We start from the raw sequence: 144179 nt of genomic DNA, 5'->3' as shown, positions 1-144179 counted from the left end.
GTCAAGGCATCTTTCAGGTGGCACATGTATTCCCACGTTGCTGGGTGTAGGTAAAATTTCTCAAATTCCCATGTAGATGCATTGGCCAATTCTTGGTATTAGAGCCGAAACCCCACATTCCCCAGCACTCCAGCCTAGGCAAACCATCAGGGAAGGCAAGTTAAGGGATTCAAGTAGAACACAAGCGCTCCTGACATTTGGAGGAACTTCCCCACACTCAGGATCCCGGAACCCAACCTTGTGGCGGGGAGATGTGGAGCCACAATCCAAGTAGATGAATGGGGTCACAAATGTTCCCCATTAGGGGGAAGTCCTCTAAATACTTCCACATTCCATAGGGAGGCAGTTGCTGCTACTTGGCCTCCAAGGCAAACTCCCAGCTTTCCCTCTCAGCCCGGCCTAGGAAAACACACAAGGAATACAAGCTAGTTATTCTCTTAGAACCCAGGCACTGCTGTCACTTGGAGGAGCCTCCCCACAATCAGGACACCTGAGCACGTCTCCGTGTGTGTACTGGAGGTCGGGAAACAGATTCCACGCATCTTTATGGGGGAACAGGTTTTCCAAGTTTGGGGAAGTAGTTTAAAACCCTCCACTGTCCACAGAGATGCACTCGCTAATACTTGGCTTTAGAGCCCTTCCCCCACCATCGCTCACTGCTAGGCCTAGGAAAACACTTAGGGAAGTCAAGCTAAGGGATTCTATTAGGACCCAGGTGCTGCTGTCAGTTGGAGGAACCTACCCAGACTCAGAACACCAGAAAACATCTTCGTTTGTGTGCTGGATGTAGGGAAACAGAGTCAAAGCATCTTTCAGGGGGCACAGTTATTCCATGGTTGTGGGTTGTAAGCTAACACCCACATCCCATGGATAGGCTCTCGCTAATACTTGGTTTAGAGCCCAATCCCAACTTTCCCCCACACACCGGCCTTGGCAAGCCATCATGGAAGACAAGTTAAGGTATTGTATTAAAACCGAGGCGCTGCTGTTACTTGGAAGAACCTCCCCACACTCAAGACATCTGAACCAGATGTCGTGTGTGTGCTGGAGGAGGGAAACAGTGTCCACGCCTCTTTATGGGGGCACAGGTGTTCCCAGGTTGGGGATATACTTTCACCACCTCCACTGCCAAAAGATAGGAACTCGCTAATACTTGGTTTCGGACCACAACCACCAACTTCGCTCACAACCCGGCCAAGGTATATACTCAGGGAAGTCAACCTAATGGATCCAATTAGATCCCAGGTGCTACTGTCTGTTGCAGGAGCCTCCCCACACTCAGGATACCAGAAAACTTCGTGTGTGTGTGGAGGTGGGGAAACAAAGCACACGCATTTTTCAGGGGGCACAGTTATTCCCAATTTGTGGGTTGTATGATCAACATCTCCACTTCCCATGGAGAGGCACATGCTGATACTAGGTTTTAGAGCCCAATCCCACTTTCAGCCAAACTCTGGCCTAGGAAACCATCAGGGAAGACAAGCAAAGGGGTTCAATTAAAACCAAGAAGCTGATGTCACTTGGAGGAACTACCACACCCTCAGGATTCTGGAATCCAACCTTGTGTGGTGGGGAGGTGTGGAGCCCCAATCCACGCAGATGAATATGTGCTCAGGTGTTTCCCTTTAGGGAGAATTGCTCTAAGAACTTCCTCATTCCATCGGAGGGTACTCGCTGCTAATTGGCCTCCAAGCCCAACCCCCAGCTTTCCCTCATGGCCCGGCCTAAGGAAACACTCATGGAACACAAGCTAAGGGAGTCTAATAGAACCTAGGTTCTGCGGTGATTTGGAGTAGCCTCCCCATGATCAGGATTCCAGAAAACTTCTTCGTGTGTGTGCTGTTGGTGGAGAAACAGAGTCCACGCGTATTTCAGGGGGCACAGGTATTCCATTGTTGTGGGTTGTTGGTTAAACACCTCCAATTTCCATGGAAAGGCACTCACTAACACTTGGATTTAGAGCTCAAATCCCACTTTGAACCGCACTCCAGCTTACGCAATCCATCAGGGAAGAGAGTTTAAAGATTCTCTAGAACCTTGGCACTGCTGTCAGTTGGAGGATCTTTCCCAATTCAGGATTCCAGAAGCCAGTCTTGTGGGAGGGGAATTACTGTATCCCCACTCCACGTAGATGGATGTGGGCACAGGTGTTCACCTTTAGGGAGAATTGATCTAAATACTTCCACAGTCCATCGGGGGCACGAGCTACTATATGGCCTCAAAGCCCAACCCCCAGCTTTCCCTCAGAGCCAGGCCTAGGGAAACACTCAGGGATTACAAGCTATCGGATATTATTAGAACCCAGGCGGTGCTGTCACTTGAAATTGCCGCCCCAAACTCAGGATACCTGAACACGTCTTCGTGTGTGTGTTGGAAGTGGGGAAACTGAGTTCATGCATTTTATGGGGGCACAGTTATTCCCAGGTAGATGATGTAGTTTAAACACCTTAACTTCTCATAGAGAGGCACTAGATATTACTTGGCTTTAGAGCCCATCCCCCACCATCGCTCACTGCTAGGCCTAGGAAATCACTTAGGGAAGTCAAGCTAAGGGATTCTATTAGAACCCAGGTGCTGCTGTCAGTTTGTGGAGCCTCCCTACTCTCAGAATACCAGAACACTTCTTCGTGTGTGAGCTGGATGTAGGGAAACAGAGTCAAAGCATCTTTCAGGGGGCACAGTTATTTCATGGTTGTGTTTTTTAGGTTAAACAGCCACATCCAATCGATAGGTGCTCGCTAATACTTGGTTTAGAGCCCAATCCCCACATTCCACCCCTCTCCAGCCTAGGAATGCCATCAGGGAAGACAAGCTAAGGGATTCTATAAGAACCCAGGCGCTGCTGGCATTTGGAGTAGACTCCCAACAATCAGGATACCTGAGCACGTCTCAGTGTGTGTGCTGGAGGTGGGGAAACAGAGTCCACGCATCTGTATGGGGGCACAGGTGTTCCAAGATTGGGGAAGTAGTTTCAAACCCTCCAATACCCACAGAGATGCACTCGCTAATACTTGGCTTTAGAGCCCATCCCCCACCATCGCTCACTGCTAGGCCTAGGAAAACACTTAGGGAAGTCAAGCTAAGGGATTCTATTACAACCCAGGTGCTACTGTCTGTTGGAGGAAGCTCCCCACAGTCAGAACACCAGAACACTTCTTCCTGTGTTTGCTGGAAGTGGGGAAACATAGCACACGCATTTTTCAGGGGGCACAGTTATTCCATGGTTGTGGGTTGTAGGTTAAACACCCACATCCCATGGATAGGCTCTCGCTACTACTTGGTTTAGAGCCCAATCCCAACTTTCCCCCGCACACCGGCCTTGGCAATCCACCATGGAATACAAGTTAAGGTATAGTATTAGAACCCAGTCACTGCTGTTATTTGGAAGAACTTCCCCACACTCAAGACATCTAAACCCAATGTCGTGTATGTGCTGGAGGAGGGAAACAAAGTCCACGCATCTTTATGGGGGCACAGGTGTTCCAAGTTGGGGATTTGGTTTAAAAACTCCACTGCCCATAGAGGGGCACTCGCTAACCCTTGTCTTTAGAGCCCATCCCCCACATTCGCTCACAGCCCGGCCTAGGTAAACACTCAAGGAGGTCAAGGTAACGGATTCTATTAGACCCCAGGTGCTGCTGTCATTTGGAGGGAACTCCCACCATTCAGGATAGAAGAACACTTCCTCGTTTGTGTGCTGGTGGTGGGGAAACAGGGTCAAGGCATCTTTCAGGTGGCACATGTATTCCCACGTTGCTGGGTGTAGGTAAAATTTCTCGAATTCCCATGTAGATGCATTGGCAAATTCTTGGTATTAGAGCCGAAACCCCACATTCCCCAGCACTCCAGCCTAGGCAAACCATCAGGGAAGGCAAGTTAAGGGATTCAAGTAGAACACAAGCGCTCCTGACATTTGCAGGAACTTCCCCACACTCAGGATCCCGGAACCCAACCTTGTGGCAGGGAGATGTGGAGCCACAATCCAAGTAGATGAATGGGGTCACAAATGTTCCCCATTAGGGGGAAGTCCTCTAAATACTTCCACATTCCATAGGGAGGCAGTTGCTGCTACTTGGCCTCCAAGGCAAACTCCCAGCTTTCCCTCTCAGCCCGGCCTAGGAAAACACACAAGGAATACAAGCTAGTTATTCTCTTAGAACCCAGGCACTGCTGTCACTTGGAGGAGCCTCCCCACAATCAGGACACCTGAGCACGTCTCCGTGTGTGTACTGGAGGTCGGGAAACAGATTCCACGCATCTTTATGGGGGAACAGGTTTTCCAAGTTTGGGGAAGTAGTTTAAAACCCTCCACTGCCCACAGAGTTGCACTCGCTAATACTTGGCTTTAGAGCCCTTCCCCCACCATCGCTCACTGCTAGGCCTAGGAAAACACTTAGGGAAGTCAAGCTAAGGGATTCTATTAGGACCCAGGTGCTGCTGTCAGTTGGAGGAAACTACCCAGAATCAGAACACCAGAAAACAACTTCGTTTGTGTGCTGGATGTAGGGAAACAGAGTCAAAGCATCTTTCAGGGGGCACAGTTATTCCATGGTTGTGGGTTGTAAGCTAACACCCACATCCCATGGATAGGCTCTCGCTAATACTTGGTTTAGAGCCCAATCCCAACTTTCCCCCACACACCGGCCTTGGCAAGCCTTCATGGAAGACAAGTTAAGGTATTGTATTAGAACCGAGGCGCTGCTGTTACTTGGAAGAACCTCCCCACACTCAAGACATCTGAACCGGATGTCGTGTGTGTGCTGGAGGAGGGAAACAGTGTCCACGCCTCTTTATGGGGGCACAGGTGTTCCCAGGTTGGGGATATACTTTCACCACCTCCACTGCCAAAAGATAGGAACTCGCTAATACTTGGTTTTAGACCACAACCACCAACTTCGCTCACAACCCGGCCAAGGTATATACTCAGGGAAGTCAACCTAATGGATCCAATTAGATCCCAGGTGCTACTGTCTGTTGCAGGAGCCTCCCCACACTCAGGATACCAGAAAACTTCGTGTGTGTGTGGAGGTGGGGAAACAAAGCACACGCATTTTTCAGGGGGCACAGTTATTCCCACGTTGTGGGTTGTATGATCAACATCTCCACTTCCCATGGAGAGGCACATGCTGATACTAGGTTTTAGAGCCCAATCCCACTTTCAGCCAAACTCTGGCCTAGGAAAACCTTCAGGGAAGACAAGCAAAGGGGTTCAATTAAAACCAAGACGCTGATGTCACTTGGAGGAACTACCACACCCTCAGGATTCTGGAATCCAACCTTGTGTGGTGGGGAGGTGTGGAGCCCCAATCCACGCAGATGAATATGTGCTCAGGTGTTTCCCTTTAGGGAGAATTCCTCTAAGAACTTCCTCAGTCCATCGGAGGGTACTCGCTGCTAATTGGCCTCCAAGCCCAACCCCCAGCTTTCCCTCATGGCCCGGCCTAAGGAAACACTCAGGGAACACAAGCTAAGGGAGTCTAATAGAACCTAGGTTCTGCTGTGATTTGGAGTAGCCTCCCCATGCTCACGAATCCAGAAAACTTCTTCGTGTGTGTGCTGTTGGTGGAGAAACAGAGTCCACGCGTATTTCAGGGGGCACAGGTATTCCATTGTTGTGGGTTGTTGGTTAAACACCTCCAATTTCCATGGAAAGGCACTCACTCACTAATACTTGGATTTAGAGCTCAAATCCCACTTTGAACCACACTCCAGCTAACGCAATCCATCAGGGAAGGGAGGTTAAGGATTCTCTAGAACACTGGAACTACTGTCAGTTGGAGGATCTTTCCCAATTCAGGATTCCAGAAGCCAGTCTTGTCGGAGGGGGATTTCTGTATCCCCACTCCACGTAGATGGATGTGGGCACAGGTGTTCACTTTTAGGGAGAATTGATCTAAATACTTCCACAGTCCATCGGGGGCACTCGCTACTATATGGCCTCAAAGCCCAAACCCCAGCTTTCCCTCAGAGCCAGGCCTAGGGAAACACTCAGGGATTACAAGCTATCGGATATTATTAGAACCCAGGCGGTGCTGTCGCTTGAAATTGCCGGCCCAAACTCAGGATAACTGAACACGTCTTCGTGTGTGTGTTGGAAGTGGGGAAACTGAGTTCATGCATCTTTATGGGGGCACAGTTATTCCCACGTAGATGATGTAGTTTAAACACCTTCACTTCTCATAGAGAGGCACTAGCTATTACTTGGCTTTAGAGCCCATCCCCCACCATCGCTCACTGCTAGGCCTAGGAATTCACTTAGGGAAGTCAAGCTAAGGGATTCTATTAGAACCCAGGTGCTGCTGTCAGTTTGTGGAGCCTCCCTACTCTCAGAATACCAGAACACTTCTTCGTGTGTGAGCTGGATGTAGGGAAACAGAGTCAAAGCATCTTTCAGGGGGCACAGTTATTCCATGGATGTGGGTTGTATGTTAAACAGCCACATCCCATCGATAGGCTCTCGCTAATACTTGGTTTAGAGCCCAATCCCCACATTCCACCCATCTCCAGCCTTGGAATGCCATCAGGGAAGACAAGCTGAGGGATTCTATAAGAACCCAGGCGCTGCTGGCATTTGGAGGAGACTCCCCACAATCAAGATACCTGAGCACGTCTCAGTGTGTGTGCTGGAGGTGGGGAAACAGAGTCCACGCATCTGTATGGGGGCACAGGTGTTCCAAGATTGGGGAAGTAGTTTCAAACCCTCCAATACCCACAGAGATGCACTCGTTAATACTTGGCTTTAGAGCCCATCCCCCACCATCACTCACTGCTAGGCCTAGGAAAACACTTAGGGAAGTCAAGCTAAGGGATTCTATTACAACCCAGGTGCTACTGTCTGTTGGAGGAAGCTCCCCACAGTCAGAACACCAGAACACTTCTTCCTGTGTTTGCTGGAAGTGGGGAAACATAGCACACGCATTTTTCAGGGGGCACAGTTATTCCATGGTTGTGGGTTGTAGGTTAAACACCCACATCCCATGGATAGGCTCTCGCTACTACTTGGTTTAGAGCCCAATCCCAACTTTCCCCCGCACACCGGCCTTGGCAATCCACCATGGAATACAAGTTAAGGTATAGTATTAGAACCCAGGCACTGCTGTTATTTGGAAGAACTTCCCCACACTCAAGACATCTGAACCCAATGTCGTGTATGTGCTGGAGGAGGGAAACAAAGTCCACGCATCTTTATGGGGGCACAGGTGTTCCAAGTTGGGGATTTGGTTTAAAAACTCCACTGCCCATAGAGGGGCACTCGCTAACCCTTGTCTTTAGAGCACATCCCCCACATTCGCTCACAGCCCGGCCTAGGTAAACACTCAAGGAGGTCAAGGTAACGGATTCTATTAGACCCCAGGTGCTGCTGTCATTTGGAGGGAACTCCCACCATTCAGGATAGAAGAACACTTCCTCGTTTGTGTGCTGGTGGTGGGGAAACAGGGTCAAGGCATCTTTCAGGTGGCACATGTATTCCCACGTTGCTGGGTGTAGGTAAAATTTCTCAAATTCCCATGTAGATGCATTGGCCAATTCTTGGTATTAGAGCCGAAACCCCACATTCCCCAGCACTCCAGCCTAGGCAAACCATCAGGGAAGGCAAGTTAAGGGATTCAAGTAGAACACAAGCGCTCCTGACATTTGGAGGAACTTCCCCACACTCAGGATCCCGGAACCCAACCTTGTGGCGGGGAGATGTGGAGCCACAATCCAAGTAGATGAATGGGGTCACAAATGTTCCCCATTAGGGGGAAGTCCTCTAAATACTTCCACATTCCATAGGGAGGCAGTTGCTGCTACTTGGCCTCCAAGGCAAACTCCCAGCTTTCCCTCTCAGCCCGGCCTAGGAAAACACACAAGGAATACAAGCTAGTTATTCTATTAGAACCCAGGCACTGCTGTCACTTGGAGGAGCCTCCCCACAATCAGGACACCTGAGCACGTCTCCGTGTGTGTACTGGTGGTCGGGAAACAGATTCCACGCATCTTTATGGGGGAACAGGTTTTCCAAGTTTGGGGAAGTTGTTTAAAACCCTCCACTGCCCACAGAGATGCACTCGCTAATACTTGGCTTTAGAGCCCTTCCCCCACCATCGCTCACTGCTAGGCCTAGGAAAACACTTAGGGAAGTCAAGCTAAGGGATTCTATTAGGACCCAGGTGCTGCTGTCAGTTGGAGGAACCTACCCAGACTCAGAACACCAGAAAACATCTTCGTTTGTGTGCTGGATGTAGGGAAACAGAGTCAAAGCATCTTTCAGGGGGCACAGTTATTCCATGGTTGTGGGTTGTAAGCTAACACCCACATCCCATGGATAGGCTCTCGCTAATACTTGGTTTAGAGCCCAATCCCAACTTTCCCCCACACACCGGCCTTGGCAAGCCATCATGGAAGACAAGTTAAGGTATTGTATTAGAACCGAGGCGCTGCTGTTACTTGGAAGAACCTCCCCACACTCAAGACATCTGAACCAGATGTCGTGTGTGTGCTGGAGGAGGGAAACAGTGTCCACGCCTCTTTATGGGGGCACAGGTGTTCCCAGGTTGGGGATATACTTTCACCACCTCCACTGCCAAAAGATAGGAACTCGCTAATACTTGGTTTTAGACCACAACCACCAACTTCGCTCACAACCCGGCCAAGGTATATACTCAGGGAAGTCAACCTAATGGATCCAATTAGATCCCAGGTGCTACTGTCTGTTGCAGGAGCCTCCCCACACTCAGGATACCAGAAAACTTCGTGTGTGTGTGGAGGTGGGGAAACAAAGCACACGCATTTTTCAGGGGGCACAGTTATTCCCAAGTTGTGGGTTGTATGATCAACATCTCCACTTCCCATGGAGAGGCACATGCTGATACTAGGTTTTAGAGCCCAATCCCACTTTCAGCCAAACTCTGGCCTAGGAAAACCATCAGGGAAGACAAGCAAAGGGGTTCAATTAAAACCAAGACGCTGATGTCACTTGGAGGAACTACCACACCCTCAGGATTCTGGAATCCAACCTTGTGTGGTGGGGAGGTGTGGAGCCCCAATCCACGCAGATGAATATGTGCTCAGGTGTTTCCCTTTAGGGAGAATTCCTCTAAGAACTTCCTCAGTCCATCGGAGGGTACTCGCTGCTAATTGGCCTCCAAGCCCAACCCCCAGCTTTCCCTCATGGCCCGGCCTAAGGAAACACTCAGGGAACACAAGCTAAGGGAGTCTAATAGAACCTAGGTTCTGCTGTGATTTGGAGTAGCCTCCCCATGCTCACGAATCCAGAAAACTTCTTCGTGTGTGTGCTGTTGGTGGAGAAACAGAGTCCACGCGTATTTCAGGGGGCACAGGTATTCCATTGTTGTGGGTTGTTGGTTAAACACCTCCAATTTCCATGGAAAGGCACTCACTCACTAATACTTGGATTTAGAGCTCAAATCCCACTTTGAACCACACTCCAGCTAACGCAATCCATCAGGGAAGGGAGGTTAAGGATTCTCTAGAACACTGGAACTACTGTCAGTTGGAGGATCTTTCCCAATTCAGGATTCCAGAAGCCAGTCTTGTGGGAGGGGGATTTCTGTATCCCCACTCCACGTAGATGGATGTGGGCACAGGTGTTCACTTTTAGGGAGAATTGATCTAAATACATCCACAGTCCATCGGGGGCACTCGCTACTATATGGCCTCAAAGCCCAAACCCCAGCTTTCCCTCAGAGCCAGGCCTAGGTAAACACTCAAGGATTACAAGCTATCGGATATTATTAGAACCCAGGCGGTGCTGTCGCTTGAAATTGCCGGCCCAAACTCAGGATACCTGAACACGTCTTCGTGTGTGTGTTGGAAGTGGGGAAACTGAGTTCATGCATCTTTATGGGGGCACAGTTATTCCCAGGTAGATGATGTAGTTTAAACACCTTCACTTCTCATAGAGAGGCACTAGCTATTACTTGGCTTTAGAGCCCATCCCCCACCATCGCTCACTGCTAGGCCTAGGAATTCACTTAGGGAAGTCAAGCTAATGGATTCTATTAGAACCCAGGTGCTGCTGTCAGTTTGTGGAGCCTCCCTACTCTCAGAATACCAGAACACTTCTTCGTGTGTGAGCTGGATGTAGGGAAACAGAGTCAAAGCACCTTTCAGGGGGCACAGTTATTCCATGGATGTGGGTTGTAGGTTAAACAGCGACATCCCATCGATAGGCTCTCGCTAATACTTGGTTTAGAGCCCAATCCCCACATTCTACCCATCTCCAGCCTTGGAATGCCATCAGGGAAGACAAGCTAAGGGATTCTATAAGAACCCAGGCGCTGCTGGCATTTGGAGGAGACTCCCCACAATCAAGATACCTGAGCACGCCTCAGTGTGTGTGCTGGAGGTGGGGAAACAGAGTCCACGCATCTGTATGGGGGCACAGGTGTTCCAAGATTGGGGAAGTAGTTTCAAACACTCCAATACCCACAGAGATGCACTCGCTAATACTTGGCTTTAGAGCCCATCCCCCACCATCACTCACTGCTAGGCCTAGGAAAACAATTAGGGAAGTCAAGCTAAGGGATTCTATTACAACCCAGGTGCTACTGTCTGTTGGAGGAAGCTCCCCACAGTCAGAACACCAGAACACTTCTTCCTGTGTTTGCTGGAAGTGGGGAAACATAGCACACGCATTTTTCAGGGGGCACAGTTATTCCATGGTTGTGGGTTGTAGGTTAAACACCCACATCCCATGGATAGGCTCTCGCTACTACTTGGTTTAGAGCCCAATCCCAACTTTCCCCCGCACACCGGCCTTGGCAATCCACCATGGAATACAAGTTAAGGTATAGTATTAGAACCCAGGCACTGCTGTTATTTGGAAGAACTTCCCCACACTCAAGACATCTGAACCCAATGTCGTGTATGTGCTGGAGGAGGGAAACAAAGTCCACGCATCTTTATGGGGGCACAGGTGTTCCAAGTTGGGGATTTGGTTTAAAAACTCCACTGCCCAGAGAGGGGCACTCGCTAACCCTTGTCTTTAGAGCCCATCCCCCACATTCGCTCACAGCCCGGCCTAGGTAAACACTCAAGGAGGTCAAGGTAACGGATTCTATTAGACCCCAGGTGCTGCTGTCATTTGGAGGGAACTCCCACCATTCAGGATAGAAGAACACTTCCTCGTTTGTGTGCTGGTGGTGGGGAAACAGGGTCAAGGCATCTTTCAGGTGGCACATGTATTCCCACGTTGCTGGGTGTAGGTAAAATTTCTCAAATTCCCATGTAGATGCATTGGCCAATTCTTGGTATTAGAGCCGAAACCCCACATTCCCCAGCACTCCAGCCTAGGCAAACCATCAGGGAAGGCAAGTTAAGGGATTCAAGTAGAACACAAGCGCTCCTGACATTTGGAGGAACTTCCCCACACTCAGGATCCCGGAACCCAACCTTGTGGCGGGGAGATGTGGAGCCACAATCCAAGTAGATGAATGGGGTCACAAATGTTCCCCATTAGGGGGAAGTCCTCTAAATACTTCCACATTCCATAGGGAGGCAGTTGCTGCTACTTGGCCTCCAAGGCAAACTCCCAGCTTTCCCTCTCAGCCCGGCCTAGGAAAACACACAAGGAATACAAGCTAGTTATTCTATTAGAACCCAGGCACTGCTGTCACTTGGAGGAGCCTCCCCACAATCAGGACACCTGAGCACGTCTCCGTGTGTGTACTGGAGGTCGGGAAACAGATTCCACGCATCTTTATGGGGGAACAGGTTTTCCAAGTTTGGGGAAGTAGTTTAAAACCCTCCACTGCCCACAGAGATGCACTCGCTAATACTTGGCTTTAGAGCCCTTCCCCCACCATCGCTCACTGCTAGGCCTAGGAAAACACTTAGGGAAGTCAAGCTAAGGGATTCTATTAGGACCCAGGTGCTGCTGTCAGTTGGAGGAACCTACCCAGACTCAGAACACCAGAAAACATCTTCGTTTGTGTGCTGGATGTAGGGAAACAGAGTCAAAGCATCTTTCAGGGGGCACAGTTATTCCATGGTTGTGGGTTGTAAGCTAACACCCACATCCCATGGATAGGCTCTCGCTAATACTTGGTTTAGAGCCCAATCCCAACTTTCCCCCACACACCGGCCTTGGCAAGCCATCATGGAAGACAAGTTAAGGTATTGTATTAGAACCGAGGCGCTGCTGTTACTTGGAAGAACCTCCCCACACTCAAGACATCTGAACCAGATGTCGTGTGTGTGCTGGAGGAGGGAAACAGTGTCCACGCCTCTTTATGGGGGCACAGGTGTTCCCAGGTTGGGGATATACTTTCACCACCTCCACTGCCAAAAGATAGGAACTCGCTAATACTTGGTTTTAGACCACAACCACCAACTTCGCTCACAACCCGGCCAAGGTATATACTCAGGGAAGTCAACCTAATGGATCCAATTAGATCCCAGGTGCTACTGTCTGTTGCAGGAGCCTCCCCACACTCAGGATACCAGAAAACTTCGTGTGTGTGTGGAGGTGGGGAAACAAAGCACACGCATTTTTCAGGGGGCACAGTTATTCCCAAGTTGTGGGTTGTATGATAAACATCTCCACATCCCATGGAGAGGTACATGCTGATACTAGGTTTTAGAGCCCAATCCCACTTTCAGCCAAACTCTGGCCTAGGAAAACCATCAGGGAAGACAAGCAAAGGGGTTCAATTAAAACCAAGACGCTGATGTCACTTGGAGGAACTACCACACCCTCAGGATTCTGGGATCCAACCTTGTGTGGTGGGGAGGTGTGGAGCCCCAATCCACGCAGATGAATATGTGCTCAGGTGTTTCCCTTTAGGGAGAATTCCTCTAAGAACTTCCTCAGTCCATCGGAGGGTACTCGCTGCTAATTGGCCTCCAAGCCCAACCCCCAGCTTTCCCTCATGGCCCGGCCTAAGGAAACACTCAGGGAACACAAGCTAAGGGAGTCTAATAGAACCTAGGTTCTGCTGTGATTTGGAGTATCCTCCCCATGCTCAGGATTCCAGAAAACTTCTTCGTGTGTGTGCTGTTGGTGGAGAAACAGAGTCCACGCGTATTTCAGGGGGCACAGGTATTCCATTGTTGTGGGTTGTTGGTTAAACACCTCCAATTTCCATGGAAAGGCACTCACTAATACTTGGATTTAGAGCTCAAATCCCACTTTGAACCGCACTCCAGCTTACACAATCCATCAGGAAAGAGAGGTTAAGGATTCTCTAGAACACTGGCACTGCTGTCAGTTGGAGGATCTTTCCCAATTCAGGTTTCCAGAAGCCAGTCTTGTGGGAGGGGGATTTCTGTATCCCCACTCCACGTAGATGGATGTGGGCATAGGTGTTCCCCTTTAGGGAGAATTGATCTAAATACTTCCACAGTCCATCGGGGGCACTCGCTACTATATGGCCTCAAAGCCCAAACTCCAGCTTTCCCTCAGAGCCAGGCCTAGGGAAACACTCAGTGATTAAAAGCTATCGGATATTATTAGAACCCAGGCGGTGCTGTCACTTGAAATTGCCGGCCCAAACTCAGGATACCTGAACAAGTCTTCGTGTGTGTGTTGGAAGTGGGGAAACTGAGTTCATGCATCTTTATGGGGGCACAGTTATTCCCAGGTAGATGATGTAGTTTAAACACCTTCACATCTCATAGAGAGGCACTAGCTATTACTTGGCTTTAGAGCCCATCCCCCACCATCGCTCACTGCTAGGCCTAGGAAATCACTTAGGGAAGTCAAGCTAAGGGATTCTATTAGAACCCAGGTGCTGCTGTCAGATTGTGGAGCCTCCCTACGCTCAGAATACCAGAACACTTCTTCGTGTGTGAGCTGGATGTAGGGAAACAGAGTCAAAGCATCTTTCAGGGGGCACAGTTATTCCATGGTTGTGGGTTGTAGTTTAAACAGCCACATCTCATCGATAGGCTCTCGCTAATACTTGGTTTAGAGCCCAACCCCCACATTCTACCCCTCTCCAGGCTAGGAATGCCATCAGGTAAGACAAGCTAAGGGATTCTATAAGAACCCGGGCGCTGCTGGCATTTGGAGGAGACTCCCCACAATCAGGATACCTGAGCACGTCTCAGTGTGTGTGCTGGAGGTGGGGAAAATGAGTCCACGCATCTGCATGGGGGCACAGGTGTTCCAAGATTGGGGAAGTAGTTTCAAACCCTACAATACCCACAGAGATGCACTCGCTAATACTTGGCTTTAGAGCCCATCCCCCACCATCGCTCACTGCTAGGCCTAGGAAAACACTTAGGGAAGTCAAGCTAAGGGATTCTATTACAACCCAGGTGCTACTGTCTGTTGGAGGAAGCTCCCCACAGTCAGAACACCAGAACACTTCTTCCTGTGTTTGCTGGAAGTGGGGAAACATAGCACACGCATTTTTCAGGGGGCACAGTTATTCCATGGTTGTGGGTTTTAGGTTAAACACCCACATCCCATGGATAGGCTATCGCTACTACTTGGTTTAGAGCCCAATCCCAACTTTCCCCCGCACACCGGCCTTGGCAATCCACCATGGAATACAAGTTAAGGTATAGTATTAGAACCCAGGCACTGCTGTTATTTGGAAGAACTTCCCCACACTCAAGACATCTGAACCCAATGTCGTGTATGTGCTGGAGGAGGGAAACAAAGTCCACGCATCTTTATGGGGGCACAGGTGTTCCAAGTTGGGGATTTGGTTTAAAAACTCCACTGCCCAGAGAGGGGCACTCGCTAACCCTTGTCTTTAGAGCCCATCCCCCACATTCGCTCACAGCCCGGCCTAGGTAAACACTCAAGGAGGTCAAGGTAACGGATTCTATTAGACCCCAGGTGCTGCTGTCATTTGGAGGGAACTCCCACCATTCAGGATAGAAGAACACTTCCTCGTTTGTGTGCTGGTGGTGGGGAAACAGGGTCAAGGCATCTTTCAGGTGGCACATGTATTCCCACGTTGCTGGCTGTAGGTAAAATTTCTCAAATTCCCATGTAGATGCATTGGCCAATTCTTGGTATTAGAGCCGAAACCCCACATTCCCCAGCACTCCAGCCTAGGCAAACCATCAGGGAAGGCAAGTTAAGGGATTCAAGTAGAACACAAGCGCTCCTGACATTTGGAGGAACTTCCCCACACTCAGGATCCCGGAACCCATCCTTGTGGCGGGGAGATGTGGAGCCACAATCCAAGTAGATGAATGGGGTCACAAATGTTCCCCATTAGGGGGAAGTCCTCTAAATACTTCCACATTCCATAGGGAGGCAGTTGCTGCTACTTGGCCTCCAAGGCAAACTCCCAGCTTTCCCTCTCAGCCCGGCCTAGGAAAACACACAAGGAATACAAGCTAGTTATTCTCTTAGAACCCAGGCACTGCTGTCACTTGGAGGAGCCTCCCCACAATCAGGACACCTGAGCACGTCTCCGTGTGTGTACTGGAGGTCGGGAAACAGATTCCACGCATCTTTATGGGGGAACAGGTTTTCCAAGTTTGGGGAAGTAGTTTAAAACCCTCCACTGTCCACAGAGATGCACTCGCTAATACTTGGCTTTAGAGCCCTTCCCCCACCATCGCTCACTGCTAGGCCTAGGAAAACACTTAGGGAAGTCAAGCTAAGGGATTCTATTAGGACCCAGGTGCTGCTGTCAGTTGGAGGAACCTACCCAGACTCAGAACACCAGAAAACATCTTCGTTTGTGTGCTGGATGTAGGGAAACAGAGTCAAAGCATCTTTCAGGGGGCACAGTTATTCCATGGTTGAGGCTTGTAAGCTAACACCCACATCCCATGGATAGGCTCTCGCTAATACTTGGTTTAGAGCCCAATCCCAACTTTCCCCCACACACCGGCCTTGGCAAGCCATCATGGAAGTCAAGTTAAGCTATTGTATTAGAACCGAGGCGCTGCTGTTACTTGGAAGAACCTCCCCACACTCAAGACATCTGAACCAGATGTCGTGTGTGTGCTGGAGGAGGGAAACAGTGTCCACGCCTCTTTATGGGGGCACAGGTGTTCCCAGGTTGGGGATATACTTTCACCACCTCCACTGCCAAAATATAGGAACTCGCTAATACTTGGTTTCAGACCACAACCACCAACTTCGCTCACAACCCGGCCAAGGTATATACTCAGGGAAGTCAACCTAATGGATCCAATTAGATCCCAGGTGCTACTGTCTGTTGCAGGAGCCTCCCCACACTCAGGATACCAGAAAACTTCGTGTGTGTGTGGAGGTGGGGAAACAAAGCACACGCATTTTTCAGGGGGCACAGTTATTCCCAATTTGTGGGTTGTATGATCAACATCTCCACTTCCCATGGAGAGGCACATGCTGATACTAGGTTTTAGAGCCCAATCCCACTTTCAGCCAAAATCTGGCCTAGGAAACCATCAGGGAAGACAAGCAAAGGGGTTCAATTAAAACCAAGAAGCTGATGTCACTTGGAGGAACTACCACACCCTCAGGATTCTGGAATCCAACCTTGTGTGGTGGGGAGGTGTGGAGCCACAATCCACGCAGATGAATATGTGCTCAGGTGTTTCCCTTTAGGGAGAATTGCTCTAAGAACTTCCTCATTCCATCGGAGGGTACTCGCTGCTAATTGGCCTCCAAGCCCAACCCCCAGCTTTCCCTCATGGCCCGGCCTAAGGAAACACTCATGGAACACAAGCTAAGGGAGTCTAATAGAACCTAGGTTCTGCGGTGATTTGGAGTAGCCTCCCCATGCTCAGGATTCCAGAAAACTTCTTCGTGTGTGTGCTGTTGGTGGAGAAACAGAGTCCACGCGTATTTCAGGGGGCACAGGTATTCCATTGTTGTGGGTTGTTGGTTAAACACCTCCAATTTCCATGGAAAGGCACTCACTAACACTTGGATTTAGAGCTCAAATCCCACTTTGAACCGCACTCCAGCTTACGCAATCCATCAGGGAATAGAGTTTAAAGATTCTCTAGAACCCTGGCACTGCTGTCAGTTGGAGGATCTTTCCCAATTCAGGATTCCAGAAGCCAGTCTTGTGGGAGGGGGATTTCTGTATCCCCACTCCACGTAGATGGATGTGGGCACAGGTGTTCACCTTTAGGGAGAATTGATCTAAATACTTCCAAAGTCCATCGGGGGCACGAGCTACTATATGGCCTCAAAGCCCAAACCCCAGCTTTCCCTCAGAGCCAGGCCTAGGGAAACACTCAGGGATTACAAGCTATCGGATATTATTAGAACCCAGGCGGTGCTGTCACTTGAAATTGCCGGCCCAAACTCAGGATACCTGAACACGTCTTCGTGTGTGTGTTGGAAGTGGGGAAACTGAGTTCATGCATTTTATGGGGGCACAGTTATTCCCAGGTAGATGATGTAGTTTAAACACCTTAACTTCTCATAGAGAGGCACTAGATATTACTTGGCTTTAGAGCCCATCCCCCACCATCGCTCACTGCTAGGCCTAGGAAATCACTTAGGGAAGTCAAGCTAAGGGATTCTATTAGAACCCAGGTGCTGCTGTCAGTTTGTGGAGCCTCCCTACTCTCAGAATACCAGAACACTTCTTCGTGTGTGAGCTGGATGTAGGGAAACAGAGTCAAAGCATCTTTCAGGGGGCACAGTTATTCCATGGTTGTGGGTTGTAGGTTAAACAGCCACATCCCATCGATAGGCGCTCGCTAATACTTGGTTTAGAGCCCAATCCCCACATTCCACCCCTCTCCAGCCTAGGAATGCCATCAGGGAAGACAAGCTAAGGGATTCTATAAGAACCCAGGCGCTGCTGGCATTTGGAGTAGACTCCCAACAATCAGGATACCTGAGCACGTCTCAGTGTGTGTGCTGGAGGTGGGGAAACAGAGTCCACGCATCTGTATGGGGGCACAGGTGTTCCAAGATTGGGGAAGTAGTTTCAAACCCTCCAATACCCACAGAGATGCACTCGCTAATACTTGGCTTTAGAGCCCATCCCCCACCATCGCTCACTGCTAGGCCTAGGAAAACACTTAGGGAAGTCAAGCTAAGGGATTCTATTACAACCCAGGTGCTACTGTCTGTTGGAGGAAGCTCCCCACAGTCAGAACACCAGAACACTTCTTCCTGTGTTTGCTGGAAGTGGGGAAACATAGCACACGCATTTTTCAGGGGGCACAGTTATTCCATGGTTGTGGGTTGTAGGTTAAACACCCACATCCCATGGATAGGCTCTCGCTACTACTTGGTTTAGAGCCCAATCCCAACTTTCCCCCGCACACCGGCCTTGGCAATCCACCATGGAATACAAGTTAAGGTACAGTATTAGAACCCAGGCACTGCTGTTATTTGGAAGAACTTCCCCACACTCAAGACATCTGAACCCAATGTCGTGTATGTGCTGGAGGAGGGAAACAAAGTCCACGCATCTTTATGGGGGCACAGGTGTTCCAAGTTGGGGATTTGGTTTAAAAACTCCACTGCCCATAGAGGGGAACTCGCTAACCCTTGTCTTTAGAGCCCATCCCCCACATTCGCTCACAGCCCGGCCTAGGTAAACACTCAAGGAGGTCAAGGTAACGGATTCTATTAGACCCCAGGTGCTGCTGTCATTTGGAGGGAACTCCCACCATTCAGGATAGAAGAACACTTCCTCGTTTGTGTGCTGGTGGTGGGGAAACAGGGTCAAGGCATCTTTCAGGTGGCACATGTATTCCCACGTTGCTGGGTGTAGGTAAAATTTCTCGAATTCCCATGTAGATGCATTGGCAAATTCTTGGTATTAGAGCCGAAACCCCACATTCCCCAGCACTCCAGCCTAGGCAAACCATCAGGGAAGGCAAGTTAAGGGATTCAAGTAGAACACAAGCGCTCCTGACATTTGGAGGAACTTCCCCACACTCAGGATCCCGGAACCCAACCTTGTGGCGGGGAGATGTGGAGCCACAATCCAAGTAGATGAATGGGGTCACAAATGTTCCCCATTAGGGGGAAGTCCTCTAAATACTTCCACATTCCATAGGGAGGCAGTTGCTGCTACTTGGCCTCCAAGGCAAACTCCCAGCTTTACCTCTCAGCCCGGCCTAGGAAAACACACAAGGAATACAAGCTAGTTATTCTCTTAGAACCCAGGCACTGCTGTCACTTGGAGGAGCCTCCCCACAATCAGGACACCTGAGCACGTCTCCGTGTGTGTACTGGAGGTCGGGAAACAGATTCCACGCATCTTTATGGGGGAACAGGTTTTCCAAGTTTGGGGAAGTAGTTTAAAACCCTCCACTGCCCACAGAGTTGCACTCGCTAATACTTGGCTTTAGAGCCCTTCCCCCACCATCGCTCACTGCTAGGCCTAGGAATTCACTTAGGGAAGTCAAGCTAAGGGATTCTATTAGAACCCAGGTGCTGCTGTCAGTTTGTGGAGCCTCCCTACTCTCAGAATACCAGAACACTTCTTCGTGTGTGAGCTGGATGTAGGGAAACAGAGTCAAAGCATCTTTCAGGGGGCACAGTTATTCCATGGATGTGGGTTGTAGGTTAAACAGCCACATCCCATCGATAGGCTCTCGCTAATACTTGGTTTAGAGCCCAATCCCCACATTCCACCCATCTCCAGCCTTGGAATGCCATCAGGGAAGACAAGCTAAGGGATTCTATAAGAACCCAGGCGCTGCTGGCATTTGGAGGAGACTCCCCACAATCAAGATACCTGAGCACGTCTCAGTGTGTGTGCTGGAGGTGGGGAAACAGAGTCCACGCATCTGTATGGGGGCACAGGTGTTCCATGATTGGGGAAGTAGTTTCAAACCCTCCAATACCCACAGAGATGCACTCGCTAATACTTGGCTTTACAGCCCATCCCCCACCATCACTCACTGCTAGGCCTAGGAAAACACTTAGGGAAGTCAAGCTAAGGGATTCTATTACAACCCAGGTGCTACTGTCTGTTGGAGGAAGCTCCCCACAGTCAGAACACCAGAACACTTCTTCCTGTGTTTGCTGGAAGTGGGGAAACATAGCACACGCATTTTTCAGGGGGCACAGTTATTCCATGGTTGTGGGTTGTAGGTTAAACACCCACATCCCATGGATAGGCTCTCGCTACTACTTGGTTTAGAGCCCAATCCCAACTTTCCCCCGCACACCGGCCTTGGCAATCCACCATGGAATACAAGTTAAGGTATAGTATTAGAACCCAGGCACTGCTGTTATTTGGAAGAACTTCCCCACACTCAAGACATCTGAACCCAATGTCGTGTATGTGCTGGAGGAGGGAAACAAAGTCCACGCATCTTTATGGGGGCACAGGTGTTCCAAGTTGGGGATTTGGTTTAAAAACTCCACTGCCCAGAGAGGGGCACTCGCTAACCCTTGTCTTTAGAGCACATCCCCCACATTCGCTCACAGCCAGGCCTAGGTAAACACTCAAGGAGGTCAAGGTAACGGATTCTATTAGACCCCAGGTGCTGCTGTCATTTGGAGGGAACTCCCACCATTCAGGATAGAAGAACACTTCCTCGTTTGTGTGCTGGTGGTGGGGAAACAGGGTCAAGGCATCTTTCAGGTGGCACATGTATTCCCACGTTGCTGGGTGTAGGTAAAATTTCTCAAATTCCCATGTAGATGCATTGGCCAATTCTTGGTATTAGAGCCGAAACCCCACATTCCCCAGCACTCCAGCCTAGGCAAACCATCAGGGAAGGCAAGTTAAGGGATTCAAGTAGAACACAAGCGCTCCTGACATTTGGAGGAACTTCCCCACACTCAGGATCCCGGAACCCAACCTTGTGGCGGGGAGATGTGGAGCCACAATCCAAGTAGATGAATGGGGTCACAAATGTTCCCCATTAGGGGGAAGTCCTCTAAATACTTCCACATTCCATAGGGAGGCAGTTGCTGCTACTTGGCCTCCAAGGCAAACTCCCAGCTTTCCCTCTCAGCCCGGCCTAGGAAAACACACAAGGAATACAAGCTAGTTATTCTATTAGAACCCAGGCACTGCTGTCACTTGGAGGAGCCTCCCCACAATCAGGACACCTGAGCACGTCTCCGTGTGTGTACTGGAGGTCGGGAAACAGATTCCACGCATCTTTATGGGGGAACAGGTTTTCCAAGTTTGGGGAAGTAGTTTAAAACCCTCCACTGCCCACAGAGATGCACTCGCTAATACTTGGCTTTAGAGCCCTTCCCCCACCATCGCTCACTGCTAGGCCTAGGAAAACACTTAGGGAAGTCAAGCTAAGGGATTCTATTAGGACCCAGGTGCTGCTGTCAGTTGGAGGAACCTACCCAGACTCAGAACACCAGAAAACATCTTCGTTTGTGTGCTGGATGTAGGGAAACAGAGTCAAAGCATCTTTCAGGGGGCACAGTTATTCCATGGTTGTGGGTTGTAAGCTAACACCCACATCCCATGGATAGGCTCTCGCTAATACTTGGTTTAGAGCCCAATCCCAACTTTCCCCCACACACCGGCCTTGGCAAGCCATCATGGAAGACAAGTTAAGGTATTGTATTAGAACCGAGGCGCTGCTGTTACTTGGAAGATCCTCCCCACACTCAAGACATCTGAACCAGATGTCGTGTGTGTGCTGGAGGAGGGAAACAGTGTCCACGCCTCTTTATGGGGGCACAGGTGTTCCCAGGTTGGGGATATACTTTCACCACCTCCACTGCCAAAAGATAGGAACTCGCTAATACTTGGTTTTTGACCACAACCACCAACTTCGCTCACAACCCGGCCAAGGTATATACTCAGGGAAGTCAACCTAATGGATCCAATTAGATCCCAGGTGCTACTGTCTGTTGCAGGAGCCTCCCCACACTCAGGATACCAGAAAACTTCGTGTGTGTGTGGAGGTGGGGAAACAAAGCACACGCATTTTTCAGGGGGCACAGTTATTCCCAAGTTGTGGGTTGTATGATCAACATCTCCACTTCCCATGGAGAGGCACATGCTGATACTAGGTTTTAGAGCCCAATCCCACTTTCAGCCAAACTCTGGCCTAGGAAAACCATCAGGGAAGACAAGCAAAGGGGTTCAATTAAAACCAAGACGCTGATGTCACTTGGAGGAACTACCACACCCTCAGGATTCTGGAATCCAACCTTGTGTGGTGGGGAGGTGTGGAGCCCCAATCCACGCAGATGAATATGTGCTCAGGTGTTTCCCTTTAGGGAGAATTCCTCTAAGAACTTCCTCAGTCCATCGGAGGGTACTCGCTGCTAATTGGCCTCCAAGCCCAACCCCCAGCTTTCCCTCATGGCCCGGCCTAAGGAAACACTCAGGGAACACAAGCTAAGGGATTCTAATAGAACCTAGGTTCTGCTGTGATTTGGAGTATCCTCCCCATGCTCAGGATTCCAGAAAACTTCTTCGTGTGTGTGCTGTTGGTGGAGAAACAGAGTCCACGCGTATTTCAGGGGGCACAGGTATTCCATTGTTGTGGGTTCTTGGTTAAACACCTCCAATTTCCATGGAAAGGCACTCACTAATACTTGGATTTAGAGCTCAAATCCCACTTTGAACCGCACTCCAGCTTACACAATCCATCAGGGAATAGAGGTTAAGGATTCTCTAGAACACTGGCACTGCTGTCAGTTGGAGGATCTTTCCCAATTCAGGTTTCCAGAAGCCAGTCTTGTGGGAGGGGGATTTCTGTATCCCCACTCCACGTAGATGGATGTGGGCACAGGTGTTCCCCTTTAGGGAGAATTGATCTAAATACTTCCACAGTCCATCGGGGGCACTCGCTACTATATGGCCTCAAAGCCCAAACTCCAGCTTTCCCTCAGAGCCAGGCCTAGGGAAACACTCAGTGATTAAAAGCTATCGGATATTATTAGAACCCAGGCGGTGCTGTCACTTGAAATTGCCGGCCCAAACTCAGGATACCTGAACAAGTCTTCGTGTGTGTGTTGGAAGTGGGGAAACTGAGTTCATGCATCTTTATGGGGGCACAGTTATTCCCAGGTAGATGATGTAGTTTAAACACCTTCACTTCTCATAGAGAGGCACTAGCTATTACTTGGCTTTAGAGCCCATCCCCCACCATCGCTCACTGCTAGGCCTAGGAAATCACTTAGGGAAGTCAAGCTAAGTGATTCTATTAGAACCCAGGTGCTGCTGTCAGTTTGTGGAGCCTCCCTACTCTCAGAATACCAGAACACTTCTTCGTGTGTGAGCTGGATGTAGGGAAACAGAGTCAAAGCATCTTTCAGGGGGCACAGTTATTCCATGGTTGTGGGTTGTAGGTTAAACAGCCACATCCCATCGATAGGCTCTCGCTAATACTTGGTTTAGAGCCCAATCCCCACATTACACCCCTCTCCAGTCTAGGAATTCCATCAGGGAAGACAAGCTAAGGGATTCTTTAAGAACCCAGGCGCTGCTGGCATTTGGAGGAGACTCCCCACAATCAGGATACCTGATCACGTCTCAGTGTGTGTGCTTGAGGTGGGGAAACAGAGTCCACACATCTGTATGGGGGCACAGGTGTTCCAAGATTGGGGAAGTAGTTTCAAACCCTCCAATACCCACAGAGATGCACTCGCTAATACTTGGCTTTAGAGCCCATCCCCCACCATCACTCACTGCTAGGCCTAGGAAAACACTAAGGGAAGTCAAGCTAAGGGATTCTATTACAACCCAGGTGCTACTGTCTGTTGGAGGAAGCTCCCCACAGTCAGAACACCAGAACACTTCTTCCTGTGTTTGCTGGAAGTGGGGAAACATAGCACACGCATTTTTCAGGGGGCACAGTTATTCCATGGTTGTGGGTTGTAGGTTAAACACCCACATCCCATGGATAGGCTCTCGCTACTACTTGGTTTAGAGCCCAATCCCAACTTTCCCCCGCACACCGGCCTTGGCAATCCACCATGGAATACAAGTTAAGGTATAGTATTAGAACCCAGGCACTGCTGTTATTTGGAAGAACTTCCCCACACTCAAGACATCTGAACCCAATGTCGTGTATGTGCTGGAGGAGGGAAACAAAGTCCACGCATCTTTATGGGGGCACAGGTGTTCCAAGTTGGGGATTTGGTTTAAAAACTCCACTGCCCATAGAGGGGCACTCGCTAACCCTTGTCTTTAGAGCCCATCCCCCACATTCGCTCACAGCCCGGCCTAGGTAAACACTCAAGGAGGTCAAGGTAACGGATTCTATTAGACCCCAGGTGCTGCTGTCATTTGGAGGGAACTCCCACCATTCAGGATAGAAAACACTTCCTCGTTTGTGTGCTGGTGGTGGGGAAACAGGGTCAAGGCATCTTTCAGGTGGCACATGTATTCCCACGTTGCTGGGTGTAGGTAAAATTTCTCAAATTCCCATGTAGATGCATTGGCCAATTCTTGGTATTAGAGCCGAAACCCCACATTCCCCAGCACTCCAGCCTAGGCAAACCATCAGGGAAGGCAAGTTAAGGGATTCAAGTAGAACACAAGCGCTCCTGACATTTGGAGGAACTTCCCCACACTCAGGATCCCGGAACCCAACCTTGTGGCGGGGAGATGTGGAGCCACAATCCAAGTAGATGAATGGGGTCACAAATGTTCCCCATTAGGGGGAAGTCCTCTAAATACTTCCACATTCCATAGGGAGGCAGTTGCTGCTACTTGGCCTCCAAGGCAAACTCCCAGCTTTCCCTCTCAGCCCGGCCTAGGAAAACACACAAGGAATACAAGCTAGTTATTCTATTAGAACCCAGGAACTGCTGTCACTTGGAGGAGCCTCCCCACAATCAGGACACCTGAGCACGTCTCCGTGTGTGTACTGGAGGTCGGGAAACAGATTCCACGCATCTTTATGGGGGAACAGGTTTTCCAAGTTTGGGGAAGTAGTTTAAAACCCTCCACTGCCCACAGAGATGCACTCGCTAATACTTGGCTTTAGAGCCCTTCCCCCACCATCGCTCACTGCTAGGCCTAGGAAAACACTTAGGGAAGTCAAGCTAAGGGATTCTATTAGGACCCAGGTGCTGCTGTCAGTTGGAGGAACCTACCCAGACTCAGAACACCAGAAAACATCTTCGTTTGTGTGCTGGATGTAGGGAAACAGAGTCAAAACATCTTTCAGGGGGCACAGATATTCCATGGTTGTGGGTTGTAAGCTAACACACACATCCCATGGATAGGCTCTCGCTAATACTTGGTTTAGAGCCCAATCCCAACTTTCCCCCACACACCGGCCTTGGCAAGCCATCATGGAAGACAAGTTAAGGTATTGTATTAGAACCGAGGCGCTGCTGTTACTTGGAAGAACCTCCCCACACTCAAGACATCTGAACCAGATGTCGTGTGTGTGCTGGAGGAGGGAAACAGTGTCCACGCCTCTTTATGGGGGCACAGGTGTTCCCAGGTTGGGGATATACTTTCACCACCTCCACTGCCAAAAGATAGGAACTCGCTAATACTTGGTTTTAGACCACAACCACCAACTTCGCTCACAACCCGGCCAAGGTATATACTCAGGGAAGTCAACCTAATGGATCCAATTAGATCCCAGGTGCTACTGTCTGTTGCAGGAGCCTCCCCACACTCAGGATACCAGAAAACTTCGTGTGTGTGTGGAGGTGGGGAAACAAAGCACACGCATTTTTCAGGGGGCACAGTTATTCCCAAGTTGTGGGTTGTATGATCAACATCTCCAATTCCCATGGAGAGGCACATGCTGATACTAGGTTTTAGAGCCCAATCCCACTTTCAGCCAAACTCTGGCCTAGGAAAACCATCAGGGAAGACAAGCAAAGGGGTTCAATTAAAACCAAGACGCTGATGTCACTTGGAGGAACTACCACACCCTCAGGATTCTGGAATCCACCCTTGTGTGGTGGGGAGGTGTGGAGCCCCAATCCACGCAGATGAATATGTGCTCAGGTGTTTCCCTTTAGGGAGAATTCCTCTAAGAACTTCCTCAGTCCATCGGAGGGTACTCGCTGCTAATTGGCCTCCAAGCCCAACCCCCAGCTTTCCCTCATGGCCCGGCCTAAGGAAACACTCAGGGAACACAAGCTAAGGGAGTCTAATAGAACCTAGGTTCTGCTGTGATTTGGAGTAGCCTCCCCATGCTCAGGATTCCAGAAAACTTCTTCGTGTGTGTGCTGTTGGTGGAGAAACAGAGTCCACGCGTATTTCAGGGGGCACAGGTATTCCATTGTTGTGGGTTGTTGGTTAAACACCTCCAATTTCCATGGAAAGGCACTCACTAATACTTGGATTTAGAGCTCAAATCCCACTTTGAACCGCACTCCAGCTTACACAATCCATCAGGTAAGAGAGGTTAAGGATTCTCTGGAACACTGGCACTGCTGTCAGTTGGAGGATTTTTCCCAATTCAGGATTCCAGAAGCCAGTCTTGTGGGAGGGGGATTTCTGTATACCCACTCCACGTAGATGGATGTGGGCACAGGTGTTCACCTTTAGGGAGAATTGATCTAAATACTTCCACAGTCCATCGGGGGCACTCGCTACTATATGGCCTCAAAGCCCAAACCCCAGCTTTCCCTCAGAGCCAGGCCTAGGGAAACACTCAGGGATTACAAGCTATCGGATATTATTAGAACCCAGGCGGTGCTGTCACTTGAAATTGCCGGCCCAAACTCAGGATACCTGAACACGTCTTCGTGTGTGTGTTGGAAGTGGGGAAACTGAGTTCATGCATCTTTATGGGGGCACAGTTATTCCCAGGTAGATGATGTAGTTTAAACACCTTCACTTCTCATAGAGCGACACTAGCTATTACTTGGCTTTAGAGCCCATCCCCCACCATCGCTCACTGCTAGGCCTAGGAAATCACTTAGGGAAGTCAAGCTAAGGGATTCTATTAGAACCCAGGTGCTGCTGTCAGTTTGTGGAGCCTCCCTACTCTCAGAATACCAGAACACTTCTTCGTGTGTGAGCTGGATGTAGGGAAACAGAGTCAAAGCATCTTTCAGGGGGCACAGTTATTCCATGGTTGTGGGTTGTAGGTTAAACAGCCACATCCCATCGATAGGCTCTCGCTAATACTTGGTTTAGAGCCCAACCCCCACATTCCACCCCTCTCCAGCCTAGGAATGCCATCAGGGAAGACAAGCTAAGGGATTTTATAAGAACCCAGGCGCTGCTGGCATTTGGAGGAGACTCCCCACAATCAGGATACCTGAGCACGTCTCAGTGTGTGTGCTGGAGGTGGGGAAACAGAGTCCACGCATCTGTATGGGGGCACAGGTGTTCCAAGATTGGGGAAGTAGTTTCAAACCCTCCAAAACCCACAGAGATGCACTCGCTAATACTTGGCTTTAGAGCCCATCCCCCACCATCGCTCACTGCTAGGCCTAGGAAAACACTTAGGGAAGTCAAGCTAAGGGATTCTATTACAACCCAGGTGCTACTGTCTGTTGGAGGAAGCTCCCCACAGTCAGAACACCAGAACACTTCTTCCTGTGTTTGCTGGAAGTGGGGAAACATAGCACACGCATTTTTCAGGGGGCACAGTTATTCCATGGTTGTGGGTTGTAGGTTAAACACCCACATCCCATGGATAGGCTCTCGCTACTACTTGGTTTAGAGCCCAATCCCAACTTTCCCCCGCACACCGTCCTTGGCAATCCACCATGGAATACAAGGTAAGGTATAGTATTAGAACCCAGGCACTGCTGTTATTTGGAAGAACTTCCCCACACTCAAGACATCTGAACCCAATGTCGTGTATGTGCTGGAGGAGGGAAACAAAGTCCACGCATCTTTATGGGGGCACAGGTGTTCCAAGTTGGGGATTTGGTTTTAAAACTCCACTGCCCAGAGAGGGGCACTCGCTAACCCTTGTCTTTAGAGCCCATCCCCCACATTCGCTCACAGCCCGGCCTAGGTAAACACTCAAGGAGGTCAAGGTAACGGATTCTATTAGACCCCAGGTGCTGCTGTCATTTGGAGGGAACTCCCACCATTCAGGATAGAAGAACACTTCCTCGTTTGTGTGCTGGTGGTGGGGAAACAGGGTCAAGGCATCTTTCAGGTGGCACATGTATTCCCACGTTGCTGGGTGTAGGTAAAATTTCTCAAATTCCCATGTAGATGCATTGGCAAATTCTTGGTATTAGAGCCGAAACCCCACATTCCCCAGCACTCCAGCCTAGGCAAACCATCAGGGAAGGCAAGTTAAGGGATTCAAGTAGAACACAAGCGCTCCTGACATTTGGAGGAACTTCCCCACACTCAGGATCCCGGAACCCAACCTTGTGGCGGGGAGATGTGGAGCCACAATCCAAGTAGATGAATGGGGTCACAAATGTTCCCCATTAGGGGGAAGTCCTCTAAATACTTCCACATTCCATAGGGAGGCAGTTGCTGCTACTTGGCCTCCAAGGCAAACTCCCAGCTTTCCCTCTCAGCCCGGCCTAGGAAAAGACACAAGGAATACAAGCTAGTTATTCTATTAGAACCCAGGCACTGCTGTCACTTGGAGGAGCCTCCCCACAATCAGGACACCTGAGCACGTCTCCGTGTGTGTACTGGAGGTCGGGAAACAGATTCCACGCATCTTTATGGGGGAACAGGTTTTCCAAGTTTGGGGAAGTAGTTTAAAACCCTCCACTGCCCACAGAGATGCACTCGCTTATACTTGGCTTTAGAGCCCTTCCCCCACCATCGCTCACTGCTAGGGCTAGGAAATCACTTAGGGAAGTCAAGCTAAGGGATTCTATTAGGAGTCAGGTGCTGCTGTCAGTTGGAGGAACCTACCCAGACTCAGAACACCAGAAAACATCTTCGTTTGTGTGCTGGATGTAGGGAAACAGAGTCAAAGCATCTTTCAGGGGGCACAGTTATTCCATGGTTGTGGGTTGTAAGCTAACACCCACATCCCATGGATAGGCTCTCGCTAATACTTGGTTTAGAGACCAATCCCAACTTTCCCCCACACACCGGCCTTGGCAAGCCATCATGGAAGACAAGTTAAGGTATTGTATTAGAACCGAGGCGCTGCTGTTACTTGGAAGAACCTCCCCACACTCAAGACATCTGAACCAGATGTCGTGTGTGTGCTGGAGGAGGGAAACAGTGTCCACGCCTCTTTATGGGGGCACAGGTGTTCCCAGGTTGGGGATATACTTTCACCACCTCCACTGCCAAAAGATAGGAACTCGCTAATACTTGGTTTTAGACCACAACCACCAACTTCGCTCACAACCCGGCCAAGGTATATACTCAGGGAAGTCAACCTAATGGATCCAATTAGATCCCAGGTGCTACTGTCTGTTGCAGGAGCCTCCCCACACTCAGGATACCAGAAAACTTCGTGTGTGTGTGGAGGTGGGGAAACAAAGCACACGCATTTTTCAGGGGGCACAGTTATTCCCACGTTGTGGGTTGTATGATCAACATCTCCACTTCCCATGGAGAGGCACATGCTGATACTAGGTTTTAGAGCCCAATCCCACTTTCAGCCAAACTCTGGCCTAGGAAAACCATCAGGGAAGACAAGCAAAGGGGTTCAATTAAAACCAAGACGCTGATGTCACTTGGAGGAACTACCACACCCTCAGGATTCTGGAATCCAACCTTGTGTGGTGGGGAGGTGTGGAGCCCCAATCCACGCAGATGAATATGTGCTCAGGTGTTTCCCTTTAGGGAGAATTCCTCTAAGAACTTCCGCAGTCCATCGGAGGGTACTCGCTGCTAATTGTCCTCCAAGCCCAACCCCCAGCTTTCCCTCATGGCCCGGCCTAAGGAAACACTCAGGGAACACAAGCTAAGGGAGTCTAATAGAACCTAGGTTCTGCTGTGATTTGGAGTAGCCTCCCCATGCTCAGGATTCCAGAAAACTTCTTCGTGTGTGTGCTGTTGGTGGAGAAACAGAGTCCACGCGTATTTCAGGGGGCACAGGTATTCCATTGTTGTGGGTTGTTGGTTAAACACCTCCAATTTCCATGGAAAGGCACTCACTCACTAATACTTGGATTTAGAGCTCAAATCCCACTTTGAACCGCACTCCAGCTTAAACAATCCATCAGGGAAGAGAGGTTCAGGATTCTCTAGAACACTGGCACTGCTGTCAGTTGGAGGATCTTTCCCAATTCAGGTTTCCAGAAGCCAGTCTTGTGGGAGGGGGATTTCTGTATACCCACTCCACGTAGATGGATGTGGGCACAGGTGTTCACCTTTAGGGAGAATTGATCTAAATACTTCCACAGTCCATCGGGGGCACTCGCTACTATATGGCCTCAAAGCCCAAACCCCAGCTTTCCCTCAGAGCCAGGCCTAGGGAAACACTCAGGGATTACAAGCTATCGGATATTATTAGAACCCAGGCGGTGCTGTCACTTGAAATTGCCGGCCCAAACTCAGGATACCTGAACACGTCTTCGTGTGTGTGTTGGAAGTGGGGAAACTGAGTTCATGCATCTTTATGGGGGCACAGTTATTCCCAGGTAGATGATGTAGTTTAAACACCTTCACTTCTCATAGAGAGGCACTAGCTATTACTTGGCTTTAGAGCCCATCCCCCACCATCGCTCACTGCTAGGCCTAGGAAATCACTTAGGGAAGTCAAGCTAAGGGATTCTATTAGAACCCAGGTGCTGCTGTCAGTTTGTGGAGCCTCCCTACTCTCAGAATACCAGAACACTTCTTCGTGTGTGAGCTGGATGTAGGGAAACAGAGTCAAAGCATCTTTCAGGGGGCACAGTTATTCCATGGTTGTGGGTTGTAGGTTAAACAGCCACATCCCATCGATAGGCTCTCGCTAATACTTGGTTTAGAGCCCAACCCCCACATTCCACCCCTCTCCAGCCTAGGAATGCCATCAGGGAAGACAAGCTAAGGGATTCTATAAGAACCCAGGCGCTGCTGGCATTTGGAGGAGACTCCCCACAATCAGGATACCTGAGCACGTCTCAGTGTGTGTGCTGGAGGTGGGGAAACAGAGTCCACGCATCTGTATGGGGGCACAGGTGTTCCAAGATTGGGGAAGTAGTTTCAAACCCTCCAATACCCACAGAGATGCACTCGCTAATACTTGGCTTTAGAGCCCATCCCCCACCATCGCTCACTGCTAGGCCTAGGAAAACACTTAGGGAAGTCAAGCTAAGGGATTCTATTACAACCCAGGTGCTACTGTCTGTTGGAGGAAGCTCCCCACAGTCAGAACACCAGAACACTTCTTCCTGTGTTTGCTGGAAGTGGGGAAACATAGCACACGCATTTTTCAGGGGGCACAGTTATTCCATGGTTGTGGGTTGTAGGTTAAACACCCACATCCCATGGATAGGCTCTCGCTACTACTTGGTTTAGAGCCCAGTCCCAACTTTCCCCCGCACACCGGCCTTGGCAATCCACCATGGAATACAAGTTAAGGTATAGTATTAGAACCCAGGCACTGCTGTTATTTGGAAGAACTTCCCCACACTCAAGACATCTGAACCCAATGTCGTGTATGTGCTGGAGGAGGGAAACAAAGTCCACGCATCTTTATGGGGGCACAGGTGTTCCAAGTTGGGGATTTGGTTTAAAAACTCCACTGCCCATAGAGGGGCACTCGCTAACCCTTGTCTTTAGAGCCCATCCCCCACATTCGCTCACAGCCCGGCCTAGGTAAACACTCAAGGAGGTCAAGGTAACGGATTCTATTAGACCCCAGGTGCTGCTGTCATTTGGAGGGAACTCCCACCATTCAGGATAGAAGAACACTTCCTCGTTTGTGTGCTGGTGGTGGGGAAACAGGGTCAAGGCATCTTTCAGGTGGCACATGTATTCCCACGTTGCTGGCTGTAGGTAAAATTTCTCAAATTCCCATGTAGATGCATTGGCCAATTCTTGGTATTAGAGCCGAAACCCCACATTCCCCAGCACTCCAGCCTAGGCAAACCATCAGGGAAGGCAAGTTAAGGGATTCAAGTAGAACACAAGCGCTCCTGACATTTGGAGGAACTTCCCCACACTCAGGATCCCGGAACCCAACCTTGTGGCGGGGAGATGTGGAGCCACAATCCAAGTAGATGAATGGGGTCACAAATGTTCCCCATTAGGGGGAAGTCCTCTAAATACTTCCACATTCCATAGGGAGGCAGTTGCTGCTACTTGGCCTCCAAGGCAAACTCCCAGCTTTCCCTCTCAGCCCGGCCTAGGAAAACACACAAGGAATACAAGCTAGTTATTCTCTTAGAACCCAGGCACTGCTGTCACTTGGAGGAGCCTCCCCACAATCAGGACACCTGAGCACGTCTCCGTGTGTGTACAGGAGGTCGGGAAACAGATTCCACGCATCTTTATGGGGGAACAGGTTTTCCAAGTTTGGGGAAGTAGTTTAAAACCCTCCACTGCCCACAGAGATGCACTCGCTAATACTTGGCTTTAGAGCCCTTCCCCCACCATCGCTCACTGCTAGGCCTAGGAAAACACTTAGGGAAGTCAAGCTAAGGGATTCTATTAGGACCCAGGTGCTGCTGTCAGTTGGAGGAACCTACCCAGACTCAGAACACCAGAAAACATCTTCGTTTGTGTGCTGGATGTAGGGAAACAGAGTCAAAGCATCTTTCAGGGGGCACAGTTATTCCATGGTTGTGGGTTGTAAGCTAACACCCACATCCCATGGATAGGCTCTCGCTAATACTTGGTTTAGAGCCCAATCCCAACTTTCCCCCACACACCGGCCTTGGCAAGCCATTATGGAAGCCAAGTTAAGGTATTGTATTAGAACCGAGGCGCTGCTGTTACTTGGAAAAACCTCCCCACACTCAAGACATCTGAACCAGATGTCGTGTGTGTGCTGGAGGAGGGAAACAGTGTCCACGCCTCTTTATGGGGGCACAGGTGTTCCCAGGTTGGGGATATACTTTCACCACCTCCACTGCCAAAAGATAGGAACTCGCTAATTCTTGGTTTTAGACCACAACCACCAACTTCGCTCACAACCCGGCCAAGGAATATACTCAGGGAAGTCAACCTAATGGATCCAATTAGATCCCAGGTGCTACTGTCTGTTGCAGGAGCCTCCCCACACTCAGGATACCAGAAAACTTCGTGTGTGTGTGGAGGTGGGGAAACAAAGCACACGCATTTTTCAGGGGGCACAGTTATTCCCAAGTTGTGGGTTGTATGATCAACATCTCCACTTCCCATGGAGAGGCACATGCTGATACTAGGTTTTAGAGCCCAATCCCACTTTCAGCCAAACTCTGGCCTAGGAAAACCATCAGGGAAGACAAGCAAAGGGGTTCAATTAAAACCAAGACGCTGATGTCACTTGGAGGAACTACCACACCCTCAGGATTCTGGGATCCAACCTTGTGTGGTGGGGAGGTGTGGAGCCCCAATCCACGCAGATGAATATGTGCTCAGGTGTTTCCCTTTAGGGAGAATTCCTCTAAGAACTTCCTCAGTCCATCGGAGGGTACTCGCTGCTAATTGGCCTCCAAGCCCAACCCCCAGCTTTCCCTCATGGCCAGGCCTAAGGAAACACTCAGGGAACACAAGCTAAGGGAGTCTAATAGAACCTAGGTTCTGCTGTGATTTGGAGTAGCCTCCCCATGCTCAGGATTCCAGAAAACTTCTTCGTGAGTGTGCTGTTGGTGGAGAAACAGAGTCCACGCCTATTTAAGGGGGCACAGGTTTTCCATTGTTGTGGGTTGTTGGTTAAACACCTCCAATTTCCATGGAAAGGCACTCACTAATACTTGGATTTAGAGCTCAAATCCCACTTTGAACCGCACTCCAGCTTACACAATCCATCAGGGAAGAGAGGTTAAGGATTCTCTAGAACACTGGCACTGCTGTCAGTTGGAGGATCTTTCCCAATTCAGGATTCCAGAAGCCAGTCTTGTGGGAGGGGGATTTCTGTATCCCCACTCCACGTAGATGGATGTGGGCACAGGTGTTCACCTTTAGGGAGAATTGATCTAAATACTTCCACAGTCCATCGGGGGCACTCGCTACTATATGGCCTCAAAGCCCAAACCCCAGCTTTCCCTCAGAGCCAGGCCTAGGGAAACACTCAGGGATTACAAGCTATCGGATATTATTAGAACCCAGGCGGTGCTGTCACTTGAAATTGCCGGCCCAAACTCAGGATACCTGAACACGTCTTCGTGTGTGTGTTGGAAGTGGGGAAACTGAGTTCATGCATCTTTATGGGGGCACAGTTATTCCCAGGTAGATGATGTAGTTTAAACACCTTCACTTCTCATAGAGAGGCACTAGCTATTACTTGGCTTTAGAGCCCATCCCCCACCATCGCTCACTGCTAGGCCTAGGAAATCACTTAGGGAAGTCAAGCTAAGGGATTCTATTAGAACCCAGGTGCTGCTGTCAGTTTGTGGAGCCTCCCTACTCTCAGAATACCAGAACACTTCTTCGTGTGTGAGCTGGATGTAGGGAAACAGAGTCAAAGCATCTTTCAGGGGGCACAGTTATTCCATGGTTGTGGGTTGTAGGTTAAACAGCCACATCCCATCGATAGGCTCTCGCTAATACTTGGTTTAGAGCCCAACCCCCACATTCCACCCCTCTCCAGCCTAGGAATGCCATCAGGGAAGACAAGCTAAGGGATTCTATAAGAACCCAGGCGCTGCTGGCATTTGGAGGAGACTCCCCACAATCAGGATACCTGAGCACGTCTCAGTGTGTGTGCTGGAGGTGGGGAAACAGAGTCCACGCATCTGTATGGGGGCACAGGTGTTCCAAGATTGGGGAAGTAGTTTCAAACCCTCCAATACCCACAGAGATGCACTCGCTAATACTTGGCTTTAGAGCCCATCCCCCACCATCGCTCACTGCTAGGCCTAGGAAAACACTTAGGGAAGTCAAGCTAAGGGATTCTATTACAACCCAGGTGCTACTGTCTGTTGGAGGAAGCTCCCCACAGTCAGAACACCAGAACACTTCTTCCTGTGTTTGCTGGAAGTGGGGAAACATAGCACACGCATTTTTCAGGGGGCACAGTTATTCCATGGTTGTGGGTTGTAGGTTAAACACCCACATCCCATGGATAGGCTCTCGCTACTACTTGGTTTAGAGCCCAGTCCCAACTTTCCCCCGCACACCGGCCTTGGCAATCCACCATGGAATACAAGTTAAGGTATAGTATTAGAACCCAGGCACTGCTGTTATTTGGAAGAACTTCCCCACACTCAAGACATCTGAACCCAATGTCGTGTATGTGCTGGAGGAGGGAAACAAAGTCCACGCATCTTTATGGGGGCACAGGTGTTCCAAGTTGGGGATTTGGTTTAAAAACTCCACTGCCCATAGAGGGGCACTCGCTAACCCTTGTCTTTAGAGCCCATCCCCCACATTCGCTCACAGCCCGGCCTAGGTAAACACTCAAGGAGGTCAAGGTAACGGATTCTATTAGACCCCAGGTGCTGCTGTCATTTGGAGGGAACTCCCACCATTCAGGATAGAAGAACACTTCCTCGTTTGTGTGCTGGTGGTGGGGAAACAGGGTCAAGGCATCTTTCAGGTGGCACATGTATTCCCACGTTGCTGGCTGTAGGTAAAATTTCTCAAATTCCCATGTAGATGCATTGGCCAATTCTTGGTATTAGAGCCGAAACCCCACATTCCCCAGCACTCCAGCCTAGGCAAACCATCAGGGAAGGCAAGTTAAGGGATTCAAGTAGAACACAAGCGCTCCTGACATTTGGAGGAACTTCCCCACACTCAGGATCCCGGAACCCAACCTTGTGGCGGGGATATGTGGAGCCACAATCCAAGTAGATGAATGGGGTCACAAATGTTCCCCATTAGGGGGAAGTCCTCTAAATACTTCCACATTCCATAGGGAGGCAGTTGCTGCTACTTGGCCTCCAAGGCAAACTCCCAGCTTTCCCTCTCAGCCCGGCCTAGGAAAACACACAAGGAATACAAGCTAGTTATTCTCTTAGAACCCAGGCACTGCTGTCACTTGGAGGAGCCTCCCCACAATCAGGACACCTGAGCACGTCTCCGTGTGTGTACAGGAGGTCGGGAAACAGATTCCACGCATCTTTATGGGGGAACAGGTTTTCCAAGTTTGGGGAAGTAGTTTAAAACCCTCCACTGCCCACAGAGATGCACTCGCTAATACTTGGCTTTAGAGCCCTTCCCCCACCATCGCTCACTGCTAGGCCTAGGAAAACACTTAGGGAAGTCAAGCTAAGGGATTCTATTAGGACCCAGGTGCTGCTGTCAGTTGGAGGAACCTACCCAGACTCAGAACACCAGAAAACATCTTCGTTTGTGTGCTGGATGTAGGGAAACAGAGTCAAAGCATCTTTCAGGGGGCACAGTTATTCCATGGTTGTGGGTTGTAAGCTAACACCCACATCCCATGGATAGGCTCTCGCTAATACTTGGTTTAGAGCCCAATCCCAACTTTCCCCCACACACCGGCCTTGGCAAGCCATTATGGAAGCCAAGTTAAGGTATTGTATTAGAACCGAGGCGCTGCTGTTACTTGGAAAAACCTCCCCACACTCAAGACATCTGAACCAGATGTCGTGTGTGTGCTGGAGGAGGGAAACAGTGTCCACGCCTCTTTATGGGGGCACAGGTGTTCCCAGGTTGGGGATATACTTTCACCACCTCCACTGCCAAAAGATAGGAACTCGCTAATTCTTGGTTTTAGACCACAACCACCAACTTCGCTCACAACCCGGCCAAGGTATATACTCAGGGAAGTCAACCTAATGGATCCAATTAGATCCCAGGTGCTACTGTCTGTTGCAGGAGCCTCCCCACACTCAGGATACCAGAAAACTTCGTGTGTGTGTGGAGGTGGGGAAACAAAGCACACGCATTTTTCAGGGGGCACAGTTATTCCCAAGTTGTGGGTTGTATGATCAACATCTCCACTTCCCATGGAGAGGCACATGCTGATACTAGGTTTTAGAGCCCAATCCCACTTTCAGCCAAACTCTGGCCTAGGAAAACCATCAGGGAAGACAAGCAAAGGGGTTCAATTAAAACCAAGACGCTGATGTCACTTGGAGGAACTACCACACCCTCAGGATTCTGGGATCCAACCTTGTGTGGTGGGGAGGTGTGGAGCCCCAATCCACGCAGATGAATATGTGCTCAGGTGTTTCCCTTTAGGGAGAATTCCTCTAAGAACTTCCTCAGTCCATCGGAGGGTACTCGCTGCTAATTGGCCTCCAAGCCCAACCCCCAGCTTTCCCTCATGGCCAGGCCTAAGGAAACACTCAGGGAACACAAGCTAAGGGAGTCTAATAGAACCTAGGTTCTGCTGTGATTTGGAGTAGCCTCCCCATGCTCAGGATTCCAGAAAACTTCTTCGTGAGTGTGCTGTTGGTGGAGAAACAGAGTCCACGCTTATTTAAGGGGGCACAGGTTTTCCATTGTTGTGGGTTGTTGGTTAAACACCTCCAATTTCCATGGAAAGGCACTCACTAATACTTGGATTTAGAGCTCAAATCCCACTTTGAACCGCACTCCAGCTTACACAATCCATCAGGGAAGAGAGGTTAAGGATTCTCTAGAACACTGGCACTGCTGTCAGTTGGAGGATCTTTCCCAATTCAGGATTCCAGAAGCCAGTCTTGTGGGAGGGGGATTTCTGTATCCCCACTCCACGTAGATGGATGTGGGCACAGGTGTTCACCTTTAGGGAGAATTGATCTAAATACGTCCACAGTCCATCGGGGGCACTCGCTACTATATGGCCTCAAAGCCCAACCCCCAGCTTTTCCTCAGAGCCAGGCCTAGGGAAACACTCAGGGATTACAAGCTATCGGATATTATTAGAACCCAGGCGGTGCTGTCACTTGAAATTGCCGGCCCAAACTCAGGATACCTGAACACGTCTTCGTGTGTGTGTTGGAAGTGGGGAAACTGAGTTCATGCATCTTTATGGGGGCACAGTTATTCCCAGGTAGATGATGTAGTTTAAACACCTTCACTTCTCATAGAGAGGCACTAGCTATTACTTGGCTTTAGAGCCCATCCCCCACCATCGCTCACTGCTAGGCCTAGGAAATCACTTAGGGAAGTCAAGCTAAGGGATTCTATTAGAACCCAGGTGCTGCTGTCAGTTTGTGGAGCCTCCCTACTCTCAGAATACCAGAACACTTCTTCGTGTGTGAGCTGGATGTAGGGAAACAGAGTCAAAGCATCTTTCAGGGGGCACAGTTATTCCATGGTTGTGGGTTGTAGGTTAAACAGCCACATCCCATCGATAGGCTCTCGCTAATACTTGGTTTAGAGCCCAACCCCCACATTCCACCCCTCTCCAGCCTAGGAATGCCATCAGGGAAGACAAGCTAAGGGATTCTATAAGAACCCAGGCGCTGCTGGCATTTGGAGGAGACTCCCCACAATCAGGATACCTGAGCACGTCTCAGTGTGTGTGCTGGAGGTGGGGAAACAGAGTCCACGCATCTGTATGGGGGCACAGGTGTTCCAAGATTGGGGAAGTAGTTTCAAACCCTCCAATACCCACAGAGATGCACTCGCTAATACTTGGCTTTAGAGCCCATCCCCCACCATCGCTCACTGCTAGGCCTAGGAAAACACTTAGGGAAGTCAAGCTAAGGGATTCTATTACAACCCAGGTGCTACTGTCTGTTGGAGGAAGCTCCCCACAGTCAGAACACCAGAACACTTCTTCCTGTGTTTGCTGGAAGTGGGGAAACATAGCACACGCATTTTTCAGGGGGCACAGTTATTCCATGGTTGTGGGTTGTAGGTTAAACACCCACATCCCATGGATAGGCTCTCGCTACTACTTGGTTTAGAGCCCAGTCCCAACTTTCCCCCGCACACCGGCCTTGGCAATCCACCATGGAATACAAGTTAAGGTATAGTATTAGAACCCAGGCACTGCTGTTATTTGGAAGAACTTCCCCACACTCAAGACATCTGAACCCAATGTCGTGTATGTGCTGGAGGAGGGAAACAAAGTCCACGCATCTTTATGGGGGCACAGGTGTTCCAAGTTGGGGATTTGGTTTAAAAACTCCACTGCCCATAGAGGGGCACTCGCTAACCCTTGTCTTTAGAGCCCATCCCCCACATTCGCTCACAGCCCGGCCTAGGTAAACACTCAAGGAGGTCAAGGTAACGGATTCTATTAGACCCCAGGTGCTGCTGTCATTTGGAGGGAACTCCCACCATTCAGGATAGAAGAACACTTCCTCGTTTGTGTGCTGGTGGTGGGGAAACAGGGTCAAGGCATCTTTCAGGTGGCACATGTATTCCCACGTTGCTGGCTGTAGGTAAAATTTCTCAAATTCCCATGTAGATGCATTGGCCAATTCTTGGTATTAGAGCCGAAACCCCACATTCCCCAGCACTCCAGCCTAGGCAAACCATCAGGGAAGGCAAGTTAAGGGATTCAAGTAGAACACAAGCGCTCCTGACATTTGGAGGAACTTCCCCACACTCAGGATCCCGGAACCCAACCTTGTGGCGGGGAGATGTGGAGCCACAATCCAAGTAGATGAATGGGGTCACAAATGTTCCCCATTAGGGGGAAGTCCTCTAAATACTTCCACATTCCATAGGGAGGCAGTTGCTGCTACTTGGCCTCCAAGGCAAACTCCCAGCTTTCCCTCTCAGCCCGGCCTAGGAAAACACACAAGGAATACAAGCTAGTTATTCTCTTAGAACCCAGGCACTGCTGTCACTTGGAGGAGCCTCCCCACAATCAGGACACCTGAGCACGTCTCCGTGTGTGTACAGGAGGTCGGGAAACAGATTCCACGCATCTTTATGGGGGAACAGGTTTTCCAAGTTTGGGGAAGTAGTTTAAAACCCTCCACTGCCCACAGAGATGCACTCGCTAATACTTGGCTTTAGAGCCCTTCCCCCACCATCGCTCACTGCTAGGCCTAGGAAAACACTTAGGGAAGTCAAGCTAAGGGATTCTATTAGGACCCAGGTGCTGCTGTCAGTTGGAGGAACCTACCCAGACTCAGAACACCAGAAAACATCTTCGTTTGTGTGCTGGATGTAGGGAAACAGAGTCAAAGCATCTTTCAGGGGGCACAGTTATTCCATGGTTGTGGGTTGTAAGCTAACACCCACATCCCATGGATAGGCTCTCGCTAATACTTGGTTTAGAGCCCAATCCCAACTTTCCCCCACACACCGGCCTTGGCAAGCCATTATGGAAGCCAAGTTAAGGTATTGTATTAGAACCGAGGCGCTGCTGTTACTTGGAAAAACCTCCCCACACTCAAGACATCTGAACCAGATGTCGTGTGTGTGCTGGAGGAGGGAAACAGTGTCCACGCCTCTTTATGGGGGCACAGGTGTTCCCAGGTTGGGGATATACTTTCACCACCTCCACTGCCAAAAGATAGGAACTCGCTAATTCTTGGTTTTAGACCACAACCACCAACTTCGCTCACAACCCGGCCAAGGTATATACTCAGGGAAGTCAACCTAATGGATCCAATTAGATCCCAGGTGCTACTGTCTGTTGCAGGAGCCTCCCCACACTCAGGATACCAGAAAACTTCGTGTGTGTGTGGAGGTGGGGAAACAAAGCACACGCATTTTTCAGGGGGCACAGTTATTCCCAAGTTGTGGGTTGTATGATCAACATCTCCACTTCCCATGGAGAGGCACATGCTGATACTAGGTTTTAGAGCCCAATCCCACTTTCAGCCAAACTCTGGCCTAGGAAAACCATCAGGGAAGACAAGCAAAGGGGTTCAATTAAAACCAAGACGCTGATGTCACTTGGAGGAACTACCACACCCTCAGGATTCTGGGATCCAACCTTGTGTGGTGGGGAGGTGTGGAGCCCCAATCCACGCAGATGAATATGTGCTCAGGTGTTTCCCTTTAGGGAGAATTCCTCTAAGAACTTCCTCAGTCCATCGGAGGGTACTCGCTGCTAATTGGCCTCCAAGCCCAACCCCCAGCTTTCCCTCATGGCCAGGCCTAAGGAAACACTCAGGGAACACAAGCTAAGGGAGTCTAATAGAACCTAGGTTCTGCTGTGATTTGGAGTAGCCTCCCCATGCTCAGGATTCCAGAAAACTTCTTCGTGAGTGTGCTGTTGGTGGAGAAACAGAGTCCACGCTTATTTAAGGGGGCACAGGTTTTCCATTGTTGTGGGTTGTTGGTTAAACACCTCCAATTTCCATGGAAAGGCACTCACTAATACTTGGATTTAGAGCTCAAATCCCACTTTGAACCGCACTCCAGCTTACACAATCCATCAGGGAAGAGAGGTTAAGGATTCTCTAGAACACTGGCACTGCTGTCAGTTGGAGGATCTTTCCCAATTCAGGATTCCAGAAGCCAGTCTTGTGGGAGGGGGATTTCTGTATCCCCACTCCACGTAGATGGATGTGGGCACAGGTGTTCACCTTTAGGGAGAATTGATCTAAATACGTCCACAGTCCATCGGGGGCACTCGCTACTATATGGCCTCAAAGCCCAACCCCCAGCTTTTCCTCAGAGCCAGGCCTAGGGAAACACTCAGGGATTACAAGCTATCGGATATTATTAGAACCCAGGCGGTGCTGTCACTTGAAATTGCCGGCCCAAACTCAGGATACCTGAACACGTCTTCGTGTGTGTGTTGGAAGTGGGGAAACTGAGTTCATGCATCTTTATGGGGGCACAGTTATTCCCAGGTAGATGATGTAGTTTAAACACCTTCACTTCTCATAGAGAGGCACTAGCTATTACTTGGCTTTAGAGCCCATCCCCCACCATCGCTCACTGCTAGGCCTAGGAAATCACTTAGGGAAGTCAAGCTAAGGGATTCTATTAGAACCCAGGTGCTGCTGTCAGTTTGTGGAGCCTCCCTACTCTCAGAATACCAGAACACTTCTTCGTGTGTGAGCTGGATGTAGGGAAACAGAGTCAAAGCATCTTACAGGGGGCACAGTTATTCCATGGTTGTGGGTTGTAGGTTAAACAGCCACATCCCATCGATAGGCTCTCGCTAATACTTGGTTTAGAGCCCAACCCCCACATTCCACCCCTCTCCAGCCTAGGAATGCCATCAGGGAAGACAAGCTAAGGGATTCTATAAGAACCCAGGCGCTGCTGGCATTTGGAGGAGACTCCCCACAATCAGGATACCTGAGCACGTCTCAGTGTGTGTGCTGGAGGTGGGGAAACAGAGTCCACGCATCTGTATGGGGGCACAGGTGTTCCAAGATTGGGGAAGTAGTTTCAAACCCTCCAATACCCACAGAGATGCACTCGCTAATACTTGGCTTTAGAGCCCATCCCCCACCATCGCTCACTGCTAGGCCTAGGAAAACACTTAGGGAAGTCAAGCTAAGGGATTCTATTACAACCCAGGTGCTACTGTCTGTTGGAGGAAGCTCCCCACAGTCAGAACACCAGAACACTTCTTCCTGTGTTTGCTGGAAGTGGGGAAACATAGCACACGCATTTTTCAGGGGGCACAGTTATTCCATGGTTGTGGGTTGTAGGTTAAACACCCACATCCCATGGATAGGCTCTCGCTACTACTTGGTTTAGAGCCCAATCCCAACTTTCCCCCGCACACCGGCCTTGGCAATCCACCATGGAATACAAGTTAAGGTATAGTATTAGAACCCAGGCACTGCTGTTATTTGGAAGAACTTCCCCACACTCAAGACATCTGAACCCAATGTCGTGTATGTGCTGGTGGAGGGAAACAAAGTCCACGCATCTTTATGGGGGCACAGGTGTTCCAAGTTGGGGATTTGGTTTAAAAACTCCCCTGCCCAGAGAGGGGCACTCGCTAACCCTTGTCTTTAGAGCCCATCCCCCACATTCGCTCACAGCCCGGCCTAGGTAAACACTCAAGGAGGTCAAGGTAACGGATTCTATTAGACCCCAGGTGCTGCTGTCATTTGGAGGGAACTCCCACCATTCAGGATAGAAGAACACTTCCTCGTTTGTGTGCTGGTGGTGGGGAAACAGGGTCAAGGCATCTTTCAGGTGGCACATGTATTCCCACGTTGCTGGCTGTAGGTAAAATTTCTCAAATTCCCATGTAGATGCATTGGCCAATTCTTGGTATTAGAGCCGAAACCCCACATTCCCCAGCACTCCAGCCTAGGCAAACCATCAGGGAAGGCAAGTTAAGGGATTCAAGTAGAACACAAGCGCTCCTGACATTTGGAGGAACTTCCCCACACTCAGGATCCCGGAACCCAACCTTGTGGCGGGGAGATGTGGAGCCACAATCCAAGTAGATGAATGGGGTCACAAATGTTCCCCATTAGGGGGAAGTCCTCTAAATACTTCCACATTCCATAGGGAGGCAGTTGCTGCTACTTGGCCTCCAAGGCAAACTCCCAGCTTTCCCTCTCAGCCCGGCCTAGGAAAACACACAAGGAATACAAGCTAGTTATTCTATTAGAACCCAGGCACTGCTGTCACTTGGAGGAGCCTCCCCACAATCAGGACACCTGAGCACGTCTCCGTGTGTGTACTGGAGGTCGGGAAACAGATTCCACGCATCTTTATGGGGGAAGAGGTTTTCCAAGTTTGGGGAAGTTGTTTAAAACCCTCCACTGCCCACAGAGTTGCACTCGCTAATACTTGGCTTTAGAGCCCTTCCCCCACCATCGCTCACTGCTAGGCCTAGGAAAACACTTAGGGAAGTCAAGCTAAGGGATTCTATTAGGACCCAGGTGCTGCTGTCAGTTGGAGGAACCTACCCAGACTCAGAACACCAGAAAACATCTTCGTTTGTGTGCTGGATGTAGGGAAACAGAGTCAAAGCATCTTTCAGGGGGCACAGTTATTCCATGGTTGTGGGTTGTAAGCTAACACCCACATCCCATGGATAGGCTCTCGCTAATACTTGGTTTAGAGCCCAATCCCAACTTTCCCCCACACACCGGCCTTGGTAAGCCATCATGGAAGACAAGTTAAGGTATTGTATTAGAACCGAGGCGATGCTGTTACTTGGAAGAACCTCCCCACACTCAAGACATCTGAACCAGATGTCGTGTGTGTGCAGGAGGAGGGAAACAGTGTCCACGCCTCTTTATGGGGGCACAGGTGTTCCCAGGTTGGGGATATACTTTCACCACCTCCACTGCCAAAAGATAGGAACTCGCTAATACTTGGTTTTAGACCACAACCACCAACTTCGCTCACAACCCGGCCAAGGTATATACTCAGGGAAGTCAACCTAATGGATCCAATTAGATCCCAGGTGCTACTGTCTGTTGCAGGAGCCTCCCCACACTCAGGATACCAGAAAACTTCGTGTGTGTGTGGAGGTGGGGAAACAAAGCACACGCATTTTTCAGGGGGCACAGTTATTCCCAAGTTGTGGGTTGTATGATCAACATCTCCACTTCCCATGGAGAGGCACATGCTGATACTAGGTTTTAGAGCCCAATCCCACTTTCAGCCAAACTCTGGCCTAGGAAAACCATCAGGGAAGACAAGCAAAGGGGTTCAATTAAAACCAAGATGCTGATGTCACTTGGAGGAACTACCACACCCTCAGGATTCTGGAATCCAACCTTGTGTGGTGGGGAGGTGTGGAGCCCCAATCCACGCAGATGAATATGTGCTCAGGTGTTTCCCTTTAGGGAGAATTCCTCTAAGAACTTCCTCAGTCCATCGGAGGGTACTCGCTGCTAATTGGCCTCCAAGCCCAACCCCCAGCTTTCCCTCATGGCCCGGCCTAAGGAAACACTCAGGGAACACAAGCTAAGGGATTCTAATAGAACCTAGGTTCTGCTGTTATTTGGAGTAGCCTCCCCATGCTCAGGATTCCAGAAAACTTCTTCGTGTGTGTGCTGTTGGTGGAGAAACAGAGTCCACGCATATTTCAGGGGGCACAGGTATTCCATTGTTGTGGGTTGTTGGTTAAACACCTCCAATTTCCATGGAAAGGCACTCACTCACTAATACTTGGATTTAGAGCTCAAATCCCACTTTGAACCGCACTCCAGCTTACGCAATCCATCAGGGAAGAGAGGTTAAGGATTCTCTAGAACACTGGCACTGCTGTCAGTTGGAGGATCTTTCCCAATTCAGGATTCCAGAAGCCAGTCTTGTGGGAGGGGGATTTCTGTATCCCCACTCCACGTAGATGGATGTGGGCACAGGTGTTCACCTTTAGGGAGAATTGATCTAAATACTTCCACAGTCCATCGGGGGCACTCGCTACTATATGGCCTCAAAGCCCAACCCCCAGCTTTCCCTCAGAGCCAGGCCTAGGGAAACACTCAGGGATTACAAGCTATCGGATTTTATTAGAACCCAGGCGGTGCTGTCACTTGAAATTGCCGGCCCAAACTCAGGATACCTGAACACGTCTTCGTGTGTGTGTTGGAAGTGGGGAAACTGAGTTCATGCATCTTAATGGGGGCACAGTTATTCCCAGGTAGATGATGTAGTTTAAACACCTTCAGTTCTCATAGAGAGGCACTAGCTATTACTTGGCTTTAGAGCCCATCCCCCACCATCGCTCACTGCTAGGCCTAGGAAATCACTTAGGGAAGTCAAGCTAAGGGATTCTATTAGAACCCAGGTGCTGCTGTCAGTTTGTGGAGCCTCCCTACTCTCAGAATACCAGAACACTTCTTCGTGTGTGAGCTGGATGTAGGGAAACAGAGTCAAAGCATCTTACAGGGGGCACAGTTATTCCATGGTTGTGGGTTGTAGGTTAAAAAGCCACATCCCATCGATAGGCTCTCGCTAATACTTGGATTAGAGCCCAACCCCCACATTCCACCCCTCTCCAGCCTAGGAATGCCATCAGGGAAGACAAGCTAAGGGATTCTATAAGAACCCAGGCGCTGCTGGCATTTGGAGGAGACTCCCCACAATCAGGATACCTGAGCACGTCTCAGTGTGTGTGCTGGAGGTGGGGAAACAGAGTCCACGCATCTGTATGGGGGCATAGGTGTTCCAAGATTGGGGAAGTAGTTTCAAACCCTCCAATACCCACAGAGATGCACTCGCTAATACTTGGCTTTAGAGCCCATCCCCCACAATCGCTCACTGCTAGGCCTAGGAATACACTTAGGGAAGTCAAGCTAAGGGATTCTATTACAACCCAGGTGCTACTGTCTGTTGGAGGAAGCTCCCCACAGTCAGAACACCAGAACACTTCTTCCTGTGTTTGCTGGAAGTGGGGAAACATAGCACACGCATTTTTCAGGGGGCACAGTTATTCCATGGTTGTGGGTTGTAGGTAAAACAGCCACATCCCATGGATAGGCTCTCGCTACTACTTGGTTTAGAGCCCAATCCCAACTTTCCCCCGCACACCGGCCTTGGCAATCCACCATGGAATACAATTTAAGGTATAGTATTAGAACCCAGGCACTGCTGTTATTTGGAAGAACTTCCCCACACTCAAGACATCTGAACCCAATGTCGTGTATGTGCTGGTGGAGGGAAACAAAGTCCACGCATCTTTATGGGGGCACAGGTGTTCCAAGTTGGGGATTTGGTTTAAAAACTCCACTGCCCATAGTGGGGCACTCGCTAACCCTTGTCTTTAGAGCCCATCCCCCACATTCGCTCACAGCCCGGCCTAGGTAAACACTCAAGGAGGTCAAGGTAACGGATTCTATTAGACCCCAGGTGCTGCTGTCATTTGGAGGGAACTCCCACCATTCAGGATAGAAGAACACTTCCTCGTTTGTGTGCTGGTGGTGGGGAAACAGGGTCAAGGCATCTTTCAGGTGGCACATGTATTCCCACGTTGCTGGCTGTAGGTAAAATTTCTCAAATTCCCATGTAGATGCATTGGCCAATTCTTGGTATTAGAGCCGAAACCCCACATTCCCCAGCACTCCAGCCTAGGCAAACCATCAGGGAAGGCAAGTTAAGGGATTCAAGTAGAACACAAGCGCTCCTGACATTTGGAGGAACTTCCCCACACTCAGGATCCCGGAACCCAACCTTGTGGCGGGGAGATGTGGAGCCACAATCCAAGTAGATGAATGGGGTCACAAATGTTCCCCATTAGGGGGAAGTCCTCTAAATACTTCCACATTCCATAGGGAGGCAGTTGCTGCTACTTGGCCTCCAAGGCAAACTCCCAGCTTTCCCTCTCAGCCCGGCCTAGGAAAACACACAAGGAATACAAGCTAGTTATTCTATTAGAACCCAGGCACTGCTGTCACTTGGAGGAGCCTCCCCACAATCAGGACACCTGAGCACGTCTCCGTGTGTGTACTGGAGGTCGGGAAACAGATTCCACGCATCTTTATGGGGGAACAGGTTTTCCAAGTTTGGGGAAGTTGTTTAAAACCCTCCACTGCCCACAGAGTTGCACTCGCTAATACTTGGCTTTAGAGCCCTTCCCCCACCATAGCTCACTGCTAGGCCTAGGAAAACACTTAGGGAAGTCAAGCTAAGGGATTCTATTAGGACCCAGGTGCTGCTGTCAGTTGGAGGAACCTACCCAGACTCAGAACACCAGAAAACATCTTCGTTTGTGTGCTGGATGTAGGGAAACAGAGTCAAAGCATCTTTCAGGGGGCACAGTTATTCCATGGTTGTGGGTTGTAAGCTAACACCCACATCCCATGGATAGGCTCTCGCTAATACTTGGTTTAGAGCCCAATCCCAACTTTCCCCCACACACCGGCCTTGGTAAGCCATCATGGAAGACAAGTTAAGGTATTGTATTAGAACCGAGGCGATGCTGTTACTTGGAAGAACCTCCCCACACTCAAGACATCTGAACCAGATGTCGTGTGTGTGCAGGAGGAGGGAAACAGTGTCCACGCCTCTTTATGGGGGCACAGGTGTTCCCAGGTTGGGGATATACTTTCACCACCTCCACTGCCAAAAGATAGGAACTAGCTAATACTTGGTTTTAGACCACAACCACCAACTTCGCTCACAACCCGGCCAAGGTATATACTCAGGGAAGTCAACCTAATGGATCCAATTAGATCCCAGGTGCTACTGTCTGTTGCAGGAGCCTCCCCACACTCAGGATACCAGAAAACTTCGTGTGTGTGTGGAGGTGGGGAAACAAAGCACACGCATTTTTCAGGGGGCACAGTTATTCCCAAGTTGTGGGTTGTATGATAAACATCTCCACTTCCCATGGAGAGGCACATGCTGATACTAGGTTTTAGAGCCCAATCCCACTTTCAGCCAAACTCTGGCCTAGGAAAACCATCAGGGAAGACAAGCAAAGGGGTTCAATTAAAACCAAGATGCTGATGTCACTTGGAGGAACTACCACACCCTCAGGATTCTGGAATCCAACCTTGTGTGGTGGGGAGGTGTGGAGCCCCAATCCACGCAGATGAACATGTGCTCAGGTGTTTCCCTTTAGGGAGAATTCCTCTAAGAACTTCCTCAGTCCATCGGAGGGTACTCGCTGCTAATTGGCCTCCAAGCCCAACCCCCAGCTTTCCCTCATGGCCCGGCCTAAGGAAACACTCAGGGAACACAAGCTAAGGGATTCTAATAGAACCTAGGGTCTGCTGTTATTTGGAGTAGCCTCCCCATGCTCAGGATTCCAGAAAACTTCTTCGTGTGTGTGCTGTTGGTGGAGAAACAGAGTCCACGCATATTTCAGGGGGCACAGGTATTCCATTGTTGTGGGTTGTTGGTTAAACACCTCCAATTTCCATGGAAAGGCACTCACTCACTAATACTTGGATTTAGAGCTCAAATCCCACTTTGAACCGCACTCCAGCTTACGCAATCCATCAGGGAAGAGAGGTTAAGGATTCTCTAGAACACTGGCACTGCTGTCAGTTGGAGGATCTTTCCCAATTCAGGATTCCAGAAGCCAGTCTTGTGGGAGGGGGATTTCTGTATCCCCACTCCACGTAGATGGATGTGGGCACAGGTGTTCACCTTTAGGGAGAATTGATCTAAATACTTCCACAGTCCATCGGGGGCACTCGCTACTATATGGCCTCAAAGCCCAAACCCCAGCTTTCCCTCAGAGCCAGGCCTAGGGAAACACTCAGGGATTACAAGCTATCGGATATTATTAGAACCCAGGCGGTGCTGTCACTTGAAATTGCCGGCCCAAACTCAGGATACCTGAACACGTCTTCGTGTGTGTGTTGGAAGTGGGGAAACTGAGTTCATGCATCTTTATGGGGGCACAGTTATTCCAAGGTAGATGATGTAGTTTAAACACCTTCACTTCTCATAGACAGGCACTAGCTAATACTTGGCCTTTGAGCCCATCCCCCACCATCGCTCACTGCTAGGCCTAGGAAATCACTTAGGGAAGTCAAGCTAAGGGATTCTATTAGAACCCAGGTGCTGCTGTCAGTTTGTGGAGCCTCCCTACTCTCAGAATACCAGAACACTTCTTCGTGTGTGAGCTGGATGCAGGGAAACAGAGCCAAAGCATTTTTCAGGGGTCACAGTTATTCCATGGTTGTGGGTTGTAGGTTAAACAGCCACATCCCATCGATAGGCTCTCTCTAATACTTGGTTTAGAGCCCAACCCCCACATTCCACCCCTCTCCAGTCTAGGAATGCCATCAGGGAAGACAAGCTAAGGGATTCTATAAGAACCCAGGCGCTGCTGGCATTTGGAGGAGACTCCCCAGAATCAGGATAACTGAGCACGTCTCAGTGTGTGTGCTGGAGGTGGGGAAAAAGAGTCCACGCATCTGTATGGGGGCACAGGTGTTCCAAGATTGGGGAAGTAGTTTCAAACCCTCCAATACCCACAGAGATGCACTCGCTAATACTTGGCTTTAGAGCCCATCCCCCACCATCGCTCACTGCTAGGCCTAGGAAAACACTTAGGGAAGTCAAGCTAAGGGATTCTATTACAACCCAGGTGCTACTGTCTGTTGGAGGAAGCTCCCCATATTCAGAACACCAGAACACATCTTCCTGTGTTTGCTGGAAGTGGGGAAACATAGCACACGCATATTTCAGGGGGCACAGGTATTCCATTGTTGTGGGTTGTTGGTTAAACACCTCCAATTTCCATGGAAAGTCACTCACTAATACTTGGATTTAGAGCTCAAATCCCAATTTGAACCGCACTCCAACTTACACAATCCATCAGGGAACAGAGGTTAAGGATTCTCTAGAACACTGGCACTGCTGTCAGTTGGAGGATCTTTCCCAATTCAGGATTCCAGAAGCCAGTCTTGTGGGAGGGGGATTTCTGTAACCCCACTCCACGTAGATGGATGTGGGCACAGGTGTTCACCTTTAGGGAGAATTGATCTAAATACTTCCACAGTCCATCGGGGGCACTCGTACTATATGGCCTCAAAGCCCAACCCCCAGCATTCCCTCAGAGCAAGGCCTAGGGAAAAACTCAGGGATTACAAGCTACCGGATAATATTAGAACCCAGGCGGTGCTGTCACTTGAAATTGCCGGCCCAAACTCAGGATACCTGAACACGTCTTAGTGTGTGTGTTGGAAGTGTGGAAACTGAGTTAATGCATCTTTATGGGGGCACAGTTATTCCCAGGTAGATGATGTAGTTTAAACACCTTCACTTCTCATAGAGAGGCACTAGCTATTACTTGGCTTTAGAGCGCATCCCCCACCATCGCTCACTGCTAGGCCTAGGAAATCACTTAGGGAAGTCAAGCTAAGGGATTCTATTAGAACCCAGGTGCTGCTGTCAGTTTGTGGAGCCTCCCTACTCTCAGAATACCAGAACACTTCTTCGTGTGTGAGCTGGATGTAGGGAAACAGAGTCAAAGCATATTTCAGGGGGCACAGTTATTCCATGGTTGTGGGTTGTAGGTTAAACAGCCACATCCGATCGATAGGCCCTCGCTACTACTTGGTTTAGAGCCCAATCCCAACTTTCCCCCGCACACCGGCCTTGGCAATCCACCATGGAATACAAGTTAAGGTATAGTATTAGAACCCAGGTACTGCTGTTATTTGGAAGAACTTCCCCACACTCAAGACATCTGAACCCAATGTCGTGTATGTGCTGGAGGAGGGAAACAGTGTCCACGCCTCTTTATGGGGGCACAGGTGTTCCCAGGTTGGGGATATACTTTCACCACCTCCACTGCCAAAAGATAGGAACTCGCTAATACTTGGTTTTAGACCACAACCACCAACTTCGCTCACAACCCGGCCAAGGTATATACTCAGGGAAGTCAACCTAATGGATCCAATTAGATCCCAGGTGCTACTGTCTGTTGCAGGAGCCTCCCCACACTCAGGATACCAGAAAACTTCGTGTGTGTGTGGAGGTGGGGAAACAAAGCACACGCATTTTTCAGGGGGCACAGTTATTCCCAAGTTGTGGGTTGTATGATAAACATCTCCACTTCCCATGGAGAGGCACATGCTGATACTAGGTTTTAGAGCCCAATCCCACTTTCAGCCAAACTCTGGCCTAGGAAAACCATCAGGGAAGACAAGCAAAGGGGTTCAATTAAAACCAAGACGCTGATGTCACTTGGAGGAACTACCACACCCTCAGGATTCTGGAATCCAACCTTGTGTGGTGGGGAGGTGTGGAGCCCCAATCCACGCAGATGAATATGTGCTCAGGTGTTTCCCTTTAGGGAGAATTCCTCTAAGAACTTCCTCAGTCCATCGGAGGGTACTCGCTGCTAATTGGCCTCCAAGCCCAACCCCCAGCTTTCCCTCATGGCCCGGCCTAAGGAAACACTCAGGGAACACAAGCTAAGGGATTCTAATAGAACCTAGGTTCTGCTGTGATTTGGAGTAGCCTCCCCATTCCCAGGATTCCAGAAAACTTCTTCGTGTGTGTGCTGTTGGTGGAGAAACAGAGTCCACGCGTATTTCAGGGGGCACAGGTATTCCATTGTTGTGGGTTGTTGGTTAAACACCTCCAATTTCCATGGAAAGGCACTCACTAATACTTGGATTTAGAGCTCAAATCCCACTTTGAACCGCACTCCAGCTTACACAATCCATCAGGGAAGAGAGGTTAAGGATTTTCTAGAACACTGGAACTGCTGTCAGTTGGAGGATCTTTCCCAATTCAGGATTCCAGAAGCCAGTCTTGTGGGAGGGGGATTTCTGTATCCCCACTCCACGTAGATGGATGTGGGCACAGGTGTTCACCTTTAGGGAGAATTGATCTAAATACTTCCACAGTCCATCGGGGGCACTCGCTACTATATGGCCTCAAAGCCCAAACCCCAGCTTTCCCTCAGAGCCAGGCCTAGGGAAACACTCAGTGATTACAAGCTATCGGATATTATTAGAACCCAGGCGGTGCTGTCGATTGAAATTGCCGGCCCAAACTCAGGATACCTGAACACGTCTTCGTGTGTGTTTTGGAAGTGGGGAAACTGAGTTCATGCATCTTTATGGGGGCACAGTTATTCCCAGGTAGGTGATGTAGTTTAAACACCTTCACTTCTCATAGAGAGGCACTAGCTATTACTTGGCTTTAGAGCCCATCCCCCACCATCGCTCCCTACTAGGCCTAGGAAATCACTTAGGGAAGTCAAGCTAAGGGATTCTATTAGAACCCAGGTGCTGCTGTCAGTTTGTGGAGCCTCCCTACTCTCAGAATACCAGAACACTTCTTCGTTTGTGAGCTGGATGTAGGGAAACAGAGTCAAAGCATCTTTCAGGGGGCACAGTTATTCCATGGTTGTGGGTTGTAGGTTAAACAGCCACATCCCATCGATAGGCTCTCGCTAATACTTGGTTTAGAGCCCAACCCCCACATTCCACCCCTCTCCAGCCTAGGAATGCCATCAGGGAAGACAAGCTAAGGGATACTATAAGAACCCAGGCGCTGCTGGCATTTGGAGGAGACTCCCCACATTCAGGATACCTGAGCACGTCTCAGTGTGTGTGCTGGAGGTGGGGAAACAGAGTCCACGCATCTGTATGGGGGCACAGGTGTTCCAAGATTGGCGAAGTAGTTTCAAACCCTCCAATACCCACAGAGATGCACTCGCTAATACTTGGCTTTAGAGCCCATCCCCAACCATCGCTCACTGCTAGGCCTAGGAAAACACTTAGGGAAGTCAAGCTAAGGGATTCAATTACAACCCAGGTGCTACTGTCTGTTGGAGGAATCTCCCCACAGTCAGAACACCAGAACACTTCTTCCTGTGTTTGCTGGAAGTGGGGAAACAGAGCACACGCATTTTTCAGGGGGCACAGTTATTCCATGGTTGTGGGTTGTAGGTTAAACACCCACATCCCATGGATAGGCTCTCGCTACTACTTGGTTTAGAGCCCAATCCCAACTTTCCCCCGCACACCGGCCTTGGCAATCCACCATGGAATACAAGTTAAGGTATAGTATTAGAACCCAGGCACTGCTGTTATTTGGAAGAACTTCCCCACACTCAAGACATCTGAACCCAATGTCGTGTATGTGCTGGAGGAGGGAAACAAAGTCCACGCATCTTTATGGGGGCACAGGTGTTCCAAGTTGGGGATTTGGTTTAAAAACTCCACTGCCCAGAGAGGGGCACTCGCTAACCCTTGTCTTTAGAGCCCATCCCCCACATTCGCTCACAGCCCGGCCAAGGTAAACACTCAAGGAGGTCAAGGTAACGGATTCTATTAGACCCCAGGTGCTGCTGTCATTTGGAGGGAACTCCCACCATTCAGGATAGAAGAACACTTCCTCGTTTGTGTGCTGGTGGTGGGGAAACAGGGTCAAGGCATCTTTCAGGTGGCACATGTATTCCCACGTTGCTGGGTGTAGGTAAAATTTCTCAAATTCCCATGTAGATGCATTGGCAAATTCTTGGTATTAGAGCCGAAACCCCACATTCCCCAGCACTCCAGCCTAGGCAAACCATCAGGGAAGGCAAGTTAAGGGATTCAAGTAGAACACAAGCGCTCCTGACATTTGGAGGAACTTCCCCACACTCAGGATCCCGGAACCCAACCTTGTGGCGGGGAGATGTGGAGCCACAATCCAAGTAGATGAATGGGGTCACAAATGTTCCCCATTAGGGGGAAGTCCTCTAAATACTTCCACATTCCATAGGGAGGCAGTTGCTGCTACTTGGCCTCCAAGGCAAACTCCCAGCTTTCCCTCTCAGCCCGGCCTAGGAAAACACACAAGGAATACAAGCTAGTTATTCTATTAGAACCCAGGCACTGCTGTCACTTGGAGGAGCCTCCCCACAATCAGGACACCTGAGCACGTCTCCGTGTGTGTACTGGTGGTCGGGAAACAGATTCCACGCATCTTTATGGGGGAACAGGTTTTCCAAGTTTGGGGAAGTAGTTTAAAACCCTCCACTGCCCACAGAGATGCACTCGCTAATACTTGGCTTTAGAGCACTTCACCCACCATCGCTCACTGCTAGGCCTAGGAAAACACTTAGGGAAGTCAAGCTAAGGGATTCTATTAGGACCCAGGTGCTGCTGTCAGTTGGAGGAACCTACCCAGACTCAGAACACCAGAAAACATCTTCGTTTGTGTGCTGGAAGTAGGGAAACAGAGTCAAAGCATCTTTCAGGGGGCACAGTTATTCCATGGTTGTGGGTTGTAAGCTAACACCCAAATCCCATGGATAGGCTCTCGCTAATACTTGGTGTAGAGCCCAATCCCAACTTTACCCCACACACCGGCCTTGGCAAGCCATCATGGAAGACAAGTTAAGGTATTGTATTAGAACCGAGGCGCTGCTGTTACTTGGAAGAACCTCCCCACACTAAAGACATCTGAACCAGATGTCGTGTGTGTGCTGGAGGAGGGAAACAGTGTCCACGCCTCTTTATGGGGGCACAGGTGTTCCCAGGTTGGGGATATACTTTCACCACCTCCACTGCCAAAAGATAGGAACTCGCTAATACTTGGTTTTAGACCACAACCACCAACTTCGCTCACAACCCGGCCAAGGTATATACTCAGGGAAGTCAACCTAATGGATCCAATTAGAACCCAGGTGCTACTGTCTGTTGCAGGATCCTCCCCACACCCAGGATACCAGAAAACTTCGTGTGTGTGTGGAGGTGGGGAAACAAAGCACACGCATTTTTCAGGGGGCACAGTTATTCCCAAGATGTGGGTTTTATGATAAACATCTCCACTTCCCATGGAGAGGCACATGCTGATACTAGGTTTTAGAGCCCAATCCCACTTTCAGCCAAACTCTGGCCTAGGAAAACCATCAGGGAAGACAAGCAAAGGGGTTCAATTAAAACCAAGACGCTGATGTCACTTGGAGGAACTACCACACCCTCAGGATTCTGGAATCCAACCTTGTGTGGTGGGGAGCTGTGGAGCCCCAATCCACGCAGATGAATATGTGCTCAGGTGTTTCCCTTTAGGGAGAATTCCTCTAAGAACTTCCTCAGTCCATCGGAGGGTACTCGCTGCTAATTGGCCTCCAAGCCCAACCCCCAGCTTTCCCTCATGGCCCGGCCTAAGGAAACACTCAGGGAACACAAGCTAAGGGATTCTAATAGAACCTAGGTTCTGCTGTGATTTGGAGTAGCCTCCCCATGCTCAGGATTCCAGAAAACTTCTTCGTGTGTGTGCTGTTGGTGGAGAAAAAGAGTCCACACGTATTTCAGGGGGCACAGGTATTCCATTGTTGTGGGTTGTTGTTTAAACACCTCCAATTTCCATGGAAAGGCACTCACTAATACTTGGATTTAGAGCTCAAATCCCACTTTGAACCGCACTCCAGCTTACGCAATCCATCAGGGAAGAGTGGTTAAGGATTCTCTAGAACAATTTCACTGATGTCAGTTGGAGGATCTTTCCCAATTCAGGATTCCAGAAGCCAGTCTTGTGGGAGGGGGATTTCTGTATCCCCACTCCACGTAGATGGATGTGGGCACAGGTGTTCACCTTTAGGGAGAATTGATCTAAATACTTCCACAGTCCATCGGGGGCACTCGCTACTATATGGCCTCAAAGCCCAACCCCCAGCTTTCCCTCAGAGCCAGGCCTAGGGAAACACTCAGGGATTACAAGCTATCGGATATTATTAGAACCCTGGCGGTGCTGTCACTTGAAATTGCCGGCTCAAACTCAGGATACCTGAACACGTCTTCGTGTGTGTGTTGGAAGTGGCGAAACTGAGTTCATGCATCTTTATGGGGGCACAGTTATTCCCAGGTAGATGATGTAGTTTAAACACCTTCACTTCTCATAGAGAGGCACTAGCTATTACTTGGCTTTAGAGCCCATCCCCCACCATCGCTCACTGCTAGGCCTAGGAAATCACTTAGGGAAGTCAAGCTAAGGGATTCTATTAGAACCCAGGTGCTGCTGTCAGTTTGTGGAGCCTCCCTACTCTCAGAATACCAGAACACTTTTTCGTGTGTGAGCTGGATGTAGGGAAACAGAGTCAAAGCATCTTTCAGGGGGCACAGTTATTCCATGGTTGTGGGTTGTAGGTTAAACAGCCACATCCCATCGATAGGCTCTCGCTAATACTTGGTTTAGAGCCCAACCCCCACATTCCACCCCTCTCCAGCCTAGGAATGCCATCAGGGAAGACAAGCTAAGGGATTCTATAAGAACCCAGGCGCTGCTGGCATTTGGAGGAGACTCCCCACAATCAGGATACCTGAGCACGTCTCAGTGTGTGTGCTGGAGGTGGGGAAACAGAGTCCACGCATCTGTATGGGGGCACAGGTGTTCCAAGATTGGGGAAGTAGTTTCAAACCCTCCAATACCCACAGAGATGCACTCGCTAATACTTGGCTTTAGAGCCCATCCCCCACCATCGCTCACTGCTAGGCCTAGGAATACACTTAGGGAAGTCAAGATAAGGGATTCTATTACAACCCAGGTGCTACTGTCTGTTGGAGGAAGCTCCCCACAGTCAGAACACCAGAACACTTCTTCCTGTGTTTGCTGGAAGTGGGGAAACATAGCACACGCATTTTTCAGCGGGCACAGTTATACCATTGTTGTGGGTTGTAGATTAAACACGCACATCCCATGGATAGGCTCTCGCTACTACTTGGTTTAGAGCCCAGTCCCAACTTTCCCCCGCACACCGGCCTTGGCAATCCACCATGGAATACAAGTTAAGGTATAGTATTAGAACCCAGGCACTGCTGTTATTTGGAAGAACTTCCCCACACTCAAGACATCTGAACCCAATGTCGTGTATGTGCTGGAGGAGGGAAACAAAGTCCACGCATCTTTATGGGGGCACAGGTGTTCCAAGTTGGGGATTTGGTTTAAAAACTCCACTGCCCATAGAGGGGCACTCGCTAACCCTTGTCTTTAGAGCCCATCCCCCACATTCGCTCACAGCCTGGCCTAGGTAAACACTCAAGGAGGTCAAGGTAACGGATTCTATTAGACCCCAGGTGCTGCTGTCATTTGGAGGGAACTCCCACCATTCAGGATAGAAGAATTCTTCCTCGTTTGTGTGCTGGTGGTGGGGAAACAGGGTCAAGGCATCTTTCAGGTGGCACATGTATTCCCACGTTGCTGGCTGTAGGTAAAATTTCTCAAATTCCCATGTAGATGCATTGGCAAATTCTTGGTATTAGAGCCGAAAACTCACATTCCCCAGCACTCCAGCCTAGGCAAACCATCAGGGAAGGCAAGTTAAGGGATTCAAGTAGAACACAAGCGCTCCTGACATTTGGAGGAACTTCCCCACACTCAGGATCTCGGAACCCAACCTTGTGGCGGGGACATGTTGAGCCACAATCCAAGAAGATGAATGGGGTCACAAATGTTCCCCATTAGGGGGAAGTCCTCTAAATACTTCCACATTCCATAGGGAGGCAGTTGCTGCTACTTGGCCTCCAAGGCAAACTCCCAGCTTTCCCTCTCAGCCCGGCCTAGGAAAACACACAAGGAATACAAGCTAGTTATTCTATTAGAACCCAGGCACTGCTGTCACTTGGAGGAGCCTCCCCACAATCAGGACACCTGAGCACGTCTCCGTGTGTGTACTGGTGGTCGGGAAACAGATTCCACGCATCTTTATGGGGGAACAGGTTTTCCAAGTTTGGGGAAGTAGTTTAAAACCCTCCACTGCCCACAGAGATGCACTCGCTAATACTTGGCTTTAGAGCACTTCACCCACCATCGCTCACTGCTAGGCCTAGGAAAACACTTAGGGAAGTCAAGCTAAGGGATTCTATTAGGACCCAGGTGCTGCTGTCAGTTGGAGGAACCTACCCAGACTCAGAACACCAGAAAACATCTTCGTTTGTGTGCTGGAAGTAGGGAAACAGAGTCAAAGCATCTTTCAGGGGGCACAGTTATTCCATGGTTGTGGGTTGTAAGCTAACACCCAAATCCCATGGATAGGCTCTCGCTAATACTTGGTGTAGAGCCCAATCCCAACTTTACCCCACACACCGGCCTTGGCAAGCCATCATGGAAGACAAGTTAAGGTATTGTATTAGAACCGAGGCGCTGCTGTTACTTGGAAGAACCTCCCCACACTAAAGACATCTGAACCAGATGTCGTGTGTGTGCTGGAGGAGGGAAACAGTGTCCACGCCTCTTTATGGGGGCACAGGTGTTCCCAGGTTGGGGATATACTTTCACCACCTCCACTGCCAAAAGATAGGAACTCGCTAATACTTGGTTTTAGACCACAACCACCAACTTCGCTCACAACCCGGCCAAGGTATATACTCAGGGAAGTCAACCTAATGGATCCAATTAGAACCCAGGTGCTACTGTCTGTTGCAGGATCCTCCCCACACCCAGGATACCAGAAAACTTCGTGTGTGTGTGGAGGTGGGGAAACAAAGCACACGCATTTTTCAGGGGGCACAGTTATTCCCAAGATGTGGGTTTTATGATAAACATCTCCAGTTCCCATGGAGAGGCACATGCTGATACTAGGTTTTAGAGCCCAATCCCACTTTCAGCCAAACTCTGGCCTAGGAAAACCATCAGGGAAGACAAGCAAAGGGGTTCAATTAAAACCAAGACGCTGATGTCACTTGGAGGAACTACCACACCCTCAGGATTCTGGAATCCAACCTTGTGTGGTGGGGAGCTGTGGAGCCCCAATCCACGCAGATGAATATGTGCTCAGGTGTTTCCCTTTAGGGAGAATTCCTCTAAGAACTTCCTCAGTCCATCGGAGGGTACTCGCTGCTAATTGGCCTCCAAGCCCAACCCCCAGCTTTCCCTCATGGCCCGGCCTAAGGAAACACTCAGGGAACACAAGCTAAGGGATTCTAATAGAACCTAGGTTCTGCTGTGATTTGGAGTAGCCTCCCCATGCTCAGGATTCCAGAAAACTTCTTCGTGTGTGTGCTGTTGGTGGAGAAAAAGAGTCCACACGTATTTCAGGGGGCACAGGTATTCCATTGTTGTGGGTTGTTGTTTAAACACCTCCAATTTCCATGGAAAGGCACTCACTAATACTTGGATTTAGAGCTCAAATCCCACTTTGAACCGCACTCCAGCTTACGCAATCCATCAGGGAAGAGTGGTTAAGGATTCTCTAGAACACTGGCACTGCTGTCTGTTGGAGGATCTTTCCCAATTCAGGATTCCAGAAGCCAGTCTTGTGGGAGGGGGATTTCTGTATCCCCACTCCACGTAGATGGATGTGGGCACAGGTGTTCACCTTTAGGGAGAATTGATCTAAATACTTCCACAGTCCATCGGGGGCACTCGCTACTATATGGCCTCAAACCCAAACCCCAGCTTTCCCTCAGAGCCAGGCCTAGGGAAACACTCAGGGATTACAAGCTATCGGACATTTTTAGAACCCAGGCGGTGCTGTCGCTTGAAATTGCCGGCCCAAACTCAGGATACCTGAACACGTCTTCGTGTGTGTGTTGGAAGTGGGGAAACTGAGTTCATGCATTTTTATGGGGGCACAGTTATTCCCAGGTAGATGATGTAGTTTAAACACCTTCACTTCTCATAGAGAGGCACTAGCTATTACTTGGCTTTAGAGCCCATCCCCCACCATCGCTCACTGCTAGGCCTAGGAAATCACTTAGGGAAGTCAAGCTAAGGGATTCTATTAGAACCCAGGTGCTGCTGTCAGTTTGTGGAGACTCCCTACTCTCAGAATACCAGAACACTTCTTCGTGTGTGAGCTGGATGTAGGGAAACAGAGTCAAAGCATCTTTCAGGGGGCACAGTTATTCCATGGTTGTGGGTTGTAGGTTAAACAGCCACATCCCATCGATAGGCTCTCGCTAATACTTGGTTTAGAGCCCAACCCCCACATTCCACCCCTCTCCAGCCTTGGAATGCCATCAGGGAAGACAAGCTAAGGGATTCTATAAGAACCCAGGCGCTGCTGGCATTTGGAGGAGACTCCCCACAATCAGGATACCTGAGCACGTCTCAGTGTGTGTGCTGGAGGTGGGGAAACAGAGTCCACGCATCTGTATGGGGGCACAGGTGTTCCAAGATTGGGGAAGTAGTTTCAAACCCTCCAATACCCACAGAGATGCACTCGCTAATACTTGGCTTTAGAGCCCATCCCCCACCATCGCTCACTGCTAGGCCTAGGAAAACACTTAGGGAAGTCAAGCTAAGGGATTCTATTACAACCCAGGTGCTACTGTCTGTTGGAGGAAGCTCCCCACAGTCAGAACACCAGAACACTTCTTCCTGTGTTTGCTGGAAGTGGGAAACATAGCACACGCATTTTTCAGGGGGCACAGTTATTCCATGGTTGTGGGTTGTAGGTTAAACACCCACATCCCATGGATAGGCTCTCGCTACTACTTGGTTTAGAGCCCAATCCCAACTTTCCCCCGCACACCGGCCTTGGCAATCCACCATGGAATACAAGTTAAGGTATAGTATTAGAACCCAGGCACTGCTGTTATTTGGAAGAACTTCCCCACACTCAAGACATCTGAACCCAATGTCGTGTATGTGCTGGAGGAGGGAAACAAAGTCCACGCATCTTTATGGGGGCACAGGTGTTCCAAGTTGGGGATTTGGTTTAAAAACTCCACTGCCCAGAGAGGGGCACTCGCTAACCCTTGTCTTTAGAGCCCATCCCCCACATTCGCTCACAGCCCGGCCTAGGTAAACACTCAAGGAGGTCAAGGTAACGGATTCTATTAGACCCCAGGTGCTGCTGTCATTTGGAGGGAACTCCCACCATTCAGGATAGAAGAACACTTCCTCGTTTGTGTGCTGGTGGTGGGGAAACAGGGTCAAGGCATCTTTCAGGTGGCACATGTATTCCCACGTTGCTGGGTGTAGGTAAAATTTCTCAAATTCCCATGTAGATGCATTGGCAAATTCTTGGTATTAGAGCCGAAATCCCACATTCCCCAGCACTCCAGCCTAGGCAAACCATCAGGGAAGGCAAGTTAAGGGATTCAAGTAGAAAACAAGCGCTCCTGACATTTGGAGGAACTTCCCCACACTCAGGATCCCGGAACCCAACCTTGTGGCGGGGAGATGTGGAGCCACAATCCAAGTAGATGAATGGGGTCACAAATGTTCCCCATTAGGGGGAAGTCCTCTAAATACTTCCACATTCCATAGGGAGGCAGTTGCTGCTACTTGGCCTCCAAGGCAAACTCCCAGCTTTCCCTCTCAGCCCGGCCTAGGAAAACACACAAGGAATACAAGCTAGTTATTCTATTAGAACCCAGGCACTGCTGTCACTTGGAGGAGCCTCCCCACAATCAGGACACCTGAGCACGTCTCCGTGTGTGTACTGGAGGTCGGGAAACAGATTCCACGCATCTGTATGGGGGCACAGGTGTTCCAAGATTGGGGAAGTAGTTTCATACCCTTCAATACCCACAGAGATGCACTCGCTAATACTTGGTTTAGAGCCCATCCCCCACCACCGCTCACTGCTAGGCCTAGGAAAACACTTAGGGAAGTCAAGCTAAGGGATTCTATTAGGACCCAGGTGCTGCTGTCAGTTGGAGGAACCTACCCAGACTCAGAACACCAGAAAACATCTTCGTTTGTGTGCTGGATGTAGGGAAACAGAGTCAAAGCATCTTTCAGGGGGCACAGTTATTCCATGGTTGTGGGTTGTAAGCTAACACCCACATCCCATGGATAGGCTCTCGCTAATACTTGGTTTAGAGCCCAATCCCAACTTTCCCCCACACACCGGCCTTGGCAAGCCATCATGGAAGACAAGTTAAGGTATTGTATTAGAACCGAGGCGATGCTGTTACTTGGAAGAACCTCCCCACACTCAAGACATCTGAACCAGATGTCGTGTGTGTGCTGGAGGAGGGAAACAGTGTCCACGCCTCTTTATGGGGGCACAGGTGTTCCCAGGTTGGGGATATACTTTCACCACCTCCACTGCCAAAAGATAGGAACTCGCTAATACTTGGTTTTAGACCACAACCACCAACTTCGCTCACAACCCGGCCAAGGTATATACTCAGGGAAGTCAACCTAATGGATCCAATTAGATCCCAGGTGCTACTGTCTGTTGCAGGAGCCTCCCCACACTCAGGATACCAGAAAACTTCGTGTGTGTGTGGAGGTGGGGAAACAAAGCACACGCATTTTTCAGGGGGCACAGTTATTCCCAAGTTGTGGGTTGTATGATCAACATCTCCACTTCCCATGGAGAGGCACATGCTGATACTAGGTTTTAGAGCCCAATCCCACTTTCAGCCAAACTCTGGCCTAGGAAAACCATCAGGGAAGACAAGCAAAGGGGTTCAATTAAAACCAAGATGCTAATGTCACTTGGAGGAACTACCACACCCTCAGGATTCTGGAATCCAACCTTGTGTGGTGGGGAGGTGTGGAGCACCAATCCACGCAGATGAATATGTGCTCAGGTGTTTCCCTTTAGGGAGAATTTCTCTAAGAACTTCCTCAGTCCATCGGAGGGTACTCGCTGCTAATTGGCCTCCAAGCCCAACCCCCAGCTTTCCCTCATGGCCCGGCCTAAGGAAACACTCAGGGAACACAAGCTAAGGGAGTCTAATAGAACCTAGGTTCTGCTGTGATTTGGAGTAGCCTCCCCATGCTCAGGATTCCAGAAAACTTCTTCGTGTGTGTGCTGTTGGTGGAGAAACAGAGTCCACGCGTATTTCAGGGGGCACAGGTATTCCATTGTTGTGGGTTGTTGGTTAAACACCTCCAATTTCCATGGAAAGGCACTCACTAATACTTGGATTTAGAGCTCAAATCCCACTTTGAACCGCACTCCAGCTTACGCAATCCATCAGGGAAGAGAGGTTAAGGATTCTCTAGAACACTGGCACTGCTGTCAGTTGGAGGATCTTTCCCAATTCAGGATTCCAGAAGCCAGTCTTGTGGGAGGGGAATTTCTGTATCCCCACTCCACGTAGATGGATGTGGGCACAGGTGTTCCCCTTTAGGGAGAATTGATCTAAATACTTCCACAGTCCATCGGGGGCACTCGCTACTATATGGCCTCAAAGCCCAACCCCCAGCTTTCCCTCAGAGCCAGGCCTAGGGAAACACTCAGGGATTACAAGCTATCGGATATTATTAGAACACAGGCGGTGTTGTCACTTGAAATTGCCGGCCCAAACTCAGGATACCTGAACACGTCTTCGTGTGTGTGTTGGAAGTGGGGAAACTGAGTTCATGCAACTTTATGGGGGCACAGTTATTCCCAGGTAGATGATGTAGTTTAAACACCTTCACTTCTCATAGAGAGGCACTAGCTATTACTTGGCTTTAGAGCCCATCCCCCACCATCGCTCACTGCTAGGCCTAGGAAATCACTTAGGGAATTCAAGCTAAGGGATTCTATAAGAACCCAGGTGCTGCTGTCAGTTTGTGGAGCCTCCCTACTCTCAGAATACCAGAACACTTCTTCGTGTGTGAGCTGGATGTAGGGGAACAGAGTCAAAGCATCTGTCAGGGGGCACAGTTATTCCATGGTTGTGGGTTGTATTTTAAACAGACACATCCCATCGATAGGCTCTCGCTAATACTTGGTTAAGAGCACAACCCCCACATTCCACCCATCTCCAGCCTAGGAATGCCATCAGGGAAGACAAGCTAAGGGATTCTATAAGAACCCAGGCGCTGCTGGCATTTGGAGGAGACTCCCCACAATCAGGATACCTGAGCACGTCTCAGTGTGTGTGCTGGAGGTGGGGAAACAGAGTCCACGCATCTGTATGGGGGCACAGGTGTTCCCAGGTTGGGGATATACTTTCACCACCTCCACTGCCAAAAGATAGGAACTCGCTAATACTTGGTTTAAGACCACAACCACCAACTTCGCTCACAACCCGGCCAAGGTATATACTCAGGGAAGTCAACCTAATGGATCCAATTAGATCCCAGGTGCTGCTGTCTGTTGCAGGAGCCTCCCCACACTCAGGATACCAGAAAACTTCGTGTGTGTGTGGAGGTGGGGAAACAAAGCACACGCATTTTTCAGTGGGCACAGTTATTCCCAAGTTGTGGGTTGTATGATGAACATCTCCACTTCCCATGGAGAGGCACACGCTGATACTAGGTTTTAGAGCCCAATCCCACTTTCAGCCAAACTCTGGCCTAGGTAAACAATCAGGGAAGACAAGCAAAGGGGTTCAATTAAAACCAAGACGCTGATGTCACTTGGAGGAACTACCACACCCTCAGGATTCTGGAATCCAACCTTGTGTGGTGGGGAGGTGTGGAGCCCCAATCCACGCAGATGAATATGTGCTCAGGTGTTTCCCTTTAGGGAGGATTCCTCTAAGAACTTCCTCCGTCCATCGGAGGGTACTCGCTGCTAATTGGCCTCCAAGCCCAACCCCCAGCTTTCCCTCATGGCCCGGCCTAAGGAAACACTCAGGGAACACAAGCTAAGGGAGTCTAATAGAACCTAGGTTCTGCTGTGATCTGGAGTAGCCTCCTCTTGCTCAGGATTCCAGAAAACTTCTTCGTGTGTGTGCTGTTGGTGGATAAACAGAGTCCACATGTATTTCAGGGGGCACAGGTATTCCATTGTTGTGGGTTGTTGGTTAAACACCTCCAATTTCCATGGAAAGTCACTCACTAATACTTGGATTTAGAGCTCAAATCCCACTTTGAACCGCACTCCAGCTTACGCAATCCATCAGGGAAGAGAGGTTAAGGATTCTATAGAACACTGGCACTGCTGTCAGTTGGAGGATCTTTCCCAATTCAGGATTCCAGAAGCCAGTCTTGTGGGAGGGGGATTTCTGTATCCCCACTCCACGTAGTTGGATGTGGGCACAGGTGTTCACCTTTAGGGAGAATTAATCTAAACACTTCCACAGTCCATCGGGGGCACTCGCTACTTTATGGCCTCAAAGCCCAACCCCCAGATTTCCCTCAGAGCCAGGCCTAGGGAAACACTCAGGGATTACAATCTATCGGATATTATTAGAACCCAGGCGGTGCTGTCACTTGAAATTGCCGGCCCAAACTCAGGATACCTGAACACGTCTTCGTGTGTGTGTTGGAAGTGGGGAAACTGAGTTCATGCATCTTTATGGGGGCACAGTTATTCCCAGGTAGATGATGTAGTTTAAACACCTTCACTTCTCATAGAGAGGCACTAGCTATTACTTGGCTTTAGAGCCCATCCCCCACCATCGCTCACTGCTAGGCCTAGGAAATCACTTAGGGAAGTCAAGCTAAGGGAATCTATTAGAACCCAGGTGCTGCTGTCAGTTTGTGGAGCCTCCCTACTCTCAGAATACCAGAACACTTCTTCGTGTGTGAGCTGGATGTAGGGAAACAGAGTCAAAGCATCTTTCAGGGGGCACAGTTATTCCATGGTTGTGGGTTGTAGGTTAAACAGCCACATCCCATCGATAGGCTCTCGCTAATACTTGGTTTAGAGCCCAACCCCCACATTCCACCCCTCTCCAGCCTAGAAATGCCATCAGGGAAGACAAGCTAATGGATTCTATAAGAACCCAGGCGCTGCTGGCATTTGGAGGAGACTCCCCACAATCAGGATACCTGAGCACGTCTCAGTGTGTGTGCTGGGGGTGGGGAAACAGAGTCCACGCATCTGTATGGGGGCACAGGTGTTCCAAGATTGGGGAAGTAGTTTCAAACCCTCCAATACCCACAGAGATGCACTCGCTAATACTTGGCTTTAGAGCCCATCCCCCACCATCGCTCACTGCTAGGCCTAGGAAACACTTAGGGAAGACAAGCAAAGGGATTCTATTACATCCCAGGTGCTACTGTCTGTTGGAGGAAGCTCCCCACAGTCAGAACACCAGAACACTTCTTCCTGTGTTTGCTGGAAGTGGGGAAACATAGCACACGCATTTTTCAGGGGGCACAGTTATTCCATGGTTGTGGGTTGTAGGTTAAACACCCACATCCCATGGATAGGCTCTCGCTACTACTTGGTTTAGAGCCCAATCCCAACTTTCCCCCGCACACCGGCCTTGGCAATCCACCATGGAATACAAGTTAAGGTATAGTATTAGAACCCAGGCACTGCTGTTATTTGGAAGAACTTCCCCACACTCAAGACATCTGAACCCAATGTCGTGTATGTGCTGGAGGAGGGAAACAAAGTTCACGCATCTTTATGGGGGCACAGGTGTTCCAAGTTGGGGATTTGGTTTAAAAACTCCACTGAACATAGAGGGGCACTCGCTAAACCTTGTCTTTAGAGCCCATCCCCCACATTCGCTCACAGCCCTGCCTAGGTAAACACTGAAGGAGGTCAATGTAACGGATTCTATTAGACCCCAGGTGCTGCTGTCATTTGGAGGGAACTCCCACCATTCAGGATAGAAGAACACTTCCTCATTTGTGTGCTGGTGGTGGGGAAACAGGGTCAAGGCATCTTTCAGGTGGCACATGTATTCCCACGTTGCTGGGTGTAGGTAAAATTTCTCAAATTCCCATGTAGATGCATTGGCCAATTCTTGGTATTAGAGCCGAAACCCCACATTCCCCAGCACTCCAGCGTAGGCAAACCATCTGGGAAGGCAAGTTAAGGGATTCAAGTAGAACACAAGCGCTCCTGACATTTGGAGGAACTTCCCCACACTCAGGATCCCGGAACCCAACCTTGTGGCGGGGAGATGTGGAGCCACAATCCAAGTAGATGAATGGGGTCACAAATGTTCCCCATTAGGGGGAAGTCCTCTAAATACTTCCACATTCCATAGGGAGGCAGTTGCTGCTACTTGGCCTCCAAGGCAAACTCCCAGCTTTCCCTCTCAGCCCGGCCTTGGAAAACACACAAGGAATACAAGCTAGTTATTCTCTTAGAACCCAGGCACTGCTGTCACTTGGAGGAGCCTCCCCACAATCAGGACACCTGAGCACGTCTCCGTGTGTGTACTGGAGGTCGGGAAACAGATTCCACGCATCTTTATGGGGGAACAGGTTTTCCAAGTTTGGGGAAGTAGTTTAAAACCCTCCACTGCCCACAGAGATGCACTCGCTAATACTTGGCTTTAGAGCCCATCCCCCACCATCGCTCACTGCTAGGCCTAGGAAAACACTTAGGGAAGTCAAGCTAAGGGATTCTATTAGGACCCAGGTGCTGCTGGCAGTTGGAGGAACCTACCCAGACTCAGAACACCAGAAAACATCTTCGTTTGTGTGCTGGATGTAGGGAAACAGAGTCAAAGCATCTTTCAGGGGGCACAGTTATTCCATGGTTGTGGGTTGTAAGCTAACACCCACATCCCATGGATAGGCTCTCGCTAATACTTGGTTTAGAGCCCAATCCCAACTTCCCCCACACACCGGCCTTGGCAAGCCATCATGGAAGACAAGTTTAGGTATTGTATTAGAACCGAGGCGCTGCTGTTACTTGGAAGAACCTCCCCACACTCAAGACATCTGAACCAGATGTCGTGTGTGTGCTGGAGGAGGGAAACAGTGTCCACGCCTCTTTATGGGGGCACAGGTGTTCCCAGGTTGGGGATATACTTTCACCACCTCCACTGCCAAAAGATAGGAACTCGCTAATACTTGGTTTTAGACCACAACCACCAACTTCGCTCACAACCCGGCCAAGGTATATACTCAGGGAAGTCAACCTAATGGATCCAATTAGATCCCAGGTGCTACTGTCTGTTGCAGGAGCCTCCCCACACTCAGGATACCAGAAAACTTCGTGTGTGTGTGGAGGTGGGGAAACAAAGCACACGCATTTTTCAGGGGGCACAGTTATTCCCAAGTTGTGGGTTGTATGATCAACATCTCCACTTCCCATGGAGAGGCACATGCTGATACTAGGTTTTAGAGCCCAATCCCACTTTCAGCCAAACTCTGGCCTAGGAAAACCATCAGGGAAGACAAGCAAAGGGGTTCAATTAAAACCAAGACGCTGATGTCACTTGGAGGAACTACAACACCCTCAGGATTCTGGAATCCACCCTTGTGTGGTGGGGAGGTGTGGAGCCCCAATCCACGCAGATGAATATGTGCTCAGGTGTTTCCCTTTAGGGAGAATTCCTCTAAGAACTTCCTCAGTCCATCGGAGGGTACTCGCTGCTAATTGGCCTCCAAGCCCAACCCCCAGCTTTCCCTCAAGGCCCGGCCTAAGGAAACACTCAGGGAACACAAGCTAAGGGAGTCTAATAGAACCTAGGTTCTGCTGTGATTTGGAGTAGCCTCCCCATGCTCAGGATTCCAGAAAACTTCTTCGTGTGTGTGCTGTTGGTGGAGAAACAGAGTCCACGCGTAATTCAGGGGGCACAGGTATTCCATTGTTGTGGGTTGTTGGTTAAACACCTCCAAATTTCATGGAAAGGCACTCACTAATACTTGGATTTAGAGCTCAAATCCCACTTTGAACCGCACTCCAGCTTACGCAATCCATCAGGGAAGAGAGGTTAAGGATTCTCTAGAACACTGGCACTGCTGTCAGTTGGAGGATATTTCCCAATTCAGGATTTCAGAAGCCAGTCTTGTGGGAGGGGGATTTCTGTATCCCCACTCCACGTAGATGAATGTGGGCACAGGTGTTCACCTTTAGGGAGAATTGATCTAAATACTTCCACAGTCATTCGGGGGCACTCGCTACTATATGGACCCAAAGCCCAACCCCCAGCTTTCCCTCAGAGCCAGGCCTAGGGAAACACTCAGGGATTACAAGCTATCGGATATTATTAGAACCCAGGCGGTGCTGTCACTTGAAATTGCCGGCCCAAACTCAGGATACCTGAACACGTCTTCGTGTGTGTGTTGGAAGTGGGGAAACTGAGTTCATGCATCTTTATGGGGGCACAGTTATTCCCAGGAAAATGATGTAGTTTAAACACCTTCACTTCTCATAGAGAGGCACTAGCTATTACTTGGCTTTAGAGCCCATCCCCCACCATCGCTCCCTACTAGGCCTAGGAAATCACTTAGGGAAGTCAAGCTAAGGGATTCTATTAGAACCCAGGTGCTGCTGTCAGTTTGTGGAGCCTCCCTACTCTCAGAATACCAGAAAACTTTTTCGTGTGTGAGCTGGATGTAGGGAAACAGAGTCAAAGCATCTTTCAGGGGGCACAGTTATTCCATGGTTGTGGGTTGTAGGTTAAACAGCCACATCCCATCGATAGGCTCACGCTAATACTTGGTTTAGAGCCCAACCCCCACATTCCACCCCTCTCCAGCCTAGGATGCCATCAGGGAAGACAAGCTAAGGGATTCTATAAGAACCCAGGCGCTGCTGGCATTTGGAGGAGACTCCCCACAATCAGGATACCTGAGCACGTCTCAGTGTGTGTGCTGGAGGTGGGGAAACAGAGTCCACGCATCTGTATGGGGGCACAGGTGTTCCAAGATTGGGGAAATAGTTTCAAACCCTCCAATACCCACAGAGATGCACTCGCTAATACTTGGCTTTAGAGCCCATCCCCCACCATCGCTCACTGCTAGGCCTAGGAAAACCCTTTGGGAAGTCAAGCTAAGGGATTCTATTACAACCCAGGTGCTACTGTCTGTTGAAGGAAGCTCCCCACAGTCAGAACACCAGAACACTTCTTCCTGTGTTTGCTGGAAGTTGGGAAACATAGCACACGCATTTTTCAGGGGGCACAGTTATTCCATGGTTGTGGGTTGTAGGTTAAACACCCACATCCCATGGATAGGCTCTCGCTACTACTTGGTTTAGAGCCCAATCCCAACTTTCCCCCGCACACCGGCCTTGGCAATCCACCATGGAATACAAGTTAAGGTATAGTATTAGAACCCAGGCACTGCTGTTATTTGGAAGAACTTCCCCACACTCAAGACATCTGAACCCAATGTCGTGTATGTGCTGGAGGAGGGAAACAAAGTTCACGCATCTTTATGGGGGCACAGGTGTTCCAAGTTGGGGATTTGGTTTAAAAACTCCACTGCCCAGAGAGGGGCACTCGCTAACCCTTGTATTTAGAGCCCATCCCCCACATTCGCTCACAGCCCGGCCTAGGTAAACACTCAAGGAGGTCAAGGTAACGGATTCTATTAGACCCCAGGTGCTGCTGTCATTTGGAGGGAACTCCCACCATTCAGGATAGAAGAACACTTCCTCGTTTGTGTGCTGGTGGTGGGGAAACAGGGTCAAGGCATCTTTCAGGTGGCACATGTATTCCCACGTTGCTGGGTGTAGGTAAAATTTCTCAAATTCCCATGTAGATGCATTGGCCAATTCTTGGTATTAGAGCCAAAACCCCACATTCCCCAGCACTCCAGCCTATGCAAACCATCAGGGAAGGCAAGTTAAGGGATTCAAGGAGAACACAAGCGCTCCTGACATTTGGAGGAACTTCCCCACACTCAGGATCCCGGAACCCAACCTTGTGGCGGGGAGATGTGGAGCCACAATCCAAGTAGATGAATGGGGTCACAAATGATCCCCATTAGGGGGAAGTCCTCTAAATACTTCCACATTCCATAGGGAGGCAGTTGCTGCTACTTGGCCTCCAAGGCAAACTCCCAGCTTTCCCTCTCAGCCCGGCCTAGGAAAACACACAAGGAATACAAGCTAGTTATTCTATTAGAACCCAGGCACTGCTGTCACTTGGAGGAGCCTCCCCACAATCAGGACACCTGAGCACGTCTCCGTGTGTGTACTGGAGGTCGGGAAACAGATTCCACGCATCTTTATGGGGGAACAGGTTTTCCAAGTTTGGGGAAGTAGTTTAAAACCCTCCACTGCCCACAGAGATGCACTCGCTAATACTTGGCTTTAGAGCCCTTCCCCCACCATCGCTCACTGCTAGGCCTAGGAAAACACTTAGGGAAGTCAAGCTAAGGGATTCTATTAGGACCCAGGTGCTGCTGGCAGTTGGAGGAACCTACCCAGACTCAGAACACCAGAAAACATCTTCGTTTGTGTGCTGGATGTAGGGAAACAGAGTCAAAGCATCTTTCAGGGGGCACAGTTATTCCATGGTTGTGGGTTGTAAGCTAACACCCACATCCCATGGATAGGCTCTCGCTAATACTTGGTTTAGAGCCCAATCCCAACTTTCCCCCACACACCGGCCTTGGCAAGCCATCATGGAAGACAAGTTAAGGTATTGTATTAGAACCGAGGCGCTGCTGTTACTTGGAAGATCCTCCCCACACTCTAGACATCTGAACCAGATGTCGTGTGTGTGCTGGAGGAGGGAAACAGTGTCCACGCCTCTTTATGGGGGCACAGGTGTTCCCAGGTTGGGGATATACTTTCACCACCTCCACTGCCAAAAGATAGGAACTCGCTAATACTTGGTTTTAGACCACAACCACCAACTTCGCTCACAACCCGGCCAAGGTATATACTCAGGGAAGTCAACCTAATGGATCCAAATAGATCCCAGGTGCTACTGTCTGTTGCAGGAGCCTCCCCACACTCAGGATACCAGAAAACTTCGTGTGTGTGTGGAGGTTGGGAAACAAAGCACACGCATTTTTCAGGGGGCACAGTTATTCCCAAGTTGTGGGTTGTATGATCAACATCTCCACTTCCCATGGAGAGGCACATGCTGATACTAGGTTTTAGAGCCCTATCCCACTTTCAGCCAAACTCTGGCCTAGGAAAACCATCAGGGAATACAAGCAAAGTGGTTCAATTAAAATCAAGATGCTGATGTCACTTGGAGGAACTACCACATCCTCAGGATTCTGGAATTCAACCTTGTGTGGTGGGGAGGTGTGGAGCCCCAATCCACGCAGATGAATATGTGCTCAGGTGCTTCCCTTTAGGGAGAATTCCTCTAAGAACTTCCTCAGTCCATCGGAGGGTACTCGCTGCTAATTGGCCTCCAAGCCCAACCCCCAGCTTTCCCTCATGGCCCGGCCTAAGGAAACACTCAGGGAACACAAGCTAAGGGATTCTAATAGTACCTAGGTTCTGCTGTGATTTGGAGTAGCCTCCCCATGCTCAGGATTCCAGAAAACTTCTTCGTGTGTGTGCTGTTGGTGGAGAAACAGAGTCCACGCGAATTTCAGGGGGCACAGGTTTTCCATTGTTGTGGGTTGTTGGTTAAACACCTCCAATTTCCATGGAAAGGCACTCACTAATACTTTGATTTAGAGCTCAAATCCCACTTTGAACCGCACTCCAGCTTACACAATCCATCAGGGAAGAGAGGTTAAGGATTCTCTAGAACACTGGCACTGCTGTCAGGGGAGGATCTTTCCCAATTCAGGATTCCAGAAGCCAGTCTTGTGGGAGGGGGATTTCTGTATCCCCACTCCACGTAGATGGATGTGGGCACAGGTGTTCACCTTTAGGGAGAATTGATCTAAATACTTCCACAGTCCATCGGGGGCACTCGCTACTATATGGCCTCAAAGCCCAACCCCCAGCTTTCCCTCAGAGCCAGGCCTAGGGAAACACTCAGGGATTACAAGCTATCGGATATTATTAGAACCCAGGCGGTGCTGTCACTTGAAATTGCCGGCCCAAACTCAGGATACCTGAACACGTCTTCGTGTGTGTGTTGGAAGTGGGGAAACTGAGTTCATGCATCTTTATGTGGGCACAGTTATTCCCAGGTAGATGATGTAGTTTAAACACCTTCACTTCTCATAGAGAGGCACTAGCTATTACTTGGCTTTAGAGCCCATCCCCCACCATCGCTCACTGCTAGGCCTAGGAAATCACTTAGGGAAGTCAAGCTAAGGGATTCTATTAGAACCCAGGTGCTGCTGTCAGTTTGTGGAGCCTCCCTACTCTCAGAATACCAGAACACTTCTTCGTGTGTGAGCTTGATGTAGGGAAACAGAGTCAAAGCATCTTTCAGGGGGCACAGTTATTCCATGGTTGTGGGTTGTAGGTTAAACAGCCACATCCCATCGATAGGCTCTCGCTAATACTTGGTTTAGAGCCCAACCCCCACATTCCACCCCTCTCCAGCCTAGGAATGCCATCAGGGAAGACAAGCCAAGGGATTCTATAAGAACCCAGGCGCTGCTGGCATTTGGAGGAGACTCCCCACAATCAGGATACCTGAGCACGTCTCAGTGTGTGTGCTGGAGGTGGGGAAACAGAGTCCACGCATCTGTATGGGGGCACAGGTGTTCCAAGATTGGGGAAGTAGTTTCAAACCCTCCAATACCCACAGAGATGCACTCGCTAATACTTGGCTTTAGAGCCCATCCCCCACCATCGCTCACTGCTAGGCCTAGGAAAACACTTAGGGAAGTCAAGCTAAGGGATTCTATTACAACCCAGGTGCTACTGTCTGTTGGAGGAAGCTCCCCACAGTCAGAACACCAGAACACTTCTTCCTGTGTTTGCTGGAAGTGGGGAAACATAGCACACGCATTTTTCAGGGGGCACAGTTATTCCATGGTTGTGGGTTGTAGGTTAAACACCCACATCCCATGGATAGGCTCTCGCTACTACTTGGTTTAGAGCCCAGTCCCAACTTTCCCCCGCACACCGGCCTTGGCAATCCACCATGGAATACAAGTTAAGGTATAGTATTAGAACCCAGGCACTGCTGTTATTTGGAAGAACTTCCCCACACTCAAGACATCTGAACCCAATGTCGTGTATGTGCTGGAGGAGGGAAACAAAGTCCACGCATCTTTATGGGGGCACAGGTGTTCCAAGTTGGGGATTTGGTTTAAAAACTCCACTGCCCAGAGAGGGGCACTCGCTAACCCTTGTCTTTAGAGCCCATCCCCCACATTCGCTCACAGCCCGGCCTAGGTAAACACTCAAGGAGGTCAAGGTAACGGATTCTATTAGACCCCAGGTGCTGCTGTCATTTGGAGGGAACTCCCACCATTCAGGATAGAAGAACACTTCCTCGTTTGTGTGCTGGTGGTGGGGAAACAGGGTCAAGGCATCTTTCAGGTGGCACATGTACTCCCACGTTGCTGGGTGTAGGTAAAATTTCTCAAATTCCCATGTAGATGCATTGGCCAATTCTTGGTATTAGAGCCGAAACCCCACATTCCCCAGCACTCCAGCCTAGGCAAACCATCAGGGAAGGCAAGTTAAGGGATTCAAGTAGAACACAAGCGCTCCTGACATTTGGAGGAACTTCCCCACACTCAGGATCCCGGAACCCAACCTTGTGGCGGGGAGATGTGGAGCCACAATCCAAGTAGATGAATGGGGTCACAAATGTTCCCCATTAGGGGGAAGTCCTCTAAATACTTCCACATTCCATAGGGAGGCAGTTGCTGCTACTTGGCCTCCAAGGCAAACTCCCAGCTTTCCCTCTCAGCCCGGCCTAGGAAAACACACAAGGAATACAAGCTAGTTATTCTATTAGAACCCAGGCACTGCTGTCACTTGGAGGAGCCTCCCCACAATCAGGACACCTGAGCACGTCTCCGCGTGTGTACTGGAGGTCGGGAAACAGATTCCACGCACCTTTATGGGGGAACAGGTTTTCCAAGTTTGGGGAAGTAGTTTAAAACCCTCCACTGCCCACAGAGTTGCTCTCGCTAATACTTGGCTTTAGAGCCCTTCCCCCACCATCGCTCACTGCTAGGCCTAGGAAAACACTTAGGGAAGTCAAGCTAAGGGATTCTATTAGGACCCAGGTGCTGCTGTCAGTTGGAGGAACCTACCCAGACTCAGAACACCAGAAAACATCTTCGTTTGTGTGCTGGATGTAGGGAAACAGAGTCAAAGCATCTTTCAGGGGGCACAGTTATTCCATGGTTGTGGGTTGTAAGCTAACACCCACATCCCATGGATAGGCTCTCGCTAATACTTGGTTTAGAGCCCAATCCCAACTTTCCCCCACACACCGGCCTTGGCAAGCCATCATGGAAGACAAGTTAAGGTATTGTATTAGAACCGAGGCGCTGCTGTTACTTGGAAGAACCTCCCCACACTCAAGACATCTGAACCAGATGTCGTGTGTGTGCTGGAGGAGGGAAACAGTGTCCACGCCTCTTTATGGGGGCACAGGTGTTCCCAGGTTGGGGATATACTTTCACCACCTCCACTGCCAAAAGATAGGAACTCGCTAATACTTGGTTTCAGACCACAACCACCAATTTCGCTCACAACCCGGCCAAGGTATATACTCAGGGAAGTCAACCTAATGGATCCAATTAGATCCCAGGTGCTACTGTCTGTTGCAGGAGCCTCCCCACACTCAGGATACCAGAAAACTTCGTGTGTGTGTGGAGGTGGGGAAACAAAGCACACGCATTTTTCAGGGGGCACAGTTATTCCCAAGTTGTGGGTTGTATGATCAACATCTCCACTTCCCATGGAGAGGCACATGCTGATACTAGGTTTTAGAGCCCAATCCCACTTTCAGCCAAACTCTGGCCTAGGAAAACCATCAGGGAAGACAAGCAAAGGGGTTCAATTAAAACCAAGACGCTGATGTCACTTGGAGGAACTACCACACCCTCAGGATTCTGGAATCCAACCTTGTGTGGTGGGGAGGTGTGGAGCCCCAATCCACGCAGATGAATATGTGCTCAGGTGTTTCCCTTTAGGGAGAATTCCTCTAAGAACTTCCTCAGTCCATCGGAGGGTACTCGCTGCTAATTGGCCTCCAAGCCCAACCCCCAGCTTTCCCTCATGGCCCGGCCTATGGTAACACTCAGGGAACACAAGCTAAGGGATTCTAATAGAACCTAGGTTCTGCTGTGATTTGGAGTAGCCTCCCCATGCTCAGGATTCCAGAAAACTTCTTCGTGTGTGTGCTGTTGGTGGAGAAACCGAGTCCACGCGTATTTCAGGGGGCACAGGTATTCAATTGTTTTGGGTTGTTGGTTAAACACCTCCAATTTCCATGGAAAGGCACTCACTAATACTTTGATTTAGAGCTCAAATCCCACTTTGAACCGCACTCCAGCTTACACAATCCATCAGGGAAGAGAGGTTAAGGATTTTCTAGAACACTGGCACTGCTGTCAGTTGGAGGATCTTTCCCAATTCAGGATTCCAGAAGCCAGTCTTGTGGGAGGGGGATTTCTGTATCCCCACTCCAAGTAGATGGATGTGGGCACAGGTGTTCACCTTTAGGGAGAATTGATCTAAATACTTCCACAGTCCATCGGGGGCACTCACTACTATATGGCCTCAAAGCCCAACCCCCAGCTTTCCCTCAGAGCCAGGCCTAGGGAAACACTCAGGGATTACAAGCTATCGGATATTATTAGAACCCAGGCGGTGCTGTCGCTTGAAATTGCCGGCCCAAACTCAGGATACCTGAACACGTCTTCGTGTGTGTGTTGGAAGTGGGGAAACTGAGTTCATGCATCTTTATGGGGGCACAGTTATTCCCATGTGGATGATGTAGTTTAAACACTTTCACTTCTCATAGAGAGGCACTAGCTATTACTTGGCTTTAGAGCCCATCCCCCACCATCGCTCACTGCTAGGCCTAGGAAATCACTTAGGGAAGTCAAGCTAAGGGATTCTATTAGAACCCAGGTGCTGCTGTCAGTTTGTGGAGCCTCCCTACTCTCAGAATACCAGAAAACTTCTTCATGTGTGAGCTGGATGAAGGGAAACAGAGTCAAAGCATCTTTCAGGGGGCACAGTTATTCCATGGTTGTGGGTTGTAGGTTAAACAGCCACATCCCATCGATAGGCTCTCGCTAATACCTGGTTTAGAGCCCAACCCCCACATTCCACCCCTCTCCAGCCTAGGAATGCCATCAGGGAAGACAAGCTAAGGGATTCTATAAGAACCCAGGCGCTGCTGGCATTTGGCGGAGACTTCCCACAATCAGGATACCTGAGCACGTCTCAGTGTGTGTGCTGGAGGTGGGGAAACAGAGTCCACGCATCTGTATGGGGGCACAGGTGTTCCAAGATTGGGGAAGTAGTTTCAAACCCTCCAATACCCACAGAGATGCACTCGCTAATACTTAGCTTTAGAGCCCATCCCCCACCATCGCTCACTGCTAGGCCTAGGAATACACTTAGGGAAGTCAAGCTAAGGGATTCTATTACAACCCAGGTGCTACTGTCTGTTGGAGGAAGCTCCCCACAGTCAGAACACCAGAACACTTCTTCCTGTGTTTGCTGGAAGTGGGGAAACATAGCACACGCATTTTTCAGGGGGCACAGTTATTCCATGGTTGTGGGTTGTAGGTTAAACACCCACATCCCATGGATAGGCTCTCGCTACTTCTTGGTTTAGAGCCCAGTCCCAACTTTCCCCCGCACACCGGCCTTGGCAATCCACCATGGAATACAAGTTAAGGTATAGTATTAGAACCCAGGCACTGCTGTTATTTGGAAGAACTTCCCCACACTCAAGACATCTGAACCCAATGTCGTGTATGTGCTGGAGGAGGGAAACAAAGTCCACGCATCTTTATGGGGGCACAGGTGTTCCAAGTTGGGGATTTGGTTTAAAAACTCCACTGCCCAGAGAGGGGCACTCGCTAACCCTTGTCTTTAGAGCCCATCCCCCACATTCGCTCACAGCCCGGCCTAGGTAAACACTCAAGGAGGTCAAGGTAACGGATTCTATTAGACCCCAGGTGCTGCTGTCATTTGGAGGGAACTCCCACCATTCAGGATAGAAGAACACTTCCTCGTTTGTGTGCTGGTGGTGGGGAAACAGGGTCAAGGCATCTTTCAGGTGGCACATGTATTCCCACGTTGCTGGGTGTAGGTAAAATTTCTCAAATTCCCATGTAGATGCATTGGCCAATTCTTGGTATTAGAGCCGAAACCCCACATTCCCCAGCACTCCAGCCTAGGCAAACCATCAGGGAAGGCAAGTTAAGGGATTCAAGTAGAACACAAGCGCTCCTGACATTTGGAGGAACTTCCCCACACTCAGGATCCCGGAACCCAACCTTGTGGCGGGGAGATGTGGAGCCACAATCCAAGTAGATGAATGGGGTCACAAATGTTCCCCATTAGGGGGAAGTCCTCTAAATACTTCCACATTCCATAGGGAGGCAGTTGCTGCTACTTGGCCTCCAAGGCAAACTCCCAGCTTTCCCTCTCAGCCCGGCCTAGGAAAACACACAAGGAATACAAGCTAGTTATTCTATTAGAACCCAGGCACTGCTGTCACTTGGAGGAGCCTCCCCACAATCAGGACACCTGAGCACGTCTCCGCGTGTGTACTGGAGGTCGGGAAACAGATTCCACGCACCTTTATGGGGGAACAGGTTTTCCAAGTTTGGGGAAGTAGTTTAAAACCCTCCACTGCCCACAGAGTTGCACTCGCTAATACTTGGCTTTAGAGCCCTTCCCCCACCATCGCTCACTGCTAGGCCTAGGAAAACACTTAGGGAAGTCAAGCTAAGGGATTCTATTAGGACCCAGGTGCTGCTGTCAGTTGGAGGAACCTACCCAGACTCAGAACACCAGAAAACATCTTCGTTTGTGTGCTGGATGTAGGGAAACAGAGTCAAAGCATCTTTCAGGGGGCACAGTTATTCCATGGTTGTGGGTTGTAAGCTAACACCCACATCCCATGGATAGGCTCTCGCTAATACTTGGTTTAGAGCCCAATCCCAACTTTCCCCCACACACCGGCCTTGGCAAGCCATCATGGAAGACAAGTTAAGGTATTGTATTAGAACCGAGGCGCTGCTGTTACTTGGAAGAACCTCCCCACACTCAAGACATCTGAACCAGATGTCGTGTGTGTGCTGGAGGAGGGAAACAGTGTCCACGCCTCTTTATGGGGGCACAGGTGTTCCCAGGTTGGGGATATACTTTCACCACCTCCACTGCAAATAGTTAGGAACTCGCTAATACTTGGTTTTAGACCACAACCACCAACTTCGCTCACAACCCGGCCAAGGTATATACTCAGGGAAGTCAACCTAATGGATCCAATTAGATCCCAGGTGCTACTGTCTGTTGCAGGAGCCTCCCCACACTCAGGATACCAGAAAACTTCGTGTGTGTGTGGAGGTGGGGAAACAAAGCACACGCATTTTTCAGGGGGCACAGTTATTCCCAAGTTGTGGGTTGTATGATCAACATCTCCACTTCCCATGGAGAGGCACATGCTGATACTAGGTTTTAGAGCCCAATCCCACTTTCAGCCAAACTGTGGCCTAGGAAAACCATCAGGGAAGACAAGCAAAGGGGTTCAATTAAAACCAAGACGCTGATGTCACTTGGAGGAACTACCACACCCTCAGGATTCTGGAATCCAACCTTGTGTGGTGGGGAGGTGTGGAGCCCCAATCCACGCAGATGAATATGTGCTCAGGTGTTTCCCTTTAGGGAGAATTCCTCTAAGAACTTCCTCATTCCATCGGAGGGTACTCGCTGCTAATTGGCCTCCAAGCCCAACCCCCAGCTTTCCCTCATGGCCCGGCCTAAGGAAACACTCAGGGAACACAAGCTAAGGGATTCTAATAGAACCTAGGTACTGCTGTGATTTGGAGTAGCCTCCCCATGCTCAGGATTCCAGAAAACTTCTTCCTGTGTGTGCTGTTTGTGGAGAAACAGAGTCCACGCGTATTTCAGGGGGCACAGGTATTCCATTGTTGTGGGTTGTTGGTTAAACACCTCCAATTTCCATGGAAAGGCACTCACTAATACTTGGATTTAGAGCTCAAATCCCACTTTGAACCGCACTCCAGCTTACGCAATCCATCAGGGAAGAGAGGTTAAGGATTCTCTAGAACACTGGCACTGCTGTCAGTGGGAGGATCTTTCCCAATTCAGGATTCCAGAAGCCAGTCTTGTGGGAGGGGGATTTCTGTATCCCCACTCCACGTAGATGGATGTGGGCACAGGTGTTCACCTTTAGGGAGAATTGATCTAAATACTTCCACAGTCCATCGGGGGCACTCGCTACTATATGGCCTCAAAGCCCAACCCCCAGCTTTCCCTCAGAGCCAGGCCTAGGGAAACACTCAGGGATTACAAGCTATCGGATATTATTAGAACCCAGGCGGTGCTGTCACTTGAAATTGCCGGCCCAAACTCAGGATACCAGAACACGTCTTCGTGTGTGTGTTGGAAGTGGGGAAACTGAGTTCATGCATCTTTATGGGGGCACAGTTATTCCCAGGTAGATGATGTAGTTTAAACACCTTCACTTCTCATAGAGAGGCACTAGCTATTACGTGGCTTTAGAGCCCATCCCCCACCATCGCTCACTGCTAGGCCTAGGAATTCACTTAGGGAAGTCAAGCTAAGGGATTCTATTAGAACCCAGGTGCTGCTGTCAGTTTGTGGAGCCTCCCTACTCTCAGAATACCAGAACACTTCTTCGTGTGTGAGCTGGATGTAGGGAAACAGAGTCAAAGCATCTTTCAGGGGGCACAGTTATTCCATGGTTGTGGGTTGTAGGTTAAACAGCCACATCCCATCGATAGGCTCTCGCTAATACTTGGTTTAGAGCCCAACCCCCACATTCCACCCCTCTCCAGCCTAGGAATGCCATCAGGGAAGACAAGCTAAGGGATTCTATAAGAACCCAGGCGCTGCTGGCATTTGGAGGAGACTCCCCACAATCAGGATACCTGAGCACGTCTCAGTGTGTGTGCTGGAGGTGGGGAAACAGAGTCCACGCATCTGTATGGGGGCACAGGTGTTCCAAGATTGGGGAAGTAGTTTCAAACCCTCCAATACCCACAGAGATGCACTCGCTAATACTTGGCTTTAGAGCCCATCCCCCACCATCGCTCACTGCTAGGCCTAGGAAAACACTTAGGGAAGTCAAGCTAAGGGATTCTATTACAACCCAGGTGCTACTGTCTGTTGGAGGAAGCTCCCCACAGTCAGAACACCAGAACAATTCTTCCTGTGTTTGCTGGAAGTGGGGAAACATAGCACACGCATTTTTCAGGGGGCACAGTTATTCCATGGTTGTGGGTTGTAGGTTAAACACCCACATCCCATGGATAGGCTCTCGCTACTACTTGGTTTAGAGCCCAATCCCAACGTTCCCCCGCACACCGGCCTTGGCAATCCACCATGGAATACAAGTTAAGGTATAGTATTAGAACCCAGGCACTGCTGTTATTTGGAAGAACTTCCCCACACTCAAGACATCTGAACCCAATGTCGTGTATGTGCTGGAGGAGGGAAACAAAGTCCACGCATCTTTATGGGGGCACAGGTGTTCCAAGTTGGGGATTTGGTTTAAAAACTCCACTGCCCATAGAGGGGCACTCGCTAACCCTTGTCTTTAGAGCCCATCCCCCACATTCGCTCACAGCCCGGCCTAGGTAAACACTCAAGGAGGTCAAGGTAACGGATTCTATTAGACCCCAGGTGCTGCTGTCATTTGGAGGGAACTCCCACCATTCAGGATAGAAGAACACTTCCTCGTTTGTGTGCTGGTGGTGGGGAAACAGGGTCAAGGCATCTTTCAGGTGGCACATGTATTCCCACGTTGCTGGGTGTAGGTAAAATTTCTCAAATTCCCATGTAGATGCATTGGCCAATTCTTGGTATTAGAGCCGAAACCCCACATTCCCCAGCACTCCAGCCTAGGCAAACCATCAGGGAAGGCAAGTTAAGGGATTCAAGTAGAACACAAGCGCTCCTGACATTTGGAGGAACTTCCCCACACTCAGGATCCCGGAACCCAACCTTGTGGCGGGGAGATGTGGAGCCACAATCCAAGTAGATGAATGGGGTCACAAATGTTCCCCATTAGGGGGAAGTCCTCTAAATACTTCCACATTCCATAGGGAGGCAGTTGCTGCTACTTGGCCTCCAAGGCAAACTCCCAGCTTTCCCTCTCAGCCCGGCCTAGGAAAACACACAAGGAATACAAGCTAGTTATTCTATTAGAACCCAGGCACTGCTGTCACTTGGAGGAGCCTCCCCACAATCAGGACACCTGAGCACGTCTCCGCGTGTGTACTGGAGGTCGGGAAACAGATTCCACGCACCTTTATGGGGGAACAGGTTTTCCAAGTTTGGGGAAGTAGTTTAAAACCCTCCACTGCCCACAGAGTTGCACTCGCTAATACTTGGCTTTAGAGCCCTTCCCCCACCATCGCTCACTGCTAGGCCTAGGAAAACACTTAGGGAAGTCAAGCTAAGGGATTCTATTAGGACCCAGGTGCTGCTGTCAGTTGGAGGAACCTACCCAGACTCAGAACACCAGAAAACATCTTCGTTTGTGTGCTGGATGTAGGGAAACAGAGTCAAAGCATCTTTCAGGGGGCACAGTTATTCCATGGTTGTGGGTTGTAAGCTAACACCCACATCCCATGGATAGGCTCTCGCTAATACTTGGTTTAGAGCCCAATCCCAACTTTCCCCCACACACCGGCCTTGGCAAGCCATCATGGAAGACAAGTTAAGGTATTGTATTAGAACCGAGGCGCTGCTGTTACTTGGAAGAACCTCCCCACACTCAAGACATCTGAACCAGATGTCGTGTGTGTGCTGGAGGAGGGAAACAGTGTCCACGCCTCTTTATGGGGGCACAGGTGTTCCCAGGTTGGGGATATACTTTCACCACCTCCACTGCCAAAAGATAGGAACTCGCTAATACTTGGTTTTAGACCACAACCACCAACTTCGCTCACAACCCGGCCAAGGTATATACTCAGGGAAGTCAACCTAATGGATCCAATTAGATCCCAGGTGCTACTGTCTGTTGCAGGAGCCTCCCCACACTCAGGATACCAGAAAACTTCGTGTGTGTGTGGAGGTGGGGAAACAAAGCACACGCATTTTTCAGGGGGCACAGTTATTCCCAAGTTGTGGGTTGTATGATCAACATCTCCACTTCCCATGGAGAGGCACATGCTGATACTAGGTTTTAGAGCCCAATCCCACTTTCAGCCAAACTGTGGCCTAGGAAAACCATCAGGGAAGACAAGCAAAGGGGTTCAATTAAAACCAAGACGCTGATGTCACTTGGAGGAACTACCACACCCTCAGGATTCTGGAATCCAACCTTGTGTGGTGGGGAGGTGTGGAGCCCCAATCCACGCAGATGAATATGTGCTCAGGTGTTTCCCTTTAGGGAGAATTCCTCTAAGAACTTCCTCATTCCATCGGAGGGTACTCGCTGCTAATTGGCCTCCAAGCCCAACCCCCAGCTTTCCCTCATGGCCCGGCCTAAGGAAACACTCAGGGAACACAAGCTAAGGGATTCTAATAGAACCTAGGTACTGCTGTGATTTGGAGTAGCCTCCCCATGCTCAGGATTCCAGAAAACTTCTTCGTGTGTGTGCTGTTTGTGGAGAAACAGAGTCCACGCGTATTTCAGGGGGCACAGGTATTCCATTGTTGTGGGTTGTTGGTTAAACACCTCCAATTTCCATGGAAAGGCACTCACTAATACTTGGATTTAGAGCTCAAATCCCACTTTGAACCGCACTCCAGCTTACGCAATCCATCAGGGAAGAGAGGTTAAGGATTCTCTAGAACACTGGCACTGCTGTCAGTGGGAGGATCTTTCCCAATTCAGGATTCCAGAAGCCAGTCTTGTGGGAGGGGGATTTCTGTATCCCCACTCCACGTAGATGGATGTGGGCACAGGTGTTCACCTTTAGGGAGAATTGATCTAAATACTTCCACAGTCCATCGGGGGCACTCGCTACTATATGGCCTCAAAGCCCAACCCCCAGCTTTCCCTCAGAGCCAGGCCTAGGGAAACACTCAGGGATTACAAGCTATCGGATATTATTAGAACCCAGGCGGTGCTGTCACTTGAAATTGCCGGCCCAAACTCAGGATACCAGAACACGTCTTCGTGTGTGTGTTGGAAGTGGGGAAACTGAGTTCATGCATCTTTATGGGGGCACAGTTATTCCCAGGTAGATGATGTAGTTTAAACACCTTCACTTCTCATAGAGAGGCACTAGCTATTACGTGGCTTTAGAGCCCATCCCCCACCATCGCTCACTGCTAGGCCTAGGAATTCACTTAGGGAAGTCAAGCTAAGGGATTCTATTAGAACCCAGGTGCTGCTGTCAGTTTGTGGAGCCTCCCTACTCTCAGAATACCAGAACACTTCTTCGTGTGTGAGCTGGATGTAGGGAAACAGAGTCAAAGCATCTTTCAGGGGGCACAGTTATTCCATGGTTGTGGGTTGTAGGTTAAACAGCCACATCCCATCGATAGGCTCTCGCTAATACTTGGTTTAGAGCCCAACCCCCACATTCCACCCCTCTCCAGCCTAGGAATGCCATCAGGGAAGACAAGCTAAGGGATTCTATAAGAACCCAGGCGCTGCTGGCATTTGGAGGAGACTCCCCACAATCAGGATACCTGAGCACGTCTCAGTGTGTGTGCTGGAGGTGGGGAAACAGAGTCCACGCATCTGTATGGGGGCACAGGTGTTCCAAGATTGGGGAAGTAGTTTCAAACCCTCCAATACCCACAGAGATGCACTCGCTAATACTTGGCTTTAGAGCCCATCCCCCACCATCGCTCACTGCTAGGCCTAGGAAAACACTTAGGGAAGTCAAGCTAAGGGATTCTATTACAACCCAGGTGCTACTGTCTGTTGGAGGAAGCTCCCCACAGTCAGAACACCAGAACAATTCTTCCTGTGTTTGCTGGAAGTGGGGAAACATAGCACACGCATTTTTCAGGGGGCACAGTTATTCCATGGTTGTGGGTTGTAGGTTAAACACCCACATCCCATGGATAGGCTCTCGCTACTACTTGGTTTAGAGCCCAATCCCAACGTTCCCCCGCACACCGGCCTTGGCAATCCACCATGGAATACAAGTTAAGGTATAGTATTAGAACCCAGGCACTGCTGTTATTTGGAAGAACTTCCCCACACTCAAGACATCTGAACCCAATGTCGTGTATGTGCTGGAGGAGGGAAACAAAGTCCACGCATCTTTATGGGGGCACAGGTGTTCCAAGTTGGGGATTTGGTTTAAAAACTCCACTGCCCATAGAGGGGCACTCGCTAACCCTTGTCTTTAGAGCCCATCCCCCACATTCGCTCACAGCCCGGCCTAGGTAAACACTCAAGGAGGTCAAGGTAACGGATTCTATTAGACCCCAGGTGCTGCTGTCATTTGGAGGGAACTCCCACCATTCAGGATAGAAGAACACTTCCTCGTTTGTGTGCTGGTGGTGGGGAAACAGGGTCAAGGCATCTTTCAGGTGGCACATGTATTCCCACGTTGCTGGGTGTAGGTAAAATTTCTCAAATTCCCATGTAGATGCATTGGCCAATTCTTGGTATTAGAGCCGAAACCCCACATTCCCCAGCACTCCAGCCTAGGCAAACCATCAGGGAAGGCAAGTTAAGGGATTCAAGTAGAACACAAGCGCTCCTGACATTTGGAGGAACTTCCCCACACTCAGGATCCCGGAACCCAACCTTGTGGCGGGGAGATGTGGAGCCACAATCCAAGTAGATGAATGGGGTCACAAATGTTCCCCATTAGGGGGAAGTCCTCTAAATAATTCCACATTCCATAGGGAGGCAGTTGCTGCTACTTGGCCTCCAAGGCAAACTCCCAGCTTTCCCTCTCAGCCCGGCCTAGGAAAACACACAAGGAATACAAGCTAGTTATTCTATTAGAACCCAGGCACTGCTGTCACTTGGAGGAGCCTCCCCACAATCAGGACACCTGAGCACGTCTCCGCGTGTGTACTGGAGGTCGGGAAACAGATTCCACGCACCTTTATGGGGGAACAGGTTTTCCAAGTTTGGGGAAGTAGTTTAAAACCCTCCACTGCCCACAGAGTTGCACTCGCTAATACTTGGCTTTAGAGCCCTTCCCCCACCATCGCTCACTGCTAGGCCTAGGAAAACACTTAGGGAAGTCAAGCTAAGGGATTCTATTAGGACCCAGGTGCTGCTGTCAGTTGGAGGAACCTACCCAGACTCAGAACACCAGAAAACATCTTCGTTTGTGTGCTGGATGTAGGGAAACAGAGTCAAAGCATCTTTCAGGGGGCACAGTTATTCCATGGTTGTGGGTTGTAAGCTAACACCCACATCCCATGGATAGGCTCTCGCTAATACTTGGTTTAGAGCTCAATCCCAACTTTCCCCCACACACCGGCCTTGGCAAGCCATCATGGAAGACAAGTTAAGGTATTGTATTAGAACCGAGGCGCTGCTGTTACTTGGAAGAACCTCCCCACACTCAAGACATCTGAACCAGATGTCGTGTGTGTGCTGGAGGAGGGAAACAGTGTCCACGCCTCTTTATGGGGGCACAGGTGTTCCCAGGTTGGGGATATACTTTCACCACCTCCACTGCCAAAAGATAGGAACTCGCTAATACTTGGTTTTAGACCACAACCACCAACTTCGCTCACAACCCGGCCAAGGTATATACTCAGGGAAGTCAACCTAATGGATCCAATTAGATCCCAGGTGCTACTGTCTGTTGCAGGAGCCTCCCCACACTCAGGATACCAGAAAACTTCGTGTGTGTGTGGAGGTGGGGAAACAAAGCACACGCATTTTTCAGGGGGCACAGTTATTCCCAAGTTGTGGGTTGTATGATCAACATCTCCACTTCCCATGGAGAGGCACATGCTGATACTAGGTTTTAGAGCCCAATCCCACTTTCAGCCAAACTCTGGCCTAGGAAAACCATCAGGGAAGACAAGCAAAGGGGTTCAATTAAAACCAAGACGCTGATGTCACTTGGAGGAACTACCACACCCTCAGGATTCTGGAATCCAACCTTGTGTGGTGGGGAGGTGTGGAGCCCCAATCCACGCAGATGAATATGTGCTCAGGTGTTTCCCTTTAGGGAGAATTCCTCTAAGAACTTCCTCATTCCATCGGAGGGTACTCGCTGCTAATTGGCCTCCAAGCCCAACCCCCAGCTTTCCCTCATGGCCCGGCCTAAGGAAACACTCAGGGAACACAAGCTAAGGGATTCTAATAGAACCTAGGTACTGCTGTGATTTGGAGTAGCCTCCCCATGCTCAGGATTCCAGAAAACTTCTTCGTGTGTGTGCTGTTTGTGGAGAAACAGAGTCCACGCGTATTTCAGGGGGCACAGGTATTCCATTGTTGTGGGTTGTTGGTTAAACACCTCCAATTTCCATGGAAAGGCACTCACTAATACTTGGATTTAGAGCTCAAATCCCACTTTGAACCGCACTCCAGCTTACGCAATCCATCAGGGAAGAGAGGTTAAGTATTCTCTAGAACACTGGCACTGCTGTCAGTTGGAGGATCTTTCCCAATTCAGGATTCCAGAAGCCAGTCTTGTGGGAGGGGGATTTCTGTATCCCCACTCCACGTAGATGGATGTGGGCACAGGTGTTCACCTTTAGGGAGAATTGATCTAAATACTTCCACAGTCCATCGGGGGCACTCGCTACTATATGCCCTCAAAGCCCAACCCCCAGCTTTCCCTCAGAGCCAGGCCTAGGGAAACACTCAGGGATTACAAGCTATCGGATATTATTAGAACCCAGGCGGTGCTGTCACTTGAAATTGCCGGCCCAAACTCAGGATTCCCGAACACGTCTTCGTGTGTGTGTTGGAAGTGGGGAAACTGAGTTCATGCATCTTTATGGGGGCACAGTTATTCCAGGTAGATGATGTAGTTTAAACACCTTCACTTCTCATAGAGAGGCACTAGCTATTACTTGGCTTTAGAGCCCATCCCCCACCATCGCTCATTGCTAGGCCTAGGAAATCACTTAGGGAAGTCAAGCTAAGGGATTCTATTAGAACCCAGGTGCTGCTGTCAGTTTGTGGAGCCTCCCTAATCTCAGAATACCAGAACACTTCTTCGTGTGTGAGCTGGATGTAGGGAAACAGAGTCAAAGCATCTTTCAGGGGGCACAGTTATTCCATGGTTGTGGGTTGTAGGTTAAACAGCCACATCCCATGGATAGGCTCTCCCTAATACTTGGTTTAGAGCCCAACCCCCACATTCCACCCCTCTCCAGCCTAGGAATGCCATCAGGGAAGACAAGCTAAGGGATTCTATAAGAACCCAGGCGCTGCTGGCATTTGGAGGAGACTCCCCACAATCAGGATACCTGATCACGTCTCAGTGTGTGTGCTGGAGGTGGGGAAACAGAGTCCACGCATCTGTATGGGGGCCCAGGAGTTCCAAGATTGGGGAAGTAGTTTCAAACCCTCCAATACCCACAGAGATGCACTCGCTAATACTTAGCTTTAGAGCCCATCCCCCACCATCGCTCACTGCTAGGCCTAGGAAAACACTTAGGGAAGTCAAGCTAAGGGATTCTATTACAACCCAGGTGCTACTGTCTGTTGGAGGAAGCTCCCCACAGTCAGAACACCAGAACACTTCTTCCTGTGTTTGCTGGAAGTGGGGAAACATAGCACACGCATTTTTCAGGGGGCACAGTTATTCCATGGTTGTGGGTTGTAGGTTAAACACCCACATCCCATGGATAGGCTCTCGCTACTACTTGGTTTAGAGCCCAATCCCAACTTTCCCCCGCACACCGGCCTTGGCAATCCACCATGGAATACAAGTTAAGGTATAGTATTAGAACCCAGGCACTGCTGTTATTTGGAAGAACTTCCCCACACTCAAGACATCTGAACCCAATGTCGTGTATGTGCTGGAGGAGGGAAACAAAGTCCACGCATCTTTATGGGGGCACAGGTGTTCCAAGTTGGGGATTTGGTTTAAAAACTCCACTGCCCAGAGAGGGGCACTCGCTAACCCTTGTCTTTAGAGCCCATCCCCCACATTCGCTCACAGCCCGGCCTAGGTAAACACTCAAGGAGGTCAAGGTAACGGATTCTATTAGACCCCAGGTGCTGCTGTCATTTGGAGGGAACTCCCACCATTCAGGATAGAAGAACACTTCCTCGTTTGTGTGCTGGTGGTGGGGAAACAGGGTCAAGGCATCTTTCAGGTGGCACATGTATTCCCACGTTGCTGGGTGTAGGTAAAATTTCTCAAATTCCCATGTAGATGCATTGGCAAATTTTTGGTATTAGAGCCAAAACCCCACATTCCCCAGCACTCCAGCCTAGGCAAACCATCAGGGAAGGCAAGTTAAGGGATTCAAGGAGAACACAAGCGCTCCTGACATTTGGAGGAACTTCCCCACACTCAGGATCCCGGAACCCAACCTTGTGGCGGGGAGATGTGGAGCCACAATCCAAGTAGATGAATGGGGTCACAAATGTTCCCCATTAGGGGGAAGTCCTCTAAATACTTCCACATTCCATAGGGAGGCAGTTGCTGCTACTTGGCCTCCAAGGCAAACTCCCAGCTTTCCCTCTCAGCCCGGCCTAGGAAAACACACAAGGAATACAAGCTAGTTATTCTATTAGAACCCAGGCACTGCTGTCACTTGGAGGAGCCTCCCCACAATCAGGACACCTGGGCACGTCTCCGCGTGTGTACTGGAGGTCGGGAAACAGATTCCACGCATCTTTATGGGGGAACAGGTTTTCCAAGTTTGGGGAAGTAGTTTAAAACCCTCCACTGCCCACAGAGATGCACTCGCTAATACTTGGCTTTAGAGCCCTTCCCCCACCATCGCTCACTGCTAGGCCTAGGAAAACACTTAGGGAAGTCAAGCTAAGGGATTCTATTAGGACCCAGGTGCTGCTGCCAGTTTGTGGAGCCTCCCTACTCTCAGAATACCAGAACACTTCTTCGTGTGTGAGCTTGCTGTAGGGAAACAGAGTCAAAGCATCTTTCAGGGGGCACAGTTATTCCATGGTTGTGGGTTGTAGGTTAAACAGCCACATCCCATCGATAGGCTCTCGCTAATACTTGGTTTAGAGCCCAACCCCCACATTCCACCCCTCTCCAGCCTAGGAATGCCATCAGGGAAGACAAGCCAAGGGATTCTATAAGAACCCAGGCGCTGCTGGCATTTGGAGGAGACTCCCCACAATCAGGATACCTGAGCACGTCTCAGTGTGTGTGCTGGAGGTGGGGAAACAGAGTCCACGCATCTGTATGGGGGCACAGGTGTTCCAAGATTGGGGAAGTAGTTTCAAACCCTCCAATACCCACAGAGATGCACTCGCTAATACTTGGCTTTAGAGCCCATCCCCCACCATCGCTCACTGCTAGGCCTAAGAATACCCTTAGGGAAGTCAAGCTAAGGGATTCTATTACAACCCAGGTGCTACTGTCTGTTGGAGGAAGCTCCCCACAGTCAGAACACCAGAACACATCTTCCTGTGTTTGCTGGAAATGGGGAAACATAGCACACGCATTTTTCAGGGGGCACAGTTATTCCATGGTTGTGGGTTGTAGGTTAAACACCCACATCCCATGGATAGGCTCTCGCTACTACTTGGTTTAGAGCCCAGTCCCAACTTTCCCCCGCACACCGGCCTTGGCAATCCACCATGGAATACAAGTTAAGGTATAGTATTAGAACCCAGGCACTGCTGTTATTTGGAAGAACTTCCCCACACTCAAGACATCTGAACCCAATGTCGTGTATGTGCTGGAAGAGGGAAACAAAGTCCACGCATCTTTATGGGGGCACAGGTGTTCCAAGTTGGGGATTTGGTTTAAAAACTCCACTGCCCAGAGAGGGGCACTCGCTAACCCTTGTCTTTAGAGCCCATCCCCCACATTCGCTCACAGCCCGGCCTAGGTAAACACTCAAGGAGGTCAAGGTAACGGATTCTATTAGACCCCAGGTGCTGCTGTCATTTGGAGGGAACTCCCACCATTCAGGATAGAAGAACACTTCCTCGTTTGTGTGCTGGTGGTGGGGAAACAGGGTCAAGGCATCTTTCAGGTGGCACATGTATTCCCACGTTGCTGGGTGTAGGTAAAATTTCTCAAATTCCCATGTAGATGCATTGGCCAATTCTTGGTATTAGAGCCGAAACCCCACATTCCCCAGCACTCCAGCCTAGGCAAACCATCAGGGAAGGCAAGTTAAGGGATTCAAGTAGAACACAAGCGCTCCTGACATTTGGAGGAACTTCCCCACACTCAGGATCCCGGAACCCAACCTTGTGGCAGGGAGATGTGGAGCCACAATCCAAGTAGATGAATGGGGTCACAAATGTTCCCCATTAGGGGGAAGTCCTCTAAATACTTCCACATTCCATAGGGAGGCAGTTGCTGCTACTTGGCCTCCAAGGCAAACTCCCAGCTTTCCCTCTCAGCCCGGCCTAGGAAAACACACAAGGAATACAAGCTAGTTATTCTATTAGAACCCAGGCACTGCTGTCACTTGGAGGAGCCTCCCCACAATCAGGACACCTGAGCACGTCTCCGTGTGTGTACTGGAGGTCGGGAAACAGATTCCACGCATCTTTATGGGGGAACAGGTTTTCCAAGTTTGGGGAAGTAGTTTAAAACCCTCCACTGCCCACAGAGATGCACTCGCTAATACTTGGCTTTAGAGCCCTTCCCCCACCATCGCTCACTGCTAGGCCTAGGAAAACACTTAGGGAAGTCAAGCTAAGGGATTCTATTAGGACCCAGGTGCTGCTGTCAGTTGGAGGAACCTACCCAGACTCAGAACACCAGAAAACATCTTCGTTTGTGTGCTGGATGTAGGGAAACAGAGTCAAAGCATCTTTCAGGGGGCACAGTTATTCCATGGTTGTGGGTTGTAAGCTAACACCCACATCCCATGGATAGGCTCTCGCTAATACTTGGTTTAGAGCCCAATCCCAACTTTCCCCCACACACCGGCCTTGGCAAGCCATCATGGAAGACAAGTTAAGGTATTGTATTAGAACCGAGGCGCTGCTGTTACTTGGAAGATCCTCCCCACACTCTAGACATCTGAACCAGATGTCGTGTGTGTGCTGGAGGAGGGAAACAGTGTCCACGCCTCTTTATGGGGGCACAGGTGTTCCCAGGTTGGGGATATACTTTCACCACCTCCACTGCCAAAAGATAGGAACTCGCTAATACTTGGTTTTAGACCACAACCACCAACTTCGCTCACAACCCGGCCAAGGTATATACTCAGGGAAGTCAACCTAATGGATCCAAATAGATCCCAGGTGCTACTGTCTGTTGCAGGAGCCTCCCCACACTCAGGATACCAGAAAACTTCGTGTGTGTGTGGAGGTTGGGAAACAAAGCACACGCATTTTTCAGGGGGCACAGTTATTCCCAAGTTGTGGGTTGTATGATCAACATCTCCACTTCCCATGGAGAGGCACATGCTGATACTAGGTTTTAGAGCCCTATCCCACTTTCAGCCAAACTCTGGCCTAGGAAAACCATCAGGGAATACAAGCAAAGTGGTTCAATTAAAATCAAGATGCTGATGTCACTTGGAGGAACTACCACATCCTCAGGATTCTGGAATTCAACCTTGTGTGGTGGGGAGGTGTGGAGCCCCAATCCACGCAGATGAATATGTGCTCAGGTGCTTCCCTTTAGGGAGAATTCCTCTAAGAACTTCCTCAGACCATCGGAGGGTACTCGCTGCTAATTGGCCTCCAAGCCCAACCCCCAGCTTTCCCTCATGGCCCGGCCTAAGGAAACACTCAGGGAACACAAGCTAAGGGATTCTAATAGTACCTAGGTTCTGCTGTGATTTGGAGTAGCCTCCCCATGCTCAGGATTCCAGAAAACTTCTTCGTGTGTGTGCTGTTGGTGGAGAAACAGAGTCCACGCGAATTTCAGGGGGCACAGGTTTTCCATTGTTGTGGGTTGTTGGTTAAACACCTCCAATTTCCATGGAAAGGCACTCACTAATACTTTGATTTAGAGCTCAAATCCCACTTTGAACCGCACTCCAGCTTACACAATCCATCAGGGAAGAGAGGTTAAGGATTCTCTAGAACACTGGCACTGCTGTCAGGGGAGGATCTTTCCCAATTCAGGATTCCAGAAGCCAGTCTTGTGGGAGGGGGATTTCTGTATCCCCACTCCACGTAGATGGATGTGGGCACAGGTGTTCACCTTTAGGGAGAATTGATCTAAATACTTCCACAGTCCATCGGGGGCACTCGCTACTATATGGCCTCAAAGCCCAACCCCCAGCTTTCCCTCAGAGCCAGGCCTAGGGAAACACTCAGGGATTACAAGCTATCGGATATTATTAGAACCCAGGCGGTGCTGTCACTTGAAATTGCCGGCCCAAACTCAGGATACCTGAACACGTCTTCGTGTGTGTGTTGGAAGTGGGGAAACTGAGTTCATGCATCTTTATGTGGGCACAGTTATTCCCAGGTAGATGATGTAGTTTAAACACCTTCACTTCTCATAGAGAGGCACTAGCTATTACTTGGCTTTAGAGCCCATCCCCCACCATCGCTCACTGCTAGGCCTAGGAAATCACTTAGGGAAGTCAAGCTAAGGGATTCTATTAGAACCCAGGTGCTGCTGTCAGTTTGTGGAGCCTCCCTACTCTCAGAATACCAGAACACTTCTTCGTGTGTGAGCTTGATGTAGGGAAACAGAGTCAAAGCATCTTTCAGGGGGCACAGTTATTCCATGGTTGTGGGTTGTAGGTTAAACAGCCACATCCCATCGATAGGCTCTCGCTAATACTTGGTTTAGAGCCCAACCCCCACATTCCACCCCTCTCCAGCCTAGGAATGCCATCAGGGAAGACAAGCCAAGGGATTCTATAAGAACCCAGGCGCTGCTGGCATTTGGAGGAGACTCCCCACAATCAGGATACCTGAGCACGTCTCAGTGTGTGTGCTGGAGGTGGGGAAACAGAGTCCACGCATCTGTATGGGGGCACAGGTGTTCCAAGATTGGGGAAGTAGTTTCAAACCCTCCAATACCCACAGAGATGCACTCGCTAATACTTGGCTTTAGAGCCCATCCCCCACCATCGCTCACTGCTAGGCCTAGGAAAACACTTAGGGAAGTCAAGCTAAGGGATTCTATTACAACCCAGGTGCTACTGTCTGTTGGAGGAAGCTCCCCACAGTCAGAACACCAGAACACTTCTTCCTGTGTTTGCTGGAAGTGGGGAAACATAGCACACGCATTTTTCAGGGGGCACAGTTATTCCATGGTTGTGGGTTGTAGGTTAAACACCCACATCCCATGGATAGGCTCTCGCTACTACTTGGTTTAGAGCCCAGTCCCAACTTTCCCCCGCACACCGGCCTTGGCAATCCACCATGGAATACAAGTTAAGGTATAGTATTAGAACCCAGGCACTGCTGTTATTTGGAAGAACTTCCCCACACTCAAGACATCTGAACCCAATGTCGTGTATGTGCTGGAGGAGGGAAACAAAGTCCACGCATCTTTATGGGGGCACAGGTGTTCCAAGTTGGGGATTTGGTTTAAAAACTCCACTGCCCAGAGAGGGGCACTCGCTAACCCTTGTCTTTAGAGCCCATCCCCCACATTCGCTCACAGCCCGGCCTAGGTAAACACTCAAGGAGGTCAAGGTAACGGATTCTATTAGACCCCAGGTGCTGCTGTCATTTGGAGGGAACTCCCACCATTCAGGATAGAAGAACACTTCCTCGTTTGTGTGCTGGTGGTGGGGAAACAGGGTCAAGGCATCTTTCAGGTGGCACATGTATTCCCACGTTGCTGGGTGTAGGTAAAATTTCTCAAATTCCCATGTAGATGCATTGGCAAATTCTTGGTATTAGAGCCGAAACCCCACATTCCCCAGCACTCCAGCCTAGGCAAACCATCAGGGAAGGCAAGTTAAGGGATTCAAGTAGAACACAAGCGCTCCTGACATTTGGAGGAACTTCCCCACACTCAGGATCCCGGAACCCAACCTTGTGGCGGGGAGATGTGGAGCCAAAATCCAAGTAGATGAATGGGGTCACAAATGTTCCCCATTAGGGGGAAGTCCTCTAAATACTTCCACATTCCATAGGGAGGCAGTTGCTGCTACTTGGCCTCCAAGGCAAACTCCCAGCTTTCCCTCTCAGCCCGGCCTAGGAAAACACACAAGGAATACAAGCTAGTTATTCTATTAGAACCCAGGCACTGCTGTCACTTGGAGGAGCCTCCCCACAATCAGGACACCTGAGCACGTCTCCGTGTGTGTACTGGAGGTCGGGAAACAGATTCCACGCATCTTTATGGGGGAACAGGTTTTCCAAGTTTGGGGAAGTAGTTTAAAACCCTCCACTGCCCACAGAGTTGCACTCGCTAATACTTGGCTTTAGAGCCCTTCCCCCACCATCGCTCACTGCTAGGCCTAGGAAAACACTTAGGGAAGTCAAGCTAAGGGATTCTATTAGGACCCAGGTGCTGCTGTCAGTTGGAGGAACCTACCCAGACTCAGAACACCAGAAAACATCTTCGTTTGTGTGCTGGATGTAGGGAAACAGAGTCAAAGCATCTTTCAGGGGGCACAGTTATTCCATGGTTGTGGGTTGTAAGCTAACACCCACATCCCATGGATAGGCTCTCGCTAATACTTGGTTTAGAGCCCAATCCCAACTTTCCCCCACACACCGGCCTTGGCAAGCCATCATGGAAGACAAGTTAAGGTATTGTATTAGAACCGAGGCGCTGCTGTTACTTGGAAGAACCTCCCCACACTCAAGACATCTGAACCAGTTGTCGTGTGTGTGCTGGAGGAGGGAAACAGTGTCCACGCCTCTTTATGGGGGCACAGGTGTTCCCAGGTTGGGGATATACTTTCACCACCTCCACTGCCAAAAGATAGGAACTCGCTAATACTTGGTTTCAGACCACAACCACCAATTTCGCTCACAACCCGGCCAAGGTATATACTCAGGGAAGTCAACCTAATGGATCCAATTAGATCCCAGGTGCTACTGTCTGTTGCAGGAGCCTCCCCACACTCAGGATACCAGAAAACTTCGTGTGTGTGTGGAGGTGGGGAAACAAAGCACACGCATTTTTCAGGGGGCACAGTTATTCCCAAGTTGTGGGTTGTATGATCAACATCTCCACTTCCCATGGAGAGGCACATGCTGATACTAGGTTTTAGAGCCCAATCCCACTTTCAGCCAAACTCTGGCCTAGGAAAACCATCAGGGAAGACAAGCAAAGGGGTTCAATTAAAACCAAGACGCTGATGTCACTTGGAGGAACTACCACACCCTCAGGATTCTGGAATCCAACCTTGTGTGGTGGGGAGGTGTGGAGCCCCAATCCACGCAGATGAATATGTGCTCAGGTGTTTCCCTTTAGGGAGAATTCCTCTAAGAACTTCCTCAGTCCATCGGAGGGTACTCGCTGCTAATTGGCCTCCAAGCCCAACCCCCAGCTTTCCCTCATGGCCCGGCCTATGGTAACACTCAGGGAACACAAGCTAAGGGATTCTAATAGAACCTAGGTTCTGCTGTGATTTGGAGTAGCCTCCCCATGCTCAGGATTCCAGAAAACTTCTTCGTGTGTGTGCTGTTGGTGGAGAAACCGAGTCCACGCGTATTTCAGGGGGCACAGGTATTCCATTGTTGTGGGTTGTTGGTTAAACACCTCCAATTTCCATGGAAAGGCACTCACTAATACTTGGATTTAGAGCTCAAATCCCACTTTGAACCGCACTCCAGCTTACGCAATCCATCAGGGAAGAGAGGTTAAGGATTCTCTAGAACACTGGCACTGCTGTCAGTGGGAGGATCTTTCCCAATTCAGGATTCCAGAAGCCAGTCTTGTGGGAGGGGGATTTCTGTATCCCCACTCCACGTAGATGGATGTGGGCACAGGTGTTCACCTTTAGGGAGAATTGATCTAAATACTTCCACAGTCCATCGGGGGCACTCGCTACTATATGGCCTCAAAGCCCAACCCCCAGCTTTCCCTCAGAGCCAGGCCTAGGGAAACACTCAGGGATTACAAGCTATCGGATATTATTAGAACCCAGGCGGTGCTGTCACTTGAAATTGCCGGCCCAAACTCAGGATACCTGAACACGTCTTCGTGTGTGTGTTGGAAGTGGGGAAACTGAGTTCATGCATCTTTATGTGGGCACAGTTATTCCCAGGTAGATGATGTAGTTTAAACACCTTCACTTCTCATAGAGAGGCACTAGCTATTACTTGGCTTTAGAGCCCATCCCCCACCATCGCTCACTGCTAGGCCTAGGAAATCACTTAGGGAAGTCAAGCTAAGGGATTCTATTAGAACCCAGGTGCTGCTGTCAGTTTGTGGAGCCTCCCTACTCTCAGAATACCAGAACACTTCTTCGTGTGTGAGCTTGATGTAGGGAAACAGAGTCAAAGCATCTTTCAGGGGGCACAGTTATTCCATGGTTGTGGGTTGTAGGTTAAACAGCCACATCCCATCGATAGGCTCTCGCTAATACTTGGTTTAGAGCCCAACCCCCACATTCCACCCCTCTCCAGCCTAGGAATGCCATCAGGGAAGACAAGCCAAGGGATTCTATAAGAACCCAGGCGCTGCTGGCATTTGGAGGAGACTCCCCACAATCAGGATACCTGAGCACGTCTCAGTGTGTGTGCTGGAGGTGGGGAAACAGAGTCCACGCATCTGTATGGGGGCACAGGTGTTCCAAGATTGGGGAAGTAGTTTCAAACCCTCCAATACCCACAGAGATGCACTCGCTAATACCTGGCTTTAGAGCCCATCCCCCACCATCGCTCACTGCTAGGCCTAGGAAAACACTTAGGGAAGTCAAGCTAAGGGATTCTATTACAACCCAGGTGCTACTGTCTGTTGGAGGAAGCTCCCCACAGTCAGAACACCAGAACACTTCTTCCTGTGTTTGCTGGAAGTGGGGAAACATAGCACACGCATTTTTCAGGGGGCACAGTTATTCCATGGTTGTGGGTTGTAGGTTAAACACCCACATCCCATGGATAGGCTCTCGCTACTACTTGGTTTAGAGCCCAGTCCCAACTTTCCCCCGCACACCGGCCTTGGCAATCCACCATGGAATACAAGTTAAGGTATAGTATTAGAACCCAGGCACTGCTGTTATTTGGAAGAACTTCCCCACACTCAAGACATCTGAACCCAATGTCGTGTATGTGCTGGAGGAGGGAAACAAAGTCCACGCATCTTTATGGGGGCACAGGTGTTCCAAGTTGGGGATTTGGTTTAAAAACTCCACTGCCCAGAGAGGGGCACACGCTAACCCTTGTCTTTAGAGCCCATCCCCCACATTCGCTCACAGCCCGGCCTAGGTAAACACTCAAGGAGGTCAAGGTAACGGATTCTATTAGACCCCAGGTGCTGCTGTCATTTGGAGGGAACTCCCACCATTCAGGATAGAAGAACACTTCCTCTTTTGTGTGCTGGTGGTGGGGAAACAGGGTCAAGGCATCTTTCAGGTGGCACATGTACTCCCACGTTGCTGGGTGTAGGTAAAATTTCTCAAATTCCCATGTAGATGCATTGGCAAATTCTTGGTATTAGAGCCGATACCCCACATTCCCCAGCACTCCAGCCTAGGCAAACCATCAGGGAAGGCAAGTTAAGGGATTCAAGTAGAACACAAGCGCTCCTGACATTTGGAGGAACTTCCCCACACTCAGGATCCCGGAACCCAACCTTGTGGCGGGGAGATGTGGAGCCACAATCCAAGTAGATGAATGGGGTCACAAATGTTCCCCATTAGGGGGAAGTCCTCTAAATACTTCCACATTCCATAGGGAGGCAGTTGCTGCTACTTGGCCTCCAAGGCAAACTCCCAGCTTTCCCTCTCAGCCCGGCCTAGGAAAACACACAAGGAATACAAGCTAGTTATTCTATTAGAACCCAGGCACTGCTGTCACTTGGAGGAGCCTCCCCACAATCAGGACACCTGAGCACGTCTCCGTGTGTGTACTGGAGGTCGGGAAACAGATTCCACGCATCTTTATGGGGGAACAGGTTTTCCAAGTTTGGGGAAGTAGTTTAAAACCCTCCACTGCCCACAGAGTTGCACTCGCTAATACTTGGCTTTAGAGCCCTTCCCCCACCATCGCTCACTGCTAGGCCTAGGAAAACACTTAGGGAAGTCAAGCTAAGGGATTCTATTAGGACCCAGGTGCTGCTGTCAGTTGGAGGAACCTACCCAGACTCAGAACACCAGAAAACATCTTCGTTTGTGTGCTGGATGTAGGGAAACAGAGTCAAAGCATCTTTCAGGGGGCACAGTTATTCCATGGTTGTGGGTTGTAAGCTAACACCCACATCCCATGGATAGGCTCTCGCTAATACTTGGTTTAGAGCCCAATCCCAACTTTCCCCCACACACCGGCCTTGGCAAGCCATCATGGAAGACAAGTTAAGGTATTGTATTAGAACCGAGGCGCTGCTGTTACTTGGAAGAACCTCCCCACACTCAAGACATCTGAACCAGTTGTCGTGTGTGTGCTGGAGGAGGGAAACAGTGTCCACGCCTCTTTATGGGGGCACAGGTGTTCCCAGGTTGGGGATATACTTTCACCACCTCCACTGCCAAAAGATAGGAACTCGCTAATACTTGGTTTCAGACCACAACCACCAATTTCGCTCACAACCCGGCCAAGGTATATACTCAGGGAAGTCAACCTAATGGATCCAATTAGATCCCAGGTGCTACTGTCTGTTGCAGGAGCCTCCCCACACTCAGGATACCAGAAAACTTCGTGTGTGTGTGGAGGTGGGGAAACAAAGCACACGCATTTTTCAGGGGGCACAGTTATTCCCAAGTTGTGGGTTGTATGATCAACATCTCCACTTCCCATGGAGAGGCACATGCTGATACTAGGTTTTAGAGCCCAATCCCACTTTCAGCCAAACTCTGGCCTAGGAAAACCATCAGGGAAGACAAGCAAAGGGGTTCAATTAAAACCAAGACGCTGATGTCACTTGGAGGAACTACCACACCCTCAGGATTCTGGAATCCAACCTTGTGTGGTGGGGAGGTGTGGAGCCCCAATCCACGCAGATGAATATGTGCTCAGGTGTTTCCCTTTAGGGAGAATTCCTCTAAGAACTTCCTCAGTCCATCGGAGGGTACTCGCTGCTAATTGGCATCCAAGCCCAACCCCCAGCTTTCCCTCATGGCCCGGCCTATGGTAACACTCAGGGAACACAAGCTAAGGGATTCTAATAGAACCTAGGTTCTGCTGTGATTTGGAGTAGCCTCCCCATGCTCAGGATTCCAGAAAACTTCTTCGTGTGTGTGCTGTTGGTGGAGAAACCGAGTCCACGCGTATTTCAGGGGGCACAGGTATTCCATTGTTGTGGGTTGTTGGTTAAACACCTCCAATTTCCATGGAAAGGCACTCACTAATACTTGGATTTAGAGCTCAAATCCCACTTTGAACCGCACTCCAGCTTACGCAATCCATCAGGGAAGAGAGGTTAAGGATTCTCTAGAACACTGGCACTGCTGTCAGTGGGAGGATCTTTCCCAATTCAGGATTCCAGAAGCCAGTCTTGTGGGAGGGGGATTTCTGTATCCCCACTCCACGTAGATGGATGTGGGCACAGGTGTTCACCTTTAGGGAGAATTGATCTAAATACTTCCACAGTCCATCGGGGGCACTCGCTACTATATGGCCTCAAAGCCCAACCCCCAGCTTTCCCTCAGAGCCAGGCCTAGGGAAACACTCAGGGATTACAAGCTATCGGATATTATTAGAACCCAGGCGGTGCTGTCACTTGAAATTGCCGGCCCAAACTCAGGATACCTGAACACGTCTTCGTGTGTGTGTTGGAAGTGGGGAAACTGAGTTCATGCATCTTTATGTGGGCACAGTTATTCCCAGGTAGATGATGTAGTTTAAACACCTTCACTTCTCATAGAGAGGCACTAGCTATTACTTGGCTTTAGAGCCCATCCCCCACCATCGCTCACTGCTAGGCCTAGGAAATCACTTAGGGAAGTCAAGCTAAGGGATTCTATTAGAACCCAGGTGCTGCTGTCAGTTTGTGGAGCCTCCCTACTCTCAGAATACCAGAACACTTCTTCGTGTGTGAGCTTGATGTAGGGAAACAGAGTCAAAGCATCTTTCAGGGGGCACAGTTATTCCATGGTTGTGGGTTGTAGGTTAAACAGCCACATCCCATCGATAGGCTCTCGCTAATACTTGGTTTAGAGCCCAACCCCCACATTCCACCCCTCTCCAGCCTAGGAATGCCATCAGGGAAGACAAGCCAAGGGATTCTATAAGAACCCAGGCGCTGCTGGCATTTGGAGGAGACTCCCCACAATCAGGATACCTGAGCACGTCTCAGTGTGTGTGCTGGAGGTGGGGAAACAGAGTCCACGCATCTGTATGGGGGCACAGGTGTTCCAAGATTGGGGAAGTAGTTTCAAACCCTCCAATACCCACAGAGATGCACTCGCTAATACCTGGCTTTAGAGCCCATCCCCCACCATCGCTCACTGCTAGGCCTAGGAAAACACTTAGGGAAGTCAAGCTAAGGGATTCTATTACAACCCAGGTGCTACTGTCTGTTGGAGGAAGCTCCCCACAGTCAGAACACCAGAACATTTCTTCCTGTGTTTGCTGGAAGTGGGGAAACATAGCACACGCATTTTTCAGGGGGCACAGTTATTCCATGGTTGTGGGTTGTAGGTTAAACACCCACATCCCATGGATAGGCTCTCGCTACTACTTGGTTTAGAGCCCAGTCCCAACTTTCCCCCGCACACCGGCCTTGGCAATCCACCATGGAATACAAGTTAAGGTATAGTATTAGAACCCAGGCACTGCTGTTATTTGGAAGAACTTCCCCACACTCAAGACATCTGAACCCAATGTCGTGTATGTGCTGGAGGAGGGAAACAAAGTCCACGCATCTTTATGGGGGCACAGGTGTTCCAAGTTGGGGATTTGGTTTAAAAACTCCACTGCCCAGAGAGGGGCACACGCTAACCCTTGTCTTTAGAGCCCATCCCCCACATTCGCTCACAGCCCGGCCTAGGTAAACACTCAAGGAGGTCAAGGTAACGGATTCTATTAGACCCCAGGTGCTGCTGTCATTTGGAGGGAACTCCCACCATTCAGGATAGAAGAACACTTCCTCTTTTGTGTGCTGGTGGTGGGGAAACAGGGTCAAGGCATCTTTCAGGTGGCACATGTACTCCCACGTTGCTGGGTGTAGGTAAAATTTCTCAAATTCCCATGTAGATGCATTGGCAAATTCTTGGTATTAGAGCCGATACCCCACATTCCCCAGCACTCCAGCCTAGGCAAACCATCAGGGAAGGCAAGTTAAGGGATTCAAGTAGAACACAAGCGCTCCTGACATTTGGAGGAACTTCCCCACACTCAGGATCCCGGAACCCAACCTTGTGGCGGGGAGATGTGTAGCCACAATCCAAGTAGATGAATGGGGTCACAAATGTTCCCCATTAGGGGGAAGTCCTCTAAATACTTCCACATTCCATAGGGAGGCAGTTGCTGCTACTTGGCCTCCAAGGCAAACTCCCAGCTTTCCCTCTCAGCCCGGCCTAGGAAAACACACAAGGAATACAAGCTAGTTATTCTATTAGAACCCAGGCACTGCTGTCACTTGGAGGAGCCTCCCCACAATCAGGACACCTGAGCACGTCTCCGTGTGTGTACTGGAGGTCGGGAAACAGATTCCACGCATCTTTATGGGGGAACAGGTTTTCCAAGTTTGGGGAAGTAGTTTAAAACCCTCCACTGCCCACAGAGTTGCACTCGCTAATACTTGGCTTTAGAGCCCTTCCCCCACCATCGCTCACTGCTAGGCCTAGGAAAACACTTAGGGAAGTCAAGCTAAGGGATTCTATTAGGACCCAGGTGCTGCTGTCAGTTGGAGGAACCTACCCAGACTCAGAACACCAGAAAACATCTTCGTTTGTGTGCTGGATGTAGGGAAACAGAGTCAAAGCATCTTTCAGGGGGCACAGTTATTCCATGGTTGTGGGTTGTAAGCTAACACCCACATCCCATGGATAGGCTCTCGCTAATACTTGGTTTAGAGCCCAATCCCAACTTTCCCCCACACACCGGCCTTGGCAAGCCATCATGGAAGACAAGTTAAGGTATTGTATTAGAACCGAGGCGCTGCTGTTACTTGGAAGAACCTCCCCACACTCAAGACATCTGAACCAGATGTCGTGTGTGTGCTGGAGGAGGGAAACAGTGTCCACGCCTCTTTATGGGGGCACAGGTGTTCCCAGGTTGGGGATATACTTTCACCACCTCCACTGCCAAAAGATAGGAACTCGCTAATACTTGGTTTCAGACCACAACCACCAATTTCGCTCACAACCCGGCCAAGGTATATACTCAGGGAAGTCAACCTAATGGATCCAATTAGATCCCAGGTGCTACTGTCTGTTGCAGGAGCCTCCCCACACTCAGGATACCAGAAAACTTCGTGTGTGTGTGGAGGTGGGGAAACAAAGCACACGCATTTTTCAGGGGGCACAGTTATTCCCAAGTTGTGGGTTGTATGATCAACATCTCCACTTCCCATGGAGAGGCACATGCTGATACTAGGTTTTAGAGCCCAATCCCACTTTCAGCCAAACTCTGGCCTAGGAAAACCATCAGGGAAGACAAGCAAAGGGGTTCAATTAAAACCAAGACGCTGATGTCACTTGGAGGAACTACCACACCCTCAGGATTCTGGAATCCAACCTTGTGTGGTGGGGAGGTGTGGAGCCCCAATCCACGCAGATGAATATGTGCTCAGGTGTTTCCCTTTAGGGAGAATTCCTCTAAGAACTTCCTCAGTCCATCGGAGGGTACTCGCTGCTAATTGGCCTCCAAGCCCAACCCCCAGCTTTCCCTCATGGCCCGGCCTATGGTAACACTCAGGGAACACAAGCTAAGGGATTCTAATAGAACCTAGGTTCTGCTGTGATTTGGAGTAGCCTCCCCATGCTCAGGATTCCAGAAAACTTCTTCGTGTGTGTGCTGTTGGTGGAGAAACCGAGTCCACGCGTATTTCAGGGGGCACAGGTATTCAATTGTTTTGGGTTGTTGGTTAAACACCTCCAATTTCCATGGAAAGGCACTCACTAATACTTTGATTTAGAGCTCAAATCCCACTTTGAACCGCACTCCAGCTTACGCAATCCATCAGGGAAGAGAGGTTAAGGATTCTCTAGAACACTGGCACTGCTGTCAGTTGGAGGATCTTTCCCAATTCAGGATTCCAGAAGCCAGTCTTGTGGGAGGGGGATTTCTGTATCCCCACTCCAAGTAGGTGGATGTGGGCACAGGTGTTCACCTTTAGGGAGAATTGATCTAAATACTTCCACAGTCCATCGGGGGCACTCGCTACTATATGGCCTCAAAGCCCAACCCCCAGCTTTCCCTCAGAGCCAGGCCTAGGGAAACACTCAGGGATTACAAGCTATCGGATATTATTAGAACCCAGGCGGTGCTGTCGCTTGAAATTGCCGGCCCAAACTCAGGATACCTGAACACGTCTTCGTGTGTGTGTTGGAAGTGGGGAAACTGAGTTCATGCATCTTTATGGGGGCACAGTTATTCCCATGTGGATGATGTAGTTTAAACAATTTCACTTCTCATAGAGAGGCACTAGCTATTACTTGGCTTTAGAGCCCATCCCCCACCATCGCTCACTGCTAGGCCTAGGAAATCACTTAGGGATGTCAAGCTAAGGGATTCTATTAGAACCCAGGTGCTGCTGTCAGTTTGTGGAGCCTCCCTACTCTCAGAATACCAGAAAACTTCTTCATGTGTGAGCTGGATGAAGGGAAACAGAGTCAAAGCATCTTTCAGGGGGCACAGTTATTCCATGGTTGTGGGTTGTAGGTTAAACAGCCACATCCAATCGATAGGCTCTCGCTAATACCTGGTTTAGAGCCCAACCCCCACATTCCACCCCTCTCCAGCCTAGGAATGCCATCAGGGAAGACAAGCTAAGGGATTCTATAAGAACCCAGGCGCTGCTGGCATTTGGAGGAGACTTCCCACAATCAGGATACCTGAGCACGTCTCAGTGTGTGTGCTGGAGGTGGGGAAACAGAGTCCACGCATCTGTATGGGGGCACAGGTGTTCCAAGATTGGGGAAGTAGTTTCAAACCCTCCAATACCCACAGAGATGCACTCGCTAATACTTAGCTTTAGAGCCCATCCCCCACCATCGCTCACTGCTAGGCCTAGGAATACACTTAGGGAAGTCAAGCTAAGGGATTCTATTACAACCCAGGTGCTACTGTCTGTTGGAGGAAGCTCCCCACAGTCAGAACACCAGAACACTACTTCCTGTGTTTGCTGGAAGTGGGGAAACATAGCACACGCATTTTTCAGGGGGCACAGTTATTCCATGGTTGTGGGTTGTAGGTTAAACACCCACATCCCATGGATAGGCTCTCGCTACTTCTTGGTTTAGAGCCCAGTCCCAAATTTCCCCCGCACACCGGCCTTGGCAATCCACCATGGAATACAAGTTAAGGTATAGTATTAGAACCCAGGCACTGCTGTTATTTGGAAGAACTTCCCCACACTCAAGACATCTGAACCCAATGTCGTGTATGTGCTGGAGGAGGGAAACAAAGTCCACGCATCTTTATGGGGGCACAGGTGTTCCAAGTTGGGGATTTGGTTTAAAAACTCCACTGCCCAGAGAGGGGCACTCGCTAACCCTTGTCTTTAGAGCCCATCCCCCACATTCGCTCACAGCCCGGCCTAGGTAAACACTCAAGGAGGTCAAGGTAACGGATTCTATTAGACCCCAGGTGCTGCTGTCATTTGGAGGGAACTCCCACCATTCAGGATAGAAGAACACTTCCTCGTTTGTGTGCTGGTGGTGGGGAAACAGGGTCAAGGCATCTTTCAGGTGGCACATGTATTCCCACGTTGCTGGGTGTAGGTAAAATTTCTCAAATTCCCATGTAGATGCATTGGCCAATTCTTGGTATTAGAGCCGAAACCCCACATTCCCCAGCACTCCAGCCTAGGCAAACCATCAGGGAAGGCAAGTTAAGGGATTCAAGTAGAACACAAGCGCTCCTGACATTTGGAGGAACTTCCCCACACTCAGGATCCCGGAACCCAACCTTGTGGCGGGGAGATGTGGAGCCACAATCCAAGTAGATGAATGGGGTCACAAATGTTCCCCATTAGGGGGAAGTCCTCTAAATACTTCCACATTCCATAGGGAGGCAGTTGCTGCTACTTGGCCTCCAAGGCAAACTCCCAGCTTTCCCTCTCAGCCCGGCCTAGGAAAACACACAAGGAATACAAGCTAGTTATTCTATTAGAACCCAGGCACTGCTGTCACTTGGAGGAGCCTCCCCACAATCAGGACACCTGAGCACGTCTCCGCGTGTGTACTGGAGGTCGGGAAACAGATTCCACGCACCTTTATGGGGGAACAGGTTTTCCAAGTTTGGGGAAGTAGTTTAAAACCCTCCACTGCCCACAGAGTTGCACTCGCTAATACTTGGCTTTAGAGCCCTTCCCCCACCATCGCTCACTGCTAGGCCTAGGAAAACACTTAGGGAAGTCAAGCTAAGGGATTCTATTAGGACCCAGGTGCTGCTGTCAGTTGGAGGAACCTACCCAGACTCAGAACACCAGAAAACATCTTCGTTTGTGTGCTGGATGTAGGGAAACAGAGTCAAAGCATCTTTCAGGGGGCACAGTTATTCCATGGTTGTGGGTTGTAAGCTAACACCCACATCCCATGGATAGGCTCTCGCTAATACTTGGTTTAGAGCCCAATCCCAACTTTCCCCCACACACCGGCCTTGGCAAGCCATCATGGAAGACAAGTTAAGGTATTGTATTAGAACCGAGGCGCTGCTGTTACTTGGAAGAACCTCCCCACACTCAAGACATCTGAACCAGATGTCGTGTGTGTGCTGGAGGAGGGAAACAGTGTCCACGCCTCTTTATGGGGGCACAGGTGTTCCCAGGTTGGGGATATACTTTCACCACCTCCACTGCAAATAGATAGGAACTCGCTAATACTTGGTTTTAGACCACAACCACCAACTTCGCTCACAACCCGGCCAAGGTATATACTCAGGGAAGTCAACCTAATGGATCCAATTAGATCCCAGGTGCTACTGTCTGTTGCAGGAGCCTCCCCACACTCAGGATACCAGAAAACTTCGTGTGTGTGTGGAGGTGGGGAAACAAAGCACACGCATTTTTCAGGGGGCACAGTTATTCCCAAGTTGTGGGTTGTATGATCAACATCTCCACTTCCCATGGAGAGGCACATGCTGATACTAGGTTTTAGAGCCCAATCCCACTTTCAGCCAAACTGTGGCCTAGGAAAACCATCAGGGAAGACAAGCAAAGGGGTTCAATTAAAACCAAGACGCTGATGTCACTTGGAGGAACTACCACACCCTCAGGATTCTGGAATCCAACCTTGTGTGGTGGGGAGGTGTGGAGCCCCAATCCACGCAGATGAATATGTGCTCAGGTGTTTCCCTTTAGGGAGAATTCCTCTAAGAACTTCCTCATTCCATCGGAGGGTACTCGCTGCTAATTGGCCTCCAAGCCCAACCCCCAGCTTTCCCTCATGGCCCGGCCTAAGGAAACACTCAGGGAACACAAGCTAAGGGATTCTAATAGAACCTAGGTACTGCTGTGATTTGGAGTAGCCTCCCCATGCTCAGGATTCCAGAAAACTTCTTCGTGTGTGTGCTGTTTGTGGAGAAACAGAGTCCACGCGTATTTCAGGGGGCACAGGTATTCCATTGTTGTGGGTTGTTGGTTAAACACCTCCAATTTCCATGGAAAGGCACTCACTAATACTTGGATTTAGAGCTCAAATCCCACTTTGAACCGCACTCCAGCTTACGCAATCCATCAGGGAAGAGAGGTTAAGGATTCTCTAGAACACTGGCACTGCTGTCAGTGGGAGGATCTTTCCCAATTCAGGATTCCAGAAGCCAGTCTTGTGGGAGGGGGATTTCTGTATCCCCACTCCACGTAGATGGATGTGGGCACAGGTGTTCACCTTTAGGGAGAATTGATCTAATTACTTCCACAGTCCATCGGGGGCACTCGCTACTATATGGCCTCAAAGCCCAACCCCCAGCTTTCCCTCAGAGCCAGGCCTAGGGAAACACTCAGGGATTACAAGCTATCGGATATTATTAGAACCCAGGCGGTGCTGTCACTTGAAATTGCCGGCCCAAACTCAGGATACCAGAACACGTCTTCGTGTGTGTGTTGGAAGTGGGGAAACTGAGTTCATGCATCTTTATGGGGGCACAGTTATTCCCAGGTAGATGATGTAGTTTAAACACCTTCACTTCTCATAGAGAGGCACTAGCTATTACGTGGCTTTAGAGCCCATCCCCCACCATCGCTCACTGCTAGGCCTTGGAATTCACTTAGGGAAGTCAAGCTAAGGGATTCTATTAGAACCCAGGTGCTGCTGTCAGTTTGTGGAGCCTCCCTACTCTCAGAATACCAGAACACTTCTTCGTGTGTGAGCTGGATGTAGGGAAACAGAGTCAAAGCATCTTTCAGGGGGCACAGTTATTCCATGGTTGTGGGTTGTAGGTTAAACAGCCACATCCCATCGATAGGCTCTCGCTAATACTTGGTTTAGAGCCCAACCCCCACATTCCACCCCTCTCCAGCCTAGGAATGCCATCAGGGAAGACAAGCTAAGGGATTCTATAAGAACCCAGGCGCTGCTGGCATTTGGAGGAGACTCCCCACAATCAGGATACCTGAGCACGTCTCAGTGTGTGTGCTGGAGGTGGGGAAACAGAGTCCACGCATCTGTATGGGGGCACAGGTGTTCCAAGATTGGGGAAGTAGTTTCAAACCCTCCAATACCCACAGAGATGCACTCGCTAATACTTGGCTTTAGAGCCCATCCCCCACCATCGCTCACTGCTAGGCCTAGGAAAACACTTAGGGAAGTCAAGCTAAGGGATTCTATTACAACCCAGGTGCTACTGTCTGTTGGAGGAAGCTCCCCACAGTCAGAACACCAGAACAATTCTTCCTGTGTTTGCTGGAAGTGGGGAAACATAGCACACGCATTTTTCAGGGGGCACAGTTATTCCATGGTTGTGGGTTGTAGGTTAAACACCCACATCCCATGGATAGGCTCTCGCTACTACTTGGTTTAGAGCCCAATCCCAACGTTCCCCCGCACACCGGCCTTGGCAATCCACCATGGAATACAAGTTAAGGTATAGTATTAGAACCCAGGCACTGCTGTTATTTGGAAGAACTTCCCCACACTCAAGACATCTGAACCCAATGTCGTGTATGTGCTGGAGGAGGGAAACAAAGTCCACGCATTTTTATGGGGGCACAGGTGTTCCAAGTTGGGGATTTGGTTTAAAAACTCCACTGCCCATAGAGGGGCACTCGCTAACCCTTGTCTTTAGAGCCCATCCCCCACATTCGCTCACAGCCCGGCCTACGTAAACACTCAAGGAGGTCAAGGTAACGGATTCTATTAGACCCCAGGTGCTGCTGTCATTTGGAGGGAACTCCCACCATTCAGGATAGAAGAACACTTCCTCGTTTGTGTGCTGGTGGTGGGGAAACAGGGTCAAGGCATCTTTCAGGTGGCACATGTATTCCCACGTTGCTGGGTGTAGGTAAAATTTCTCAAATTCCCATGTAGATGCATTGGCAAATTCTTGGTATTAGAGCCGAAACCCCACATTCCCCAGGACTCCAGCCTAGGCAAACCATCAGGGAAGGCAAGTTAAGGGATTCAAGTAGAACACAAGCGCTCCTGACATTTGGAGGAACTTCCCCACACTCAGGATCCCGGAACCCAACCTTGTGGCGGGGAGATGTGGAGCCACAATCCAAGTAGATGAATGGGGTCACAAATGTTCCCCATTAGGGGGAAGTCCTCTAAATACTTCCACATTCCATAGGGAGGCAGTTGCTGCTACTTGGCCTCCAAGGCAAACTCCCAGCTTTCCCTCTCAGCCCGGCCTAGGAAAACACACAAGGAATACAAGCTAGTTATTCTATTAGAACCCAGGCACTACTGTCACTTGGAGGAGCCTCCCCACAATCAGGACACCTGGGCACGTCTCCGCGTGTGTACTGGAGGTCGGGAAACAGATTCCACGCATCTTTATGGGGGAAGAGGTTTTCCAAGTTTGGGGAAGTAGTTTAAAACCCTCCACTGCCCACAGAGTTGCACTCGCTAATACTTGGCTTTAGAGCCCTTCCCCCACCATCGCTCACTGCTAGGCCTAGGAAAACACTTAGGGAAGTCAAGCTAAGGGATTCTATTAGGACCCAGGTGCTGCTGTCAGTTGGAGGAACCTACCCAGACTCAGAACACCAGAAAACATCTTCGTTTGTGTGCTGGATGTAGGGAAACAGAGTCAAAGCATCTTTCAGGGGGCACAGTTATTCCATGGTTGTGGGTTGTAAGCTAACACCCACATCCCATGGATAGGCTCTCGCTAATACTTGGTTTAGAGCCCAATCCCAACTTTCCCCCACACACCGGCCTTGGCAAGCCATCATGGAAGACAAGTTAAGGTATTGTATTAGAACCGAGGCGCTGCTGTTACTTGGAAGAACCTCCCCACACTCAAGACATCTGAACCAGATGTCGTGTGTGTGCTGGAGGAGGGAAACAGTGTCCACGCCTCTTTATGGGGGCACAGGTGTTCCCAGGTTGGGGATATACTTTCACCACCTCCAGTGCAAATAGATAGGAACTCGCTAATACTTGGTTTTAGACCACAACCACCAACTTCGCTCACAACCCGGCCAAGGTATATACTCAGGGAAGTCAACCTAATGGATCCAATTAGATCCCAGGTGCTACTGTCTGTTGCAGGAGCCTCCCCACACTCAGGATACCAGAAAACTTCGTGTGTGTGTGGAGGTGGGGAAACAAAGCACACGCATTTTTCAGGGGGCACAGTTATTCCCAAGTTGTGGGTTGTATGATCAACATCTCCACTTCCCATGGAGAGGCACATGCTGATACTAGGTTTTAGAGCCCAATCCCACTTTCAGCCAAACTCTGGCCTAGGAAAACCATCAGGGAAGACAAGCAAAGGGGTTCAATTAAAACCAAGACGCTGATGTCACTTGGAGGAACTACCACACCCTCAGGATTCTGGAATCCAACCTTGTGTGGTGGGGAGGTGTGGAGCCCCAATCCACGCAGATGAATATGTGCTCAGGTGTTTCCCTTTAGGGAGAATTCCTCTAAGAACTTCCTCAGTCCATCGGAGGGTACTCGCTGCTAATTGGCCTCCAAGCCCAACCCCCAGCTTTCCCTCATGGCCCGGCCTAAGGAAACACTCAGGGAACACAAGCTAAGGGATTCTAATAGAACCTAGGTTCTGCTGTGATTTGGAGTAGCCTCCCCATGCTCAGGATTCCAGAAAACTTCTTCGTGTGTGTGCTGTTGGTGGAGAAACAGAGTCCACGCGTATTTCAGGGGGCACAGGTATTCCATTGTTGTGGGTTGTTGGTTAAACACCTCCAATTTCCATGGAAAGGCACTCACTAATACTTGGATTTAGAGCTCAAATCCCACTTTGAACCGCACTCCAGCTTACGCAATCCATCAGGGAAGAGAGGTTAAGGATTCTCTAGAACACTGGCACTGCTGTCAGTGGGAGGATCTTTCCCAATTCAGGATTCCAGAAGCCAGTCTTGTGGGAGGGGGATTTCTGTATCCCCACTCCACGTAGATGGATGTGGGCACAGGTGTTCACCTGTAGGGAGAATTGATCTAAATACTTCCACAGTCCATCGGGGGCACTCGCTACTCTATGGCCTCAAAGCCCAACCCCCAGCTTTCCCTCAGAGCCAGGCCTAGGGAAACACTCAGGGATTACAAGCTATCGGATATTATTAGAACCCAGGCGGTGCTGTCACTTGAAATTGCCGGCCCAAACTCAGGATACCTGAACACGTCTTCGTGTGTGTGTTGGAAGTGGGGAAACTGAGTTCATGCATCTTTATGGGGGCACAGTTATTCCCAGGTAGATGATGTAGTTTAAACACCTTCACTTCTCATAGAGAGGCACTAGCTATTACTTGGCTTTAGAGCCCATCCCCCACCATCGCTCACTGCTAGGCCTAGGAAATCACTTAGGGAAGTCAAGCTAAGGGATTCTATTAGAACCCAGGTGCTGCTGTCAGTTTGTGGAGCCTCCCTACTCTCAGAATACCAGAACACTTCTTCGTGTGTGAGCTGGATGTAGGGAAACAGAGTCAAAGCATCTTTCAGGGGGCACAGTTATTCCATGGTTGTGGGTTGTAGGTTAAACAGCCACATCCCATCGATAGGCTCTCGCTAATACATGGTTTAGAGCCCAACCCCCACATTCCACCCCTCTCCAGCCTAGGAATGCCATCAGGGAAGACAAGCTAAGGGATTCTATAAGAACCCAGGCGCTGCTGGCATTTGGAGGAGACTCCCCACAATCAGGATACCTGAGCACGTCTCAGTGTGTGTGCTGGAGGTGGGGAAACAGAGTCCACGCATCTGTATGGGGGCACAGGTGTTCCAAGATTGGGGAAGTAGTTTCAAACCCTCCAATACCCACAGAGATGCACTCGCTATTACTTGGCTTTAGAGCCCATCCCCCACCATCGCTCACTGCTAGGCCTAGGAAAACACTTAGGGAAGTCAAGCTAAGGGATTCTATTACAACCCAGGTGCTACTGTCTGTTGGAGGAAGCTCCCCACAGTCAGAACACCAGAACACTACTTCCTGTGTTTGCTGGAAGTGGGTAAACATAGCACACGCATTTTTCAGGGAGCATAGTTATTTCATGGTTGTGGGTTGTAGGTTAAACACCCACATCCCATGGATAGGCTCTCGCTACTACTTGGTTTAGAGCCCAATCCCAACTTTCCCCCGCACACCGGCCTTGGCAATACACCATGGAATACAAGTTAAGGTATAGTATTAGAACCCAGGCACTGCTGTTATTAGGAAGAACTTCCCCACACTCAAGACATCTGAACCCAATGTCGTGTATGTGCTGGAGGAGGGAAACAAAGTCCACGCATCTTTATGGGGGCACAGGTGTTCCAAGTTGGGGATTTGGTTTAAAAACTCCACTGCCCATAGAGGGGCACTCGCTAACCCTTGTCTTTAGAGCCCATCCCCCACATTCGCTCACAGCCCGGCCTAGGTAAACACTCAAGGAGGTCAAGGTAACGGATTCTATTAGACCCCAGGTGCTGCTGTCATTTGGAGGGAACTCCCACCATTCAGGATAGAAGAACACTTCCTCGTTTGTGTGCTGGTGGTGGGGAAACAGGGTCAAGGCATCTTTCAGGTGGCACATGTATTCCCACGTTGCTGGCTGTAAGTAAAATTTCTCAAATTCCCATGTAGATGCATTGGCCAATTCTTGGTATTAGAGCCGAAACCCCACATTCCCCAGGACTCCAGCCTTGGCAAACCATCAGGGAAGGCAAGTTAAGGGATTCAAGTAGAACACAAGCGCTCCTGACATTTGGAGGAACTTCCCCACACTCAGGATCCCGGAACCCAACCTTGTGGCGGGGAGATGTGGAGCCACAATCCAAGTAGATGAATGGGGTCACAAATGTTCCCCATTAGGGGGAAGTCCTCTAAATACTTCCACATTCCATAGGGAGGCAGTTGCTGCTACTTGGCCTCCAAGGCAAACTCCCAGCTTTCCCTCTCAGCCCGGCCTAGGAAAACACACAAGGAATACAAGCTAGTTATTCTATTAGAACCCAGGCACTGCTGTCACTTGGAGGAGCCTCCCCACAATCAGGACACCTGAGCACGTCTCCACGTGTGTACTGGAGGTCGGGAAACAGATTCCACGCATCTTTATGGGGGAACAGGTTTTCCAAGTTTGGGGAAGTAGTTTAAAACCCTCCACTGCCCACAGAGTTGCACTCGCTAATACTTGGCTTTAGAGCCCTTCCCCCACCATCGCTCACTGCTAGGCCTAGGAAAACACTTAGGGAAGTCAAGCTAAGGGATTCTATTAAGACCCAGGTGCTGCTGGCAGTTGGAGGAACCTACCCAGACTCAGAACACCAGAAAACATCTTCGTTTGTGTGCTGGATGTAGGGAAACCGAGTCAAAGCATTTTTCAGGGGGCACAGTTATTCCATGGTTGTGGGTTGTAAGCTAACACACACATCCCATGGATAGGCTCTCGCTAATACTTGGTTTAGAGCCCAATCCCAACTTTCCCCCACACACCGGCCTTGGCAATCCATCATGGAAGACAAGTTAAGGTATTGTATTAGAACCGAGGCGCTGCTGTTACTTGGAAGAACCTCCCCACACTCAAGACATCTGAACCAGATGTCGTGTGTGTGCTGGAGGAGGGAAACAGTGTCCACGCCTCTTTATGGGGGCACAGGTGTTCCCAGGTTGGGGATATACTTTCACCACCTCCACTGCCAAAAGATAGGAACTCGCTAATACTTGGTTTCAGACCACAACCACCAACTTCGCTCACAACCCGGCCAAGGTATATACTCAGGGAAGTCAACCTAATGGATCCAATTAGATCCCAGGTGCTACTGTCTGTTGCAGGAGCCTCCCCACACTCAGGATACCAGAAAACTTCGTGTGTGTGTGGAGGTGGGGAAACAAAGCACACGCATTTTTCAGGGGGCACAGTTATTCCCAAGTTGTGGGTTGTATGATAAACATCTCCACTTCCCATGGAGAGGCACATGCTGATACTAGGTTTTAGAGCCCAATCCCAATTTCAGCCAAACTCTGGCCTAGGAAAACCATCAGGGAAGACAAGCAAAGGGGTTCAATTAAAACCAAGACGCTGATGTCACTTGGAGGAACTACCACACCCTCAGGATTCTGGAATCCAACCTTGTGTGGTGGGGAGGTGTGGAGCCCCAATCCACGCAGATGAATATGTGCTCAGGTGTTTCCCTTTAGGGAGAATTCCTCTAAGAACTTCCTCAGTCCATCGGAGGGTACTCGCTGCTAATTGGCCTCCAAGCCCAACCCCCAGCTTTCCCTCATGGCCCGGCCTAAGGAAACACTCAGGGAACACAAGCTAAGGGATTCTAATAGAACCTAGGTTCTGCTGTGATTTGGAGTAGCCTCCCCATGCTCAGGATTCCAGAAAACTTCTTCGTGTGTGTGCTGTTGGTGGAGAAACAGAGTCCACGCGTATTTCAGGGGGCACAGGTATTCCATTGTTGTGGGTTGTTGGTTAAACACCTCCAATTTCCATGGAAAGGCACTCACTAATACTTGGATTTAGAGCTCAAATCCCACTTTGAACCGCACTCCAGCTTACGCAATCCATCAGGGAAGAGAGGTTAAGGATTCTCTAGAACACTGGCACTGCTGTCAGTGGGAGGATCTTTCCCAATTCAGGATTCCAGAAGCCAGTCTTGTGGGAGGGGGATTTCTGTATCCCCACTCCACGTAGATGGATGTGGGCACAGGTGTTCACCTGTAGGGAGAATTGATCTAAATACTTCCACAGTCCATCGGGGGCACTCGCTACTCTATGGCCTCAAAGCCCAACCCCCAGCTTTCCCTCAGAGCCAGGCCTAGGGAAACACTCAGGGATTACAAGCTATCGGATATTATTAGAACCCAGGCGGTGCTGTCACTTGAAATTGCCGGCCCAAACTCAGGATACCTGAACACGTCTTCGTGTGTGTGTTGGAAGTGGGGAAACTGAGTTCATGCATCTTTATGGGGGCACAGTTATTCCCAGGTAGATGATGTAGTTTAAACACCTTCACTTCTCATAGAGAGGCACTAGCTATTACTTGGCTTTAGAGCCCATCCCCCACCATCGCTCACTGCTAGGCCTAGGAAATCACTTAGGGAAGTCAAGCTAAGGGATTCTATTAGAACCCAGGTGCTGCTGTCAGTTTGTGGAGCCTCCCTACTCTCAGAATACCAGAACACTTCTTCGTGTGTGAGCTGGATGTAGGGAAACAGAGTCAAAGCATCTTTCAGGGGGCACAGTTATTCCATGGTTGTGGGTTGTAGGTTAAACAGCCACATCCCATCGATAGGCTCTCGCTAATACATGGTTTAGAGCCCAACCCCCACATTCCACCCCTCTCCAGCCTAGGAATGCCATCAGGGAAGACAAGCTAAGGGATTCTATAAGAACCCAGGCGCTGCTGGCATTTGGAGGAGACTCCCCACAATCAGGATACCTGAGCACGTCTCAGTGTGTGTGCTGGAGGTGGGGAAACAGAGTCCACGCATCTGTATGGGGGCACAGGTGTTCCAAGATTGGGGAAGTAGTTTCAAACCCTCCAATACCCACAGAGATGCACTCGCTAATACTTGGCTTTAGAGCCCATCCCCCACCATCGCTCACTGCTAGGCCTAGGAAAACACTTAGGGAAGTCAAGCTAAGGGATTCTATTACAACCCAGGTGCTACTGTCTGTTGGAGGAAGCTCCCCACAGTCAGAACACCAGAACACTTCTTCCTGTGTTTGCTGGAAGTGGGGAAACAGAGCACACGCATTTTTCAGGGGGCACAGTTATTCCATGGTTGTGGGTTGTAGGTTAAACACCCACATCCCATGGATAGGCTCTCGCTACTACTTGGTTTAGTGCCCAGTCCCAACTTTCCCCCGCACACCGGCCTTGGCAATCCACCATGGAATACAAGTTAAGGTATAGTATTAGAACCCAGGCACTGCTGTTATTTGGAAGAACTTCCCCACACTCAAGACATCTGAACCCAATGTCGTGTATGTGCTGGAGGAGGGAAACAAAGTCCACGCATCTTTATGGGGGCACAGGTGTTCCAAGTTGGGGATTTGGTTTAAAAACTCCACTGCCCAGAGAGGGGCACTCGCTAACCCTTGTCTTTAGAGCCCATCCCCCACATTCGCTCACAGCCCGGCCTAGGTAAACACTCAAGGAGGTCAAGGTAACGGATTCTATTAGACCCCAGGTGCTGCTGTCATTTGGAGGGAACTCCCACCATTCAGGATAGAAGAACACTTCCTCGTTTGTGTGCTGGTGGTGGGGAAACAGGGTCAAGGCATCTTTCAGGTGGCACATGTATTCCCACGTTGCTGGGTGTAGGTAAAATTTCTCAAATTCCCATGTAGATGCATTGGCCAATTCTTGGTATTAGAGCCGAAACCCCACATTCCCCAGCACTCCAGCCTAGGCAAACCATCAGGGAAGGCAAGTTAAGGGATTCAAGTAGAACACAAGCGCTCCTGACATTTGGAGGAACTTCCCCACACTCAGGATCCCGGAACCCAACCTTGTGGCGGGGAGATGTGGAGCCACAATCCAAGTAGATGAATGGGGTCACAAATGTTCCCCATTAGGGGGAAGTCCTCTAAATACTTCCACATTCCATAGGGAGGCAGTTGCTGCTACTTGGCCTCCAAGGCAAACTCCCAGCTTTCCCTCTCAGCCCGGCCTAGGAAAACACACAAGGAATACAAGCTAGTTATTCTATTAGAACCCAGGCACTGCTGTCACTTGGAGGAGCCTCCCCACAATCAGGACACCTGAGCACGTCTCCGCGTGTGTACTGGAGGTCGGGAAACAGATTCCACGCATCTTTATGGGGGAACAGGTTTTCCAAGTTTGGGGAAGTAGTTTAAAACCTTCCACTGCCCACAGAGTTGCACTCGCTAATACTTGGCTTTAGAGCCCTTCCCCCACCATCGCTCACTGCTAGGCCTAGGAAAACACTTAGGGAAGTCAAGCTAAGGGATTCTATTAGGACCCAGGTGCTGCTGTCAGTTGGAGGAACCTACCCAGACTCAGAACACCAGAAAACATCTTCGTTTGTGTGCTGGATGTAGGGAAACAGAGTCAAAGCATCATTCAGGGGGCACAGTTATTCCATGGTTGTGGGTTGTAAGCTAACACCCACATCCCATGGATAGGCTCTCGCTAATACTTGGTTTAGAGCCCAATCCCAACTTTCCCCCACACACCGGCCTTGGCAAGCCATCATGGAAGACAAGTTAAGGTATTGTATTAGAACCGAGGCGCTGCTGTTACTTGGAAGAACCTCCCCACACTCAAGACATCTGAACCAGATGTCGTGTGTGTGCTGGAGGAGGGAAACAGTGTCCACGCCTCTTTATGGGGGCACAGGTGTTCCCAGGTTGGGGATATACTTTCACCACCTCCACTGCCAAAAGATAGGAACTCGCTAATACTTGGTTTTAGACCACAACCACCAACTTCGCTCACAACCCGGCCAAGGTATATACTCAGGGAAGTCAACCTAATGGATCCAATTAGATCCCAGGTGCTACTGTCTGTTGCAGGAGCCTCCCCACACTCAGGATACCAGAAAACTTCGTGTGTGTGTGGAGGTGGGGAAACAAAGCACACGCATTTTTCAGGGGGCACAGTTATTCCCAAGTTGTGGGTTGTATGATCAACATCTCCACTTCCCATGGAGAGGCACATGCTGATACTAGGTTTTAGAGCCCAATCCCACTTTCAGCCAAACTCTGGCCTAGGAAAACCATCAGGGAAGACAAGCAAAGGGGTTCAATTAAAACCAAGACGCTGATGTCACTTGGAGGAACTACCACACCCTCAGGATTCTGGAATCCAACCTTGTGTGGTGGGGAGGTGTGGAGCCCCAATCCACGCAGATGAATATGTGCTCAGGTGTTTCCCTTTAGGGAGAATTCCTCTAAGAACTTCCTCAGTCCATCGGAGGGTACTCGCTGCTAATTGGCCTCCAAGCCCAACCCCCAGCTTTCCCTCATGGCCCGGCCTAAGGAAACACTCAGGGAACACAAGCTAAGGGATTCTAATAGAACCTAGGTTCTGCTGTGATTTGGAGTAGCCTCCCCATGCTCAGGATTCCAGAAAACTTCTTCGTGTGTGTGCTGTTGGTGGAGAAACAGAGTCCACGCGTATTTCAGGGGGCACAGGTATTCCATTGTTGTGGGTTGTTGGTTAAACACCTCCAATTTCCATGGAAAGGCACTCACTAATACTTGGATTTAGAGCTCAAATCCCACTTTGAACCGCACTCCAGCTTACGCAATCCATCAGGGAAGAGAGGTTAAGGATTCTCTAGAACACTGGCACTGCTGTCAGTGGGAGGATCTTTCCCAATTCAGGATTCCAGAAGCCAGTCTTGTGGGAGGGGGATTTCTGTATCCCCACTCCACGTAGATGGATGTGGGCACAGGTGTTCACCTGTAGGGAGAATTGATCTAAATACTTCCACAGTCCATCGGGGGCACTCGCTACTCTATGGCCTCAAAGCCCAACCCCCAGCTTTCCCTCAGAGCCAGGCCTAGGGAAACACTCAGGGATTACAAGCTATCGGATATTATTAGAACCCAGGCGGTGCTGTCACTTGAAATTGCCGGCCCAAACTCAGGATACCTGAACACGTCTTCGTGTGTGTGTTGGAAGTGGGGAAACTGAGTTCATGCATCTTTATGGGGGCACAGTTATTCCCAGGTAGATGATGTAGTTTAAACACCTTCACTTCTCATAGAGAGGCACTAGCTATTACTTGGCTTTAGAGCCCATCCCCCACCATCGCTCACTGCTAGGCCTAGGAAATCACTTAGGGAAGTCAAGCTAAGGGATTCTATTAGAACCCAGGTGCTGCTGTCAGTTTGTGGAGCCTCCCTACTCTCAGAATACCAGAACACTTCTTCGTGTGTGAGCTGGATGTAGGGAAACAGAGTCAAAGCATCTTTCAGGGGGCACAGTTATTCCATGGTTGTGGGTTGTAGGTTAAACAGCCACATCCCATCGATAGGCTCTCGCTAATACATGGTTTAGAGCCCAACCCCCACATTCCACCCCTCTCCAGCCTAGGAATGCCATCAGGGAAGACAAGCTAAGGGATTCTATAAGAACCCAGGCGCTGCTGGCATTTGGAGGAGACTCCCCACAATCAGGATACCTGAGCACGTCTCAGTGTGTGTGCTGGAGGTGGGGAAACAGAGTCCACGCATCTGTATGGGGGCACAGGTGTTCCAAGATTGGGGAAGTAGTTTCAAACCCTCCAATACCCACAGAGATGCACTCGCTAATACTTGGCTTTAGAGCCCATCCCCCACCATCGCTCACTGCTAGGCCTAGGAAAACACTTAGGGAAGTCAAGCTAAGGGATTCTATTACAACCCAGGTGCTACTGTCTGTTGGAGGAAGCTCCCCACAGTCAGAACACCAGAACACTTCTTCCTGTGTTTGCTGGAAGTGGGGAAACATAGCACACGCATTTTTCAGGGGGCACAGTTATTCCATGGTTGTGGGTTGTAGGTTAAACACCCACATCCCATGGATAGGCTCTCGCTACTACTTGGTTTAGAGCCCAGTCCCAACTTTCCCCCGCACACCGGCCTTGGCAATCCACCATGGAATACAAGTTAAGGTATAGTATTAGAACCCAGGCACTGCTGTTATTTGGAAGAACTTCCCCACACTCAAGACATCTGAACCCAATGTCGTGTATGTGCTGGAGGAGGGAAACAAAGTCCACGCATCTTTATGGGGGCACAGGTGTTCCAAGTTGGGGATTTGGTTTAAAAACTCCACTGCCCAGAGAGGGGCACTCGCTAACCCTTGTCTTTAGAGCCCATCCCCCACATTCGCTCACAGCCCGGCCTAGGTAAACACTCAAGGAGGTCAAGGTAACGGATTCTATTAGACCCCAGGTGCTGCTGTCATTTGGAGGGAACTCCCACCATTCAGGATAGAAGAACACTTCCTCGTTTGTGTGCTGGTGGTGGGGAAACAGGGTCAAGGCATCTTTCAGGTGGCACATGTATTCCCACGTTGCTGGGTGTAGGTAAAATTTCTCAAATTCCCATGTAGATGCATTGGCAAATTCTTGGTATTAGAGCCGAAACCCCACATTCCCCAGCACTCCAGCCTAGGCAAACCATCAGGGAAGGCAAGTTAAGGGATTCAAGTAGAACACAAGCGCTCCTGACATTTGGAGGAACTTCCCCACACTCAGGATCCCGGAACCCAACCTTGTGGCGGGGAGATGTGGAGCCACAATCCAAGTAGATGAATGGGGTCACAAATGTTCCCCATTAGGGGGAAGTCCTCTAAATACTTCCACATTCCATAGGGAGGCAGTTGCTGCTACTTGGCCTCCAAGGCAAACTCCCAGCTTTCCCTCTCAGCCCGGCCTAGGAAAACACACAAGGAATACAAGCTAGTTATTCTATTAGAACCCAGGCACTGCTGTCACTTGGAGGAGCCTCCCCACAATCAGGACACCTGAGCACGTCTCCGCGTGTGTACTGGAGGTCGGGAAACAGATTCCACGCATCTTTATGGGGGAACAGGTTTTCCAAGTTTGGGGAAGTAGTTTAAAACCCTCCACTGCCCACAGAGTTGCACTCGCTAATACTTGGCTTTAGAGCCCTTCCCCCACCATCGCTCACTGCTAGGCCTAGGAAAACACTTAGGGAAGTCAAGCTAAGGGATTCTATTAGGACCCAGGTGCTGCTGTCAGTTGGAGGAACCTACCCAGACTCAGAACACCAGAAAACATCTTCGTTTGTGTGCTGGATGTAGGGAAACAGAGTCAAAGCATCTTTCAGGGGGCACAGTTATTCCATGGTTGTGGGTTGTAAGCTAACACCCACATCCCATGGATAGGCTCTCGCTAATACTTGGTTTAGAGCCCAATCCCAACTTTCCCCCACACACCGGCCTTGGCAAGCCATCATGGAAGACAAGTTAAGGTATTGTATTAGAACCGAGGCGCTGCTGTTACTTGGAAGAACCTCCCCACACTCAAGACATCTGAACCAGATGTCGTGTGTGTGCTGGAGGAGGGAAACAGTGTCCACGCCTCTTTATGGGGGCACAGGTGTTCCCAGGTTGGGGATATACTTTCACCACCTCCACTGCCAAAAGATAGGAACTCGCTAATACTTGGTTTTAGACCACAACCACCAACTTCGCTCACAACCCGGCCAAGGTATATACTCAGGGAAGTCAACCTAATGGATCCAATTAGATCCCAGGTGCTACTGTCTGTTGCAGGAGCCTCCCCACACTCAGGATACCAGAAAACTTCGTGTGTGTGTGGAGGTGGGGAAACAAAGCACACGCATTTTTCAGGGGGCACAGTTATTCCCAAGTTGTGGGTTGTATGATCAACATCTCCACTTCCCATGAAGAGGCACATGCTGATACTAGGTTTTAGAGCCCAATCCCACTTTCAGCCAAACTCTGGCCTAGGAAAACCATCAGGGAAGACAAGCAAAGGGGTTCAATTAAAACCAAGACGCTGATGTCACTTGGAGGAACTACCACACCCTCAGGATTCTGGAATCCAACCTTGTGTGGTGGGGAGGTGTGGAGCCCCAATCCACGCAGATGAATATGTGCTCAGGTGTTTCCCTTTAGGGAGAATTCCTCTAAGAACTTCCTCAGTCCATCGGAGGGTACTCGCTGCTAATTGGCCTCCAAGCCCAACCCCCAGCTTTCCCTCATGGCCCGGCCTAAGGAAACACTCAGGGAACACAAGCTAAGGGATTCTAATAGAACCTAGGTTCTGCTGTGATTTGGAGTAGCCTCCCCATGCTCAGGATTCCAGAAAACTTCTTCGTGTGTGTGCTGTTGGTGGAGAAACAGAGTCCACGCGTATTTCAGGGGGCACAGGTATTCCATTGTTGTGGGTTGTTGGTTAAACACCTCCAATTTCCATGGAAAGGCACTCACTAATACTTGGATTTAGAGCTCAAATCCCACTTTGAACCGCACTCCAGCTTACGCAATCCATCAGGGAAGAGAGGTTAAGGATTCTCTAGAACACTGGCACTGCTGTCAGTGGGAGGATCTTTCCCAATTCAGGATTCCAGAAGCCAGTCTTGTGGGAGGGGGATTTCTGTATCCCCACTCCACGTAGATGGATGTGGGCACAGGTGTTCACCTGTAGGGAGAATTGATCTAAATACTTCCACAGTCCATCGGGGGCACTCGCTACTCTATGGCCTCAAAGCCCAACCCCCAGCTTTCCCTCAGAGCCAGGCCTAGGGAAACACTCAGGGATTACAAGCTATCGGATATTATTAGAACCCAGGCGGTGCTGTCACTTGAAATTGCCGGCCCAAACTCAGGATACCTGAACACGTCTTCGTGTGTGTGTTGGAAGTGGGGAAACTGAGTTCATGCATCTTTATGGGGGCACAGTTATTCCCAGGTAGATGATGTAGTTTAAACACCTTCACTTCTCATAGAGAGGCACTAGCTATTACTTGGCTTTAGAGCCCATCCCCCACCATCGCTCACTGCTAGGCCTAGGAAATCACTTAGGGAAGTCAAGCTAAGGGATTCTATTAGAACCCAGGTGCTGCTGTCAGTTTGTGGAGCCTCCCTACTCTCAGAATACCAGAACACTTCTTCGTGTGTGAGCTGGATGTAGGGAAACAGAGTCAAAGCATCTTTCAGGGGGCACAGTTATTCCATGGTTGTGGGTTGTAGGTTAAACAGCCACATCCCATCGATAGGCTCTCGCTAATACTTGGTTTAGAGCCCAACCCCCACATTCCACCCCTCTCCAGCCTAGGAATGCCATCAGGGAAGACAAGCTAAGGGATTCTATAAGAACCCAGGCGCTGCTGGCATTTGGAGGAGACTCCCCACAATCAGGATACCTGAGCACGTCTCAGTGTGTGTGCTGGAGGTGGGGAAACAGAGTCCACGCATCTGTATGGGGGCACAGGTGTTCCAAGATTGGGGAAGTAGTTTCAAACCCTCCAATACCCACAGAGATGCACTCGCTAATACTTGGCTTTAGAGCCCATCCCCCACCATCGCTCACTGCTAGGCCTAGGAAAACACTTAGGGAAGTCAAGCTAAGGGATTCTATTACAACCCAGGTGCTACTGTCTGTTGGAGGAAGCTCCCCACAGTCAGAACACCAGAACACTACTTCCTGTGTTTGCTGGAAGTGGGGAAACATAGCACACGCATTTTTCAGGGAGCATAGTTATTCCATGGTTGTGGGTTGTAGGTTAAACACCCACATCCCATGGATAGGCTCTCGCTACTACTTGGTTTAGAGCCCAATCCCAACTTTCCCCCGCACACCGGCCTTGGCAATCCAACATGGAATACAAGTTAAGGTATAGTATTAGAACCCAGGCACTGCTGTTATTTGGAAGAACTTCCCCACACTCAAGACATCTGAACCCAATGTCGTGTATGTGCTGGAGGAGGGAAACAAAGTCCACGCATATTTATGGGGGCACAGGTGTTCCAAGTTGGGGATTTGGTTTAAAAACTCCACTGCCCATAGAGGGGCACTCGCTAAACCTTGTCTTTAGAGCCCATCCCCCACATTCGCTCACAGCCCGGCCTAGGTAAACACTCAAGGAAGTCAAGGTAACGGATTCTATTAGACCCCAGGTGCTGCTGTCATTTGGAGGGAACTCCCACCATTCAGGATAGAAGAACACTTCCTCGTTTGTGTGCTGGTGGTGGGGAAACAGGGTCAAGGCATCTTTCAGGTGGCACATGTATTCCCACGTTGCTGGGTGTAGGTAAAATTTCTCAAATTCCCATGTAGATGCATTGGCAAATTCTTGGTATTAGAGCCGAAACCCCACATTCCCCAGGACTCCAGCCTAGGCAAACCATCAGGGAAGGCAAGTTAAGGGATTCAAGTAGAACACAAGCGCTCCTGACATTTGGAGGAACTTCCCCACACTCAGGATCCCGGAACCCAACCTTGTGGCGGGGAGATGTGGAGCCACAATCCAAGTAGATGAATGGGGTCACAAATGTTCCCCATTAGGGGGAAGTCCTCTAAATACTTCCACATTCCATAGGGAGGCAGTTGCTGCTACTTGGCCTCCAAGGCAAACTCCCAGCTTTCCCTCTCAGCCCGGCCTAGGAAAACACACAAGGAATACAAGCTAGTTATTCTATTAGAACCCAGGCACTGCTGTCACTTGGAGGAGCCTCCCCACAATCAGGACACCTGAGCACGTCTCCGCGTGTGTACTGGAGGTCGGGAAACAGATTCCACGCATCTTTATGGGGGAACAGGTTTTCCAAGTTTGGGGAAGTAGTTTAAAACCCTCCACTGCCCACAGAGTTGCACTCGCTAATACTTGGCTTTAGAGCCCTTCCCCCACCATCGCTCACTGCTAGGCCTAGGAAAACACTTAGGGAAGTCAAGCTAAGGGATTCTATTAGGACCCAGGTGCTGCTGTCAGTTGGAGGAACCTACCCAGACCCAGAACACCAGAAAACATCTTCGTTTGTGTGCTGGATGTAGGGAAACAGAGTCAAAGCATCTTTCAGGGGGCACAGTTATTCCATGGTTGTGGGTTGTAAGCTAACACACACATCCCATGGATAGGCTCTCGCTAATACTTGGTTTAGAGCCCAATCCCAACTTTCCCCCACACACCGGCCTTGGCAAGCCATCATGGAAGACAAGTTAAGTATTGTATTAGAACCGAGGCGCTGCTGTTACTTGGAAGAACCTCCCCACACTCAAGACATCTGAACCAGATGTCGTGTGTGTGCTGGAGGAGGGAAACAGTGTCCACGCCTCTTTATGGGGGCACAGGTGTTCCCAGGTTGGGGATATACTTTCACCACCTCCACTGCCATAAGATAGGAACTCGCTAATACTTGGTTTCAGACCACAACCACCAACTTCGCTCACAACCCGGCCAAGGTATATACTCAGGGAAGTCAACCTAATGGATCCAATTAGATCCCAGGTGCTACTGTCTGTTGCAGGAGCCTCCCCACACTCAGGATACCAGAAAACTTCGTGTGTGTGTGGAGGTGGGGAAACAAAGCACACGCATTTTTCAGGGGGCACAGTTATTCCCAAGTTGTGGGTTGTATGATAAACATCTCCACTTCCCATGGAGAGGCACATGCTGATACTAGGTTTTAGAGCCCAATCCCACTTTCAGCCAAACTCTGGCCTAGGAAAACCATCAGGGAAGACAAGCAAAGGGGTTCAATTAAAACCAAGATGCTGATGTCACTTGGAGGAACTACCACACCCTCAGGATTCTGGAATCCAACCTTGTGTGGTGGGGAGGTGTGGAGCCCCAATCCACGCAGATGAATATGTGCTCAGGTGTTTCCCTTTAGGGAGAATTCCTCTAAGAACTTCCTCAGTCCATCGGAGGGTACTCGCTGCTAATTGGCCTCCAAGCCCAACCCCCAGCTTTCCCTCATGGCCCGGCCTAAGGAAACACTCAGGGAACACAAGCTAAGGGATTCTAATAGAACCTAGGTTCTGCTGTGATTTGGAGTAGCCTCCCCATGCTCAGGATTCCAGAAAACTTCTTCGTGTGTGTGCTGTTGGTGGAGAAACAGAGTCCACGCGTATTTCAGGGGGCACAGGTATTCCATTGTTGTGGGTTGTTGGTTAAACACCTCCAATTTCCATGGAAAGGCACTCACTAATACTTGGATTTAGAGCTCAAATCCCACTTTGAACCGCACTCCAGCTTACGCAATCCATCAGGGAAGAGAGGTTAAGGATTCTCTAGAACACTGGCACTGCTGTCAGTGGGAGGATCTTTCCCAATTCAGGATTCCAGAAGCCAGTCTTGTGGGAGGGGGATTTCTGTATCCCCACTCCACGTAGATGGATGTGGGCACAGGTGTTCACCTGTAGGGAGAATTGATCTAAATACTTCCACAGTCCATCGGGGGCACTCGCTACTCTATGGCCTCAAAGCCCAACCCCCAGCTTTCCCTCAGAGCCAGGCCTAGGGAAACACTCAGGGATTACAAGCTATCGGATATTATTAGAACCCAGGCGGTGCTGTCGCTTGAAATTGCCAGCCCAAACTCAGGATACCTGAACACGTCTTCGTGTGTGTGTTGGAAGTGGGGAAACTGAGTTCATGCATCTTTATGGGGGCACAGTTATTCCCAGGTAGATGATGTAGTTTAAACACCTTCACTTCTCATAGAGAGGCACTAGCTATTACTTGGCTTTAGAGCCCATCCCCCACCATCGCTCACTGCTAGGCCTAGGAAATCACTTAGGGAAGTCAAGCTAAGGGATTCTATTAGAACCCAGGTGCTGCTGTCAGTTTGTGGAGCCTCCCTACTCTCAGAATACCAGAACACTTCTTCGTGTGTGAGCTGGATGTAGGGAAACAGAGTCAAAGCATCTTTCAGGGGGCACAGTTATTCCATGGTTGTGGGTTGTAGGTTAAACAGCCACATCCCATCGATAGGCTCTCGCTAATACTTGGTTTAGAGCCCAACCCCCACATTCCACCCCTCTCCAGCCTAGGAATGCCATCAGGGAAGACAAGCTAAGGGATTCTATAAGAACCCAGGCGCTGCTGGCATTTGGAGGTGACTCCCCACAATCAGGATACCTGAGCACGTCTCAGTGTGTATGCTGGAGGTGGGGAAACAGAGTCCACGCATCTGTATGGGGGCACAGGTGTTCCAAGATTGGGGAAGTAGTTTCAAACCCTCCAATACCCACAGAGATGCACTCGCTAATACTTGGCTTTAGAGCCCATCCCCCACCATCGCTCACTGCTAGGCCTAGGAAAACACTTAGGGAAGTCAAGCTAAGGGATTCTATTACAACCCAGGTGCTACTGTCTGTTGGAGGAAGCTCCCCACAGTCAGAACACCAGAACACTACTTCCTGTGTTTGCTGGAAGTGGGGAAACATAGCACACGCATTTTTCAGGGAGCATAGTTATTCCATGGTTGTGGGTTGTAGGTTAAACACCCACATCCCATGGATAGGCTCTCGCTACTACTTGGTTTAGAGCCCAATCCCAACTTTCCCCCGCACACCGGCCTTGGCAATCCAACATGGAATACAAGTTAAGGTATAGTATTAGAACCCAGGCACTGCTGTTATTTGGAAGAACTTCCCCACACTCAAGACATCTGAACCCAATGTCGTGTATGTGCTGGAGGAGGGAAACAAAGTCCACGCATCTTTATGGGGGCACAGGTGTTCCAAGTTGGGGATTTGGTTTAAAAACTCCACTGCCCAGAGAGGGGCACTCGCTAACCCTTGTCTTTAGAGCCCATCCCCCACATTCGCTCACAGCCCGGCCTAGGTAAACACTCAAGGAGGTCAAGGTAACGGATTCTATTAGACCCCAGGTGCTGCTGTCATTTGGAGGGAACTCCCACCATTCAGGATAGAAGAACACTTCCTCGTTTGTGTGCTGGTGGTGGGGAAACAGGGTCAAGGCATCTTTCAGGTGGCACATGTATTCCCACGTTGCTGGGTGTAGGTAAAATTTCTCAAATTCCCATGTAGATGCATTGGCAAATTCTTGGTATTAGAGCCGAAACCCCACATTCCCCAGGACTCCAGCCTAGGCAAACCATCAGGGAAGGCAAGTTAAGGGATTCAAGTAGAACACAAGCGCTCCTGACATTTGGAGGAACTTCCCCACACTCAGGATCCCGGAACCCAACCTTGTGGTGGGGAGATGTGTAGCCACAATCCAAGTAGATGAATGGGGTCACAAATGTTCCCCATTAGGGGGAAGTCCTCTAAATACTTCCACATTCCATAGGGAGGCAGTTGCTGCTACTTGGCCTCCAAGGCAAACTCCCAGCTTTCCCTCTCAGCCCGGCCTAGGAAAACACACAAGGAATACAAGCTAGTTATTCTATTAGAACCCAGGCACTGCTGTCACTTGGAGGAGCCTCCCCACAATCAGGACACCTGAGCACGTCTCCGCGTGTGTACTGGAGGTCGGGAAACAGATTCCACGCATCTTTATGGGGGAACAGGTTTTCCAAGTTTGGGGAAGTAGTTTAAAACCCTCCACTGCCCACAGAGTTGCACTCGCTAATACTTGGTTTAGAGCCCTTCCCCCACCATCGCTCACTGCTAGGCCTAGGAAAACCCTTAGGGAAGTCAAGCTAAGGGATTCTATTAGGACCCATGTGCTGCTGGCAGTTGGAGGAACCTACCCAGACTCAGAACACCAGAAAACATCTTCGTTTGTGTGCTGGATGTAGGGAAACAGAGTCAAAGCATCTTTCAGGGGGCACAGTTATTCCATGGTTGTGGGTTGTAAGCTAACACCCACATCCCATGGATAGGCTCTCGCTAATACTTGGTTTAGAGCCCAATCCCAACTTTCCCCCACACACCGGCCTTGGCAAGCCATCATGGAAGGCAAGTTAAGGTATTGTATTAGAACCGAGGCGCTGCTGTTACTTGGAAGAACCTCCCCACACTCAAGACATCTGAACCAGATGTCGTGTGTGTGCTGGAGGAGGGAAACAGTGTCCACGCCTCTTTATGGGGGCACAGGTGTTCCCAGGTTGGGGATATACTTTCACCACCTCCACTGCCATAAGTTAGGAACTCGCTAATACTTGGTTTCAGACCACAACCACCAACTTCGCTCACAACCCGGCCAAGGTATATACTCAGGGAAGTCAACCTAATGGATCCAATTAGATCCCAGGTGCTACTGTCTGTTGCAGGAGCCTCCCCACACTCAGGATACCAGAAAACTTCGTGTGTGTGTGGAGGTGGGGAAACAAAGCACACGCATTTTTCAGGGGGCACAGTTATTCCCAAGTTGTGGGTTGTATGATAAACATCTCCACTTCCCATGGAGAGGCACATGCTGATACTAGGTTTTAGAGCCCAATCCCACTTTCAGCCAAACTCTGGCCTAGGAAAACCATCAGGGAAGACAAGCAAAGGGGTTCAATTAAAACCAAGACGCTGATGTCACTTGGAGGAACTACCACACCCTCAGGATTCTGGAATCCAACCTTGTGTGGTGGGGAGGTGTGGAGCCCCAATCCACGCAGATGAATATGTGCTCAGGTGTTTCCCTTTAGGGAGAATTCCTCTAAGAACTTCCTCAGTCCATCGGAGGGTACTCGCTGCTAATTGGCCTCCAAGCCCAACCCCCAGCTTTCCCTCATGGCCCGGCCTAAGGAAACACTCAGGGAACACAAGCTAAGGGATTCTAATAGAACCTAGGTTCTGCTGTGATTTGGAGTAGCCTCCCCATGCTCAGGATTCCAGAAAACTTCTTCGTGTGTGTGCTGTTGGTGGAGAAACAGAGTCCACGCGTATTTCAGGGGGCACAGGTATTCCATTGTTGTGGGTTGTTGGTTAAACACCTCCAATTTCCATGGAAAGGCACTCACTAATACTTGGATTTAGAGCTCAAATCCCACTTTGAACCGCACTCCAGCTTACGCAATCCATCAGGGAAGAGAGGTTAAGGATTCTCTAGAACACTGGCACTGCTGTCAGTGGGAGGATCTTTCCCAATTCAGGATTCCAGAAGCCAGTCTTGTGGGAGGGGGATTTCTGTATCCCCACTCCACGTAGATGGATGTGGGCACAGGTGTTCACCTGTAGGGAGAATTGATCTAAATACTTCCACAGTCCATCGGGGGCACTCGCTACTCTATGGCATCAAAGCCCAACCCCCAGCTTTCCCTCAGAGCCAGGCCTAGGGAAACACTCAGGGATTACAAGCTATCGGATATTATTAGAACCCAGGCGGTGCTGTCGCTTGAAATTGCCGGCCCAAACTCAGGATACCTGAACACGTCTTCGTGTGTGTGTTGGAAGTGGGGAAACTGAGTTCATGCATCTTTATGGGGGCACAGTTATTCCCAGGTAGATGATGTAGTTTAAACACCTTCACTTCTCATAGAGAGGCACTAGCTATTACTTGGCTTTAGAGCCCATCCCCCACCATCGCTCACTGCTAGGCCTAGGAAATCACTTAGGGAAGTCAAGCTAAGGGATTCTATTAGAACCCAGGTGCTGCTGTCAGTTTGTGGAGCCTCCCTACTCTCAGAATACCAGAACACTTCTTCGTGTGTGAGCTGGATGTAGGGAAACAGAGTCAAAGCATCTTTCAGGGGGCACAGTTATTCCATGGTTGTGGGTTGTAGGTTAAACAGCCACATCCCATCGATAGGCTCTCGCTAATACTTGGTTTAGAGCCCAACCCCCACATTCCACCCCTCTCCAGCCTAGGAATGCCATCAGGGAAGACAAGCTAAGGGATTCTATAAGAACCCAGGCGCTGCTGGCATTTGGAGGTGACTCCCCACAATCAGGATACCTGAGCACGTCTCAGTGTGTATGCTGGAGGTGGGGAAACAGAGTCCACGCATCTGTATGGGGGCACAGGTGTTCCAAGATTGGGGAAGTAGTTTCAAACCCTCCAATACCCACAGAGATGCACTCGCTAATACTTGGCTTTAGAGCCCATCCCCCACCATCGCTCACTGCTAGGCCTAGGAAAACACTTAGGGAAGTCAAGCTAAGGGATTCTATTACAACCCAGGTGCTACTGTCTGTTGGAGGAAGCTCCCCACAGTCAGAACACCAGAACACTACTTCCTGTGTTTGCTGGAAGTGGGGAAACATAGCACACGCATTTTTCAGGGAGCATAGTTATTCCATGGTTGTGGGTTGTAGGTTAAACACCCACATCCCATGGATAGGCTCTCGCTACTACTTGGTTTAGAGCCCAATCCCAACTTTCCCCCGCACACCGGCCTTGGCAATCCAACATGGAATACAAGTTAAGGTATAGTATTAGAACCCAGGCACTGCTGTTATTTGGAAGAACTTCCCCACACTCAAGACATCTGAACCCAATGTCGTGTATGTGCTGGAGGAGGGAAACAAAGTCCACGCATCTTTATGGGGGCACAGGTGTTCCAAGTTGGGGATTTGGTTTAAAAACTCCACTGCCCAGAGAGGGGCACTCGCTAACCCTTGTCTTTAGAGCCCATCCCCCACATTCGCTCACAGCCCGGCCTAGGTAAACACTCAAGGAGGTCAAGGTAACGGATTCTATTAGACCCCAGGTGCTGCTGTCATTTGGAGGGAACTCCCACCATTCAGGATAGAAGAACACTTCCTCGTTTGTGTGCTGGTGGTGGGGAAACAGGGTCAAGGCATCTTTCAGGTGGCACATGTATTCCCACGTTGCTGGGTGTAGGTAAAATTTCTCAAATTCCCATGTAGATGCATTGGCAAATTCTTGGTATTAGAGCCGAAACCCCACATTCCCCAGGACTCCAGCCTAGGCAAACCATCAGGGAAGGCAAGTTAAGGGATTCAAGTAGAACACAAGCGCTCCTGACATTTGGAGGAACTTCCCCACACTCAGGATCCCGGAACCCAACCTTGTGGTGGGGAGATGTGGAGCCACAATCCAAGTAGATGAATGGGGTCACAAATGTTCCCCATTAGGGGGAAGTCCTCTAAATACTTCCACATTCCATAGGGAGGCAGTTGCTGCTACTTGGCCTCCAAGGCAAACTCCCAGCTTTCCCTCTCAGCCCGGCCTAGGAAAACACACAAGGAATACAAGCTAGTTATTCTATTAGAACCCAGGCACTGCTGTCACTTGGAGGAGCCTCCCCACAATCAGGACACCTGAGCACGTCTCCGCGTGTGTACTGGAGGTCGGGAAACAGATTCCACGCATCTTTATGGGGGAACAGGTTTTCCAAGTTTGGGGAAGTAGTTTAAAACCCTCCACTGCCCACAGAGTTGCACTCGCTAATACTTGGTTTAGAGCCCTTCCCCCACCATCGCTCACTGCTAGGCCTAGGAAAACCCTTAGGGAAGTCAAGCTAAGGGATTCTATTAGGACCCATGTGCTGCTGGCAGTTGGAGGAACCTACCCAGACTCAGAACACCAGAAAACATCTTCGTTTGTGTGCTGGATGTAGGGAAACAGAGTCAAAGCATCTTTCAGGGGGCACAGTTATTCCATGGTTGTGGGTTGTAAGCTAACACCCACATCCCATGGATAGGCTCTCGCTAATACTTGGTTTAGAGCCCAATCCCAACTTTCCCCCACACACCGGCCTTGGCAAGCCATCATGGAAGGCAAGTTAAGGTATTGTATTAGAACCGAGGCGCTGCTGTTACTTGGAAGAACCTCCCCACACTCAAGACATCTGAACCAGATGTCGTGTGTGTGCTGGAGGAGGGAAACAGTGTCCACGCCTCTTTATGGGGGCACAGGTGTTCCCAGGTTGGGGATATACTTTCACCACCTCCACTGCCATAAGTTAGGAACTCGCTAATACTTGGTTTCAGACCACAACCACCAACTTCGCTCACAACCCGGCCAAGGTATATACTCAGGGAAGTCAACCTAATGGATCCAATTAGATCCCAGGTGCTACTGTCTGTTGCAGGAGCCTCCCCACACTCAGGATACCAGAAAACTTCGTGTGTGTGTGGAGGTGGGGAAACAAAGCACACGCATTTTTCAGGGGGCACAGTTATTCCCAAGTTGTGGGTTGTATGATAAACATCTCCACTTCCCATGGAGAGGCACATGCTGATACTAGGTTTTAGAGCCCAATCCCACTTTCAGCCAAACTCTGGCCTAGGAAAACCATCAGGGAAGACAAGCAAAGGGGTTCAATTAAAACCAAGACGCTGATGTCACTTGGAGGAACTACCACACCCTCAGGATTCTGGAATCCAACCTTGTGTGGTGGGGAGGTGTGGAGCCCCAATCCACGCAGATGAATATGTGCTCAGGTGTTTCCCTTTAGGGAGAATTCCTCTAAGAACTTCCTCAGTCCATCGGAGGGTACTCGCTGCTAATTGGCCTCCAAGCCCAACCCCCAGCTTTCCCTCATGGCCCGGCCTAAGGAAACACTCAGGGAACACAAGCTAAGGGATTCTAATAGAACCTAGGTTCTGCTGTGATTTGGAGTAGCCTCCCCATGCTCAGGATTCCAGAAAACTTCTTCGTGTGTGTGCTGTTGGTGGAGAAACAGAGTCCACGCGTATTTCAGGGGGCACAGGTATTCCATTGTTGTGGGTTGTTGGTTAAACACCTCCAATTTCCATGGAAAGGCACTCACTAATACTTGGATTTAGAGCTCAAATCCCACTTTGAACCGCACTCCAGCTTACGCAATCCATCAGGGAAGAGAGGTTAAGGATTCTCTAGAACACTGGCACTGCTGTCAGTGGGAGGATCTTTCCCAATTCAGGATTCCAGAAGCCAGTCTTGTGGGAGGGGGATTTCTGTATCCCCACTCCACGTAGATGGATGTGGGCACAGGTGTTCACCTGTAGGGAGAATTGATCTAAATACTTCCAAAGTCCATCGGGGGCACTCGCTACTCTATGGCCTCAAAGCCCAACCCCCAGCTTTCCCTCAGAGCCAGGCCTAGGGAAACACTCAGGGATTACAAGCTATCGGATATTATTAGAACCCAGGCGGTGCTGTCACTTGAAATTGCCGGCCCAAACTCAGGATACCTGAACACGTCTTCGTGTGTGTGTTGGAAGTGGGGAAACTGAGTTCATGCATCTTTATGGGGGCACAGTTATTCCCAGGTAGATGATGTAGTTTAAACACCTTCACTTCTCATAGAGAGGCACTAGCTATTACTTGGCTTTAGAGCCCATCCCCCACCATCGCTCACTGCTAGGCCTAGGAAATCACTTAGGGAAGTCAAGCTAAGGGATTCTATTAGAACCCAGGTGCTGCTGTCAGTTTGTGGAGCCTCCCTACTCTCAGAATACCAGAAAACTACTTCATGTGTGAGCTGGATGTAGGGAAACAGAGTCAAAGCATCTTTCAGGGGGCACAGTTATTCCATGGTTGTGGGTTGTAGGTTAAACAGCCACATCCCATCGATAGGCTCTCGCTAATACCTGGTTTAGAGCCCAACCCCCACATTCCACCCCTCTCCAGCCTAGGAATGCCATCAGGGAAGACAAGCTAAGGGATTCTATAAGAACCCAGGCGCTGCTGGCATTTGGCGGAGACTCCCCACAATCAGGATACCTGAGCACGTCTCAGTGTGTGTGCTGGAGGTGGGGAAACAGAGTCCACGCATCTGTATGGGGGCACAGGTGTTCCAAGATTGGGGAAGTAGTTTCAAACCCTCCAATACCCACAGAGATGCACTCGCTAATACTTAGCTTTAGAGCCCATCCCCCACCATCGCTCACTGCTAGGCCTAGGAATACCCTTAGGGAAGTCAAGCTAAGGGATTCTATTACAACCCAGGTGCTACTGTCTGTTGGAGGAAGCTCCCCACAGTCAGAACACAAGAACACTTCTTCCTGTGTTTGCTGGAAGTGGGGAAACATAGCACACGCATTTTTCAGGGGGCACAGTTATTCCATGGTTGTGGGTTGTAGGTTAAACACCCACATCCCATGGATAGGCTCTCGCTACTACTTGGTTTAGAGCCCAGTCCCAACTTTCCCCCGCACACCGGCCTTGGCAATCCACCATGGAATACAAGTTAAGGTATAGTATTAGAACCCAGGCACTGCTGTTATTTGGAAGAACTTCCCCACACTCAAGACATCTGAACCCAATGTCGTGTATGTGCTGGAGGAGGGAAACAAAGTCCACGCATCTTTATGGGGGCACAGGTGTTCCAAGTTGGGGATTTGGTTTAAAAACTCCACTGCCCAGAGAGGGGCACTCGCTAACCCTTGTCTTTAGAGCACATCCCCCACATTCGCTCACAGCCCGGCCTAGGTAAACACTCAAGGAGGTCAAGGTAACGGATTCTATTAGACCCCAGGTGCTGCTGTCATTTGGAGGGAACTCCCACCATTCAGGATAGAAGAACACTTCCTCGTTTGTGTGCTGGTGGTGGGGAAACAGGGTCAAGGCATCTTTCAGGTGGCACATGTATTCCCACGTTGCTGGGTGTAGGTAAAATTTCTCAAATTCCCATGTAGATGCATTGGCCAATTCTTGGTATTAGAGCCGAAACCCCACATTCCCCAGCACTCCAGCCTAGGCAAACCATCAGGGAAGGCAAGTTAAGGGATTCAAGTAGAACACAAGCGCTCCTGACATTTGGAGGAACTTCCCCACACTCAGGATCCCGGAACCCAACCTTGTGGCGGGGAGATGTGGAGCCACAATCCAAGTAGATGAATGGGGTCACAAATGTTCCCCATTAGGGGGAAGTCCTCTAAATACTTCCACATTCCATAGGGAGGCAGTTGCTGCTACTTGGCCTCCAAGGCAAACTCCCAGCTTTCCCTCTCAGCCCGGCCTAGGAAAACACACAAGGAATACAAGCTAGTTATTCTATTAGAACCCAGGCACTGCTGTCACTTGGAGGAGCCTCCCCACAATCAGGACACCTGAGCACGTCTCCGCGTGTGTACTGGAGGTCGGGAAACAGATTCCACGCACCTTTATGGGGGAACAGGATTTCCAAGTTTGGGGAAGTTGTTTAAAACCCTCCACTGCCCACAGAGTTGCACTCGCTAATACTTGGCTTTAGAGCCCTTCCCCCACCATCGCTCACTGCTAGGCCTAGGAAAACACTTAGGGAAGTCAAGCTAAGGGATTCTATTAGGACCCAGGTGCTGCTGTCAGTTGGAGGAACCTACCCAGACTCAGAACACCAGAAAACATCTTCGTTTGTGTGCTGGATGTAGGGAAACAGAGTCAAAGCATCTTTCAGGGGGCACAGTTATTCCATGGTTGTGGGTTGTAAGCTAACACCCACATCCCATGGATAGGCTCTCGCTAATACTTGGTTTAGAGCCCAATCCCAACTTTCCCCCACACACCGGCCTTGGCAAGCCATCATGGAAGACAAGTTAAGGTATTGTATTAGAACCGAGGCGCTGCTGTTACTTGGAAGAACCTCCCCACACTCAAGACATCTGAACCAGATGTCGTGTGTGTGCTGGAGGAGGGAAACAGTGTCCACGCCTCTTTATGGGGGCACAGGTGTTCCCAGGTTGGGGATATACTTTCACCACCTCCACTGCAAATAGATAGGAACTCGCTAATACTTGGTTTTAGACCACAACCACCAACTTCGCTCACAACCCGGCCAAGGTATATACTCAGGGAAGTCAACCTAATGGATCCAATTAGATCCCAGGTGCTACTGTCTGTTGCAGGAGCCTCCCCACACTCAGGATACCAGAAAACTTCGTGTGTGTGTGGAGGTGGGGAAACAAAGCACACGCATTTTTCAGGGGGCACAGTTATTCCCAAGTTGTGGGTTGTATGATAAACATCTCCACTTCCCATGGAGAGGCACATGCTGATACTAGGTTTTAGAGCCCAATCCCACTTTCAGCCAAACTGTGGCCTAGGAAAACCATCAGGGAAGACAAGCAAAGGGGTTCAATTAAAACCAAGACGCTGATGTCACTTGGAGGAACTACCACACCCTCAGGATTCTGGAATCCAACCTTGTGTGGTGGGGAGGTGTGGAGCCCCAATCCACGCAGATGAATATGTGCTCAGGTGTTTCCCTTTAGGGAGAATTCCTCTAAGAACTTCCTCAGTCCATCGGAGGGTACTCGCTGCTAATTGGCCTCCAAGCCCAACCCCCAGCTTTCCCTCATGGCCCGGCCTAAGGAAACACTCAGGGAACACAAGCTAAGGGATTCTAATAGAACCTAGGTACTGCTGTGATTTGGAGTAGCCTCCCCATGCTCAGGATTCCAGAAAACTTCTTCGTGTGTGTGCTGTTTGTGGAGAAACAGAGTCCACGCGTATTTCAGGGGGCACAGGTATTCCATTGTTGTGGGTTGTTGGTTAAACACCTCCAATTTCCATGGAAAGGCACTCACTAATACTTGGATTTAGAGCTCAAATCCCACTTTGAACCGCACTCCAGCTTACGCAATCCATCAGGGAAGAGAGGTTAAGGATTCTCTAGAACACTGGCACTGCTGTCAGTGGGAGGATCTTTCCCAATTCAGGATTCCAGAAGCCAGTCTTGTGGGAGGGGGATTTCTGTATCCCCACTCCACGTAGATGGATGTGGGCACAGGTGTTCACCTGTAGGGAGAATTGATCTAAATAGTTCCACAGTCCATCGGGGGCACTCGCTACTATATGGCCTCAAAGCCCAACCCCCAGCTTTCCCTCAGAGCCAGGCCTAGGGAAACACTCAGGGATTACAAGCTATCGGATATTATTAGAACCCAGGCGGTGCTGTCACTTGAAATTGCCGGCCCAAACTCAGGATACCTGAACACGTCTTCGTGTGTGTGTTGGAAGTGGGGAAACTGAGTTCATGCATCTTTATGGGGGCACAGTTATTCCCAGGTAGATGATGTAGTTTAAACACCTTCACTTCTCATAGAGAGGCACTAGCTATTACTTGGCTTTAGAGCCCATCCCCCACCATCGCTCACTGCTAGGCCTAGGAAATCACTTAGGGAAGTCAAGCTAAGGGATTCTATTAGAACCCAGGTGCTGCTGTCAGTTTGTGGAGCCTCCCTACTCTCAGAATACCAGAACACTTCTTCGTGTGTGAGCTGGATGTAGGGAAACAGAGTCAAAGCATCTTTCAGGGGGCACAGTTATTCCATGGTTGTGGGTTGTAGGTTAAACAGCCACATCCCATCGATAGGCTCTCGCTAATACTTGGTTTAGAGCCCAACCCCCACATTCCACCCCTCTCCAGCCTAGGAATGCCATCAGGGAAGACAAGCTAAGGGATTCTATAAGAACCCAGGCGCTGCTGGCATTTGGAGGAGACTCCCCACAATCAGGATACCTGAGCACGTCTCAGTGTGTGTGCTGGAGGTGGGGAAACAGAGTCCACGCATCTGTATGGGGGCACAGGTGTTCCAAGATTGGGGAAGTAGTTTCAAACCCTCCAATACCCACAGAGATGCACTCGCTAATACTTGGCTTTAGAGCCCATCCCCCACCATCGCTCACTGCTAGGCCTAGGAAAACACTTAGGGAAGTCAAGCTAAGGAATTCTATTACAACCCAGGTGCTACTGTCTGTTGGAGGAAGCTCCCCACAGTCAGAACACCACAACAATTCTTCCTGTGTTTGCTGGAAGTGGGGAAACATAGCACACGCATTTTTCAGGGGGCACAGTTATTCCATGGTTGTGGGTTGTAGGTTAAACACCCACATCCCATGGATAGGCTCTCGCTACTACTTGGTTTAGAGCCCAATCCCAACGTTCCCCCGCACACCGGCCTTGGCAATCCACCATGGAATACAAGTTAAGGTATAGTATTAGAACCCAGGCACTGCTGTTATTTGGAAGAACTTCCCCACACTCAAGACATCTGAACCCAATGTCGTGTATGTGCTGGAGGAGGGAAACAAAGTCCACGCATCTTTATGGGGGCACAGGTGTTCCAAGTTGGGGATTTGGTTTAAAAACTCCACTGCCCATAGAGGGGCACAAGCTAAACCTTGTCTTTAGAGCCCATCCCCCACATTCGCTCACAGCCCGGCCTAGGTAAACACTCAAGGAGGTCAAGGTAACGGATTCTATTAGACCCCAGGTGCTGCTGTCATTTGGAGGGAACTCCCACCATTCAGGATAGAAGAACACTTCCTCGTTTGTGTGCTGGTGGTGGGGAAACAGGGTCAAGGCATCCTTCAGGTGGCACATGTATTCCCACGTTGCTGGGTGTAGGTAAAATTTCTCAAATTCCCATGTAGATGCATTGGCAAATTCTTGGTATTAGAGCCGAAACCCCACATTCCCCAGGACTCCAGCCTAGGCAAACCATCAGGGAAGGCAAGTTAAGGGATTCAAGTAGAACACAAGCGCTCCTGACATTTGGAGGAACTTCCCCACACTCAGGATCCCGGAACCCAACCTTGTGGCGGGGAGATGTGGAGCCACAATCCAAGTAGATGAATGGGGTCACAAATGTTCCCCATTAGGGGGAAGTCCTCTAAATACTTCCACATTCCATAGGGAGGCAGTTGCTGCTACTTGGCCTCCAAGGCAAACTCCCAGCTTTCCCTCTCAGCCCGGCCTAGGAAAACACACAAGGAATACAAGCTAGTTATTCTCTTAGAACCCAGGCACTGCTGTCACTTGGAGGAGCCTCCCCACAATCAGGACACCTGGGCACGTCTCCGCGTGTGTACTGGAGGTCGGGAAACAGATTCCACGCATCTTTATGGGGGAACAGGTTTTCCAAGTTTGGGGAAGTAGTTTAAAACCCTCCACTGCCCACAGAGTTGCACTCGCTAATACTTGGCTTTAGAGCCCTTCCCCCACCATCGCTCACTGCTAGGCCAAGGATAACACTTAGGGAAGTCAAGCTAAGGGATTCTATTAGGACCCAGGTGCTGCTGTCAGTTGGAGGAACCTACCCAGACTCAGAACTCCAGAAAATATCTTCGTTTGTGTGCTGGATGTAGGGAAACAGAGTCAAAGCATCTTTCAGGGGGCACAGTTATTCCATGGTTGTGGGTTGTAAGCTAACACCCACATCCCATGGATAGGCTCTCGCTAATACTTGGTTTAGAGCCCAATCCCAACTTTCCCCCACACACCGGCCTTGGCAAGCCATCATGGAAGACAAGTTAAGGTATTGTATTAGAACCGAGGCGCTGCTGTTACTTGGAAGAACCTCCCCACACTCAAGACATCTGAACCAGATGTCGTGCGTGTGCTGGAGGAGGGAAACAGTGTCCACGCCTCTTTATGGGGGCACAGGTGTTCCCAGGTTGGGGATATACTTTCACCACCTCCAGTGCAAATAGATAGGAACTCGCTAATACTTGGTTTTAGACCACAACCACCAACTTCGCTCACAACCCGGCCAAGGTATATACTCAGGGAAGTCAACCTAATGGATCCAATTAGATCCCAGGTGCTACTGTCTGTTGCAGGAGCCTCCCCACACTCAGGATACCAGAAAACTTCGTGTGTGTGTGGAGGTGGGGAAACAAAGCACACGCATTTTTCAGGGGGCACAGTTATTCCCAAGTTGTGGGTTGTATGATCAACATCTCCACTTCCCATGGAGAGGCACATGCTGATACTAGGTTTTAGAGCCCAATCCCACTTTCAGCCAAACTCTGGCCTAGGAAAACCATCAGGGAAGACAAGCAAAGGGGTTCAATTAAAACCAAGACGCTGATGTCACTTGGAGGAACTACCACACCCTCAGGATTCTGGAATCCAACCTTGTGTGGTGGGGAGGTGTGGAGCCCCAATCCACGCAGATGAATATGTGCTCAGGTGTTTCCCTTTAGGGAGAATTCCTCTAAGAACTTCCTCAGTCCATCGGAGGGTACTCGCTGCTAATTGGCCTCCAAGCCCAACCCCCAGCTTTCCCTCATGGCCCGGCCTAAGGAAACACTCAGGGAACACAAGCTAAGGGATTCTAATAGAACCTAGGTTCTGCTGTGATTTGGAGTAGCCTCCCCATGCTCAGGATTCCAGAAAACTTCTTCGTGTGTGTGCTGTTGGTGGAGAAACAGAGTCCACGCGTATTTCAGGGGGCACAGGTATTCCATTGTTGTGGGTTGTTGGTTAAACACCTCCAATTTCCATGGAAAGGCACTCACTAATACTTGGATTTAGAGCTCAAATCCCACTTTGAACCGCACTCCAGCTTACGCAATCCATCAGGGAAGAGAGGTTAAGGATTCTCTAGAACACTGGCACTGCTGTCAGTGGGAGGATCTTTCCCAATTCAGGATTCCAGAAGCCAGTCTTGTGGGAGGGGGATTTCTGTATCCCCACTCCACGTAGATGGATGTGGGCACAGGTGTTCACCTGTAGGGAGAATTGATCTAAATACTTCCACAGTCCATCGGGGGCACTCGCTACTCTATGGCCTCAAAGCCCAACCCCCAGCTTTCCCTCAGAGCCAGGCCTAGGGAAACACTCAGGGATTACAAGCTATCGGATATTATTAGAACCCAGGCGGTGCTGTCACTTGAAATTGCCGGCCCAAACTCAGGATACCTGAACACGTCTTCGTGTGTGTGTTGGAAGTGGGGAAACTGAGTTCATGCATCTTTATGGGGGCACAGTTATTCCCAGGTAGATGATGTAGTTTAAACACCTTCACTTCTCATAGAGAGGCACTAGCTATTACTTGGCTTTAGAGCCCATCCCCCACCATCGCTCACTGCTAGGCCTAGGAATTCACTTAGGGAAGTCAAGCTAAGGGATTCTATTAGAACCCAGGTGCTGCTGTCAGTTTGTGGAGCCTCCCTACTCTCAGAATACCAGAACACTTCTTCGTGTGTGAGCTGGATGTAGGGAAACAGAGTCAAAGCATCTTTCAGGGGGCACAGTTATTCCATGGTTGTGGGTTGTAGGTTAAACAGCCACATCCCATCGATAGGCTCTCGCTAATACATGGTTTAGAGCCCAACCCCCACATTCCACCCCTCTCCAGCCTAGGAATGCCATCAGGGAAGACAAGCTAAGGGATTCTATAAGAACCCAGGCGCTGCTGGCATTTGGAGGAGACTCCCCACAATCAGGATACCTGAGCACGTCTCAGTGTGTGTGCTGGAGGTGGGGAAACAGAGTCCACGCATCTGTATGGGGGCACAGGTGTTCCAAGATTGGGGAAGTAGTTTCAAACCCTCCAATACCCACAGAGATTCACTCGCTATTACTTGGCTTTAGAGCCCATCCCCCACCATCGCTCACTGCTAGGCCTAGGAAAACACTTAGGGAAGTCAAGCTAAGGGATTCTATTACAACCCAGGTGCTACTGTCTGTTGGAGGAAGCTCCCCACAGTCAGAACACCAGAACACTTCTTCCTGTGTTTGCTGGAAGTGGGGAAACATAGCACACGCATTTTTCAGGGAGCATAGTTATTCCATGGTTGTGGGTTGTAGGTTAAACACCCACATCCCATGGATAGGCTCTCGCTACTACTTGGTTTAGAGCCCAATCCCAACTTTCCCCCGCACACCGGCCTTGGCAATCCAACATGGAATACAAGTTAAGGTATAGTATTAGAACCCAGGCACTGCTGTTATTAGGAAGAACTTCCCCACACTCAAGACATCTGAACCCAATGTCGTGTATGTGCTGGAGGAGGGAAACAAAGTCCACGCATCTTTATGGGGGCACAGGTGTTCCAAGTTGGGGATTTGGTTTAAAAACTCCACTGCCCAGAGAGGGGCACTCGCTAACCCTTGTCTTTAGAGCCCATCCCCCACATTCGCTCACAGCCCGGCCTAGGTAAACACTCAAGGAGGTCAAGGTAACGGATTCTATTAGACCCCAGGTGCTGCTGTCATTTGGAGGGAACTCCCACCATTCAGGATAGAAGAACACTTCCTCGTTTGTGTGCTGGTGGTGGGGAAACAGGGTCAAGGCATCTTTCAGGTGGCACATGTATTCCCACGTTGCTGGGTTTAGGTAAAATTTCTCAAATTCCCATGTAGATGCATTGGCAAATTCTTGGTATTAGAGCCGAAACCCCACATTCCCCAGGACTCCAGCCTTGGCAAACCATCAGGGAAGGCAAGTTAAGGGATTCAAGTAGAACACAAGCGCTCCTGACATTTGGAGGAACTTCCCCACACTCAGGATCCCGGAACCCAACCTTGTGGCGGGGAGATGTGGAGCCACAATCCAAGTAGATGAATGGGGTCACAAATGTTCCCCATTAGGGGGAAGTCCTCTAAATACTTCCACATTCCATAGGGAGGCAGTTGCTGCTACTTGGCCTCCAAGGCAAACTCCCAGCTTTCCCTCTCAGCCCGGCCTAGGAAAACACACAAGGAATACAAGCTAGTTATTCTATTAGAACCCAGGCACTGCTGTCACTTGGAGGAGCCTCCCCACAATCAGGACACCTGAGCACGTCTCCGTGTGTGTACTGGAGGTCGGGAAACAGATTCCACGCATCTTTATGGGGGAACAGGTTTTCCAAGTTTGGGGAAGTAGTTTAAAACCATCCACTGCCCACAGAGTTGCACTCGTTAATACTTGGCTTTAGAGCCCTTCCCCCACCATCGCTCACAGCTAGGCCTAGGAAAACACTTAGGGAAGTCAAGCTAAGGGATTCTATTAGGACCCAGGTGCTGCTGGCAGTTGGAGGAACCTACCCAGACTCAGAACACCAGAAAACATCTTCGTTTGTGTGCTTGATGTAGGGAAACCGAGTCAAAGCATTTTTCAGGGGGCACAGTTATTCCATGTTTGTGGGTTGTAAGCTAACACACACATCCCATGGATAGGCTCTCGCTAATACTTGGTTTAGAGCCCAATCCCAACTTTCCCCCACACACCGGCCTTGGCAAGCCATCATGGAAGACAAGTTAAGGTATTGTATTAGAACCGAGGCGCTGCTGTTACTTGGAAGAACCTCCCCACCCTCAAGACATCCGAACCAGATTTCGTGTGTGTGCTGGAGGAGGGAAACAGTGTCCACGCCTCTTTATGGGGGCACAGGTGTTCCCAGGTTGGGGATATACTTTCACCACCTCCACTGCCAAAAGATAGGAACTCGCTAATACTTGGTTTCAGACCACAACCACCAACTTCGCTCACAACCCGGCCAAGGTATATACTCAGGGAAGTCAACCTAATGGATCCAATTAGATCCCAGGTGCTACTGTCTGTTGCAGGAGCCTCCCCACACTCAGGATACCAGAAAACTTCGTGTGTGTGTGGAGGTGGGGAAACAAAGCACACGCATTTTTCAGGGGGCACAGTTATTCCCAAGTTGTGGGTTGTATGATCAACATCTCCACTTCCCATGGAGAGGCACATGCTGATACTAGGTTTTAGAGCCCAATCCCACTTTCAGCCAAACTCTGGCCTAGGAAAACCATCAGGGAAGACAAGCAAAGGGGTTCAATTAAAACCAAGACGCTGATGTCACTTGGAGGAACTACCACACCCTCAGGATTCTGGAATCCAA

This window comes from Vicugna pacos, unplaced genomic scaffold, assembly GCF_048564905.1.
Source record: "Vicugna pacos unplaced genomic scaffold, VicPac4 scaffold_20, whole genome shotgun sequence".
Taxonomy (NCBI): Eukaryota; Metazoa; Chordata; class Mammalia; order Artiodactyla; family Camelidae; genus Vicugna; species Vicugna pacos.
This window is presented reverse-complemented; position numbering follows the sequence as displayed.